Here is a 144179-nt window from a genome sequence, read left to right as displayed (position 1 = left end):
AAGTTACTTTTTCCTTGATGATTTTCCCATGTTAAATTATTTTCCCTCCTTCATGGTTTTTATTTCTTATTTTAGAACATATTCTCAAGCTAGGCATCCTTGATCTATTCTCGAAATCTTTCATGTTTTACCTCATAATATCATTCTTTTTGTATTTTTGCTTTGTGCTTTACTGTATTTCATTAATTCACTCATATTTTAAAACTCAGCAATAGCTTCAGACTTATGGTAGAACAACCATCCATCTGAGAACAACTAGAAAGTTGGACAAATTTAAACATCAATTATAAAACACTGGAGAACTGCCAAGGCAGCATGAACTCGAGGAACTAAGAAACAATACAGGAGGGAAGAGCAGAGAGATGAGTGCAACATTCATCACCACTTTTCTCCTCAAAATATTTGCTAACTTGCAAGCCAAGAGTGAAGAATAGACTAAGGTGAGCAAAGCTTCTTTCAATGTTACTGGGTTAGAGAATAAAAATGTTTGTTCACAAACTATGAAGGAGACAGGACTTGTTAAACATACAAAATTTTCACTTAGATCCTTGAAGGGATCCACACTAGTGTTAGGAATCAACTGTATATAGAAATTCTCATAAAGACTGAAAACTAATTAAATCTGGTTACTATATGATTGAGTCATGATAATTTTTCCCTAGGAAAACTGCTTGGCAGAATAAAGTTAACCTTCTGGAGAAAGATATCATCCAAAGCATCAAATTATTTCTCAAATTTTCCCTTGAAACATCAGACATTCCAAGAGACAAGACCAAACAAACAAAAATCAAGAGGAAAACTTAGACAATAGAAACATGCACAAGAAATGGAAAATTGGAGTTTTCATGTACAGATGTTAAAATAGTTGTAATTACAAGATCAAGACTATCAGCAGAGAATTGGAACATATTAAAAGAAGCAAGTTTAAATTTCAAAAGTAAAAATTCAAGAATCAAAATTAAAAATTTAATTTAAGAATTTAAAAATTTAAATTTCAAAATGTAATCAGGTTGAATGTAGCTGGAGAAAGTTTGGCAAACTGTAAGAGAGTAGAAAATATCCACGCTGAAGCACAGAGATAAATAAATAAAGAAGGAAACGAGGGTAAAAATGCATGGTGCATGTGAAAAGGATTAACCTGTATAAAATTAGAGTTCTAGAAGAGAAAAAATGAGAAAATGGGATAGAAATAATGCTTGAAGAGATAAGAGTTGAAAAAGATATCAATCTACAAATGCAAAAAGCACTGTGAACACCAAGTAGGGTAAGAGAGAAATTCCCACCAGTGACATCATAGTAAAACTGTTGAAAACCAAATACAAAGAGAAAAATCTTAACAGAAGCTAGAGGGTAAAATACACATTATTTTTAAAGAAACAGCAATAAGACTGAATATTGACTTCTCAACAGAAATAACAGAACATAAAAGTCAATGGAATGATATTTTCAAAGTACCGAAAGAAAACAAATGCCAAAATAGAATTTGACATGCATATATATATTCTTAAAGATAAAAGCAAAAGACGTTTTCAAACCATCTACCACACTCCCCTCCCAAATAAGAAACTTAAAGAAATTGTCACCAGTTGAATAACTGAAAGCAAATCCTAATAAAAAGTCTTTAGGTAGAAGGAAACTTAGCCAGGGTAGAAATATGGAAATACAGGAAGAGGTGAAGAACAATTAAAAGGGTAAACATGTAAATGAATACTGATGGTGTTAAATCATGATCATAATAATAATGCCTCATAGAGTTTAAAATGTATATAGAATGGAAATATACAACAAATATGGTGTGAGTAGAGTAAATAACGTAGTGTTCTGAGATTTTTACATTGTCTGGGAAGTGGCAAAAGGATTAAGCCATATAAAACTTGTAATAAGTCTGGGACGTATGTTGTATTTTCTAGAGTGACTGTTAAAAGAACAGTAAAAGAAGATATAATAATAAGCTAATAGAAATGGATTTTTAAAAAGTATTCTACCTAAAAGAAGGAAGAGAAGAAGAAATATAGTAAAAGTGGCATACATATAAAACAAATATGGAGATGAAAACAAACATATCAGTAATGACATAAAGTAAATTAATTAAAAACTCATTAAAGACAATAATTTTTGAAATCCAACAATATTATGCTTACAAAGATAAATCTTAATTTTAAGAATACAGAATAGTTGAAAATAAACAGGTAGACATAAATATGCTACTCAAACAGTAACCAAAAGAAAACTAGTATGGACATATTCATACATAATAAATTTTAGAGCAAGAAACATTACTAGTGGGACACTTCATAATGCTAAAAATGTCAACTCATCAGGAATACACAACAATTCTAGATGTGTATATATCTATTAACATAGCCTCAATGTATGTGAAAAAAATTTAAAAAATTAAATTGAAGTCAACAATCATAACAGCAAAAGACTTTAATATAATTTTTTTACAAGATAAAACAGAGCAAGCAGACCAAAAAAAAAAACAGTAAAGATAGAGAGTATCTGACAAAGACAATTAAGAGACTTGATCTTTGTGATCATTTCACAATGTATACAAATGTTGAATCATTATGTTGTACACCTGACACTAATATAATATTGTATGTCAATTATATTTCAACAAAAAAAGAAACTAGATCTAATTTAGAAACTAGAATAATAACAAAATACACATTTGTTTTAAGTACACATGGAACATTTACTAAAATCAACAATATGCTGGGCCATAAGACAAGCCTCAGTCAGTTTTAAAAGCTTGAAATCATGCAATATGTTTTCTGATTACCATGGAATTGGGGTAGAAACAATAATACAAAAGATAGCCAGAAAAATCCCCAAATGTTTGGAAAGTAAGTAATTTACTTGTACCTAACTCGTGAGTCAGGAATAACTACAACTAAAATTGAAAAGCAATTTAAATTAAATCTTACTTAAAATATGACATCTTGTAGAATATAGCTAAAACCATGCATAGAGGAAAGCATTCAGTTAACAAAACTTGAAAACAAACATGCAATCAGAAGGATCAACAAAGGCAAAAGTTAGTTCTTTTAAAAGGAAAATTAGTAAAACTAATAAGACTGATCATTAAAAAGGAGAAAGAAGGAGAGAGAGAGGGAGAGAGAGAGTGAAAGAGCTCAAACTAATCTTTCAGCAGAAGGGGCCATCACTACATTTTGTACAGATATTCAAAATATACTAAGGGAAAATTTTAAACAATTATATGCCAATAAATCTGAAAATTTAAAACAATTTTAAGTTATTAATAAATTTTAAAATAAAATGTACACATTTCTTGAAAAATACACCTTGCCAACACTAACATAAGAATAAATAGAAAATCAAAATAGTACTTTACCTATTAAGGAATTGAATCTGTTATTAAATAATCTCCTCAAGAAAAAACCCTCTAAGCCCAGATGGTTTCACTTGTGAATTCTCCCAAACATTTAAGGAGGTAATAAAAGCAAAATTATAAAAACTCTTCTAGAGAGTAGGAAAAAAGGAACACTTCCTAACTCATTTTATGATGCAATTAAACTTTGATAGAAAAACCTGATAAGAATATTTTAAAAAGGAAAATTACAGGCAAATTTATCTTATGAAAATAGATGAAAAAATCCTAAACAACATATTAGCAAACCAAATCCAGCAATACGTAAAAGGAATAGTATGTCATGACCAAACGGGGTTTAAAATTCAAAACTCAATCTATGTAATTTATCACATTAAGAGAAAAGGGGAGAAAAATTATGTGGATTTTCCTTCATTTTTATCATCATTATAGATACAGAAAAATAAAATTCAACATCCAGTCATGACAAACACTCTTAGAATCTAGGAATAGAAGAAAACTTCCTTACTCTGATAAAGGATATCTACATTATACTTAATTGTGACTTATTGAAAGATTTCCCATTGATATTGGGAATGGAGAAAGACTTATCCACTCCTGTTACTTCTATTCAACATTGGACTGGAAGTCCTACTTAGTGCAACAAGGCAAGAAAAAGAAATGAAAGGTGCAGGAATTGGAGAGGAAGAAATAAAATTGCAATTTTGCAGACAAAATTATTTTAAATGTAGAAAACCTTACTAGACAATTGAACAAACCAAACGCTAAAGAGAGAAACTAAAGTAATCATAAATAAACGGAAGAATATATACCATGTTCATGAAAACTAAAAGTCATTTTGTAATGATGTCAATTCTTCCCAAATTGACCTGTAGTTTCAAAACAATTCCAATCAAAATGTGAACATTTTTTTGTGTATTGACATGCTGATTCTAAAATTTATAAGGAAATCCAGAAGGCCTATGACAGTCAAGAAGAAATATAAAGCTGGAAGACTTATGACACCAGACCTCGAAATCTATTATAAAATGATAATAATCAATACTTTGAGCCACTGATATATGAAAAGGCCAGTAGAACAGAGGGAAAGAGACAGACTCACATATGTAGGGTCACCAGATCATGACAAGGTAACAGAGCAGTGTGGTAGGAAAGGATAGTCATTTCAGTAAATGGTGCTCTGTAAATTGACCACCCATATGCAAAAAAGTGACTCTTGAATCCTACCACACCATACACAAAAATCAATGGTAGATAAAATGTAAATCAAACTATAAAGGGTAATACAGTTAAATTTTTGGAAGCAAAGATAGGAAAATATCTTTATGACTTTGGAGTAGGCAAAAATATTTCTGAAACACAAATGGTGCTAGAAAAAAGGTGCTAGCCATAAAGGGGAAAATTTAAAAATTGGACTAAATTAAAATGAAGAGTGTCTGTTCATCAAAAGACACCATGCAAAGAGTGAAACAGTAGGTCAGAAAATGGGAGAAAATATTTGCCAAGAATTTATTCAACAACAAACTCAGACTGTGTTATTTAAAATTCTTACAATTAAATAAACAATAACAACAAAAAACCAGAGGAAAGTGAGTCAAAGGTATGAGCAGACACTTTACAAAAGAAAATATTCAAATGCCTAATAGATATATGAATAGGTGCTCAGCTATTGGAAATGCTGATTAAAGTCATGAGGGAAATGCTAATTAAACCACAGTTCCATACCACTACTCTCCCACAAGAATAGGTAAAATGGAAAAAATAGAAAATATCCAGTGTGGGCAAGAATATGGAGCCAACAGGACTTTCAAGTGCTTCTGGGTGGAAGTGTAAATGGATACAACCACTTGTAAAATAATTTGACATTTTATTTTACAGTCAACCATTAGCATACTCTATGATCCAGTATTTTCACTCCTAGATATTTTTGCTCATGTTTCAAGATACATGCACAAGAATATTCACGTCTCTGGTGTTCATAAGAGCAAAACACACACATACACACACACATTAACACACAGATCTCTAACAACTCAAATGTCCATCAATAGCAGAATGTATAAATAATAGTATTTTAACACTATTGAATATTACACAAGAATGAATTACAGTCAATAATATGGATGAATCATAAAAACATTTGAAATGCTAAGTGATAGAAAAAGAAGGCCACAAACAAGATAATCTCTTTTTTATAAAGACCAAATGCCAGAGAAAATAAGCCACATATTGTACCTGCTCATGCGTGCATGTGAGTGCATGTGTAGTTCCTTTTTTAAACAGGAAGAGAATGATAAGCAGAAACCCACAAACCTCGTGATAGTGGTTTCCTTTGGTGGGAGGGAAAGGGAAGGAAACAGGTGAGAAGCTGAGGGTATATACGAGTCCTTGGTGATCATCTAGTTATTTGGCTGGTTGATGGTTTCATTGTGAAATATCCATATAATGGATTATTATGCAACCATTAAAATGAATATATGTGTGTGTATACACAAACTCACTACAGAGGGAGAGAGAGAGATTGAATGATGTTCTTGACATGTTATGTGATAAAACTGTTATCTTGAACAATATGTTAAGTGGTCCATGTTATTTTTCTACAAGACGCGAGTAAACATATTCGCGCGTTTGTGAATTTATGGGTAAGAGAAGTCAACATATGCCAAAGTGATTATTTCTAGATGGTGAGATGCATCTCTTTTGTGCTTATCTGTGGTATTTAAAGGTTCTGGTGAACATATAATACACTTTTCTTAAGGTAGTGTGTTACATTTAGGGATCTAATTCATCATCACGCTGTTCCTTAATGTTAGGTAAGATATCAGTTTTTACTGTCTTACTAAGATATCCTTCACGCCCTGAAGCAACTACAAAATGGGACATTTTACATTGGATACATTCTCTGTGCCAATCAACCAGCTCCCATAGCGGCTGAAATAATTGCACCAACCATCTCAAAATCCAAGTGCCATGATGACACAGCCTCAGCAACTTTCGTAATTCCTAGCATCTTCTATAATTTGGTACCTTCCTTTCCAGAAATGGAGAAGACACAAAGTTAGATAGCCCAGGAGAGTTCACTCTCCTGAGAATGTATGCTCTGAATGTAAAGAAAATAAAGGTGCTTTGGCCAGCACCTAACCTGAAGCCGCATGTTAGTCTAGCTTTTAAAATCTGCCACTCTCATTTCGCAGCGAGCCAGGTGCAGCAAACAGATCCTCTTGCATAAGTCTATAAAGCAAACCTCATCACTGAGTGTGTCAGAGCCCAGAGATTTATTATAAAGTGATATATTTTCAAAGAGCAGCACAAAGAGTCTTTTAACACCAAATTTGTCAGAGACCTCGCCAACATCAAACAGATGCTTTTCACTTGCAGCATTTGACTCTTAAACTTCAACGTTTCATATGTTAAGTGATTGGAAACTTGGGAACCATGAAGTAATACTTTTCTCTGATTTGGAAAATTTGACTCTTCAACAATGAAACTTTAGATGCATATTAAGAAATACTTTGAGAAGTGGTATAATGTTTTCTTTATAGAGAGACTATCATTTGGTCCAGTAATATCGCTTTCAAAGATTAAAAAAAATCTCTAAAATGGATTTCATGTTAACAAGAGGTTTATTTTTTAACCCTCTCTATATTTCCCCCTTTACTCTCCTACATTTCTCATTGATTTCTTCTAGAAATCAAATAAGCTCTACATGCCTGAGGCTTTAATAACAGACTTCTAACGTGGGTCATTAGATTTTTGGCCTTACGGAATAAATCATATGCCAGAAGCCGGATTACTATTATGCCATATTCTTGAATAAACATGGTTGCCTCTCCACAGCTGAGTCTGTTGCCAATGTTTATAATTTTGCATACATCTTAACCCAGATGCAATGAGCCGGTTATATTCAACTTTCCCAGTTACCAATCACACTATAAACCACAGAAAGCATGCAAACTGGAAGAAGCAAAGCCTAGCTTTGGTTTATGGCCCTACTCAACTTTTGGTCCAACTAACTCTAACTACATCTTGAGCTGGATCATGAGGGAAAGAGCTATTGCTTTTGGATTTAAGAAGTATGCAGTGCCCGACATTCCTAATGCACAGGAGGAACAGCTGGGCCACCCAACACGATCTTAAACCCATACCATAAATAATGGAGCACAAACTAGAACTTTCCCAAGTAAAGAAACTTACAAATTTCACTTGACAGATGTTTCTTTATAAGATTTTATTACATTGCACTTTTTTATTTAACAAATAAGGCAAAAACTTCTTTCATTTGGATTCTATTACTCATTCTTCAGGAGCAAAGACTGAACTAAAAGGAATTAATATTTATTGACTATGATGTACTAGAAACTGTGACACATTATCTCAAAAGTTAGCTTTTGGTTAACAAGTTATTACTAATACTAACAAGAATAATCTATTGTTGAACAACTATTGTACCAGACATAGTACTAGGTACTTTTTTTATGTGTCTAATTTGATACTCAGTATAGTCTGGCCAGAGAGAAAACACGTTCAGAGAAAATGGTTTATTTTGCCCATATTCAAATCATGATGGATCAGAGTTCTAACCTAGCTATGCCTCACTTCAAGTTTCTGGCCTTTCCACTACATGTTCCTTTATTTTATGGAAAACGTAAATTAGAGTTAAGTCTACTTGTAAGTTAGGCATTTGTTTGTCATAAAGGGAAGGAATTCTGGTGTCAGTCACTCCAAGCTGGGGCAACAACATAGGATGCATAGGGAGGAGTGTTGATGTGACGGGAAGCAGTAAATAATATCCTTTTCTTCCGCTTTCATGTTCAGATCCATTTGACAAATCAGACCCAGATGGAGATGAAAATGTCAGCTTTATTATTGATAAAGCTGATTGGATAAAATGACTTGAGATGTATTGATGAAAGGGCCTTGCTGCTCCATTTCAAGCCTAGACCTTGGGCCAGCCTGCCTATGGGAACATTTAGAACTAAAGAACAGGATTTCTGCCTCTCATTGATCTGGGGTTTGCTACCGTTAGTGGATCAGTTCTACCCAGTTGAGAAATATGGACCATGGATGCCATCTATCAATCAGATAACTCAATTCTCCATCAGGAAATAGTAAGAGATGGGGCAAGCAGCCAAGACTGCTATGCTAGCAGATTGTAGAGAACAAAGGGGCAAAGCAAATATCAGTTCTCTCCTAACATTCTCCAGGACTTTCATTTCTTAACCATTAAACCTAAAATAAACCAGAAGTATGGCTAGCTGCCCTCCCCCGACCCCAACGCACAGAAGAGATTCCCTCATGATAGTCTAGCTCCTCTCCTCACGAAGATTTCTCCCTTTTTGTTTATCCACTTTAGTACATAGTGTGAATTTTAGATTTTGTCACCGGAAGGTGCTGACATGGGTCAAATTTTACACTAATCACATTAAGATCAAGCCCAGTTGTATCGTAGGATGCAAATTTCCTCCTTACTCTATTTCCTATCTCAGATTATGCTGACACTTGTAGCTCAATATAGCTTACCAGAGAAAATGCATAAAATAAAATGACACAACACTGATCTTCCAGTTGTACATAGTGAGTCAATGAAGAGATGCCTCAAATTTGATTATGAGTCCTTTTTATTATGAAACCTGTGAGGAATAATTAAAGTAAAAATTCCCTTGCTCTAAAATAAAATGCAGTAAAATGTAAGTTGGTAATCGTGAAAATCTAAACATCATTCTCCCCAATTTCTCAGTGTCACTGCAATGCCTGGGCAGAGTGAGGATTCCTTTAGCAACTGCAGCTCAGAATGGATAAAGTTTCTATATGAGTCTGGAAGTTGAGCAGTTTAAAACATCCTGAGATGCTGATCTTCTCTATCCAATGTATGCAAATGCTTCCAAGTTGTAAATTGATTCCCACTTTTTACTCTGTAACTCTGAAACTGTAATGTGATATGGAAGATGAGCTCTCCCTAAAGATCTAAACCTAAATGAATGAATGAATGAATGAATGATAAATCCATGGCCAATAGACCTATTAAGACCTAAATCATGGCTGCTACAGTGACCTCTGGCTATGGAATTGTAGGAATAATCAAATCTGACTCTAAGGGACATTTTCTCCAGGTGGATTAGCTGGAGAATCTCCTTCTGCATATTCCTCACTGAAAGAGCTGTTGATGCTTCTGGGGCCTGTCTCTCTTATTAGGACCTACCCCTCCACCATGTGTTCCATGAGGCAGGATCTCTCCTCCAATTTGGAATTTTCTGGGACTTAAGGAATTTGTGCCATATCAATGGCAGAAGTTGAGTAATTCCACCCGGGATGTACTCTCCCACCAGACCAACATCTAACCCAGACCCACTCTGTTAATCTTTGCCCTGCCTATCTTTCCTTCAGTATTTTAACTTCCTTGTGCCTCCCTTTATATTTCTCATTGGGCATGTTCCTTCAAGGCTTAGGCAATAACTGCATTCCTCACTTACTGTAAATGTGTCACCACGAAGGTCACCTATTGATGCTCAGTCTTCAAAGGCTGTTTTCTGATTGCACTTATTGGCTCTACCAGTAACTTTATAAGGATCCATATCAACAATTTCCTGATGATGATTCCTTTGGGAGGATTCTTTTCAGTCTGCTGTCTGAGATCTTACCTGCCCACCTCTGGTAGATTTCTTTGAGCCTTGGTCATTCTTTTTGGTATATAAGTAACCAAAAACCCTCTCCCCACTCCACACATCATTTTTTTGAGTAGCTATACATGAATAGCTTTTCTTTTGCCAAAATTCTAGTATATCCAATCAGATCTCATGTTCTTAATCATATCTGCCGAGTCTACCTAAAATCTCAACATTTCTCCAAAGGAAATCCCTTTTACCCTTCAGCTTAATGAACCCGGTCTTCCTTTATTGTGCTTTTATTCTAACTGCTCCTTTTCTTCTTTCTGAGGGTAAGACCAAAGCATATATCTCAAAACACTTTAGTTCCTCATTCATTTCCTGATGAAGATTGATTCCTAGAAACAATGTTCCAGACATAGGCCTTTTAAATTTTCTCCTTTGCTTTCAGGTTTGCAAATATTTCCCTGTGTTGTTTCTTTACTTTGATCCTAAAAACAAAGCATTTCCATTTATTTTAATTTGTTTATAAATAAAACCCATCATCCTTCTGTAGGTGTCTTGGTCAGCTTGGGCTGCTATAACACATTCCATAGTTTAAGTCATAGGTGGCTTAAGAAACAAAAATTTATTTCTCAAAGTTCTGGAGGCTGGAAGTTCAAGATCAAGGTGCCAGCATGGTCAGATTCTGATGAGATCCCTTTTTCTAGCTTGTGAATGGCTGGCCACCTTCTTTCTGTATCCTCCCATGGCAGAGAAGTCTGGTCTCTTGCTCTTCTAATAAGAGCACTAATCCCATCATGGAGCTCCCCCTCATGACCTTCTCTAAACCTAATTATCTCCCAAAGGATCTACTTCCAAACACCATCACATTGGGGATTAGGACTTCAGACTATGATTTTGGGGGGATACAAATATTTAGTCCATTTCAGTGGATGAAGCCAAAGTCTGGCTCTCTGAAATCTGAAGCCACGATCCAAACTCACGTAATTAATAAATGTAGAGCCATGTTGAGACCACATGTTTAGTGAGCACAAAACCTGTGGTCAAACTATGTGAATCTAAGAAGCTAGTACTCCGTCCCACTAACTCTCTTCCCTGTTCCTGACCACAGTTCTAAGACGACAAAATGTGGGACAGCTGATCGAGTACAACCTACAGATGCCTGGTTTGGGACATACTGGTCCTCTTTAATCCACATGGGATTGGGATGGTTTTATAGTTTAAAGCCCCAAACTGCTGTCTCGATTGAGAAAACCTGCAAATGCAGCCAAAAAAATTGTTCTGCTTCAACTGTCTTTTAATTTGCACTTTTACTTGTCCATCTCCAAATATCTTGTGAACATCATCAGACTTTAGTTTCAAAACTAAATTAATTTGTTTTTACAACCACAGTTATTCAGTGTTAACAATCAATCCTTACTGGTTTATTTCTTCACCATTCAGTTTTGTATCCATCTTTTTCTTCTTGGATATATACATATTTTTTTCTGGAGTATAATTCTTTAATAATTGTTAGAGAGAGACTCATTGGCGATCAATTTTGTGGGGACAACATGTTTTCAACCAATATAGAGTGATAGAGCAGGAACAGGATAAACCATAATTAAAATCTCTCATTCAGAAAAAGAAAGAGTGGAAGGCACACAGCAGTTACTGTTCCATAGACATGATGAAATTTACCAAGGCAGGCATTACGGACTTCCTACTGCAGGAGTGTAGAAGTTCTCTGAATAGGCCCTGCTTCTGTTCTCTGAAAGGGACTGCTTTATCCATTATTCTCCACGGCCCTTGGCTCTGCTCTCCAGTAGGTTCTTCCTTGTCTGTTTTTCTCCTTGGACTCATTAGAGGTTGACATTGGGAAGTATGCCAAGCTTGTAGTCATGGAGGCCTAGGGTTGATGTAAGTCCACATTCATGGCTTCTCTGGTAATAGAATTCCTTCAGAAACTTGTTAGGCTTCTGACATATTTGTTTCCAGCTGGTTCTATGTCAAAGAAACTGCTCAATAACCATACCCAAAGTTCTTTTCCATACATTGTCCCTTAGACTGATTTATTTTGCTTCCACATTCTGATGCCCTACCCTCTCAACTTAATAGTGACTATTTTAGTACTACCTGGAACCATGGGTGAGAAAATCATATTTTTAATTTCATCTTAGATCTGAAAATAAAAAGTTCCTTATCCCCTAGGAAAGGATGGATTGCTTTCTGGCCATAGCAAACAGTAACAATTTGAAGTGATTTTAAATGTCTCCTATTTGATCAACGACAACTTTGCATCTGTAATAACACTTTGAAAGCCAGCCAATTAACAACACCCTCACTTCAGTGAACACCCTTCTGAAAGACAGCCAGTCAACAACAGTCTTATTCATTTTACAGGGGAAGATCAACATCCAACTTCTGTTTCTGAAAACCTGCCAATTCCCAAACTTGATGCTTCCCCAAACCTTATATGTATATATAAGGTTAGGTCTCTTCTTTGCTCATATACTGTATCTCACAAGCACAGCTCTCATTTTCTTAGTAAGTAATAAATTCAAATTTTTGTTTGTTTACTTGTTTCAGATAGTAAGTGGTGGTCTCTTCCATTGACAACTCTTAGCCATTTATGAAACTGAGAAATTTTTCTGGGCCACTGTGGCTCATAAGCCCCATCTCTTATTCTTTGGGGTCTAGAAGTAATTGGATTTCACAACCCAAGAAGATTAGGAATTTCTAACCATTCAATTTGCTTTGTTTCTGCAAAGCTCATGTCCAAATACTATGTCAATGCCATATAATTTAGATTTTTATTTCACCATCAACCCCATTTGATACAAATATTTCTTTATCTACTAGGGTAATTACAACTATCTGTTATAACCATCTCCAAATCTCAGTGGATAATAAAGTAAAATCATCCTTCTTACTCATGTCATAGTCTTATGTAGGTTAGATGAGTTCTCCTTAGTGGTTTTTCTACAAGTTTTAACTCAGGGATCCAGGATCCTTCTATCTGGTGGCTTCACCATCATGGATTCCTTCACTTCCATCCACGGCAACAGGGAAAACATCAGGGAAGATCCCATGGGATATTTTAAGGACCAGTCCTAGATGTGATGAACATCACTGTACTCACATTCCATTAGTGGCAGTGGATAATGTAGTCTTCTTGTATCCACATGAAGAGAGAACAGAATTGGAAATTTCTGGGCAGTCTATACTACAAAAGACTACCCATTTTTCTAAGTTCTTGGAGGTCAAATCACAGTTTTCTCTCTTACCTAACAAATATTGCTTGAACTATTTGAAAACAATTCCACCGAAAAACAATGGAACTTAGAAGAACTTACCTCTGAAATATTTCATTCGGGAAATTTGGCTTTCATAATTTAAAATCATAGAGAGCCAAAAGCTGATTCTACTTAATTTCCATCTTGATATGATAGTAATTTTTATATTTTAACAATGTTTTCAAATAACCCTAAATGAAAAGAATTAATTAGGCTATATGCAAATAAACTTAAAGATTTGCCTGTGTCCCAATTTAAGCATTTGGGCTATATTTGTGTTACTGTACAGTGTACTTTTACTCCAATACATTTCATAGAAAATCTTTCAAAATTGTGTAAAACCCTAGATCTACCATTATCTCATGGACAGTTTCATTAGTGCCTTGATAATTCCAAGGGTTTTCTCACGCCTGTTAAAAATATGTAATTTCAATACACACACATTTATAAATTCTATTTCCTCTTTGCCATTCCTAGGTCCAGAAAATGTACAACAGAACAAGTAATATCAAAGTCTTCCAGAAGTAATTCTTTCCCACCACATTGTCAAAACCACAGACACACACAACTGTTGTGTAGTATGCTATGGAATCTAGTTTATATTTTTCCATATGCCTTATAATCAGGACTTCAAGATTTCAGACTACATCATATTGTCTTTTCCCATTTGGAGTCATTGTTTGACAAGTGTTTAATGATAGTGGAAATACTGTGACCCTTTCTTTGCCTCGGTTAAAAATATTTCCTCTTAATGAATCTTTTGCAAATCCATTGATTACTGTCTGATGAGTAGGGAAAAGTCCAATGATCATATTAAAATCAGTAATTGGACAGATTCAATTATAATTATTGGATTAAATGCCTGTGGGGAAAATACTGTAATTTAACTTTATTCCAGGCCTAAATATAAAGAGTTAAAATATTATGATGTGTTCTAGAAGCATACTTGAGGAACTGCCAAGATTTCCATTATAATCCTTACTTGTCAGGAGTTTATAGTCTGTCACATTTAGTTTGGCTATAAATTGGAATATAATACCTAAATCTCACTTTTAAGTTAAGACCTTATCATTTGTAAACTATTATATGTGCTAACACAAGAAAACACACACACACACATTGCAAGTCACAAATGCACTTCTGTAACAAAATCCTTTCTGTGTATCCCAAGATAGTGTTTCTTTCATAAAGGGGATTTCACTGCCATTTTGACCAACTCCTTGACCTATCTTCACATTTCTGGCCTCCCTTATCTACTTCTGGAATCTTATCTATTCATCTATCTACTCATTTATTAATTCAACAAACATAAATTGGGAACTTTACTGTGTCCCAGGAACTATGTTGGAGGCTGGAAATATAATCAGAGCAAGCAAGGGCAGTTACGCACGGTAACCACATGCTTGGACTTTATTCAGATAGCCTGAAATCCCAGCAGTCTTATTTATTTTATAATTTCCTAATCTGTAAACTGGAAATAACAAGACATTTCCTGTCACGGGGCCTGACACATAGTTAACTCTGAATAAATGTTAGCTATTATTATCTGACAGTGTCCTTGGCCCAGCTAGGGACAGAGGGGTTAAGACAGGCAATAAGGAAATAATTAATTTCTCCTGGTGTACACATTTCCTGGGACAGACTCTCACCAGTACATCACCCCACATCTTTGAATACTTTCTCAAGGTTATTCACTCTATGATCAAGATAACATCTGCCATCTCCTTCTCTTCTCTATTTTCTGGTTGAATTCATACAGACAACGGCCAAGATGTATTTATCTAAATAATGGTAATGAGATTATATGTTCATCTTAATACTCTGTCTTGTTTTATATGAAGCTTATTTTTTAAATGGCTAACAAAAATTTCAAATGAGATGAGGTTTATATTGTTATTTATGTGTGCTGGTATAGGTAAAATAGAGCCCTATTTTATTTTAGTACCTAGTATTTGATTTTTTTTTTGATAGTGTCAACTTTGTAATAGATCCTAAGTACAAAGTCCACAATAGTTAAAGACCTTGCCTAAAAACCTAAGAAAAGCTAAACAAATGCCCTACATTTGAGTTATTAGCTATCTATTTGCTTATGGAAGCAATTCTCCCTCAACATGGCATTATGAAATTGAGAAAACCGTTCCTCAGGCAGATGTGATGGTATTCTGAAGGAAGGATTACTCTGAAGGGTTCATCACAGAGGTATATATGTTGAGATCCTTAAAGTTCTTAGAAATCATCTCGCCCACACCTCTCACTTTGAACTAAGGAAACTAAGGCAGAGAGATGCAAGTGATTTGCCAAAAGCCATACCAACAGTGGCAAAGTCTAGAAGTTATGTCTACAGATTCCCACTCATACATTTATTCATTCACTCATTATTTCATTCATTCAATAAATATATATTGGGCAACTTTTATACGCAAGGGATTGTGCTAGACTCTGAGGATTAAAGTGGTAAATGAGACAGTTCTGCTCTAATAGAGCGTACACAGGGGAGGGGGCGGTTGGGTAGGTGGACAGAATATTAAATAAGGAATTACAATACAGGTGAAGTGAAAGAGGAAGTATAGGGTGCTATGAGAAAACCCAGAGGAAGCCCCACTCAGTTTGGGTGTTCCCAGAAAGCTTCCTGGAGGAAGAGAAGTCTAACCTGAAATCTGAAAAAAGAACAGAGGAAAACCAGACAAAGGGAAGAGAAAAGATGGACATAAGAGGAGTGAAAGTTTATGATCAACCTGGACCCAGCAGTAAGATAACTAATATCATTCTTTATACAACATGGAGACGTCAGGACTGCTCTGAGATAATGCCATATGTTGCAATTACTAATACTGCCTATGCCATGAAGCCCAGTATCACATTATCCAATAAAATGTGTTGACAAAATCTTTGGTAACTGTTGGAAATTTCTCCCTGATATTTTTTTCTCCTACACGCAGGGTCTGAGTCTTCGTTAAGAGCCATAACTCAGTCAACATGAATCCCAAAATAACGTTACTTGGAAAAAAAGTCTTCTATTGTACTGAAAAGAAAATATAAAATATTTAAACAATGAAATTTAAGCTTATATAATCTGTATTTTATTCTGCTGATGATTTATTTAGCATTATAGCTCACTCAAAATTTTCTCAACTTCAGTGTGTGGTATTGAATGCCCAACAAGTAGGCATATTCATTTGTGCTGGCCTGACATTTTATGTTGCTTTAGTCATTAATTTCCTATTATCAAAATACTCAGTTAACAGCATTACTTTCTATTTATCATTTTCTGTGAACTCATACAGTTTTAGGTGTTAAAACAAAAAAATTTAAAAGTGTTTTCTTTTATATTCAACTGCCTTTTCACTGATTTAAAAATTCATAAAAAGTTCAAGTGGCTTGTTCAACTATAATTCAGTCCATTATTTGGTACTTTACACTATCATAGCAGACTAGGAAACCTCCGAGGTATACAAGAAGTATTGTCACTAGGATTATGTGACTGAACAGACCATTTTGGTAGAGATACATAAAGTGACACTTGTTTATTAGGCAATTGTCTTATTGATAGGAGTTTGATGAAGGTTTTGAATTAATAAATGTCTAAGACTTTAGGTGAATGTATGAAATTAACATGTGGTCTGATGTAGTCAACCATAACCATGTAGGAATTTGTAAGATAACTCTTGATACAAAATAGAGGCATCATTATCTGCTTTGAGATAATAGTGAATGCTGTAATTGCTAATACTGCCTATGCCATGATTCTTGGTATCCCATTATCCAATAAAATGTGTTGAATAATACCTTCGTAACTGTTGAAAACTTTGCCTCACCCCCTATTCTCCCCACAGGAAACCACATCTTCTCACATCCAACACCCCTAGATAGTAAGAGCAGTCCCCTGCCTGAAAGAATCTTGTGTTGCTAAATGGATAGAATCCAGACACACATGTTAGTGGATGACCTCAATCGTCCCACATGGGACCCATATAGCGCACATTTTCCTTTTTTTTTGTTTTTAATGTCCATATGTTTGTTTGGCTGGAAATCAAGTTTCATTACATGCTCCTATTATTCCAGTGTATAACAATTTTATTTATAGGCCATTCACATGAGGACTAATTTCTTTGATAGAAAGGCTGCTAATGCTCATTTAAGCTCACTATAATGAAAACAATATTGTTGGAACTCCAAAGAAATGCTGAACATTAGAGCCATGTCTTCAGTCCTTTCCCTGATAGTGGGACTTCACAATGTCAACCTATTCTCTTGGCTCCTTACACTAGTGTGCCGAAGGTAGACAGAAACTTTATTAAATGCTGGCAATTCGTATATAAAACAAGCATGGGTACTTAATCTTCACATTGGCGTTGAGAAGTCTTCCTGATGCCAAGACTATGCTCGAATTCAGAGGCTCATATACAGAATGAATATGTCTTATAAAACCATGTAGGAAGTAGGCAACTTTATTTTTGAATACACTCTGTATGTGTACACACACATGGCAGAAATGGCAAGCTTCATTTCTGTGCTACTCTGCAAAAACACTCTCGGTCAAGTCACACGTTCCAAGGCTGAACGTAAAAGAGATTGTCTGAAATATTAAAAGCACATTGATGTCAAGTCAGATCCTGGCCTATTTTCCCACACTGATCCTTAGGTAATTAGATTATGCTCTGTAAACAAAGGTTTGGCTTGACAACCTCATTTTCTCGTTCAGCGTGGTCTGGTAGTAATCAAAGATGCCTCAGTATTAACTTTAGAAAGTGTATGTTCTCAGTGAAAGAAGTTTTCTGTTTCAAGAATGTCACCTTTATGTTTCAGATGTTTACGTTTTTGCTTACAGATGGAGCCATGAGCAAATACATCGGTTACCGTATGATTTAATGGTGTGGTATTTCAACCTCTGCCCAGTGTCTTGTCAGCCATCGAAAACCATATGTTCAGCAGTCAAGCCCAATAATATTTTAATTAATCTTTTCTTCTCCTCAGGACATCGTGGTCAAAGTGAATTACGATGTACACAGACGAGGCATCTCATATTACACTATATAAGATCTACGTAGAAAGCCAGTGTGAAAAATTAATACTTTCTAAAAATCACTTTGAGTGACTCTGACCTTTGCCATATTCTTATTTTCATCAAGTACAAGGATAAAGAAATGAGTTACCTTAAATATTTAAGGAAAAGATATGTCTCATTTTACCTCCAAACTAGAGGCTGCAGGTACATTATCCATTATTATTTGCAAATACGACTTCTCTTAGAGACTCCGCAATGTGCACTTAACAAATGTCTGTAAGTGACAAAAGTACCAGTTTAGTAATCAAAGGTGATGTTTTGCAAAGGAATCGAATCAAAGGTATTTCAAATATTAGTGAGAATGCTACAGGAAGAGGATGACGGATGTCTCCAGTAGTTTCACAGCAGCAAACGGGAAAGAAAGCCCATGGACCTACTAACAGTGGAGCAATGCTTTTCTTCTAGTTGAATGTGCAGATTTTCATTGTCATCTTATACAACTTCCAATATTCTCTAATATAAAATTTATAACATTTCTGATTATCTTTAGTTTATCCTTTGTGCATGAGTGTTTATTTGATTAGGGGAAGAAATTACTGTTTAAGGAAGTTATCTAAACGAGATTTATAGTTTTTTAGACTCATCCATAATTTACTGATTCAATAACATGCACAAAATTACATCTATTATATATATAAAATCTGGTACATTATTATTTTGTTTTCCAAAGTTAAAAACAATCCAGATTTGAAGCAAAAACATTTTGAAGAATGGCAATGATTACAGTAATAACAATAGATTAGTAGTTTCTTTGTTCCAGGCTGTGTATTGGGTACTTAACTAATACATATATATAAATTCATCTTCAAAATAATTTTGTAAGATTTACTTATTTAGTTTTTTGGTGAGGAAGAGTGGTCCTGAGCTAACATCTGTGCCAGTCTCCCTCCATTTTGTATGTGGGATGGAGTGATGAGCAGTGTGTAGGTCTGTGCCCGGGATATGAACCTGTGAACAGCAGAGCACACAAACTTAACTACTGTACCACCGGGCTGGCCCCATAAGATTTATATATTTGCCTCTCCTTAACGTGGAGAACCCAGGGACCACTACATATATAGTGATCTTGGCTCAACATAGCAATACTTAGTATGGTCAAACCTTCATTTAACTGACCCCAGAGGTGATAGTCTTTCCACTGTATTCTTTGCTGCTTTCCCCTGAACATGCCACATCTCTTCTTCAGAGTGCCCATCACAGCCTCTGTCCCTCTACAGATGGCAGTACTTGTAAGCAGAAAATATCACTCCCTTGGAAAGCATTTTTCCACTGTTATATCTGATTGCATTTTGTCACACTTTTTAAAAAATTGTCGTAAAGTAACATAACATTAACCATCTTAACCATTTTCAGTGTATAGTTCAATAGTGTTAAGCATGTTCACATTGTTGTGCAATCAACCCCTAGAACTTTTTCATCTTGCAAGATTGAAACGATACGTCCATTAATCTCCCCATTAACCCCTCTCCCAGCCCTAAGAAACTACCATTTCTATTTTCTGTTTTGATGAGTTTGACTACTCTACACACCTCACTTGAGAGGAATCACACAGTCTACTTGTTATTTTGTGACTGACTTATTTCACTTAATATAATGGCCTCAGAGTTCATCCATGTTGTAGAATACGTCAGAATTTCCTTCCGTTTGAAAGCTGAATAATATTCCATTGCACATATATAGCACATTTTGTTTAACTATTCGTCCACCATTGGACATGGGTTGCTTCACCTTTTGGCTACTGTGAATAGTGCTGCTGTAAATATGGGTGTGTGAATATCTCTTTGGGACTCCACTTTCAATTCCTTTGGATCACCAGATCAAAAAGTAATTTTACTTTTAATTTTCTGAGGAACCTTCATACTGTTTTCCACTGTAGGTAAACCATTTTACACTTACACAAACGATGCACAAACGTTCCAGTTGCTTCACATCCTTGCCCATGCTTGCTTTCCTTTTTTTGTTGATGGTAGCCATCCTAACAGGTGTGAGGTTTTTTGGTTTTGATTTTCACTTCCCTAATAACTAGTGATGTTGAGCATAATTTTATATGCTTGTTGGCAATTTGTATACCTTCTTTGGAGAAATGTCTATGTAAAACCTTGTCCATTTTTAAAGTCTTTTTTGTTGTTGTGTTGTACTTCCATATATATTCTGGAAATAAATCCTTTTATCAGATATACAATTTGCATATATTTTCTCCCATTCCATAGGTTGCTTTTTCACTCTGTTGATTGTATCCTTTGATGATTTAAAACAGAAGTTTAAATTTTGACATAGCCCAATTTATCTATTTTTACTTTTGTTGCCTATGCTTTTGGTGTCATATCCAAGAAATCATTAACAGACTCAATGTCATGAAGCTTTCCTCTAGGTTTTCTTCTTAAAATTTTATAGGTTAGCTCTTATGTTTAGGTCTTTAATCCATTTTCAGTTAATTTTTATGTATGGTATAAAGTAATGGTCCAACTTTATGTTATATTGTTTTTTAAAAAATCTATGTGTGTGTGTGTGTGTGTTTAAACGCCCTGAAGGGAGGCTATCTGAGCTTGGGCACTATTACTGAGTTACAGAGGAGCTGAATCATCTGCAGTAAAGAGCACCACTTTATTCCAAATCTACTAATAATATCTCCTTAAAACCTCACAGACTTTAGGTGACATAGGTAATACTTGCTTATTTAAAAGGAAAAGTACCCTTTCGGAAACAAACACATTATGATCGCCAAGAAATTAAAATTTAGAATTTCAAGAGAAAACTCATTTCCTGAAATCTGGCATCCAGTTTTATGGAAATAACTGCATTAGAAACATATACAATCTCAATTACATATATGTGGACAGATTCTACAGTGTTGTGAAAATTCTGTACTAAATATTTTCTATGTATATGTCATGGGGAATATAGGAAAAATCTGTTTCTGAAAGAGCTTAGTATTTAGTGAAAATTAGATAGCTAGTATAGCCACATAGAAATAATTACACACACAGATTGGTAGTTGTTTGACATGACCTTTACTCTTTTGAGAACATATATGTAGTTGCCCATAGATATTGATGTTCAACACGTAAGGAAAGCATGCCAAGCTTGTCAAGAAATGGCTGATAGTCTGTAAATAAATTGGTGTAGACGAAACATCAGTCTTGTTGGACTTCCCCAGAGAATGTTTACCCCATCTGTTTCAAAAATGATGATTCTTTTTATTTTTATATTTTCTAGCTTTGGTGCTATTGTTAAGAAAATTAGGAAATAAAGGTTTAATAATGAACATTTTCTATCACATACTAGTGATGTTTGTCTTCTTAAAAAACCTACATACATATACACAAAGATATCTATGCACATATATATGCAATGTATGTCATATATATTACATACATATGTGTTTATTAATATGCATGTTTGTATGAATATATTTATATAATCAAGCTAATCTGTTCTTGACAGAAAATACAAATATTTTTAGTCCAGTGAAAGACTAAATGAAGATAGCATGAGTTTTGATGTCTTCATATTCTTGCATTGTTTCAGATTTTAGGACAGTTATTTCCATTGCTTATAATCATAGCGTTTGATGTTTTCCATGTTCTCCTCTAACATGTTTCAAACGACCCCTACTACATTCCCGTCATCTGGATCTCATCCTTATGCATGCAAAATATTCACCCACGTAGCCCTCCATCTGTACAAAATTGTTAAGGGATCTTAAGGATGATTTACTTAAAATTTCAAGTATTTCAATATACTGGCAAGAGGGACTAATTTAAAAGCAGAATTATATTTCTTTAGAAATGCCCTATACAAGTTAGCTGTCTTTGTTAGTGGTTTTATTGGTTATTTTCAAGGATTTATATAACTAAATTTTGACATGTAATTTTTTTAAAAGGGCCTCTACAAATGACTTCTGAATCAGAACAATGTCCACTTGGGTGGGTGGCCAGGTGAGATTCTGTGAGTCTGGCATCTGACTGGATTGAGACTTGCCCTGGCATGATTCTCCTACAGAATTCAGCTCTTCATCCAGAACTGCCCTTAGTGAAAACAGCTTCCCACCAGCACCCTAAAAAGCTTCTTTGTACCAATCAAGGGGAATTAAAACTGAATAAATGTGCTTTGCAGCTGAACAGTTAGATAACACTTCCAGCATTAAAAACCAACCAAGGTAGTAACACTATAAGGTTAAAGGAGACACAGATGGAGACAGATTATGACATTTGGGGATTGGAGGTTGTCTGCTAAATGTTAATTACAATTACACCTAAAATTTTTAATGACATGAGATTAAGTTGTATTTTCCTTGTATTTTGCTTTTTGATACAATTGGAAACATATGGTCAGGACAATGTAATCCTAGCTAGACTAATTTTCTTTTGACCAATGCATTGACCTTGCTAAACCAATCAAATAGTAGCAAGAACCCAGTTACTAAGTGGTTGAATAGTGAAAGTAACTCAGGTCTTTCATTCCTGTTTTCAAAATGGCCTCGGTTCACAATGGCTCACGATAGTTCACAAGAACAAACTTGGAAAAGTTAGCTCAAAACATAGAGTAAGATATTAAGGCGAAGGAGAAACTACAAAGGGGATTCTTTCAGACAATGAAACATGACCTCCCCATAACGTTCTAATGACTCTACATACTGACTTTTGGCAACTATAAAATGCTTTCACATATCATTTGCTTTAACTTCCTTTTCATTTTTGTTAACACCTTAAATTTAGTTTTATAAGTCTTATCAAACAAAGTAGTGGTGCCTTGCTGTTTAATTCTTTTAATTGATTATTTTGATATTTACCTACACATTTACCTCTAAATAACATATGTTTAACTGTTATTCGATTTTTCAGGTTCAGATTTTATCCTCTTCTCAGTAGAGTGGTTTTATCTGTGCTTTCTCCTTTACCTGTCCTCGCTACATATACACACTTCTCTTTTCTCCACCCCTCTATTTTCCATCTGTCTTCCCGCCTATCATCTATTTATCTATCTACCTATCTATCCATCTATCTATCTCCCTCCATTGCTCCCCTCATCTCTGTGTGTGTGTGTGTGTGTTTGTATGAGTACTTTTTAAAAATGGAGGTATAATTGACATATAACATGTTAATTTCAGATGCATAACATAATAATTCCATATATGGATACATTGAGAAATGATCATCCCAATAAGTCTAGTTAACATCCATCACCACACATAGTTACAAACCTTTTTTTCTTGTGATGAGAACTTTTAAGATGTACTCTTCTATGTGTGCATACTTTTAAATATATATATATATAATATTTTTATTTTCTCAATGATTATCGTTTATATCGTTATAATTATGTAAACTCTATTCAGAGCTGAGATATGTAGTATTCCATGATTACATTTCCTCCCCTGAATAACTTGTACTCTCTGTAATTAATAAGTGTCTTATTTAATTCATTTGCTTAGTATTATATATCCTCACCACTAACTCAAACCTCTATCTCTCCTTAAGTTGTCCTCCTATCTGGACAGGGAACTAGCATCTTTCTTTAGAATGTGTGGTTTCGTATTGCATTTTCTCAGAGTGGAAACTCCTGGCAAAATAGCTAGACTGTAGGAAAGTCTCATTTAACATATGGTAAGCATTTATCGGCTTGTTTCTTTTCTGTCTCTTCCACTAGACTGTAAGCACCATAAGGGCAGGAACCGTATCTTGGTAGTTCAGCTCTGTATTCCTAGCACCTGGTATGGTCCCAGCTGCAGAGGACTCACTCAAGAAATATGTACAGCACAGAATGTAATGGATACACAATATTATAACTGTTTGAAGCTAGATTATTTTATTTTATTATTTTTTAAAGATTGGCACCTGAGCTAACATGTGTTGCCAATCTTCTCTTTTTTTTCTTCTTCTTCTCCCCAAAGCCCCTCAGTACATAGTTGTAGATTCCAGTTGTGAGCACCTCTGGTTGTGGCATGTGGGACGCTGCCTCAGTATTGCCTGATGAGTGGTGCCATGTCCGCACCCAGGATCTGAACCAGCGAAACCCTGGGCCGCCGAAGCAGAGTGCGTGAACCTAACCACTCGGCCATGGGGCTGGCCCCTTAATTATTTTAAAAGCCTCTATTTCAGAGAAAAATCTTTCATTTTGTATTTATATAGCTAAAAGGCCATTGGCGTGGTGGTCTTAATAATAAGGTCAATTTGCCCTAAAGATAAACGTAAGCATCACCATCTTAAAAGACAGAAAATATTTCCAATCTGTAGAGGTGAATTCTTCCTTCATCAAAAATCTCAGTTTGTATAGTTAGAGGACTTTGCTAATATTGATTTCAGGGAAAAAGAACTGACCAATATTTGAGGTACCTCTGCTTTCCCTTACACCAAATAGCTAAAGATACATTTACTAGCCAGGTGACCTTGGAAAAAGTGGTTATCCTTTCAGTGCCTCCATTTACTCACATGTAAAATGGGAATAATATTGGTACTTATCTCAAAAGGTGTTGTGAAGATTAAGAGTTATAGGTAAAGTGGTTAGAAATGTACTTGAAAAAAAATACTGCCAGATAACTACATACCACAGAAATACATTGAATCATCAGGCATCTGTCCTATTCTTGGGAAGCTTGGGGAACACATATGTAAGTATAGTAAATAAAATAATAAATTATGTCACGTGGGAAAACCAATCATATATGTCAGATGATAAAATACAGCGACACTCATAAGAATAAAGTTTTCTACTGTTGGAGATTATGGTGGGACTTCTGGTTGTCTACTCAGTATCCATTTTCTCTTTCCAACTTCTTCCTTCCTAGCAGAATCCAATTTCGTTCAGGTATCTGCTCTCCACAAAGCCATGTGGGTCATGGGAAGGCGATCCTGTCCCCAGCTCCAGGAATGGACCTTGATTTGACTAAGTAAATCATGATAATCCCACTTCTCTTCTTGCCAGTGATTGGTTTAGAAATGGACAGGTGAACCAAGTCTGGCCGATAATATGTGAGAGAAAGTCTTCCAGGGATTTTTAGGGAAGAGTTCTCGCTTTTAAGAAAGAGCCAGGAAAGGAGACGGTTTTTCTGCTTCCTCTTGATGATGTTGCGTCTGAATGTAATGCCTGGAACTGTTGAGGCCATCACTCAACCAGAGGGGAGTCAGCCTGAGAGGACAGCCAGCCTTCTTGGGATGGCAGTGCCAAGGGATGGAAGGAGCCTGGGTCCCTAACAGATGGGCTGCACCATGGAGGGCACTTTCCTTAGAGCCCGCCCCACTCTGGACTTCTGGTTATGTGAAATAATACATTTCTTTCTTAACTCAGGTTGAGTCTGCTATAGGCTAAATGGTTATATTCCTCCCAAATTCATATGTAGAAACCCTAATGCCCAATTCGATGATATTAGGAGATGGGCCTTTAAGAAGTGATTAGGTCATGAAGTGGAGTCCGCATGAATGGGATTTGTGCCCTTAGAAAAGAGGCCCTAAAGAGCTCCCTGGCCCCTTCCATCATGTGAGGACACAGGGAGAAGTCAGCAGTCAGCAGTCTGCAACTCGGAAGCGGGCTCTCAGCAGAACCCAACCATGCTGGCACCTTGATCTTGCACTTCCAGCCTCCAGAACTGTGAGAAATAAATTTCTGTTGTTTATAAGCCACCTAGTCCGTGGCACTTTGTTATAACAGCCCAAATGGACTAAGATAGAGACTGTGCTTTCTGTTACATGCTGTTCCAAAATATCCACACTAATAAAATACCCTTTTAAAACAGACATTAAGGAGTGAGTTATTATTTAGTTAAACATATACTGTTCTCCTTTAAGAAAACCATATCATGGAGAAAGAGTGATATAATAACATTCTTTCTTTTCTTCTATAAGGTGTCAAAATCCAAGGATTATTTTTTAATGTCATTCTTCAACCAATTATTTTCATTGCCAAGTCCTATACAATCTGAAAACATTCCTGTGGCACTTTTCCAAAACCATGTTGTAAAGCAAAAGTTTCCATTTAATGTATAAGTTTCTCCTCAAATGTGACACACTAAATCTAAGGAAGAGTGGCCGTTCAAAGGGCAAGACTATAAAATTCTCAACACTACCATTGACCAAAATGAACAAAGAGATGCAAAAACAGCATTGCAAATGTTAGTACTTAAAAGTAGGGAGAAGCCCAAGTTCATTTCACAAACTGAGAAATATTAGCCAGGAAAAATATAATTTAGGTCAGAGTCAAAAGACAGCAGAAATCAACACCCAACTCCTGTTTTTGAAAGAGTAAAGCAGAGTGGCAGGAAGTAAGGAAAGGTAATTCTGAAAAGTCTTCTGATCTCCTGACTTAGGTTTAGATTTCCTCTAATGGGGCACAGATGTGCCACTAGAATGTAAGCACCTTCAGGGCAGAAATTTTTGTCTGTGTTGTTAACTACCATATCCTAGAATTTACAGTAATTGTCAATGAATGCTCGTTGAATTAATAAATACATATTCTGTAATCTTGGTGGAACTGGACCCCTGCTTGGGGTGTGAACAAGTTTAGAAAGAACGGGTGTGGTTTTCTCCACGTATCATCCACCCAGCAGAAAGACAGAAGAGTTGGTATAAACTTTAAACTAAAAAAAATAATATTGTTAACAAAGTCAGAGAACTTGGGCTAAGTATGATTTCTTTCTAAGGGAGATGGGGCCATGTAACATAGTTCTGAAAACTAGGATGGAAGGAGAAGACAGCTAGGACATTTCTGGCAAAGACTATGTTGTCTGAAAAAAGACAGGCAAGACTTTTTTGTGTCTTTTTTGGGGCTCCTTCTTTTTCCACTGAATGCTGTGATGTGAGGATGCATTGTTTGATGTTCTGGCAGCCATTTTATGACCAGAGAATGCCAAGTTTCAGGAAAATGGCCAATATGCTGGGGATGGCACAGTGAACAGATAGAAAAGGCTGGGTCTGTCATGACAGAATTGAACAGCTCTACCAAACCTGAGAACACTTCTCTGACTTTTATATGACAGATTAGTAACTGTCATAGTTGATCAGGATTTCTGCAGTCAAAATCACTCTATACAGATAATTTTAACTTTTAATATTGGAAAAGTCAGAAGGTATTCTATTATCATACATTATCTCTCATTCAAGGTGAGAAATTTACGATTTCAACTGACCGGGCAAGAAAAAAGTAAAAGCCTAAAATAATAAATCCCAATGATAAAAGGGATTTAAAAAGAAGGGGGCAAACAAGAAACATTTCAGAGACGGACTCAACAGAACTTGAGACTAGACTTGGGAAGGTTAAGATGAAGGGGTGAATAAAAACGATTCTATTACCCCTTGTTTGTGGGTCAGGGAGAAAGCTGCACTCTTAGCTATAATGAGATAAGCATCAGGCATGGAAGCAGGATTAGGGGAAGATATGATCAGGTTATCTACCCTGGAATTGGTGCTCATGGGATGATATCAATGAGAGGACAGACATCTAGCAAGTCATTAGAAAATTTGGTCTGGTGTTCAGAAGCAAGATCAGTGTTTTAGTTGCAAATATGTGAATTAGACACATCGAGGGGAGCGACTGAGGATTTCCACGGTGTAAAGATTCCCACCATGGCCAATTTCAAGCTACCAGCTTGCAAAATTCTTGAAAATTTTACAATTGGGAGGCAGTAAAAGCTGGCTCTAAAACAACTCAGGGGTAAAATGATCACTATTATTGGGATTGGAGGTATAGGTATGAACTCGTTACATATATGTATATATACATAATATAGAATATGTATATAGAATTTACATAAATATACATACATATAAATATAGTTGCAAATGTGTGTATGTATATACAGACTCATCACCAGTTCTTTCACTGAGGGCCTAGGAATAGCAATACCCTAATAGAATAACTCTACTTAGTGCCCAGATCTTGGTGTCTAAATTTCATGTTCCACTAAATTGGAACCAGGAGTCCTTGGAGAAACGATTGATTCAGTGTCTTGGGCAAGAAAAGTACAAGATGAGCCTGATACATTCTTTTGAGCTGTAAAGTAACACAGTGTTCAAAGAATGAAAGGGACATGTGAAGAGGACATTGAAACCAACTCAAAGAGGCTCCAACTGGCCAATTCTGGGACAATTTCAATATCCAAAGAAAACACAACAAAATGACAGCAACATATTACAACCCATTGAACAAAATAGGAAGCATGAGTTGATTCTGATATGAGTAAAGAAACAAAGTAAAACATTGCTGAGGAATTAGATACGGCCATAGTCTCAAAGTACCTCCTTACAAAATACTTTTTAATTTCTAAAAAGAAAAGGTGACTTTATAATAAATAATCCTGGAAGTTATCATATTGATAAAACGATCAAAATGAACATTTCTGGTAATGGGATAAGCTGAAACCACGAGCCGCTTGATAAGATACAATAAGAAGTACTCACTGTCACTTCTGTATATCTGCACAAGAGGAATTAACCCAAATACAATCAGGAGGAAACATCAGAATAATCTGGTTTACAAAAATAACTGGCCTACAAGCTTCCAGAGTACCAAGGTGATAAAAGTCAAGGAAAGACTGAAGAACTGTTCCTGACCAAAGGCAGCTAAAGAGATAGAATAACAAATGTCATGCATGATCTATTTGGATTCCTTTTACTATAAAGAATATAACTGAACACTTGGTGAAAGTTCAATGGGGATCTAATCTAAACAGGATTAGATAGTAGCAAGGTATTATTTTGAATTTCTTGCTTATTATGGTTGTACTGTGGATCTGCAGAATGTTTTTGTTTGTAGGATATACTCATAAAAGTACTGGGGGATGATGGGTATTCTGTTGGCAACTTACTCTCTAATAGTTCAAGAAAAAAAGTTCTTTGTACCGTACTTGGAACTGTTTTTTATACAAATTTGAAATTGTTTTAAAATAGAGAGTGGTATAGCCTACCTTCCCATTTGTTAGAACTCAATCATAAGACACTCAATTAGTTTTACAAGTTAACGACTTCATTGTACATATTTTAACTTCATGAAACTATTATTTATAGATCATTTTGAACTATTTTCCTAGTAAATTCACATTCCTTATGTTTATTCTTCCATCAACCATCAAAAGTTGCTTGGAAATTACCTGCCCTACTGTTTGAATAGAGAAAATGAGACAAAAATAGTAACAACCATTTGCTAATAGATAAACTGTTGAATATCTATGTGATGTAAGACACCACACAAAGTGCCATCACAGGCATCTCAGAGACACCAGAAACAAAGCTGGAACAGAATTTCAGTTCATCTCATATTCGTCCTGTATTTTTAAACTACCTGTTATCCCAAACAGGCCTCATGTCAGCTGCCAGCTTCATTCAGTTGATAGCGGCCACTTGGAGTCCTGTGTTGAGAAGGCCGAAGAACCACGTGGCTCCCCAGGGAAGAAAGCTTTGCCTGGTGGTCCATATCGGCTGGGGGTTGGGTGAGGTGCAGAATGCATGCTGTATATTTGCCAAAATTAAACTAAAGTTAAATCTCACCTCAGGGAAAACTAAAGTGAAAGAAAGGACTACATTCTTGGAGTCTTATAAAAGAAATTCGAAAGAACATCCAAAGAAATCTAACAAAGAAGCCAGCAGGAAATGCTGATTAGGCTATCATCCATTCATTGCATTTCTATTGTGTGCCACTCGCTGTACTAGGCACGGATGAGGAAATAAAAATATAGCCCTTGTCCTTGAGTCCCAAATTTGTGGAGTGGGTGGAGGACCAACGTACAAAGGATAAAGACAAAACCCTGGGGAACAGAGCAACTCCTTCTGCCAAAGACAATTGGGCAAGGCACTGGGTCACTCAGAACCTGTGTCTTCAGTATTAAGAGTCTGTCAGGCGAAGGAGGAAGACGGAGCATTCCAAGTGGAGGGAATAATATGCTAAAGGCAAAGTCATGAAAAAGTTTGGCGCATCTAGGGGATTTTTGTGTCGCAAGAGCACCAAGTGTGTGTGTCTATCCATGTACACTGTGACATGGGAGAAAAGAGGGGCAGGAGATGAAGGTGAAATAGCAGGTAGGGTCTAGATTGTGGAAGGATTTGCTGCTTAGCTAAATAATTTTAATTTTATTCTGAAGACAGTGGGGAGCCAGTGGGGGGCTGTTAGGTGGTGAAGCAGGGCAATAACTCTGATGGCATGCTGGAGAATGAATAGACGGAGAGACCAGAAACAGGGAGACCCATCCAAAGTCATGACGAGAGCAGAACTAAGGCAGAGACAATGAGGATGGTTTAGAGGCCAAAATGCAAAGTTCTTTGACAGAACATCAAAAGGTTTTGGAAACTGACATGATGAAAATATGAGAGGGGGGCAGTTCCAGCAGGAAGTTCAAAATACGGATGTGGAGCTAGAATGAGAGCTTGAGGCCAGAAGTATAGCTAGGTATATGGAGCCAGCAATCTGAAGCCATAGAAGGAGAAGATCACCCAGAGAGAGAATAAAAAGTAAAACAGAATCAAAAGCAGCCTCTACATTAAGGGACTAACAGTGAAGGAGCGAATGAAAGAGACAGAAAAATCACAGTCCAGAGATACTAGAGAAACCAGGTTGGAAGGGCTCCAGTTTCCAGAATCAGGGGTTCATCAGTGTCCAATCCTATAAAGACATCAAATAAGGACTGAAGCAGGCTATGGGATTCAGAAATCAGAACTCTGATAGAAGTGATTAGTAATCTTTAAAAACTCTTAAATCCATACCATGACTTAAAAATTAGGTTGGGCCCTGCTGTTAACGTTGAGGCAGAGGGAAAGACCACTACATTCCTTTCGCCAAACAGTAAAAACGGAGCCAAAGGCAGCATGAATATAAAATATCTACAAAGGAAAGGAAATGGCTCTGAATCTAAAACACTTGAAATTTATGTGAACTTTTAGCGAGCCTTTCTGAACACGAGCACTATGGCAATGTGGTGTAGTGAAAAGAGCTTCAGAAAGGAGAATTACGGTTGAGCTCTGCTTATTCAGGACTGCGCGCACATCACTTCACTTCTTGGATCTCAGTTTCCATATGTGTAAAATGATAATCTCTGAATTCCCTCTAGCAATAAAAATTCTTTGATTCTATGGCAGAACTAAGACAATGTTAACCAGCTGCCCTAAAACACACTTGACATTTCACAGGATAATTAAATAACCTGAAAAAAACAAAGAAATGCATTTCAGCTACTATTTGAAAGCGATACATTTTTCACTTGCCATTTAAAAATCTTCTTTTTAAACTTAGCGATTTATTGCTGTTGAAGTGAAATTTTTAAAGAGAACCATTTAGATGCTTCTGCCAGTTGCGTGCCGTGAACTTTGGTTTTAACACTTCTCTCTTGTTATAGGACAGAGAAACTGGCTTAATGCTTAATGCCCAAGGGAGAGACTTCTGTCTGTCATAGACACCCCCACCCAATTTTTCAATTTCAATAATTTCATTGGCAAAAGAAAGCAAACCAGAAGTGGCCAAAATTAATATGTCAAGTAACTAATATGTCAAGTGTATCTCTAGTTTCAACTGGAGAAGCCAAGAACTGACTAGAAAAAAATGGAGTAGGAATAACGAGGCAAATAAAATGAAAACAGAGTGATTTTTAACTAAAGTAATATTATGTCCTTAATAATAGGTAGGGAAACACCAAAACAAAACAAAACAAAAAAACATTATGAATTAGTTACAATAACAAAAAATGAAGTAACAAGTTATTGTGTAATTATCCCTAAAAAGAATTTAAAATAGAATGCAAAAGCATCAAACTTTCTCATCACTTCCTAAAAAAAAAAAAAGAAAGAAAGATCCCAGAGGCTCTGAACCAAACTATTGGCAAAAACATAAGCCTCTTACGGGCATTTTGCCCAAAATATGATTTCTTCAAAACAGGATGTCCACTATTCATCATAGAACCATTAATTTTATTCCCAATATAAAAAGCACATATGACTTTCACAACCAACCCCAAACAAAAGGCCTAAATATCACAAACATGATGCACATAATAACTCGAGGGTAGCACCAAGAAAACATATTTTTTAAAAGAGTACTTTACATTTTTGTAAAAGTCCATTCAATATTTCAAATGCAATTTCACACTCATTTTCTAAAGTACTGAAGTACTAAAAAGGGAAGAATGAAGGTTTTGCAGTGCAATTAACAGGATTTGAGGGAAGTCTATGGGAAATGGGAGCAGACATATTGACCAAATTGTATGGTCAACTGGGCAATAAATGGTCTTCCATCTTACTTCCTTTTAATGAGGAAAAATTAGGGAGGTGACTGCAGGCTGGGGAAAGGGGTCCAAACAACTATCCAAAAAGTGCCCTGCTTGTTGGTAACCCTCCTCCAGTGGCAGGACCTTGGTCAGCCTCAGCATCAGGCCCACCCCTTTAGAATAACTAGTACTAACATTCGTCCTGGATGGGCAGAAGGTTCTGCCCTCTTTCAGACAACAGTTAGAGACACTCACCTGAACTGAGAGTAAAAGGAGGGCAATTCACAATCCCTATGGGGAGACAGGGCAGACCTTTACAATGTTGGCTGGTTCACCTGGAAGATTGGAGGGCATTGTGCAGGATGCTCGCTAAGGAGGAACAGAACAGCTGGGCCGTCTTATCTCAGATCCATTTGAAGATGGCAGTAAAAGGCCTCAGAGCTTTCCTTTGTTTTTCTGCAGTGGGTCCTGCCTGTTTTAAGGGAGCTCTGGCCCTCTCGGGAAATTTCCCTGAGACACACAATTTCCCATGGGAAACCACAGATAGGGCATTGACTGGTACTCAGGTTCACCTTGCCCTAGATTGGGTCTGCAACGCTGATGTGGTTGATACCCTGACGAGTGAGAAACTGACCCTGAAAATCTACATAAATTATTGCCACTGCCTTTCCTCTCCAAACTGAAATGTGGCTTGCTTACTTCATGGAGCCTCTTGGATCCATCCCTTCTTCCTTCAGTAACCTCTGCTGATTTAAGGAGAAAGATGGTTAGGGCTAGAGTGACATCTCCCTGTTCCTAAAAGGGATGAAGGGCCATTCGTCTACCAAATATGTTAGGGAATGTTGGGAAGGGAGGGGATTCAAATTTTTGTAACCCTGGTGGATACCAGCACCTGAGTTACCATCCTACTGGGTTCCATGCGGTGAGGGTATGCCCAAATTCCACTGAGGGGGTCAGGGCAGAGTTCACACTGGGGAAGGGAAGTTTACATGGCCTGGGGGTAGAGCCCTCTGTGTTGATTCAATGTATTGTTGTACTAACTTCCACTGCTAAATGTATAATTGGTATTGATGTTTTATATGCTTATGCTATAAATGCATCTAAGTACCCAAAGGAATTCTCCTGATTGGGAAGAGTTGGATGTAGAGAAGTGCTAATACTTCTGGGGCCCACATCTTCAACGATCTTTTGAGTTACAACTTACAAGTTACAATCTGGGACTGATGATGTTGCCAATTGGAGCCTCTGGCAAAGGGAGGTGGCCCCCACTTGGAGGCGCCTCTTTGGGTTGGACTCACTGACTCCTCGACACAGCTTCCAGTATTACCTCTTTTAAAAGGAGCTATTAGCTTACTATTGGGCAGTTGTTGAAACTGTGTGCCTGACCCCTGGAGAAAATGTGATTCTCTGTCCTAATATTTCCATTTTGGAGTGGATCAACTCAGACGCAATGACTAACAAAGTGAAAAGGTTCCAATAATGGAAATGGTACATTCAAAAATGCAGCTGGGCATGCCCCAGAGGCATCTCAGCTCTCCATGAAAAAGTGGCAGCTATTCCACAGAACGAACTGTAGTAAAATTGCTGACTCAATGGGGCCCTTGATTCAGAGATTCCCCATAACGCCTCCGCCTGCATCAAAGGTTTGGCTAAGCTGAAATCTGATGGTGTCCACTGGGCAACTGAAACTGTTCATCTTCAGGGCCAACTATTCAGAACTGAAAATGGACATGGTCATTCAGCTCAGTGGGGAGAACTCAAGGCTGTTCTTATAGCTCTGGCAAATACTACCCTTGATAAACCTCATTATATTTTTACTGACTCTTTGGTTGTTGACATGGCCGGATTATTTGGACTGTCATTTGGAAAACTACAGACTAGAAGATAAAGACACCCCTCTTTGGTACTGCAAATTAAGGAAATAAATAGAGCCCGCTGATTGAACCGTCTGGGTCACCCTTGTAGATGGACTCATTCTCTGTTGAAATTGACTGGACTCAGTTTCTGATGGAGCCTGCACTGCCCAGACTGCCACTGTTGCTTACTTGAGCCATCGTCATACCAGAAATGGCAACATATCAACCATTATATTGGGTATAAAGTAAAAGATCCTATGTTTTTGCTGCAGAGGCTACCATTGCATGCCAAACTTGTAAGTCATGATGAAAATTGAACCAGTTGTCTTGCAGTGAAGGCAACCACACAGCATAGGACATTGCCCATACTTGTTCCTGCCACATTAATTACATCTGACCTTTGATCTCTTTTTGGGGTTGTAAGTGGTACCTCACTGTTATTAACACTTTTTCAAGTTATGTGTTGCTGTTCCGGTCTGATAAGCTCGCTCTAGCCGTACTATTGTGGCTTGTGAAACTAATCTGTGTTATATCTTTGGCTTATATTTCTGGACTACTTCCAGTCTGACAATGGTGTGCCTCTTATTGCGAAACAATTCAACAATGGGCTGGCGTCAGATATCTGATGGCTTTTCATATTCCCTACAATTCATTGGGATCTGGTATCATTGAGCATTGGGGCAGTCTCCTCAAAAACTGACTCAAAGATGTCTGGCTCTACCTCCCTCACTTTCTTCTGGTTCATAGAACCCAGTAAGGCAGTTTGGTCAATGAACAGAACTGTCCTCAGAAAGGGATGGTCTCCTCTCAACTGTTTCCTGAGTAAGGGTCAGATGAAAGTGTTGGGAGATTGTGTAGATCTATTTTGAAAATTTGGGATTCCTCCTGCCATTCTTGCGTACGATGTTTCTTCTTTTCCCTAAGGACAACCCCAGGCTAGCCTGGTTAGAACACATTCTGGGAGGGTGCTTAGCCAGAAGAATGCAGGAGATTCACACATATTTCTGGTTTACAAATATGGATTTATTTGTTTCATTGACATGGTCTTAGATGAAAACAGAATGATTAATTGGTTGAATACAGTGCTTGCTGAAACTCCCTACTGTGCTCAATGTGGGCCTAAGTTGGGGGAATAATAGATCTCTGCAAGTTTTACAAAAATGCCCTTGTCCCTCTTGTACCCAACCCTTCCGGATGAAAGGTCTGGGTGTGAGTATGAGACGACTTGAAGAAAGGTGAAGTCACAGGTATTGAAAGGAAGCATAAATTATGTGTAAGAGGAGGGAAAGCAACAATTATGGAAGCTGAGGAGAGACCACTTTAGACCCCAGGAGCTTATGGGGAAGAGAGGCACCTTAACGATTGCTGTCTCCCAGAACCACCCCTGCAGCTTTCCTCAAGATAGAAAACAACCTGGTGCAGCTTTCCCAAACAGTTACATGCACCTTAAATTTAACTGACTGCTGGGCCTGCCATCCTTCAACAGAGAATTCAAAATTTGATTGCTATTCTTCTGAACCTTACTGAAAAGTCTATGGAAACAGCAAAGGATGGCTTCAGCTTCTGGACCAAACCCCTCCCTCACAAAAACAAAAACACCTATCAACACTCTCCCCACCCCACCCCAGATACCTTCCCCACACCTATTCCCATAGCTGCCATTTACTCATTCTGTGGTATGGACAAATGCCACCCAGCCAGTGCTGTGGACAAACAGCACAGGTTGGGATGACTGTCCCTGGATATTCTTGGCAAAAAAAGGACTACACTTAATTGTCTAGCTGAACTGGGAACGCTAAGGCTTACCAGCTGGCCCAGAAGTTACATAGGAGACATTGTCACCTGTGCCCTTGACTGATGTAGGTCCCATTTGAGGGGGCCTATCATTTGTACAGGTATTAACTTGTCTCTCTGGAAAACAAGGTGGCTTTCATCTGTCATAAGAGACTTTCAAGTTTTAGGAAATGCCACAAATGGCTCATGTGGATCTCAGATGACTGCAGAGATCTTGCCAAAACGAAGCTACCCTTGGTTATTCAGGAAAGCTTTCTAGATACAATAATCAGTTTGTTATTTATGTACGGCCTAAGGGCTGTGATCCCTACAGTGGGAATCATCCGATTAGAAAAGTTTGTATGAAATTTGTGCCTGTCTTTAGCTAAAATGATCAGTGATATCATCTTGTCCCTAGAAGCAGTCAGGAGCACTTCAATTCATGGCCATGGTTGTTGTGAAGGATACCTTGTCCTAGACTGTGTCCTTGCAGGCCAAGGTGGACTCTGGGTAATTACTCATACATCCTGCGATGCCTGGATTAATGCCCTGGACCAAGTGGGAAGGTCAATACAGAAACCTGAGAAGGATAACTGGCCTCTTAAGGTACATCCTCACTGGACCCTGGGATTTCTTCAGCTGGATGGGACCAGGACGGTGGGGGGCACAGCTGAGGTCAGTGCTGCAGGCTGGCCTCATTCTGGTGCTTGGGGTCCTACTCCTAGTATTCTTAATTCTATGCTATATGAAACAAATTGAACTCACTTGGTTGCAGCTAAATGGTAGAATTTAACAAATATGACAGAGATAATACATGCACAGGTCTGCATCTTACCCTCAGTGTAGGAATATGCTAAGGCTACATCTTCCCTTCAGAAGACTTTCCACGTGTATATGCACAGAAACACATTTCTAAAGGGTCAATTGGAAAGTAGAATCAGAATACACATAACAGCACATTTGCTCTCTGTAAATATAATTCTAGCTCTTCATGTGCTAAAATTACTCGAGTTTTGTGAACCAGCTGTGTATCATATAATCTGAATTTTCTGGAAATGTTTGCATGCTTTTGGTATTTTCCTGAAATGTTTGCATGGCTTTGATAATTCTATTTTCTTATCATATATCAAGAAATCCCTTTCATATGATAAAGACTTTTGTTTAAATATACTCTGACTAAATGATATCTAGACATTTTCTTTTACATATCAAAATATCATAAATTGCCAAATTGCCAGTCTGCTTCATATTTTGTTCTCAGTTTATTTTGTTTACTTCAATTGAAATACTCAACTTTCTATAAAGAATGTATTTAATTTCCTTACCACTGATGATGATCTTTCTTATTGAGTCTTCAGTTGAGAAAATGCTATCAATAAACACTTTAAGGATTACAAAAATAATAAAGCTCACTATAAAAAGTGAAAAAGAAGAAATTTAGAGTAAAAAGTGAAAGTCTCCCTTCACTCACACATCCTAGCTTTATCTCGTCTCCATTGCAAAAAGATTTGTCTCCCCAACATAGCAACATATATAATTTATTGTGCTATTGATCTATGATTTCTTCTCATCGCCATTTTTCCTCTCCCATGTAAGAAAGTACCAAGGCTATTTCAAATCCCTTGCCTTTGGAAATGTTTATGTGGGTAAAGCAACAGAATGGTTTGGAATGGGACATGAGAATGGCTGAGTTGTTTCCTTAAGAGGATAAACCCTTAAACCCTAATGTGCTCAGCCTTAGCAATGATTTTTGAGGTTCAAATACCTGGATTTAACAGACCACACACATATGGACAACAGGTATCTCAAGATTAGTGAGTGAGAACTGGATACTGGAGGGCCTCCTTGTGTGCAAGGGGAGCCAGATGTTGCATGATTTGGAATGAGGTAAAAGAGTACATGGTAATTGAGAACGAACCTCCTATCTGCCCAATGGGTAGGGGACCAGAATTGGATTGAAGATTGCCTATATAAAAATTTAGATATATAGCCCACGCATAGATCAGTTTGTGGAGAAAGATTTACAACTGTTAAATGCACACACTCCTCCATCTCTGGCAAAACAATACCTGTTATACCATAAATTTGTTTAACTTTACATTTTATTAAAGGCTTTTACATATGCTATATAACTTGATCCTCACACAACAATTTCACAAAAGAGTATACTGTAGCAAAGGCTGAGATTTAACCCAGAATATGCGGTTATTAAGTGACAGGACAAGTATTCAGACAAAATATCTGGATTCTTTTCTCTTATACTATATTTGGTATGTATACACTCAACACTTATAGGCCTGACGCCCTTATCTATGACACATACATATGTTACTCTTAGGGTAAATTGCAGCCATAAGGGTTTTAAACATGAGTAATATCATGTATATTCAAGCCAGGACATTTAAAATTTCAAGAAATTGAAGGTCATTAAAACTAGCTTAAGATAATTAAAACACTGCATGAACTGAATCTTCCCTGAAGGGATGTTGGATTTTATTAGTTGAATTCTTGGTCCGTCTCTCTCTCTTTCTCTCTCCCTCCCTCTTCAAATTTAGATTTTAAGACTTTAAATAAAGAGAAATGAAGGGATTCTGCTTATAACCAAGCTGACCAAGACAGAGTAACAGGGATCAGATTTATCCTTTGACCTGAAACAACTAAGAAGCTGGACCACATATATGTTTTCAGAGTTGGATACTGGCAGCACAGGACAGTCAAGACTTGAGAAGGAGAAACACATGAGGTGAGGTCTACAAATGCCCAGCTTACCGTGTGGAGAGAGCTTCCAGGGTGCAGCATGGGCAGCGAGAGGCAGATGGAGCCCAGTGAGGAGACAGAGCTGGGAGTCCAGAGAGCTCAAGGAGCTTAGAGTCATAGAACAGAGGATTAGAGAGTTACACAGAGAGTGCCAGAGATCTGCAGAGCGTCCCCGACAAGTCTTCAGCAGAGAACTAGTCATCAGATGGGTGTGGGGAAAGTATGAAACACCTGAAAGGAACAGAAGGAACAATGACTGGGGCTGCCAGAGGGCTGGACAAAATTTGTGTTCTCATCAGTCAGAGTGCAAAGCCTCATAATCCAGCAGGTATCAGCTAGAGTACTCAAAAATGTATTGCTTGAGCAGTCAGGCAAAATTAGTCCTGGAGCAAACACTGCTCTGATACCACCTAAGAAAGCTTAAAAGGAAGCATAAAAGGATCAAACTGTTCCTAAGTACTTTTCAAATGATTTAATTGCATTCCACGGCAAAGCTCACAAATATTTATAGAAATGCAAATAGATCCAGCTGTTAACAAGGTAGAACTCACAATGTTTGGAATGCAATAAAAAAAAATCACTAGATGTACAAAGTGAGAAAATATTATCCTTAATGAAAAGAAAAATTAATCAAAAGAAACAAACTAAAAAATGACAGAGATGATAGATTCAATAAATGAGGATATTACAATTGCTATTGATAACTATATCCCATATATTCAAGAAGGTGGAGAAAAGGTTAAGTACATTAAATATAAAACTGCAACAAAAAATAGAACTTCCAGAGATGGGCAATATCTGAGATAAAAAATAAAGTGGATGGGATTAATGACAGATTAGACACTGCAGAAGAAAAGATCAATGAACTTGACAACACAGCAACAGAAACTACACAAAATGAAATGCAGAGAGAGAAAGAATGAAAAAAAAAAAGGAAAAAGAACGAAGCACTAGTAAGCTGTGACACAATTTCAAACAGGCTAATGTAAGTAGACTCAAAGTCCCACCACAAAAGGAAGGGAGAGACAAACAAATATTTGAAAATGCAAAGGCCAAAATGTTTCCAAATTTCATGAAAACTATAAACACCCAGATCTAAGAAACAGAAATTCAACACACTCTAAGCACAAGGAAAATGGAGAAAATAACACCAAAGCACACCATAATCGAACTGCTTCAAACTAAAGAGAGAGAAAATTGTAAAAGCAGCCAGAGGAAAACAGTTTAGAACACAGCGGAAAAAATGTAAACTAGACGACAATGGTGTAAGACCTTTAAAGTAATGAAAGAAAAAGAACCGAACCTGTCAACAGAGACTTCTATACATCTTTAAAATATGAAGGCAAAATAAGACTTTTTCAGAGGTAAAACAATTTAACAGCAGCAGACCTGCACTATCATAAATGTTAAAGTGTTTCAGGCAGAAGGAAAATGATATCACATGGGAATCTGAAACTATATTAAGGAATAAAGAGTATTGGAAAAAGTATACATATGGGTAAATATAAAAGACTTAAACAAATTTTAAATCTCTTTAAAAGATAATTTAGTTTAGTTCCCAGCCATGAGGAACTGGATTTATTCTTTCACCTGAAACAACCAAAAAGAAAATGGCAAAATACTGGAAACAAGGTCTTTCAAAGCATTGGACATCAAGCACTGAAGGACAGTGCCTCTGAGAGATGGGAAGGAAACAGAGTGAGCCTTATGAGTGCCCTAGCTTATTGCCTGGAGAGAGTTCCCAGGCCACAGGGCTGAGAGGGGAAATGCATGCAGAGCTGGGAGGATGCCCAGTGTTGAGAAGCAGAGCTGAGAGTCTGAGTAGATCAAGTTGGCTAGAGTTTGTAGGATGGAATACCAAAGAAGAGTGAACGGCACAGAAAGAGAACTCCACAGATCTAGAGATGGTTTAGCTGGAGTACAGCAGTCCCACCTTATCCACAATTTCACTTTCTGCAGTTTCAGTTACCTGTGGTCAATTGCGGTCCAAAAATAATGCTCCATCACAATGCCTACAGCATTCCCCTCCTTTCACCTCATCACGTAGGTATCTTACAACATCACAAGAAGTAGGGTGAGTAGAGTACAATAAGATATTTTTTTCCTGCTTTTTTTTTCTCCCCAAATCTCCCCAGTACATAGTTGTATATTTTCTTTTTTAGTTGTGTATCCTTCTAGTTGTGGCATGTGGGATGCCGCCTCAACATGGCCTAATGAGTGGTGCCATGTCCAAGCCGAGGATCTGAACCCTGGGCCGCTGAAGCGGAGTGCACAAACTCAACCACTCAGCCGCAGGGCTGGCCCCCAATAAGATATTTTGAGAAAGAGAGAGAGACTACATTCACATAACTTTTTTTACAGTATATTGTTATAATTGTTCTGTTTTACTATTAGTTATTGCTGTTAATCTCTTACTGTGCTTAATTTATAAATTTAACTTTATCATAGACATGTATGTATAGGAAAAATCATAGTATATATAGGGTTCGGTACTATCTGTGGTTTTACACATGTGCTAGGGATCTTGGAACATACCCTTGTGGATTAAGGGGACTACCATATTCAGCAGAGTACTAATCATCACATGTGTATGAGTGAACTATCTGAGTCCAGGGAAAGAACTACCTAAAAAGATTAGAGGGAACCCCAAGGATAAGAAACATGAAAAATGACGCCAATATACATCATAATCAAATGCTCAAAATCAGTGATAAAGAGAAACTCTTAGAAACAGCAAGAGTAAAAAGACATATCAGATACAGAAAAACAAAGAAGGAAAGAAAGTTTATTGTCTGAAATAATGCAAGCAAGAAGATAGTGAAACACCATGTTTAAAATACTAAAGGAAAAAAATGTTAATCCAGAATTCCATACCTGGTGAACATATCTTTCAAAAACAAATACATGCTTCCTCAGACACACAAACTGAAAGAAATCACTGCCAGCAGATTTATGCTTGAAGAATTGTTAAAGGCTGTCCTTTCGGTCTGAAATAGTAACTACATGGGGAGATAAGATCTTTTCTTCATTATTTAAATAAGTTTAAAGTAAACTTGACTTTAAAAAAGGTAATAGTAATATTGTGAGGTTTATGACACATTCTACTTATAGTATATTTATAAGTAAAATTACAAAAATAGTATAAAGGCCAGGAAAAGAGAAATGGAAGGTTTTAATACTAAATGTGAAATGGCATAATAAACTTGAAGGTAGACTGTGATAAGATTAGAGGGCCTAAGTATACAGAAATCCCTAGGCCCAGATGATTTCACTAGAGAATCCTACCAAACATTTAAAGAAAAATTAATACCAATCTTACACAATTTCTTCCAGAAAATAGAATAGGAGAAAAAATCCTCCCAATTCATGAGGCCAGTGTTAACTGATACCAAAACCAGACACAAACAGTACAAAATAAACAAACACAAAAACTACAGACCAATATCCTTCATGAATGTGGACACAAATATCTTTAACAAAATATTCATAGAATTCAGCAATGTATAAAAACAATTACAGTCATTTGTCACATAACATTTTGGTCAATGACAGACTGAACGTATGACAGTGGTCCCATAAGATTGGTACCATACAGCCTGGGTGTGTAGTAGGCTATACCATCTAGGTTTGTGTAAGTCACTCTAAGATGTTCGCACAATGACGAAATCGCCTAATGAAGCATTTTTCAGAATATATCCTCGTTGTTAAAGTGACGCATGACTGTATGCAATATTCCAGGAATGCAAATCAGGTCAATATTCAAAAACTGATCACCATATTAATAGGCTAAAAAGAAAAATCCCATGATTATATTAAGTCTTACAGAAAAAATATTGGACAAAATTCGACAATGATTCATGATAAAACTCCCAGAATACTAGGAAGAGAAAGGAGTTTCATCAACTTGATGAACAGCATCTACAAAAAGCCTTCAGCTAACATCATATTTAATGATGAAAGACAGATTGGTTTTCCTCTAAGATGGGAACAAGGCAAAGATGTCTGCTCTCATTTCTCTTATTAAGCATAGTAATGGAAGTTCTAGTCAATGTAATAAGCAAAGAAATAAATAAAAGGCATACATTTGGAAAGGAAGAAAGAAAACTATTCGAATTTGCAGATGACCTGATGGTCTTTGTGGAAAATCCTAAGGAATTTACAGAAAAATTCCCAAAATTAACAATTGAGCTCAACAAGATCATAGAATATAAGACCAATACACAAAAAGTAACTGTATTTCAATACATTACCAATCAACACATGGTAACTGTATTTAGTAATACAATACCATTTATAATTCCTCAAAAAAATAAAATACTTAGGTGTAAATCTAACAAAACAGGTAGAAAATTTGTACGTTGAAAGCTACAAAACACTGATGAAAGAAACCACAGAAGACCTAAAAAAGTGGAATAACATATCATGTTCACGAATTGGAAGACTCAATGTAATAAGATGTCAATTCTATCCGAATCAATATACAAACTTAACACAATTCCTATCAACATCCCAGCAATTTTTTTTGTAGATATAGATAAGCATATTCTAAAATTTATATGAAAAGAGCTAATAAAATTTTGAAAAATAAAAATAAAAGGGAGGACTCACTGTATGTAATTTGAAGAGATATATAACTATAGTAATTAAGACTATGTGGATAGACACATAGATCAATGGAACAGAACAGATCACAAGAAACAGACTCGCACAAACAATAGACAACTGATTTTTGATAAAGGTGCAAAAATAATTCAATGGAAGAAGAAGAGTTTTTCACCAAATAGTGCTGAGGCAATTTGATATTTACAGGCAAAAAAAATGAATGTCAATCTTATCCTCACACCATACACAAAATTAACTCACAATAGATCATTGACACCAAAAGCATGATCCATAAAAGGAAAAATTAATAAATTGGACTTCATTAAAATTTAGAACTTTTGCACTATGAAAGAATCTGTTAAGAAGTTGCAAAGAGAAGCTAGACAGTGATAAAATATCTGAAAACCACATATGTAACAAAAGACATACTTAGAACATATTAAAAAACTCTCAAAGCTCAACAAAAACCAAAACCAAAATACAAGTAGGTCATGGGCAAAAGACATGAAGAAACATTTACCAAAGAGGATACAGAGATGGCAAATGAGCATATTAAAAGATATTCAACATCACCTGCCATTAGGGAAATGCACATTTGACGATATCACTATATACCTATTAGAAGAGCTAAAATAAAAAATATTTACAATACAAAATGGTGGTGAGGATGTAGGAAATCTCTCTCATACTTTGCTGGTGGGAACATTAGATGGCACAGCTACACTGGAAATATTTGAGAGTTTCTTAAACATACACTTACCATACAACCCAGAAATTACTCTCCTGAGTATTTATCCCAGAGAAATAAAGACTATGTCCAGACAGAAATCTGTACAAGAAGGTTCATAGCAGCTTTATTTGTAATAGTGAAAAACTCAATAGATGCAAAAATAGGGTGTCCAAAATCCAACATCCATTTCTGATAAAAACTCACAGCAAAAGAGGAACAGAAGGCAACTTCCTCAAGCTGATAAAGGGCATCTTTGGAAAACGCAGAGGTGAAACATACTTATGGTGAAACACTGGATAATTTCCCTTGAAGACCAAGAGCAAGGTGAAGATGCCCAGTCTCGTCACTTTTATAAAACATTGTAGTAGAGGTTTCAGTTATTGCAATAAAACAAATAGCAATAACAACTTATAATAACAGCAAAGAAAGAAAAGACATTTAGATTTGAAAGAAAGAAGTAAAACTACTTTTATTTGTGGATGACATAATCACCTATGTAGAAAACACCTCCTGATTATTTCTAAGTACAATAACTAAATTTTAGCAAGGTTGCAGGATACAAGATCAATGTATAAAAATAAATAGTATATCTATATGTTAGCAATAAAGAAAAGGAAATTAAAATTAAAAAATACTATTTACAATATCACCAAAAATATGCAACACTGAAAGATAAATCTGACAGGGAATGTGAAAGTCCTGATTAGTGAAAACAGAAAAATTTCAGAGAGATAAAGTATGTTCATAGATCAGAAACCTCAATATTATTTAGACATCAATTCTCTCTAAATTGAAGTTGATTGCAAAATGAATAAGGACATAACAAAGGATTTAGAATAGGCAAAACGACTTTAAAAAAGAATAAGAATATTACAGATCGTAGATGATCTGATTTCAAGACTACTTATAATGCTACAGTAATATAGTCAACGTGGTATTAGCAAAAAGAGACAGATCCATGGAACATAACAGAGTCCAGAAATAAACCTACAGATGTATGAACAACCAACTTTCAACAATGACGAAAAGGCAATTCAGTGGGGAAAGGACAATCTTTTCAGCAAATGGTGCTACAATAATTGGATAGCCATAGGCAAAAATGAACCTTGACACTGACTGTTACCATATACAAAACTTTACCTGAAATTGATCACAGACTAAATATAAGATCTAAAGCTATAAAACTTCTAGAAGAAAATACAGGAGAAAACTTTAGGGACCTTGGCTTTCTTAAGATTAAGATTTCCTAAACATGACATCAAAAGTACAAAGTATAAATGAAAAAAATAAATAAATAAATTGGACTTCATCAAATTAAAAATTAAAAATTTCTGCTCTTTGAATCCCACTATAAAGAAAACATAAAGGCAAGCCACAGACTAAGTTAAAAATTTAGCAAAAAATCTATCTAACATAGGATTTGTACCTAGCATATATAAAAAACTCTTACAATGCAACAAAATAAAGAGCCTAATAAAAACGGGCAAAATATTTGAATAGATATAGCATTAAAGAATTTATATAGATCACAAATAAGCATATAAAAATTGCTTAATATCATTAGTCTTTAGGAAAATGCAAAATAAACCACCATGTGATTCCACCCTACACCCAGTAGAATGGATAAAATTTAAGACTGGCCATACAGAGTGTTGGCAAGGATCTGGAGTACAACAACTCCAGCAATTGGGTCCAACAGAAAGAGAGCTCCACTGAGAATCTGAAGGCCTGGATTCTAATCTTGGTTCAGGAGTTTTGGAAAGTTTTTAATCCTTCTATCCCTATTATCAAATACCAGTAACAACTAGTACGTCTATCTCATCAGGCTCTTGTGATGATCAAGTGAGATAATGTGAAACCACTTCATAAACTTGGAGTCTTATTCTGTGAAAAACTACATAAACATGAATATCTTTGGAAAGGCAATTTAAAGAAAGGGGTAGGCAAGATGAAATAATACCATGTTAAGTCTTTTCATGTTTTCTCATTGCCCTTATTTAAACCAGCTTAAACTACTTTTTCACATTTAAATATTTAATTACTTAAAAGTTCTCCAAAGCTTTATAAAAATATATCTGGAAAATTAACACACAGATGATTGTATAACATTTACCATTAATAAGATTATACTACTCTCTATGGTGCTATTTTAATAACTAATAAATAAGTCAGGAAACTTGATATTTCTTAGTATTTTAATGATCATTTATCAAATTATAACTTGGCAGCAAAAATCGCTTCTCACAAAGACACTGCATGTATATTAACAGATCAATCTTGATTCATTCATTGTGTCTTTCCATTTCTCCTGGCAGTTTTGTAAGAACCCATGATTTCAATTTCTCTAGCTCAGCTTTGCTTAGCTCATGGCAAAGACCGGGGAAGCTGTGAAACTGCGTGCTCACTCCTAGAGATTTTAACATTGTGTTTGTCTCTTCACCCCAACAATGCAGAACTAACTCATCTGCAGTACCATGGCACTGAAATAATTCAGGGAGTACACCATCGCTTTTCTGAAGAGCCTAGAGAAGAGGACATAAAAATGGAAAAGTTTAAGAAACTCACTGAAGAACATCATTCTTGGAAATCAGGGAGGGCGGATAAAATTCCAATTTCACCAAAGCTTCAATATTTACAGGGAAAAAAGAGACAGTGGTAGTGCTGTCTGAGGTACACAGTGGTATGCAGGCCAGGCCTGGGGCCTTAGCTGGTCGCTGGCACCACTTGAGCTGTGGGTGTACATGACATGCATTTACTCCATAGAGGACAGTCTCAAAAATGGTCAAAGCATTTCCTGAAGAGACTGTGTGACTTGGGACGGCAAACCTCTTCACATAGAGTGGAAAGAGGGATGAACACAGACCTAAGGTTCAATCGAGGGAAAAATTACATTCTAGTTCTCATTTCTGTATCTGCTGTTTCTACCTCTGGTGATAAAGCAGCAACACTATAATGCATCATATTGACAAATTAGGATACTGCTGTGAAGCACGGATCAGCAATGTAATTGACTCTTTCTTTTGATTATGTTCATGATGTAATAAGTAAACCTAGCTAAAATCATCTATATTTTTAATATGGATAAAGGATGTATACATATCATACCCTTATTGTTTTTTATCCTTTTCCCTTTGACACCTTTTTTTAACAATATTCTTTGCACAGGGTATTTCCTGAACATTAATGACCAGCTGGAATTAATCAATGTGACTAATTTGGGCATGAATTTCCAGAATTCTCTGTGCAAGTATTATTGCCTAATTACCAATTTTGGTTTAGTTTTAATGTGTGAATATTTCATTCTTTTTTGTTTTGAAAATCTGGAACTTACCTGGTAAACAGCAGATGTTTTATTCAGAAAACTAGAAGGAGCAAATACTCCTGCCACATCTTGATGATTTCTATATGCTAAATGCATTGCCATGCACCCTCCCATAGAAAATCCTCCTAAAAGAAGCAAAAATTCACTTGTCAGAAAAAGGAGAAAATACACAACAAAAATTTAGAACAAGATATATCTATGCCGGTCTTCCATAAATATTTTAAAAATATTTGGAGACCCTTAAAAAGATATAGCGCTAAAAAGAAATGCAGTCTACTTTAGATCTCATAGATAAAGATCTGCTTTGAGTAGACAACACTGCTCCATCTATGTCATCAGTGATAAAGAGATTGTTATAAACTGAGCTGGAATTGAACAAAGAAGTCATGTTCATTGAGTTAAAATATTTATCATAATCTATAATATGAGTCATAGTACGTGTTATTTATTTAAACTTCTAACGTCTACTTATATGTTCTTTATACTTTCAGGAGTCCTCACATAGCAACTAGAATTAATAATATGGATCTGTTTTCTTACTTGCCAAGCTATGAGCTCCATGAGGAGTTATATTCTAGTGTCTGCCATATAATAGATGCTTAGTGATCCCTAAATTAGGAAGGATGATAAAAAATTTGGTGACCTAGTTAAAACAAATTTGGATTACAGTATTATGTTGGAAACTGACTTATGATGATATAATTAAAACAGAAGTACCCATACGAACTTTTTAAAAACAGTTTAAAAAAATAATTTGCTCATTTGAAAAACTTTTATCTTTATGAGTTAAACACTGTGCTAGTCACTGGAGATAAGCACATTAAAATACATGGACCCCGTGCTCCCTTTGACAGCACATATACTAAAATACATGGACCCTTCTGTTCATGGCGGAAACAGATTTCAGAATATGGAGACAGGTACATAATGAGACGTGGTCTGATATTCTCCAGCTTAAGTGAGGAGTAAAAGACTTCTCATTTATATTTCAAAAGAAGTAAATATAGAAAGTAAATCACATACCACACACTTGTAAAAATACAAAAATCTACTTTGCCGTAGAATTCAGATCTCCTAATTTCCAGCCTCCTGCTTTATTACACTTAACAAAGGGTACAGCTGAACCCTTAGACAACATAAATTTGAATTTATCACAATCTCCTTTCATAGATGAAGGGAACTGAGGCCCAAGGAGATTAGGTGACCTGCTTAAGGCTGCATCCCGAATTTTAGCTATAGAGCTAGGACTTTTGGAACCCAGATTGCTTGCAACGGAGTTTAAGGTACATACAAATGTATGAGTCAAGAGGACTAGCCTTGGGAAGTTTTTGAGTTTTACAAAGGGCATAATATGTAAATAATTACAGTGTATGATAAATATTACATCTGTGGTTTTCAACATACCAGAAAGAAATAACAGGGTCTCCTCAGTAGCAGGAGCTCACCATAAACGAGAACCACTCAAAGGGCTGTTTCAAAATAACCTCCACCCCATCCCCAGATGCAGATACATCTAATTAGAGGTTCATGAATGAGTTGGCGGCAGAGGGAGAGCATAAACATCTTAAAAGTGTATGCAAAATTTGCACACGTGCATCAGATTCCCCAAAACGGTTAAAAGCTACTGGGTTACACGATCTGTGAATTTGTGCATTAATAAATTTTTGACATGCCCCATTTGGATATAAGATCTTCCTATAGAGGAGATTTGTATTTCTGGTAAACATTCATTGTAAGTATGCAGACAGAACTCTAAGCTTATTGGGACTCTAAGTTTGTTGAACTCTAAGCTTTTGCCACAATTCTAATTAGAGACTTGACTTGGCTCCTCAAGTTTCTCTATGTAATACATTATGTGAGTTATGAAGCAAACACATTTTGAAATACAATTCTTATCAAGTTTTAATTTATTGACTATAAATTAGTCCTCTAGATTTTGAAATCCTTAAGGGTAAGGAACAGTTCTTTCTTCAATCATCACATTTTGACTGAGAGCTTATGATGAGCTAAGCAATGGCTCCACCCACTTGGTACACACAGGCTGACGAGCTGGCTTCACCATTTCACATGCCCACGGGTGAGCACAGTCCCTGGCACACAGTGACAACTTGATAGAAGTTTGTTTAATTGAATTTTTAGAAACCATATATTATAGGATGAAAGTAATAAAACATTTACAAACGTCTCTTAGATTTGTCCTATTTAAAGACACACAAAACATTTTCTAATTTAAAGTCCAGTGGAAAGAGGACCAGGCTGAAAATAAGGGAAACTGAGTTCTAATCCTGCCAGTCACATGCTAGCTGAATATCTTTGGGTAAACTATTTAAAATCCATGATTCCATTTCCAGTAAAACTAGATAGCTGGACCAGATGATCTCTAAGGTTTCCACCAAATTTTTAAGTCTATTATAAAAATGCTTAATAATCACTCATAAAAGTCAAACCAGGAAGGACGTTCAAAGTTTACAGAGTTACTGTAAATACAGAAGTCTACTTTCAGTTTAGGAGTAAGATTCCATCTCTCTCAGAAAACGATCTTAGCTTTCCTTAAAGTTCATAGAGTCCACCTTAGCAAATGCTTACTTCCTTCACCACCTCCTATCTCCCCTCCTTTTCCCATTTACTTACAAAATGAATTCAAGCTTGCTTATAATAAAATACATCGTTAACAATAAAACTACATCTCTAAAATGAGGGGAAAATGCGAGGGAGGGAGAGATGGGGTTGGGAGAAAGAGAAAGAGAGGCACAGTCTATAATATGGGGGCAGCAGTAATTAGGGTGCAACTGGACATTGGATTGCTTCTCCGTAGCAAGGCAGTATCCTTTCACAGAAGGAATCATACCAAATGGGACTAGAAACTTTTCCTAGCATTGAATTCCTGGGTGGAATTTATCAAGTAGATCCTTATTACACATAAAACTCAAAATCAGAACTCAAAATCAGACATTTTACATACAGCCACTTCTGCTACTGACTCTTTTCTGGGTCACGGAGGCTTCACATTCACTAGACTATCAGGTTCAAGACAGCAGGGGTTTTTATCTGTTGTATTCATGAGGTACCCTACCTACACTCAGAACAGTGCCTGGCACATGGTAGGTGCTTAATAAATATTTATTGAATAAGTGAACGGATGTCAGTTGTAGTTCTATGAGGTTGTTTCTGCAAGGAGACAAATTTATGTCATCATGTAGCTTTTTGGTGATCTGACATGATACAAAAGTTTAGAAAATGTAGGAGGGAATGGTTAGTGTTTCCCAGGTCAAGGATTCCTAACTCTGGCTCCTTAAAAATAAAGATTCCTAGACTCAGCCCCAGAGCCACTAACACAATCTCAGAGCATATGTCGAAATCTTAAAAGCTCTTATACCCATAAATCAAATGTATGAGAATCACATCCTTAGAAAAATATCAGTAGCTGCAAGGCAGACAATTCAAAATTGCATATAAACGGTAAGAACAGAAAGTGAAAATATGATTTAAAAGAAATCTAGGCTGCAGGAACAAAGTTTTTATTTTATGGAAAAATTGAAGGGCTTAAATTATATTTTTGCCAAATGTACCTATGGGACATATTAAACGTAACTAGTGTGACTGAAAAACCAAATGTTTAATTTTATTTAATTTTAACTAGTTTAAATTTAAATAGTCACATGTAGCTAGGGACTATCATCCTGGACAACGAAGTTCTAGATAATCTAAACTGTACCAATGACTGAAAAAAGCTTCAAAATTCATAAATGGGGTGAAAAGAAAATTAATATTTCAGAAAAAGATAATGTTGAGGCTAAGATCATTAAAAGTGATCTTTTAATGTTATAAAGACTTTTTAAAAATCACATCACAAGATAAAATGTGAACAAAAATAGATTAGTAAGCAAAAACATATTTTAAAAATGATTTTAAAAGCATACTTATTGAGAAAATTTTACACATAAAATTTCCCCCTCCATCACTTCCTTTTTATTGGCTAGAGTAGCCAATCACTTTATATGGTTTCAGAGCCCCCATGATGGGACCAGAACAGAAACAACAACAAAAAACTAAGAAAGAAAATATTTTCCCACATAAAAAATGTCATTATGAACAAACATAGATGCATCCTGTAGACATTTAATTTCATGTTCAATTTTCATAACTGACAACAAAGAAAAATGTACTCATTGAAATCTTATTATTTAAAGATTTAATCTCAGTCCCTTACCCATTTATCACCTTGTGAGGAGACTTGCAATTTCTCACCAGCCATCTTTGAGAATACAACCACCTTTAGCATCAGACACTACTATGAAAGAGACTTTGTGTATTTTTTTCTAATAGAAGAAAATGTAAAACAAAGGACTAGTTATTTGAATTCAATTTCCATCTAAATGTCTAAAATGCCATATAAAATATACTGCTCAGTAAGTAAATACCAAATAGTAAACTCATTGTAGGTAATGGTTATAATGTATATTTATAGTTGCAGGCAAAGTATTAAAATGTCAAGAGTTAACATTTCAACATACATTTAAGATTAATAAGCTGAATAAAACATGTTAAAAAATAATAAACCCAGTTTTTATGAACTCTTTAAATAAAATAAAACAGAAACAATGTATAAAAAACTACACTGGGAAAACTAAGCTAATCTACCCGAAAACAAAATCCAGAGGAAAAAACACTTATGATTCAAGTTTACCACCAATTCACTAGAATTTTTAAAATGTAATAAAATCCACCCTCCCTCCAAATTTCAACAATTCTTCCATTTAATTTATATATTAGAATTATTCTTCAGATTGAACTGTGATAAAGTCTCAAAAGATTTGATTATCTATGGTATATTCATTTGCATATTTTCTCTCCTACAAAATTCATAGGATAAACAAAATATTTATCATCTTCTGTGAAAAGCTGCTAGAATAGCAGTCCCAGGCCTGTTAAATTTTAGTAATTGTTGTTGAAGAAACATAACGTTTAATTAAGACATATATATGTTAAAACAAAGTAGCAGAATGCTATCATTCTCAAGTTTTAGCTCCATGAAAGAGCTTCAGAAGACACTTGAATAAGATCAGGACAAGGGAGCCTGGAAATTTTGGTGCTGGGCTTCACCTGGTAATTCCAACTATCCCTTTATTTTTATTTTAAATCTTATTATAAAATTAATGTATTGATATATACTCACTGTGCAAAGTGTTTCCACCAGACAGAAATAAAGAAAATGAGTCATCCAAAATCTCACTACCACGTACAATTTTGACGTTTTTTAAAATTCATTTTAACAGTTAAATACTCTATATGTACAATTTATACCTTACTTTCTCTTTCATGTAAAACTGATTTGAAATTCTTTCTACAGAATTACGAAACTCCATAATTATTTTTTTATTCATTCAACACATACTTACTAAGTACCTTCCATATGTATACAAAGTATTTAGTGGTTACATAATATTCAATTGCATTAATAGACCATAATTCCCTAAATCCTTTCCCACATCATGGGTATTTAGAGCATCCACATAAATTACTCAGGTACAATTCCAGAAGCACTTGTTTCTCCTTGCTTAAAAACTCTGATAGTATGCTCTTATCATCAAAATTCTTACAATCTGATCATATCATTTGTCAGGTTCTATACATCCTAAATCAAAGTTAAACCTAAAATATACCAATTTTCTCTTAACAACAAATTATCACCACCTAGTGGCCAAAAAAGGAATCTCGCCCTGGTACAAAGTTCTTGACCAACTCAATGGATCTGGGTTCTAGTCTCAACTCTATTTTACATTAGCCAGTAATCTCCTTGAATTTTAGTTTCTCCATATCTGAAATGTAAAAATATCCTATTTTAACTATTACAAGTCTCAAGAGAGATACTGTATATGAAAACAACCTGCATAATTTAAACACCAGCTAAACATAAAACATTATGATGTATAATGGCATTTTAAAAACTGTCGAGAGTAATATAAATACCAACTATTTTAGTAGTATTACTACCATATATACTTTTTAAGCACAACAGTGCACACAGGAAAAATGATACACCTTTCTCCATTTTGATTTCTCACATTATACAGAAACACACTAGAAGGAAATGAAGACTTTCAAGATAGACATTAACAGAGAGGTAGAATGTACTATGAAATATGCTTATGTTCTGCACACTGGACACTCTCTACATGTCAATAAAACCAGAAGAAGACAGAATAATCTGATATTATTAATTTTATCAGAACACAGGATTTGAACCTAGGTTATATTAATAACTATACTGCCAACATTCAGAATTAATTTAAAAGTCACAATTATTGACTGTGTTTCCCCTAACTTTTATCATACTCTCTGTAGAGTCGCATGTGGTAAAATATATAAAATTAAATAAGTAAACTTTCTTATGTCTGATTTTCTTAATACAGAGTGAGGATTCACAAATGTCTCCAAGAACACACTTTCGCTGAACACCTACCTCCTAGATATCTAACACTGAGACACGTAGTGAATCTTTCGCCCAGTTCTTCCTATGTACTCAAAGTTGATTTATTTGTTCCAATAAGAAAGCAATGTATTTCCAGTGATGAAAACTAGAAAACAATTTGTTTTCATAGCTGACGCATCTGCAGTCAACCACAATCTTACTCATCCTTGCGTTCCCCAGATCATGAAACAGTGTGTTAGTCCTCGGTCGTCCTCCTGGATCTACTGCCTTTGTCATCTTGCCCTTCTCCTGGCCTTCAGACTGGCCAGCCCTCCATGGAATAGTCAGCATCATCCTTCCAAAAGGCACATTTGCTCGCGTCATTCTGAACATGGTTCAATAATCCTAGGGGTTGGAGTGCGTACTAAACCAGGGTATCCTGACAGATTCTCATCTGCCTCTTGCTTTCTTTCACGAATGTATTTCCCTACTTGTTCACCAGTCATATTCTCACTTGTTCTGCAAAACCTAGTTGGAGTCCTCTCTTCCAAGAAGCAGTTCCTAATTCCCCAAAAGGTTGACTTCTTTCCTCACTGCATGTACTATGCCTTGTGCATACTTTTACAATAATAGCTGCATTGTATTAGAACACTTTCTGTCTGTAGCTCCCTCATTAGGCTGCAAAATTTTTGACAGTTTTGTAGGGCGCTCCAGGAGTTAAAATTTTTATTAACAATTTTGAGGTTGAATTTAGCATGAGAAGTCCCATTTTTGAGCTGACGAGGCTAAGCAGACTAGCCAGAAAAGGCTGGATATCATACATTATAAAAAGAATAGTTTTTAAAACTAAGTTTAATATAATAAAATATCACAAATCAAAATAAAACCACAGAAAAAGAATGGGTTCCTACCTACTCAAATATAGAGCACAGTCAAACATAGAGAAAGCTACACTGGTGCTAATTATAATCTCAGAGACAAGGGTTCCATGAGCACATACTGTGTGATATTAAATCAGAAATGTTATCACATATTAAAATCAATAAGGATAACAATTTTTATACCTACTGTCTCCATTTTTCCTTTTTCAATCTTGCAATTTTCTAGTTTTTCCTCTTACAATTTTTTTAAAATAACCTAACTTCACTATGGTGTGTGTTTAATAAAAATTTTTCAGAATCTCAAATGCCTTTTTCTTTGAGTTCCCACTGAATCTCTTCTTTATTAAAACATTATGAATAGCACTTACATTTTCCTTAACTTAAATGGACTATCACAGACACTGTACAACAGCATAAAAACCAGCAGAAAAGTACTAAGCAGTAGCTTCTGTTTAATAATCTATGAAGAATGACAAAGAAAGAGGGAAACACAGTATGTCACCACTAACAAAAACAAAAACAGCTGGCAGGGAAGAAACACTGAGCTACCTACGGGTCCCCGAGGGGCGGCATTGGTCCGGTATGGCCTTTCTGCTCTCTGGAATGATGGCGGGGTGGGTGGTATAAAGAGTATTTAACAACAGTAAGACGGCTTTTTCAACAGTGCATGCCAGACGCATTTCTAAGTATTTCACATGACTTGACTAACTCGATATCACAACTCTGTAAGACAGGCACTGTGATCATCCGAGCACAGGGGTTAAGGAGACTCCATGCCTACAAAGTGGTGAATCTAGGACTGGAAACCTGCAGCGCGAGTCCAGAGCCCAAGCTCTCAACTACGCGATAACACTGCCAGCTGCATCAGCGCATCTGTAATTATGATACTCATAACTCAGAGGATGCACGTACAAATACTCTAACACAGCGATGATACTGCTTTTCATGCCACATTTTCACATAAATGACAGGTTCAGGTAGATCAATAAGACAAAAAAATAACAACAAAAAAATCCCTGTAGGACTAGAATGCTATTTCCTCTATGTATCAAGAGCTAACCTATGTAAAGAATCCAGAATACAAAAAAGGAGGTAATACAACTAACCTTTTGTCATAGTATAAGAGGTCAAGAATCATGTGTATTTTGGGGCACACGTTTAACTTTACAGAACTATTATTGAAGATTTATGTTCACTTGACTACTTAAATAACTAACAATACATATAATAAGGACCTTGGATCTGTACTTTTGTGGTCTCTTTCCTTTCTTAAGATTTATACAAGTTAATTAGCTTTACAGAAGTTAATTTACAGAAATCTACATTTATAGAAGTTAATTAGCTCATCTCACAAATTCTAAAAAAATAATTTTTTTCTTTCTCAATTTTTATTTTCCTATATGTAAATATTATATACAATATTTTAATATGACTTTAATAAATTTCAAGAATTTTATAATATAATAGTCTATAAACCTTCTCAAAAGAAATTCTGTTGTTATAAATTCAATGGAGCTTTGATAAAATATTGACCATATTACTGATTGCATTATAAATAAGACTACCCTTTAACAAGGTTCTCTTGGCACTTTAGAAAATAATTAAAGCCTTCCATGATATGGTATAAAGAAACCAAAATAAATTCCAGATGAATCAAAGAATTAAATGTAAAAAAAATAAATCAAATTATAGAAAAATCAGTAGAAAATCTATTTGAAAATTTATCCAAGTTCTAGAGAAACACTCTTAAACTAGGACATTATTTGAAGAAAAATCGTAAAAGAAAAGATTAACAGACAACTAAAAAACGTTTTCTGTGTCAAAATATAACAAACAGAATTAAAAGGAAAATAAATTAAGTGCAAATTAATTACCACTTTTTGTTTACTCATTTTTAGCAAAGATTTTTCAAGACAATATTATTCAGTGAGAGCGTAAAAGATGGACATTCTAATATAGGTGGTAGAGGTATCAACTGGTACAATTTTTTCATGAAAGGAATTTAACAATATGTATTAAGAGTCTTAAAAAAGTTCAGTTAAATAGAAGAATTATGGGCTTTGAAAGGAAGTAAACCTGGATTCAAAATTCGTATTAGCTGTCTGACCTCACAGCAATCTCGTTTCTTTTCAAAGATGAATAAGAGGAAGTAACGGTGGATCTGGAGGAGGGCGAGAAGTAGGGAGGGAGGGGGAGGTGCAGATGGCAGCTACAATTCAATGTGATAAACTCTCTAACACCTGTACATAAAGAGTCTCATTACAACAGTTTCTACTTTTTTTATGTATGAAGATTTTGTAATTCTATTGTAAAGCAATTTCTTATCCTAATCTTTTTTTTATCCACCGTCATCACATTTCTTCAGGATCTCACTACCTTATAACGATAAATTCAGTAACTGGTTTTCCCACACCCAACTGCATCTCTTCACTCACCCCTTCTGCCAGATTAATTTTCCTAAAGCACAGTTTTATTAACTATATGACTCAAAGACCTTCTTTTGTCATCCCTCACCAATTATCTATAGAATAAAGGATTAAAGAGGAACCAGAATTTTTTGAGAGCCTAGAATGAGCCAAGGATTTTACAAACATCGTCTCCTAGGAAAATAGGTCCTGTCTTATCAGTACAACTCTACAAATGAAGTAGCAGAAATTCAGCACAGGTAATTCAGTGGTGAACCCGCTAGGTAGGCAGTGGTTAGACTTTAGATTTGAGCTCATTTTCGTCACTCTGTCATTATGCTCTTCAGTCTCTTAGCCCAGCTATCAGCCAACAAGACATTTTCCATTCAGACAACAAACTTTCTTCTACAGCCATCTCATGTCCACAAAGAAACAGCAAGCGTTACTTTTTCTACTTCTATATACTGTTCATATCATTCTCTATGCCTTGACCTTCAAACTACACTAATTAAAATTTTATTTGTACATCTCAAAATCTCAAATGCCACTGCTACCTTCCTATTAAACTCTTCTCTAATAGCCTCAAATATATACCATCTCTTCTTTGTCTGAATTCCTGTGGTACTAATAACTTAAATCATCAATCCGCTGATCAGGTCATGCTATTCATTATAAATTTCCTAAGCATCTGCTCTGTGCCAGAAACTGTGATGGGTCCCGGAAAATCATAATAAATATACATGATCATTCTCTTTGAAGAGCTATCAGTTACATTGCTTTAGGGCACTCTTCACAGGCTTGTTGGCACTACAGTTCTCATCATACGCACCTCATGGGCTCTTCCAGGTTGTCAGTAATTGTGAGACAGATCCTGTTTTATTTATCCGTGTGTCTCTTTGAGCAGCTAACATATTTCCTGGCACACAGTAGGAACTTAGAAAATATTTTCAAAATGACAATGACGGACTCTGTAGTACATTCGCACCTTTTGAACTCTATCTTGTACCTGTTTTCTAATTCCCTAGACTGAGTTGGGCGCCCTTCCCCGCGCTCTCCCAAGTACTCCTGTGATGTTTCACATTTACCTCTGTTAGAGTTAAACTCGATGTTAAACACAGACTCATAGAAATGTAGAAATACAGAGTTAAACGTAGATGAGGAATCAGAGGCCCAGAAAGGTGCCATGACTGGGCTGGAGGGCACACCGCTTTTAACTAACAAAAGTGGAAGTTGAAGGCAGGTGGAAAAGAGTGGATTCTATTCATTATACCATGTTGCCTCTGAATTCAATGAATAGTCCAGTGCTTCAACAGACACAAAGGAAGTTTATTAACTTACCCAAATCCTGTATATACAGGACTTCAATGTGCATTTTAATGTTATTTAGAACATGACAGAGATATTTAATTTGCTTTATGATTTCATCAACTGCAACTCATTATAAATTAGTTATATTTGAAAATAAAACTCCTTCACTAAAATATGTCTTGCACCATCCACATTCTACACAGCCAATCTAATTTTTGTATGTATTATAGAAACGGAGATTTTAATAGTTTATGTATTTGATGATTACAGAAAAAGCAAAGGGTACTATGGAGAATAAAGAGCTTCTATGAAGGCACATCATATTCCTTTGGTCACAGAGAATGCTAAAGACACGTTTAACAAAAGTTTGTAAAGACCCTATTCCTGTGATATTAACTCTGAAGAGTTTACTCTTCATGAATTTGATGTTATATTTTAACTGTGCACTCTATCTTACTCACGGCAATAGTAGTTTAAACATATCTATAAAACTTAAGCTACTTAAAATAAAATGTCTTAAAAACTGAAATGAATAATCTCTTAACTGAAAATTAAACGTGGCATTCTCAAACCATGTTATTATTAAAAAGAAAATGAAGTTTCATGAGCTGTTGTTTATAATTCTAATATCTTTGAAACCTTTAATATGTAAGTTTATTTGAAACTAGGAACACGTCGAATGATATACAAGTATTTCTAAGTAGTATTCCAAGTAAAGTTCAATGTATGGAATTAGACAAAAGTGAACAAAATTGAAATCAAATTTTACGTACCTACTAATATCCTGTTCTTCTTGATGCCACTTTTTACTTCATCATCAATCAAATCTGTAAGCACCTGACACATCCCATTGATCGACTCAAGGTGTTCTGGGCAGTCATTAGATATTTTATATCTGTCAAACCACACGTTGGAGATGCTTCCTTCTAAAGGAGTATACGGCCTGTTTGAAACCAAATAAAGAAGAAAAAGAGACAACAAAGAAAGGAAAGGGGGATGATATTAAAATGGGTGTTTTAATTTCTAAAACATTAGTCTTTTGAATAATTTCAATTTCTTCCCCATACATATTGCATTAACTTGACTATACTTATACTGATTCCATTAATATTACTAATGCCAGCTGATCACCTTTACTTATCCTATCTATCTTTTAGGATTCACAAATTCTCTAGAAAATCTCCAAAAACATGTGGAAATTTTTTTGTATATATATATATATCTATCTATAGATAAAATTATGTGTGTATATATTTTTTCTTCTCAATGTAAATGACATTAATCAGGTCTACTATTTTTTTATTTCTGTTTTGATTTACTTTTATCTTTTTTTTCCTCTTACGTAAGAATCAATATTTTAGTATTCACAGCTAACTGAACAATGTTTGTTCATTTAAGCTCAAGAGTGGAAAAAGTGATTCATCAAAAGGCCTTGAAAATTGGCAGCACTTAAGTATGAAAGGTGAGTTAATAATCTAACAGCTTTCTTGATCACATCCAGATAGATCATCCTTAGAATGGGAGTGTTCGGTTTTGCTTTTTTTTCTTTTTGAGGAAGATTAGCGCTCAGTCAACATCCGCTGCCAATCCTCCTCTTTTCACTGAGGAAGACTGGCCCTGAGCTAACATCTGTGCCCATCTTCCACTACTTTATATGTGAGATGCCTGCCACAGCATGGCTTGATAAGTGGTGTGTAGGTCCTTGCCTCGGATCTGAACCAGTGGACCCTGGGCCACCAAAGGGAGCACGTGAGCCCAACCGCTAAGCCACCAGGCCGGCCCCAGTTTTGCTTTGTTTTTTAAATCAACAGTTGGAACCAGTTTTTAAAAAATCTTAGAAAGCTTGAAAAGAGAGAATTTAATGGGATACAAATAACCTTGGAAGCACTTATCATACAGATATTCCACGCTGTTTGCATCATTTGGGTCTCAAATTGGGTGCTTTGTTGGATTTATGTTTTATGTGATAAGATGCTCTAAACCAGATGTCTTGTTGAACAAGACTGATCTTAGAAGATGCTTTACATTTACGTATGAGGTGGGATGTTTACAGTATGAGTGAATCTTAACCTATTCATTGTATATTTGTACTCTGGAATACTCTGTTAAAGACTGTGTGTGTGTGTCTCAAAGTATTCCAAATATTCTATTTTAACGGACTACAGTGGGGTTAAGGGGTCCTGTGTTCCAGTCCGATGTTAGTAAAGGTAAATTTAGGGGACAAAAACCAATCTTAGATATTCCTGTAAGCAAACACAAAGAGGTACATGGGGGTATATAAGATAAACCTGGAAAACAAACGTCCCCCAAAGATGAGGGATACAAGAGTTCCATAAAAGAAACTTTTCACTTGGCAAGCCTTACCTTCTCCTTAACTGCTGGTGAAAACAGGATTTATGTTATATCCAAGAATGCCATATAAAATACCAGTGCCAAAAGTACCTATCATAACTTGAAAGAAATCTAAACCAATGATGACCACAGATGCAGAAGTCCTCCTACAGTCACTACGCTGCCCCATCTCAGAGTACACTCTCACCCTCCAAAGTCAGTGAAATAAAAGCATGTATAGTACAGCTAGAATAAAAACATGGAGGGCAGAAAGACACCAGCTGAGACCTGACACTGCTTCCTGTATCTTCCCCAGTGAAGAACCAAGTGGAGCCTCAGCAAACTCAAAGAGCAAGAAATAATCAATTCTCATTCTCTCATCCACTGTATGGAAAGGACCACACAGTCTGCGCAGATCTGCCCTCAGGAAGCATCCAATCTTTGGGACCACTGGCTGGTACTGAAGGGAACAGGGAACTACACTATAATTTTTCTATATTGATCATACCACTCTAAAATAAATGGACATCCACTTTAGGAGCCTGGAAGTCCAGAGGATTATATTTGAAGTTTCTCAGAGAAAATGAAAGAAATCTGGAACCAAGAACTCATCTACAGAGGTTCTTTTCTTCCTTTTTTTTTTTTGGTTGAGGAAGATTAGCCCTGAGCTAACATCTGCTCCCAATCTTCCTCTTTTTGCTGAGGAAGACTGGCCCTGAGCTAACATCTGTGCCCATCTTCCTCTACTTTATATGTGGGATGCCTGTCACAGCATGGTTTGACAAGCGGTGCGTAGGTCCCCAACCCAGGATCCGAACTGACAAACCCCAGGCCACTGAAGCAGAATGTGGCACTGTGCCACCAGGCGGGCCCCTACAGAGGTTCTTTTATTTACTAAAATAGAACCGTGTCATAAACATTACTTTGCAACACGTTTCTAAAATTTGAATGTGTATGTTGAATATCCCTATAATACAGTACACAAAAAGCTAACATTTTCTCCAAGTTTATGAAGATACATGATATTTTGAAAATATGGGAAATTATATACATATGTGTGTGGTTTTGATTTTTTCATAAAAATCTTATTTATTTTTTTGCACCACTGTGCCTCTCCTCTCCCACTGGCCCCCACATCTTGCCCTTCACACTAGGTAAATCACGTTTATGATCTGTAATACATCCTTGAACGTTTTTCTTGCACTTACATCGAAACATGCATCTTTACAGGATAATTTTTAAAGCACTATTTGCTTCTACTACATGCATCATGCTTTTTTCCTCTGACAATACCTCATGGAAATCCTTCCACCTGATATAGTTCTAACTCATCCTTTTAAACAGCTATATAGTATCTTACAACAAGGACATTCCACAGTTTAATCAGCCATTCCCCTACTGATGGGCATTTGTTTGGTACCCAGGTTTTAACCACTAAGAACAATGCTGCATTTAAACATATTTGCATACAGGTTTTTACATAGTGGGACTTTTATTCCCATGGAATAGAGTCCAAGAAACAGGACTGAAAGGTATAATTTTTATGTTAATAGATGTTTCAAAGTTGCTTCCAGAAAGGCTATAAAATTCACCTTTCTACAAGTAAGAGAATACCCTTTTGCCCACAGCCCTAATAGCAATAGATGTAGCATTCTTTAAAATATTACCACTTAAGGGTATCAACTATAGTTTTAAAATCAACTTTACTGAGGTATAATTTATATATAAAAGTCTACATTTTAGTATATAGTTCAAAGACTTTTGACAATGCAAGCACCATCTCTACAATGGCACGGAATGTTCCCTTTACTTTGGAAAATTCCATCACCCGCCTCTGCAAGCAATTCCTATTCACTCCTAGGCAACCACTGAGTGATTTTTATCACGATAGCCTAGCGTTGTCTATTCTAGAACTCCACAGAAATGGAATTACCTATTCATATCATTTGCTATTGTTTTTAATTGTGGTTTTGATTTTTTCTATTAGTTTAGAATAGAACTTTGTCTATTATTGACACAAATATCTATCATTTGTACTTTATTTTTTAAACCTGTTTTTATATATTGGCATTGTGTACCTAAGGTATCTTTTTTTAAAGTCAGATAAAAGATTTTACATTTGATATAATCTGTCTTTTAAAAAAAAAAAAAAAAACAATTTCTGGGTCTCCTGATTTAAGAAGCTCTTCCCAATTCATACATTCTTACCTATGGAATCCAAGATTTCTTAAAGATTTTTTATTTCATTTCTACATTTAAATCTTGAAAATTTCTGGAATTTATTTCACATATGAAGTGAACTAAGTGTTCAAAGTCATTTTCTCCCATACGGATAGTCAATTGTATCTGTACTACTACCAAAAGAAAAAAACCTTCTCTCACGAAGGTGAAATTCCATCTTTGCCATAAACTTAACTTTATAGTTCGGAATTATCTAGTCTCTCTCAGCCTAGGTTGTGTAAGAGAGACAGCCCTAATGCCTAACATACACACTACATACAATGAATGGACTTCTCTCGAATGCATTTAGAATGCTATCAGTTCTACACCATCCTTGGGAAAATAAAAAAACACTCACTCAAATCATTTCTGTGTTCTGTGATTTAGGTGAAGAACTCTGAGAAAGGTTCTATTTTGTTCTACTGATCTATTTCTCTGTCCCGTGTTAGGATCGTATTGATTGTATTACAGGAGTGTTAGAGCATGTCCTGCACTTGAGCAATGTATTCCCCTCTCCTCACCATCATCACCACCAGTCTCTTTTTCAGACTTGTCCTGCCTATTCTCAGGCATCCATTCATCTTTATTTATCTAAGAAATTAACCAAATAATAAAATAACTTCAAATAATTCTCCTTAAAAATCCTTGTAGAATTTTAACTAATATTGCATTATTGTCTGGGAATTAACGTTTTATGACATAAACCTGAGAGGAGAGAAGATTTTTGCAGACAGAGCTCTTCCTAGGATCTGCCTCATTCTGATTCTCATCTAGGTCTTCTGCTGCATCGTTCTCCAGGTTCTCAAAGGGTACCAAGAGGATAAAATCCTGCACCAGCTCTCCCGCATTCCTGTAGGCCTTCTGACTTCAGAAGCTGCTTGGCTCAGGAGAGGTAGATAAATTGGAAGCAGAAGAGGAGAGAAGACAGAAGGCATTCAAGCCTTCCACCTCCCAGAATTTCTTTCTCAAGATTAATATTCTCAAAGTACTCTAAAAATGACAGCAGGTGCTTTCCACCTAGTATTAGCGTCACTGTTGAACAAAATGAAATCCCAAACTGTATTCAATTTGTCACTAAAAAGTCACAGTGATCTTCTGAATGAAAAGTGAATATACAGCCTTCACTTTAAAGCTTGAATTAGACTCTAACTCTTCTGAATTATTTCTACTTCCCTTTTCATTTTATTCTGCTATTTCTCTAAGTGTTTGTTTGTCTGTCTAAACACTTAAATAAAGATGATATCATAGGCTAAAATATGAATCATTCTGGGAATTCAGCCATTAATAGAAAAAAATGACTTTTTGCCTTTGACAGTGCCTTATTTAATCGGAGATAGATGCCCCATGGAGGTGGAACCCAATGTAAGTTTTACTAATATAATAGCTCTTTGTTCTCTCGATTCTCTAAGAAAACTAAGATTCTGTTCAAAGGAGATAACTGGGAAAATTTAATGAGACAAAGAATGACTTACTTTTTTGTTAAGAAAACATAAGAAGGCATAATTCTCTTAAGACGTTAAAATAACCTTTAAATAAAGCATAAAAGTAAGACTGTTTTATAAAACGGCTAAACAAACTGGCACATATGTTATACTCATTCACCTTCTTCCTCAAATAAATCACTTTATTAGCTGGTATAAAACAGCTCAGACATTACCACAATAAATAAATATGTTTGGCAAAGATTATCTATGTGGTTCCTCAATCAATCAATCAATCAAACCATTGCACACTGGTAAAATATTAAGCAGGAATAAAATGTCCAAGATTAAAAAAGAAAAAAAAGAGTTGACATTCAGCTTGATACCAAGTTCTGTTTTGATCTGTGTTCTCTAGATGTCATAAAACCCAAAGGTCACTCATAACCTTGCAGATAACATCATCTGGCTCCAGTCTTCCTCTTCGTTCTCATTTCATAGCACTTTCCCCAGCATTCACTAGCTCCAGCCTCATTTCCCTCTTGTTTTTCTTCAACCAAGAGAACATTATTGGACGGAGTGCTTTGCATTTGATATTACCTCTACCTGGAATGCTCTTTGCTATATTTCCACATGGTGGGCTCCCCCTTGATCATTTGGGTCTTAGCTCAAACGTCACTTCCTCAGGGGAGCCTTTTTTGACCCTACAATTTAAAGTATACCTCCCCTCCACCCTACAACGCGCACACATATTCTCTCTATTCCACAATCCTATTTAACTGTCTGAACAGAATTTATCACTGCTTGAAATGAATATATTTAATTTCTCTTTTATTTTCCACTTCTATGTGAGCTCCTGGAGAGAAGGGACTTTATCTCTTGCACAATAATACCCCTAGTGCCAAGAAAAAGTATTATTGAATGATGAATGTCAATAATCATTTGTGTCACTTGGAAATAATTTGCGTCAGCTAGAAATATGAGAATATCTAAAATTGTTTTATTTTGCTCTGAATATCTTTTGACTTTAATTCTTACAAAATCCATATTGTGATTCTTATGGTCAAATTTTTCTTTTGTTGCTTTTTAAAAAAAAGAACATGTTTCTAAGAAAACAAGTTTTGACATACTTATAGGTATTTACATGTGCTATTTAAAATATTTACCAAAGAAGTAAAACTTTAAACCTATTTCTCCAAAATAGCTGATTTTAGTAGGGTTCCCTATCAGTGAAGTATATGTATGGTACAGACCTACTGGTATCAGGAGAGAGATCTCTTAATATTGTTCTTCAGATAGGAATCCTAAGTGATAGAGTAAACTGAATCCGTTGTTTACCTCACCTAAATTAAAAGTGCCTACCACGTGTTTAATGAAAAATATAAACATGCACTTCAAGTAGAAAAATAATGAATCAAAAAGTAGAAGCACTATGCAAATCTTATTAAATTTAGAATTTTGAAAACACCAAGAGAAACTATATCAACATATAAATTATTAATAACTTGTTAAAAATTATTATTTTTAAAGTGGAAATTCTAATAGTAAACCCAAACCAAGAAAACCTCTAATTATAAACACAACTAAAGTATGTCATAGAAATAAAAATCTTTATTGAGCACTTCAATTAAATAGAGTCCAAATTAACATAATGAAAAAAATGAAGCAATATTTTCCATTTAAATCAACACAGTAAGCTAATTCCTGACTTTTATTTAATATGCCCCTAACTTAGCTGATTAAAAACATCTATTAAATATGGTTGAGGAAAAGGAATACCTTATAGCCAAAATGGCAATTCACAATTTAATCAAAACATACTAATATGCTGTAATAGACCACAACTGGGTAAATATAATAAACTACTGTTCCCCTCTTAACTTCTTTAAAATATGTATGACTGTTGAAAGCAAAACTTATAACCTTGTTTGATAGTTTTCAATGTAAGATGAAATACATATGACGAGTATAACATAAAGGGAGCAGGATAAAGGAACTAATACGGTTGTAAGGTTTCTATATTTTCACGTAAAGTGGTAAATAAATAGGTGGAAGTTTTGATATATATCTTGTAATCCTTAATAGCAATAAGAAAAAAAAGAATAGATAAATGAAAATGAAATATTAAAAAAATTCAAATAATCCAAAAAGAAGATGGAAAAGGGAAAAAGAGGAACAAAAAGCAGTAGACTGAAGTTCAAACATATCAATAGTTACATTAAATGCAAATGGTCTAAACAAATCACTTAAAAGACAGAGACTATCAGAGTGGTTAAAGAAAAAACAAAGCCCAAATACATGTTGCCCACAAGAAAACCACTTTAAATATAATGATATAGATAAGTTAAAAGTAAAAAGATGGAAAATGACATACTAGGCAACACTAATCAAAAGAAAGAAAAAGGATAGAAAAAGATATGTTATATAAACAGTAAACATAGGAAAGCTGATATATACTAATATTCTTATTAAACAAAGTACACTTCAAGGTATTACTAGAGATAAAAGTAAACATTTTATAAGAAAAAAGTAGCTATTAATGAGAAAGACAATAATCCTCCACAGGTGCACAGCTAATAACATCACTTAAAAACACACGCAGAACTAAAAAGAGAAATGGACTAATCTACAATTATAGTTGGAAATTTTAATAACCATTCTTCTGGACCTAATAGAAAAATTTAGAAAAAGAATGACTAAGCAAATATAAAATTTGAGTAATACTTTGAACTACTGATATTTATAGCACTCTATACACAAAAATGCAGATAGAACAGTCACCAAGAGAGATCATATGCAAGACCATAATATAAGTGCCAATGAGCATCAAAAGACTGAAATTGCACAGAATATTTTCTCTGACAGTAATGGAATGAAATTAGAAATCAACAGAATAACATATCTAAAACATTCCCAAATATCTGGAAATTAACAACATATTTCTAAATATCCCATGGGTTAAGGAAGCTCACAGAACTAGATTTTCCATATTTCTCCAGAACAATATTTTCCATCCCACATACTTGTCTTACAACGTGACTCTGATACTTCCATTGAGAAGTGGGGTCTATGTTCTCTCTCCTTGAATCTGAGCAGTCTTCTGACTAGAGAGGAAACAGTATTATGTAACTGCTAAGACTAGGTCTTAAAAGGCAATACAGCTTCCTTCTGATTCTCTTTAGGACACTTACTCTTGGAACTCAGTCTCCATGCTGTCAGGAAGCCCAAGACACCACATGGTGAGAACTCACGTAGGTGTTAACAGTAATAAGACTAAAGGAAGATCCCAGCTAATATCTAGCATTAACTGCCAGATATGAGTGAACTTTCAGATGATTTCAGTCCCTAGCAATCGAGTCACAAGTCACTGCCTGCCTTCAAGTTTTCCCAGCAGAGGCCCCAGTTATCAAAGAACAGAATCAAGACATAACCACTGAGCCCTTTCTGAATTCCTAACCCAAAGACTTACAACCATAATAAAACTGTCGTTTGGAGTGGTTTATTACACAGAAATAATAATGGGACTATAGGAGAGATTAGAAAATATTTCAATATAAATAATACAAAAAATACAAAAGAGAAACTTAGTGGGAATTAGCTAGAGTAGTGATTAGTGAGAAATTTATAGCTTTAATGTAATAGGAGGAAGGAAATAATAAATATAAGAGCAAATATAAATAAAAAAGGAAACAAATAAGAGAGCAAAATAACAAAGGCAATGTTGGTTCTACGAGAAGATGAATAAAATTAACCCTTGGAAAGATGAACCAAGAAGAAAAGAAAAAAGATACAAACGATTAATATGATAATGAAATGAAATAAGGATATCAACGCAAATCCTAAAGGCAATAAAAGAAAATATCACGAACTTTATGCCAATAAATTTGACCACTTAGAGAAAGATACAACTTCCACGAGAAACACAAATGATCAAAACTGACAAACGAAAAATCAGAAAATCTGAATATCCTCATTATATGAAAGAAGTTGAATTCATTATCAAAACCTTCACACAAGAAAACATCAGGTCCATATAATTCCACTAGTGAACTCTATCGAACACTGAAGGAAGAAATAACAAATCCAGAAAACAGAGAAGGGAACATTTCCAAACACGTTTTAAGAGATCGGTATAACAGTGACAACAAAATTTTGCAAACACATTAAAGAAAAGAAAACTACAGATCAATATCCTTCATGAACATAGCCATAAAGTTCCTTAACTGAACACTAGCAAATCAAATTCAGCTCTATATAAAAAGAATAATACATTATGACCAAGTGAGGTTTATCCCAGGAATGAAAGGTTGGTTAACATTTTGCTAACAAAATGAAAGATAAAAAACATGATTATCTCAAAGGATACAGAAAAGGCATTTAACCAATTCACAGAGAAAACTCTCAGCTAATTAGGCAAAGAAGGAAATTTCCTCAATATAATAAAAGGTACATAGAAAAAACCTGTAACCAACTTCATACTTGATGGTGAAATACTGAACACTTCCCCTCTAAGATTACACAGGAAAGAAGTCCTTGATTCTATTCAACACTGTATGGAAATTCAAACATGTGCAACAAGGCAAGACAATGAAATAAAAGGAATAAAGATTGGAAAGAAAAAAGTAACACTGCCTTTATTCATAGATAATATGACTGTTTACACAAAAGTCATAAGGAATCTACTATATAACTACTAAAAATGAGTGAATTTAGGAAGACAGCAGGATGCAAGAACAAGATACAAAAGTAAAATGTATTTCTATGTACTCACAGCAGACAATTGGAAAATTAAAATTTTAAAAATTCCATTTACGATAACATGAGAAAGCAGAAAATATTTTCGAATAAATTTGTCAAAAGATCTCTATACTGAAAACTCCAAATTGCGGCTGAAAGAAATGAATAAAGATCTAAATGGTGAGACATACCACGTGCATGGATTGGAAGACATCGACTTTCTCTGAATTGAACTGTAAATTCCATGCAATTCAAATCAAAATCCAAACAGGTGTTTTGTAAAGTTGATAAGCAGATTATAAAATTTACATGTAAATGCAAAGAATCTAGAATGGCATAATTTTTAAAAAGAATTTACATCACTCGATTTCAAAATTTCCTACAAAGCTAGTAATCAGAAAAGTTGTGCACTGGCCTAAGGTTAGACAAATAAACTAATGGAATAAAATAGAGTCTAGATAAGAATCCATTAAAGTATGTTCACACAAAGACTGGTAAAAGAATATTTATAGCAGTATTATTTATTATATCTGAAAACTGGAAATAATCCAAATGCCCATCAACAGTAGAATGGATAAATAAACTGTGGTATAGTCGCACATAATGCCTACTCAGAATGTTTAAAATGAACTATCAATAAACATATATAGATGAATCTTTAAAACAGTATGTTGAGTGAAAGAAGCCAGACACAAAAGATTAAATTAACCCATTTAACTGAAATTCAAGAATAGGCAAAACTATGCTATAGTGGCAGAAATCAGAACAATGGCAGCCTATGTGTAGTAGGAATTGACTGGAAGAAGGCACAAGAAAACTTCGTGGGGTGAGGAATGTTCTCTATTTTAATTCAAGTTAGTTAAACAGGTGCATACATATTGCTTAAATAAATTGCAAAACTGTATGCTTAAGATTTTTGTATTTCACTGTAAATTTTACTTTAAAGAAACATACCAGGACTTCTGATTATTAAAAGTCATTAAGAGAGTGAAAATGCAAACCACAGACAGGGACAAGCCTTTGAATTTATCTATCTAAGAATAACAACAACAAAATAAATCCAAAAAAATATAGAGCTCTAACAACTCAATACGAAAAAGACAGACAACCAAATAAAAACAAGGGCAAATGATTTGAAAAGGCATTTCTTTTGAGGATTTCCAAATGCCCAATAAACATACGAAACAGTACTCAACATCATTTAGAGAAATACAAATTAAAAGTCCAATGAGATACCACTACATATACACTAGATTGGCTAAAATTAAAAAGTATGATGACAGAAACTGTTCATGTGGATGAGAAACAAACGGAACTGTCAAACATTGCTGGTAAGGGTGTATATTGCCATAATCTCTGTGGAAATATGTTTGGCATTCTGTATCAAAGCCAATAAAGCTAGACCTGCTTAAACATTTCATTTTCACAAATATCTAGCTTGGGCAAAGTTGCATAACAGTGAGCATCATTTCAATCATGGGAGACTAAATACATTCTAGGACAAAACTGTGTTTAATTAGCAGGCCATTTAATCCTGTGTACCAATTAGATGGCACCAGGAAAGATCTAAAAAGCCAGATGATATTTTAGTATACTCTGGTAGGAATAACATAGAAAGTCAATGAAATACTATAGAGGAGAAAAACTTAAGGGTCTACAGGCGACAAAAAAAAAAAACAGGAGAGAGAATAAATACTAGAAATTTGGACAATGTCAGAAAGTGTGCAGCAAAATGTCAAAGCATGGAACTTTGCTGTTACTTTTTAAAAGGTTGTTAAAATTAACTTTCATCAAGTATCAACCACATTAAACTCAGAGTTAAGGAAGGCATCTATCTGCCACGTGCCTCCTGATACTATTTAAAAGATGGCAAATAAGGTAGATGGCACAGGATTCTCTCAAATGGCAGCACAAGAAACACTGTCACAACAGACGTAAAGTGGCAGCCATCTTTGTGCTACCCAAATGAAGACATACTACGCTACAAAAGCTTGGTCAGTAAATCTATGCCCAAACTCCTTGCCTAAAGGCAGTAAACTGTTTGGAACATCAGTCAGAGATCTTGAAACAACAGAGTATACTATGAAGGCCAGATTATTCTAGTAAAATACTATCAAACAGCCTTCTGAAGTCTGGAAACCAAGTTGAAAGCTATAGGCTTCATGACGCTACAGGCCTGCCCAGTTTGGGATTCATCAGTTAAAAGTGGTCCATGATGTTTTACATTCTGCAACTCATTGATCTCCTGCTCATTCTGGATTAATCCTATTACTGGTCAAGTCTTAGAAAAAAACAACTCCAACTCCTTAGGAACTACATTTCTTATATCATTTACTACAACAAAATACATTTTTTAAAAACTTGCATAAGCAGAAAGCATTACAGAGTTAAAATTACCAGTATTATATATAAATACTGTTATTTATTCTTTGCACAGTATTTGAAATTATAACAAATTCTGTAAGATATTTGTTCAATATTCAGTAAAAGTCTTCTATGTGTCAGGTTCTGTGCTGAGGACTCAGGGATATAGAAATCAATATGATATAAACTGCTCTAGAAATCAGTGTAGCACAAGGTAGAAAAAAATCAGCTAATTACAATAAAATACGCTAAGTATGATCCCTCTTAACTGAACTCCACTTAACTGCCTCAGGATTAACCAAAGCTGCCTATTTCCATGCCTGATGATGCTCTTGATAGAGGAGCCCTCACTCTAGCAGACTTTCACACTTTTGCTCCTACATATTGAGCATTTTGCTTTTTACGCTTACCAAGAGTCAGCTAAGTTTGTTTCCAAATTTGTTTATGCCAGTTTCCTTTTCCATTGCAACTAAGCAATTTGAACATTATTTTAAAAAAATACAGGAGTATAAAAGAGTTTTGTTCCTATGAAAAGTAAGTTGAATATTAAAAGTTAAAATGTTTAGGAAAATTTATAGCAATACAGGCCCATGTTAACAAACAAGAAAAAGCTCAAACAAACAGTCTCAAACTACACCTAACAGAATTAGAAAAAGAACAACAAACAAAGCCCAGACTCAGTAGAAGGAGGGAAATAATAAAAATTAGAGCAGAAATAAATGAAATTGAAACAAGAAAGACTGTAAAAAGGATCAATGAAACAGGGAGCTGGTTCTTTGAGAAGATAAACAAAATTGGCAAACCTTTAGCAAGACTCACTAAGAAAAAAAGAGAGAAGGCTCAAATAAATAAAATTAGAAATGAAAGAGGAGAAATTACAATGGATACCACTGAAATACAAAAGATTGTAAGAGAGTATTATGAAAAACTATATTCCAACAAAATGGACAATCTAGAAGAAATGGATAAATTCTTAGATTCTTACAACCTCCCAAGACTGAATGAAGAGGAAACAGACAATCTGAATAAACAAATAACAAGTAAAGAGATTAAAACAGTTATCAAAAACCTCCCCAAAAACAAAAGTCCAGGATCAGATGGCTTCTCAGAAGAATTCCACCAAACATTCAAAGAAGATTCATTACCCATTCTTCTCAAACTATTCCAAAAAATTGAGGAAGATGGAAATATTCCTAACACATTCTACGAGGCCAACATCACCCTGATACCAAAGCCAGATAAGGACAACACAAAGAAGGAAAATTACAGGTCAATATTGCTGATGAACATAGATGCAAAAATCCTCAACAAAATATTGGCAAGCCGAATACAGCAATACATTAAAAAGTTCACAGACCATGATCAAGTGGGATTCATACCAGGGACATAAGGATGGTTCAGTATCCACAAACCCATCAATGTGATTCACCACATTAACAAAATGAGAAACAAAAACCACATGATAATCTCCATAGAAGCAGAGAAAGCATTTAACAAGATCCAACAACCATTCATGATAAAAATTCTCAATAAAAGGGGTATAGAAGGAAAGTACCTGAACATGATAAAGGCCATATATGACAAACCCACAGCCAACATCATACTCGATGGGGAAAAACTGAAAGCCATCCCTCTGAGAACAGGAGCAAGACAAGGGTGCCCACTCTCACCACTCTTATTCAACACAGTACTAGAGGTTTTGGCCAAAGCAATTAGGCAAGAAAAAGAAATAAAAGGAATCTGAATAGGGAGTGAAGAAGTGAAACTCTCGCCATTTGCAGATGACATGATTTTATATATAGAAAATCTTAAAGAATCCACCGGAAAACTATTAGAAATAATCAACAACTACAGCAAAGTTGCAGGGTATAAAGTCAACTTACAAAAATCAGTAGCATTTCTATACTCAAATAATGAACTAACAGAATAAGAACTCAAGAATATAATTCCATTTACAATCACAACAAAAAGAATAAAACATCTAGGAATAAATTTAACCAAGGAGGTGAAAGACCTATACAAAGAAAACTATAAGACATTGCTGAAAGAAATCGATAATGACATAAAGAAATGGAAAGATATTCCATGCACAGGGATTGGAAGAACAAACATAATTAAAATGTCCATTCTACCTAAAGCAATCTACAAATTTAATGCAATCCCAATAAGAATCCCAATGACATTCTTCACAGAAATAGAACAAAGAATCTTAACATTCATCTGGGGCAACAAAAGACCCTGAATAGCCAAAGCAAGACTGAAAAACAAGAACAAAGCTGGTGGCATTGCAATCCCTAACTTCAAAATATATTACAAAGCTATAGTAATCAAAACAGCATGGTACTGGTACAAGAACGGGGACACAGATCAATGGAACAGAATTGAAAGCCCAGCAATAAAACCACACATCTATGGACAGCTTATCTTCGACAAAGAAGCCAAGAACATACACTGGGGTAAGGAAAGCCTCTTTAATAAATGATACTGGGAACAATGGACAGCCACATGCAAAAGAATGAAAGTAGACCATTATCTTTCCCCATGCACAAAAACAGACTCAAAATGGACCAAAGACTTGAAAGTAAGACTTGAAACCATAAAACTTCTAGAAGAGAATATAGGCAGTACACTCTTTGATATCAGACTTAAGAGGATCTTTTTTAATACCATGTCCACTCAGACAAGGGAAACAAAAGAAAAAAGAAACAAGTGGGACTTCATCAGACTAAAGAGCTTCTGGAAGGTAAAGGAAACCAAGATCAAAATGAAAAAACAACCCACCAACTGGGAGAAAATATTTGCAAATCATGTATCTGATAAGGGGTTAATCTCCATAATATATAAAGAGCTCACACAAGTGAAGTACAAAAAAAACCAAACAACTCAATCAAAAAGTGGACAGAAGATATGAACAGACATTTTTCCAAAGAAGACATACAGATGGCCAATAGGCACATGAAAAGATGCTCAACATCACTAATCATCAGGGAAACACAAATCAAAACAACATTTAGATACATCTTACACCTGTTAGAATGGCTATAATCACCAAGACAAAAAACAACAAATGTTGGAGAAGTTGTGGAGAAAAGAGAACCCTCATCCACTGCTGGTGGGAATGCCACTGTGGAAAACAGTATGGAGATTTCTCAAAAAATTAAAAATAGAACTACCATATGACCCAGCTATCCCACTACTGGGTATTTACCCAAAGAACATGAAATCAACAATACAAAGAGACTTATGCACCCCTATGTTCATTGCAGCGTTATTCACAATCGCCAAGACGTGGAAGCCCCCAAGTGCCCACTGACGGATGACTGGATAAAGAAGATGTGGAATATATACAATGGAATACTACTTGGCCATAAAAAAGACAAAATTCTCCCATTTGCAATCACATGGATGAAGCTTGAGGGCATCATGTTAAGCGAAATAAGCCAGACAGAGAAACACAAACACCATAAGATTTCACTTATATGTGGACTATAAACAAACTTATGGACAAAGAGAATAAACTAGTGGTTACCAGGGGAAAGGGGTGGAGGGTGGGCACAAGGGGTGAAGGGGCATACTCATACGCTGTATGACAAACAATAATGTACAACTGAAATCTGACTATGTTATAAGCTATTATGACCACAATAAAAAAAAATGAGAAAAAAAAAAAATGCTTAGGAAAGATCCACCAAGCTCAGTCACCAAAACAAAGGCCTATCAAATTAGGTGTGTGGAAGTCAACTGTAAAGGACTGCAGAAAAATAAATAAACAAGTAATCAAGGATTCTGTACTCAGACTGCTTTGCTATCCTAGTCAATATATTATGGTTTTGGCAATGCCAGCCAAGAAGGCATCTACTGGATATGTAAATTATATTTAAGCACAAAGCCAGAAGTGATTAATTCTTGAGGGAGGATGGTAAAACCTAGGGAGAGACCAAAAAGGCTTTTTGAATGAGAGATCACAAGGAATTGTGCTGCAAAGCGTTAAAATTTCTAAAAAGGCTTTAATGATAATAAAGACAGCTCAAATCATTTGCTCAATGTTTAGTCACTGATACAGAAGAGTCAGGAAGAAATAAGTAATACATAAACAGAAGAACTCTGAGAATCTTTAAAAATATTAAATAGAAGGTGCCTCCCCACAAAAAGGGAGGAAGAATGATATTATCTTAAGTATACCACCATGCAGCTAGTACAAATCTAAAATAAACTCTAAAACTTACCATTACCTGTTTTAAATTGGGTGATAATCATCTCTCCTGATTTAAAGTTTCAGTAGAAATAAACATTTCTGGTGGTAACAACTGTAAAAGAATTCGCCTTCCTGGCCCCAAAGGGGGAAAGGTCACACAACATAGGAGAGAGTTTAAGAATTGCACTGGCTTCTACAATTCCAGTGTTAATTGCTCATGTTTAATCAAAGCATAAATCAGAAGAAGAGACATGTGAAGTATAAAAACATATTTAAAAGTTAATATTTCAAATAATCTCAACCACATAGATAAATATTTTCAAAGTTATGCCCTGCAAAAATGCTTTTAAAAATTCATTTCAAATTAACCTCTATTTTCCAAAGTAATAGCTCTAAAATTTTGATGCAGCAAAACTACACAGGGAGCCAGATTACATCCAAAAATCTGTTCAGAATTCAGAGCTGGGAAGGAAGATTCTGTATTTTTTAAAAAACATGTCAGTATATTTGAATATGAAGGACTGGTAGACACTTTGAACCCACCTATATCAGAAGTGGTGCTCTTAAAAATGCAAGTTATGAGCTCCATCGCATACATACTCAAGCAGAATCTAAGAGGTTGTAACCTAAAAATCCACAGTTTAATAAATTTCCCAAGAGATTCTTATTGTGAACAATATATTTTAAAAATAATTTAAAACCCTAATTTTTAAATTAACTGTAAAATTAAAAAAATAAAAGGTCTTCTAACTGGATGCTACTTCCTGAACATCCTGCCAGTATGCTAAATTTAAAATATCTCAAACAAAACACCCTGCATGTTCAATCACGGTATGTACAGTTTTCTCCTAGATTTCCTACCTTACCATCACCAACTTCTCATTTCCCTTAATTTTCAATTTCTCCTGGTCTCTGCTCTGTGAATCTCTCCTGAATTGATCACTTTAATTACATTTCCACCACAGCGACCTGGTTCAGGCTTTTATGAGTACTAGACCAGTGGTGGACCTGACCTTTGGCTGAATACAAGAACCAGCAATGTAGCTTTTAAAAATCTTTCTGCCCTGGCCACATCCCAAACCAATTAAATCAAACTCTCTGGGGATAACAACCAAGTGGAATTGTAGCTAAAAGAGAGGACACCAGTTAAATTTTAATTTCAGGTAAATAACTTTTTAGTATAAGTATGTCCTAAATATTGCCTTTTCATTTCTTAAATAAACCTGGCAACCCCACACTCAGGCATCTGTAATATTTTACTTGTTGAAATGTGTGTATAGGATCAGTGAGTAAATATATATCCCATTGTGAATTGGAGTTTAAAACTTTTGAAAGCTACTGCTCCAGACCAGGGGTGAGTAAACTCTTTCTGTTAAGGCCAGATAGTAAACATTTTAGGTTCTGTGGACCACAGAGTCTCTATGGCAACTACTGAACTCTGCTTTGTAGCACAAAAGCAACCATAGATAATACGTAAATGAAAGAGTGTGGCTGTGTTCCAATAAAACTTTACTTATAAAAATAGATGGTTGGCCATATTTAACTCACAGACTGTAGTTTGCTGATCCCTACTCTAGATATCAGATCATTTTAGATTTCTCTTTTGTTATTCAACATATTCATTGTATTTCTCAGCTTTACATTATCTGAAAATTTGAACAGTGTCCCCTCATCTATGCGAAAGTAAAACTGCTAACCCAAACAATTGCTTAAGAATACAACCCAGAAACACAAGTCTGGAAAATTTCCTCAAGGCTTATCAGTAATTAATTATTTGGATAATATTTCTACATCCTGCCCACAAGGATATCATAGGCTACTATTAATAACTAACATTTATTGAGTGTTTATGTCAGACATCATGCTGAAGAATTTATGTACATTACATGTCCAACAATATTATATATTCTCATAACAACTCTTTGAGGTAGATACAATTATTATCACCACTTTGCAGTTGACGAAATGGGGACACCAATAGACAGGTGAAATACCTTGCTCAAGGCTTTACAGCATTAAGCAGAGAGATCAGGATTCAAGCAAAGGTCCACCTAATCCAGAGACCCATTCTTAACTGTTGTACCACAATAATTCCATACGTCTTCAATATCCTACTGAACAATATTATATCTCAGGTATTTCCCTGACCTATTGGTCTAACAACTGTGGCAGAAAAGAAGATGAATACTACATTACTCATTCTTGTTCTATATATATGGGTAAAATCTGAAGGGTCCCCAAATCTAAAAAAGTTAATGACTGCAAAGGACTTTAGAGATCTAGTCCAATCTGTTCCTCTAGACACGTGAAAATTAAGACCCAGAACTGACAAGTTCTTCATTAATGGCCTTCACAATTTTATTTTAATCAAGAATGAGATTATATATATATTTCTGAAAGTCTTCACTTTTCTTCTTTATCTGAAGTACTGGTTTCTCAAAGATTCCACAATGTATAATACAAATCAGACTGTTGATTCAAAATAATTAGAAGGCATACCAAGCGAATTTATTGTTCATATATTACTATATTTGTCACTCTATGTATTACAAATGCATTACTTTTATTAATACATGACACACTTAAATATAAATAGCACTAAAATATATATATATAACATAAACGTGACTGCACATATATTTTCAAAGCATATGTCCATTAACTAAGCTTAAAATTGATCAACAAATTAGTAGTCTGTACCTGTTTCGATACTTTTCTATATTTTTCTTTTCAGTCTTACATCTTTTAGAGGCTGTCAAATTATAAAGTAGGTATCATTGTAAAGGCAACAATTAATTTTGCGACCAAGAAAAAATATTTTAAAATTTTTGAGTGTACAGGAAAAAAATCACATATCTATATCTATATATGTTTTCACCTAAACACATTAGACTAATAGGCTAAGATGAATTAGTTAGTGATGTTGAAAACATTGCTTATTTGATAACTGATAACTCTTAGAGAATCTCAATGATAAAATCAGAATCTCTTTTTAGGATAAATTAATGTTAGTAAGTGTTCAGTGAAATTAGTATCCTGATACACTACTGTTAACAATGCAAATGCTTCACTTTTGGAAAACAATTCGGAACAGTTAATCCCCTAACAAAACGAAATTGACTTTACGGCCTCTGAGTACTTTCCAGGAATTTTTCCTGAAGGAAAATCAGAAATAGAATAAATAGATGTGCATAGTTATAAACTGAGGATAAAAACTAAAATAGTCTCCAAGAGGAAAATTTTTAAGGAATATTCTATAGGTATTAAAATAGTTTTCTAAGACCATTCAATGAGAAATCTTTATAGGGAAAAATCATCACAGTGTTAAGTGAAAAAAGGCAGAATTTATAATCGTATGTTTAGTATGAACCCACATTTGTAAAACTAAATAAACAAGTAAGACATTCCAGATAGGAAGACAGTCTTAACAATGTTCATCTATTTTTTAAAATACTTGTGGTTTACTCAACTTTTCACTTTTAGTTAGGAAAGCGTAAAAGCTTTCTAAAAAGTTCCGCTAGGACGAATTTTTTTTTTTTTTAGGAAGATTAGCCTTGAGCTAACATCCACCGCCAATCTTCCTCTTTTGCTGAGGAAGATTGGCTCTGAGCTAACATCTGTGCCCATCTTCCTCTATTTATATGTAGGACGCCTGCCACAGCATGGCTTGCCAAGCTGTGTGCAGGTCCATGCCCGGGATCCAACCCAGTGAACCCTGGGCCACTGAAACACAGTGCATGAACTTAATCACTATGCCACAGGCCCAGCTCCTATGACAAATTTTTATTAACTCTATTTATATAAAATCACCACTTACAGTCCTAAAATCTGAAGCATTTGGGCTGCACCGATTGAACAATCTGGAAAAGGTTTACCTGAAAAAGGCCAGATTGTGAACAGGAGTCGTAATATGTGACTACCAAACATAAATTAATAAAAAAAACCTAAGAAACAATAATTTGTGGCACAAAAGATTAGGTCTAAAAATATGAAAATTCTTAAAATATATTACATTTAATTCACCATGAAATGAAGAAAGTATCATCATCAATTTCAATATGACAAGTGAATAGAATATTATTGTTTAGTTTGTAAACATCATCAATCTAGTGTTTTAACTACCTCAACACAGGGCATTTAATGCCGATATACTTAAGTCGCAATAATTGCGAAATACATTAAAACAGAAAGAAAATAGCATATACCAAAATTGCAATGAGATGTAAGATGAACTAAGATTGCAAAGTCCTCAGTCAAGAGATATGGTTCATATTTGAAAATGAAAATATTTTAGATCTTGTAATTTTCTTTTTAAAGATTGGCACCTGAGCTAACAACTGTTGCCTGTCTTCTTCTTTTTCTTTTTTTTTGCTTTTTCTCCCCAAACCCCCCAGTACATAGATGTATATTTTAGTTGTGGGTCCTTCTAGTTGTGGCAAGTGGGACGCCGCCTCAACGTGACCTGGTGAGCGGTGCCATGTCTGCACCCAGGATCCGAACCGGCGGAACCCCGGGGCTGCCCAAGTGGAGCACAAGAACTTAACCGCTGGGCCATGAGGTCGGGCCCTAGATCTTGTAATTTTAAATGATATATTAAATGACGTTTCTAATTTCTCAGAGAGTCTGAGACATCAGAAATTAAAATTTGACGATTTCTGCACTATTCATAAAAAAGAAAAATGATTTCACAGTAATGTTGAAATACATTTTCTAGTATGATAAAATATTAAACAGGTCTTGCTTGTTATATCACTTGGAAGATCCCTTCCAACACTTAGAAAATCGTAAGTCAAGTTTCGCAGCCATTGGCTGTCCTTGATCAATGATATTTGATTTCCAATATGGAAAAGGACCAGTGAAATATGGTAGAGCTGCATAATCTACGAATTGCTAAATATTTAAACACGAAATAATTTTGCTAGGTCAGTTGAGGGTTCCGGTATTTATATTTGAAAGAAATAAGAATACTTTACAAACTTACTTGATTTGCATATCAGTAGCAAACTAACTGGCATTATTATCCTTAATTGCATGTTTTATTTCAGTGTTTTATTTGATGCTTCTAATCAAGGATAGGGGTCTGAAATGTAATACTCCACAATGTTGATCCTATTTATAGTAAAAACATATATATATACTCTTTCTGAAAAGTTTTGAAAAGCTCTTGAGTTCCAGGATAGAAAATTGCAAATTATACTGAATTTTGAGCTCTTTACTTCATTTTAGGACTCAGAATGAGTGAAAACATGGAAGCAAAACTTTACAACTCCATGCTCACAAGAGTAAATTTGAGACTAGAAAGGCTTTTGAAGGAAAGTAGAATTTTGTTTTTAACGTTTCTGACCTAGAGTAATTAAGTCTAAAAATAAAGGGAGCCTAGTACATAAAGACCTGTTCTTAGGTGCAGTCTCAGCTTCTTTTTGTATTGATTCAAAAACAATGATGCCCTTCATCCTTTAATTACCTCTGATATTTGTTTCTCTAAAATATTAGCAGAGCTGACCACACAGGGACATTTTTTTTAACCTAAAGGAGAATCAAGATACTAATCGTCTAGCATGTGTGGGACAGAGGTGTAATTTAAAGCAGTGTTTGTCAGCCTAGGCACCATGAGATCCTGGACGGGATAATTTTTTGTTGTGGGGCTGTCCCGTGCTCTGTGAATGTTTAGCAGCGTCCCTGGCCTCCACCCACTAGATGCCAGAAGCCTTTTAGGCTGCCCCTCCTGCCGGTTATGACAACCAGAAATTTCGCCCAACACAGCCAAATGTTCCCTGAGGGAGAGTCATCCCTGCTTGGGAAAGAATAAGTCATCTCGTCATTTAAGAAAAAAAAAATCTTACACAAGTTCAAGGATGATAACTCATGAGAAATTTAAGTAAAAATGATGATTTGATCTGGAACAATGGCCCCTGACATACTGTCAATGGGAATTCCTTTTTAAGGTCTAGAATTACGCTGTCCAAGATGGTAGCCCCCAGCCACATACAGCTATAGAGCATTTAAAAACGTGGCTAGTACAACAGAGGAACTGAGCTTTTAATTTTATTTAATTGAAAATTAATTAATTAGCATCCAAACTGTTGTGTGCTGTCCACATAAAATATACACATTTCAAAGATTTAGAATGAACAAAACATGTAAAACATCACTTTGATAATTTCATATTAATTACACATTGATATTTTGGATATAATGGGGTAAATAAAATATATTATTAAAATTAATTTTACTGGTTTCTTTTTCCTTTTTATAACATGGTACCAAGAAAATTTAAATTTGCACATGCAGCTGGAATTACATTTCTTTGGTGAGCATGGCCTAAAATGTTGGATGATCTGTCCAAGTAGCCACTGACCATGAAAACATATAATACCAAAAAGTTACTATGGATTCAGTGAAATATTTCAATGATTTTATATTTTACTAAATCACAACAGCACCCACAAATAATGCGTAGGGCACATGGAGAGTTTTGGATTCTCAGAAATATCTCTGGCCTAAAGTCTGAAATACGCTGATCTAGAATTCATATCACAGTTGGTGATGACATGAAATTCATAAGCTGAAAAATATTAATTTCTAAAATCATGTTTCCAATGACCTTCCATTCAATTTTATCAGATAATTACATTTATATTTAGGCTAAAATGAACTTATCTTTCCCATCCCCATAGGAATACCACTGTCTTTCTCCTTTCCAACTTCACTCACCCTAATAATCAATAATGAATAACAAGTTCTCTTGACATTTGCAAAGACATTCAACTTACAGTGCAAAAACAACCCACTGGTCCTTAGGTCTTTTATCTACACTACCAAACTACTAAATTCCTCTAAAATTATATTAAAATAATAATTTTTTTTGAATCTTAAATCTTACAATAAAATTATCATTTTATTGTTCTACCTTTTTCAATTCTATCAACTGAGGTAACTAAAATCTTAATAGTGCATAGAAAAAGGCCCTTGAAGTTCTGGTTCTACTTCTCTGTAATCCTAAGTTAACACAAAAATAAAGCAAAGCACTTGCATAAGTACACTGTGTGCTTCATAAGAACAAATCAAGAACAGACAATGGGAAATCAGATTGGGTTGCACAGCTCAGCACATTATTTCACTTACACAACAAAGTATTTGCAAACCCCAGTTTAAAGCAAGCATTCAGAATAAAAAGGCTATGCAGATGTGAACTTAATCATTATAAAAAGCAGTTTGACTTCAAAACTATACCCATCTCCTGATTGTGCATTCCGTGAGACAATGTTGTTTACAGGTTGTATAACCTAAATATTTATTAAGTAGTCAAGTCCATATTTCTATTCTGGTTTATTGATTCCAAAAGCTTAACAGTACTCGTAAATCCTTTTAAATGTAGAATGAATGCCACGAGACCCTTTTCCAGAGATTACGAACTCTGGCTTAATTAAATTATTAGAAAGATTATGCTCTTTGGAGGGATTTGTTTCTTTTTGGAGTGGATGAAGGGAAAAAGAAAGTTTGAAAGACAGCAATCTGCAGGGCCAGAGGAAGCAGAGTTCAGTAGCTTGTGCTGGGGACAAAGTTTAATTTAAGAGCTTCAGGGGGGTTGGCCTGGTGGCGCAGTGGTTAAGTGCGCATGTTGCGCTTTGGCAGCCCGGGGTTCACCAGTTCAGATCCTGGGTGCGGACATGGCACCACTTGGCAAGCCATGCTGTGGTAGGAGTCCTGCATACAAAGTAGAGGAAGATGGGCACGGATGTTAGCTTAGGGCCAGTCTTCCTCAGCAAAAAACAAACAAAGCAGAGGACTGGCAGCAGATGTTGGCTCAGAGCTAATCTTCCTCAAAAGAAAAACAAAAAAAGAGCTTCAGGAAATGCTTTCCAATGAGGGAATTACTCACTTAGCAAAACTTGGCCCAACAGTGTAATTGCAAAAAAAATAAAATAAAATGGTCTGGAACAAAAGTACCCCAATTTAAAATATTTTAAACACAGAACTAAGCTTAAAGAACATCTAGCTGATACATCTATTTATATATATTTTATGCACAGAGTTATACTGAAGAGTGAGATAAATTACTGCATACCTGGGAGGAGCTGTTGGATAAATAATTTTTATGTGTTGGAATGTTAAATCTTGATTTAAAACCTGCTTGATCCACGTTCTCAATCCTTGTCCAGAATCACCTGATGAGTGACAAAATCCAGATTAAGATAACACATTTTGACAATACAGTGTACTTAAAGTCAGTATATAACTTTCATGTCACACAGAGGCTGGAAAAAGGAATTAAAAAGATCTCCATCCATAAAAATAACTGTCCAGAAACCAATTTATCAGTGTGAATTAATTGGTCAGGAATCAAAAGCTAGGAATAATTTTGATTATTTTTCTCTTAACCACCACTGATCACTTTACAGACCTTGTTTAAGCTTGAATTCTAAGTTTCCCCATTTAAAGGGTATAACAGGAACAAATAAATAAAGTAATTCAATTTTTCTAAGAAAAAAATTCTTTCTATATCTGATTTTAAACACTGTCATTTCTTATCTTACTCTTAAAAAATAGTAAATTCCTCAAGTGCTTATAAACTTTTATAGTTGGAACAACGTAAAACAATTTTCTTGGTTAAAATAATAAAATCGTTCAAAAGGGGTATTCAGCATACTTTTATTTTTAACTTGAAGAAATTAAAATTTAATTTTGATAACATGTTTCTATGACTGAAAATAATGATTATACATCCCAAGGCTGACATATAATCAAAATTCATGCAAGAATTAACGTATGCATATTTCCATTAAAAAAATGGAAGGAAATATACGTCCATCTTATGGAGTCCTGAAGAGGAAATTTTAAAGGTAACAACAAATTTCTGAATCAATTAATTCATGAAAACACCAATTCAAAACATATCTATTGAATACCTATTAATGTGCCAGGCACTGTGCTCACTCTAGAGAGGAAGTGATGGGAAGATGAGGGGCAGAAAGAGCCGCTACTCTCACAGAGTATATAGTTTATTGTGAGAAACAGACTTTAGTCAAATAATCATACATGTAAACGTGAAAGACAAATGTAACCATGGAAAGAAGACAGCTGATGCCGCCAGGGTTTATTATAAGCAGAGCTGACCCAGTTAAGGGGTTCAGGGATAACGTCACTAGAATATAGGCTCTGCAAAGCAAGGGTCTTTTGTGTTTTATCCACTGAGTTATTTGTTCATTTAATGCCTAGAACAGGACTGACACATATCGGGCATTCAACAGATAGTTGGTGAACGGTCTGAACTAAAATCTACAGGCTGGTGAAAAGTGAAGTGCAGAAGGAAAGCTCTTCTCAGATAGGACATGACAAATGCTAAGAGCCTTTACAGGAAGAAGAAGTTCAACATCTGAGAAGGAGAAGAAGAGCAGTGAGTGCACAATGAGGCTAGAGAAACTGTAGGGACCTGACACACCCTAAGAGCATGGGGTACAGGACTTTTTGGTTGAAAGAGGGCATGCTTCTAAAGGTCACTCTGTGTGAAGACAGAACTGAAGGGCAGAAGCAGACTTGGGGAGAGGAGTTAGGAGGCTACTACTGTCCATGTGAGTGATGCTTAAACTAGGGCGATACCAGTGGAATACACAGAACAGATACTAGAGATATTTAGGAGATGAAATTAACAGAAATTGGCAATAGATTAGTTATGAGGGGTCAATGGTGAAAGGTTTCAAGGATGAGATGAGGTTTTTGTTTCTGCTTTGTTTTTTTTTAAAGATTGGCACCTAACATTTGTTGCCAATCTTCTTTTGGTTTTTTTTTTCTCCTTTTCCCCAAAGCCCCTCACTACTATAGTTGTATATTCTAGTTGTAGGTCCTTCTGGTTGTGCTGTGTGGGACACCACCTCAGCATGGCCTGATGAGCAGTGCCACGTCTGTGCCCAGGATCTGAACCTGCGAAACCCTGGGCTGCTGAAGCAGAGCATGTGAACTTAACCCCTGGGCCATGGGGCCGGCCCCTGAGGTGAGGTTTTTGGCCAGGACAACTGGGTGAACAATAGCACCATGCACTGAGACAGGAAGCACACAAAACGCCAAGTCTGTACACCATGAGCGTGAGGTATCTCTTTGTAATGTACACAAGGTCCTACACCAGGGGTTGAGCACATTGGAGCAGGCTAGAGGACAAAACTCAGGTCCTTAAGGGCCACAAGCTAAGAATGGTTTTCACATTTTTAAAGAGTCATACAGGAAAAAAAAAAAGAAGAAAGAAAAAAAGGGAAGGGAAAAAGAAAAACAAGTGAAAGAGACCATAGGTGGCCCACAAAAGCTAAAATGGTTACTATCTGACCCCTCACAGAAAAAGTGTGCGGGCCCCTGCCCCACTCCACCTTGATGCCTGTACCTTCTGGATACCTTCTGCTCCTCTCACTCCAGGCACAATAGCCCTAGTGCTGTCCTTGAATGTCAGCGATCCTACCTCAGGACCTTTGTCCTGGCTTTTCCCTTGTCTCTAACAGTCTAATCCAATGTCCACATGACTCACTCACCAAGTCACTCTCTTCAATCCGGCTGAAGTGTCATCGTCACAGTGAGGCCTACTCTGACCACCTTATTTAAAACTGTATCCCCATACCTCTCATCCTCTGTATCCTGCTTTCTTTTTTCCCACAGAACTTACTATCGTCTGTTATATAATATTTCTTCTGCTAGAATGTAAGCTCCACGTGAGCAGGGTTTTTGTTTGTTTTGTTCATTGCTGAATGCCCAGAACCTAGAGCAGTGCCTCACACAGTGGCCATGTAATAGATATTTCTTGAATGAATGGATTAATGAATGAATGATTATTGGGCAGTTGGACAAACACATTTAGAACTCAAAGGAGACCTAAAATGGAGCCACACATTTGTGTCACTTGTACACAGGTAAAAATTGAATCCATGGGCTTCTATGGAGTTTAGCCTGGGGCAAAAAAGGTCAAGTGAGAAGAGGACCCAGGACCGAATTTTGAGGAACCCCAACATTAATGGCCAGGTAGAGGAAGATGAGTCTGCAAAAGAAACGAGAAGGAGCGAACGGAAGTAGAAAGAACCAGGAAAGTGTTTCAAGAAGAAAAGTGAATGCCGTTGATGGTTCAAATAAGTGGATAATTGAAAAATGTCCATTACATTTGGCAACACAGAGGTTCCTGGTGACTTTAGTCAGAACTAACTCAGTCAATTCGCTGAGATTTACTATATGGGGAGAAAGCAAGACATCCACGGTTTGGGCCTGCATGAACCTTATAGTTTGGTGTGGAATACAGACATTAAGGTACGTAATTACAAATATGATGAATACTATTGAAAGGAGAACCATAGTGGACTAAAGGAGGACGTAACAGAGTAAATGGTTCTAATCTGAGAAATTGAACAAAGCTAATTAAACTCTCATTTGTTTTTATCCTCCTGAAAGAAGGTACTTTATTTCAGTAGTAGGAAAGGTTCAAATTATATTGGCTATATATTAACTTACATTCCCATATATTCTTCTATGGCTGCCATATCCTAAAAGAGAACCTTAAGGTTTTAAGATTTAAAAAAAAAAAAAAATCTGCCTCTAAAAACACTTTTTCAACCTTGAAAAGCAAAAGTGAATGCTACAGAATATCATCCATCCATCCATTCACAAAGCCCACTTTTTAGCAAGCCACCACCTTATTCCACGAGCACGATGAAACTGTTAAAACTGGTTTGCCCCTATTTGGACTAACCAGAAGCCACACATTTCCTCTAACACAACCACATGTATTTATAAATGAACATCATGGGAGCTCAGAAAAGTATTAACAATAGTCTCCTAGTTGCAAAACATTGCTGCCATCTTAGACACCTCCCCTTCTAAACACATTTCATCAGTCAAGTCTTTCCCTTTAACTATCTTTGGCCTCTTTCTTCCCTGTTTCCAAAATGTCACACCCTAGTTCAAAGTTTTTTCACCTTACCCCTCCAGAGCACTGATTTTGGAGTCAGAGAGATCTGGCTTCAAATCTCAATTCCACCACCACTCACAATAGCAAAGCGACCTTGGGCAAGCTGTTCAACGATCCATGGGGGACTCATTCTAAAAAGGAGAATACTTCCCACCACTGCTCGTTTCTCTACCTTGTATCTTTCCAATCCCCTCCACTATCCAATCACCATCCTCTTTACACGTCTCAGCTCAAAGACCACTTTCTCTGGCAAATCTGACAAGCTCTTCATCTTCCAAACGCCTTAATAACGCCTAACCACAGTTTTCTCCTTACAATTTACTTGGCAGTAAATCACGCGCCATCATGGGATCTCCCGCCCACTGCCGACTCAAATGAATTGTTTTTGTGTTTAACTTTAGGTAGGCCCCCTGCAGACACTGGCTGCATCTCATTTCTTTAAAAAAACATTTCCCAAGAACGTACCCTGGGCCAAGCACGAGGGATGCAAAAATTAAAACAAGGATCCTTACCCTCGAGGAGCTCACCATCCAGTGGGGAGGACAGACAGAAGTCATTACAGATGAGTGTAAGAAACGCCATACAGAATTAAGCACGCATTACAAAGGCAGGAAGTGGAAGGAAAACTCAGCCCCTGGGACTCAGAGTTGACTTTGTGCTGTATTCTTGGGGACTTAATGGCAAGAGGAGGAAAGAGGGGAATAAAGGAAGGGCGAGCAGAAAGAGGGAAAAGCACTGCAGCTCTGGCACAGTGCCTCATAGAAAGGAGACAATAAATATTATTTAAGTTAACTGTGAATCTCAATCATCTACGTTAGTATGGGAGACTTGGGAAAGAAAACAATGGCAAATAATACAATGCGGCTGAAAACTCAATCATTCGTAACTGACCCTGAAAAGTACTAAATAATTTGTCTCTAGCAGAAGACTTACCTTACTAACCTGCTCTGTTTAAACCTGGGGATGTGGGGGGTGGGGGGTGGGGGTGGTGACCGGCAAGGGTTGCAATGGAGAGAATGATGTGGATGGAGGGTCTGGCCGAGCGGCGGGACACAAGGGCTGGAAGCGAGGCCAATGGGCCAAGGACCGCAAGATAGAAAAAGTAAGACAAGGGGCGACGGCTGGGGACAGGTTACCAGGCCTATGTGTCCAGCGAGGGGAGAGTCACCCTCTCCGAGCCCACAGGTCGCTGCTGGGGGCCCGGCGCCTGCCCCACTGGGGCAACACTGGGGGACCCGAGGGCAGGACGTTTCCCAGGCTGCAGAAAACCCGGACGTAAAACTAGAATCCACCTGAGCCGTGCAGGAAGATCAGAGAGGCGCTGTGCCTCCCAGCCGGTGACACCATGCAGCGCTGCAGGCGAACTGAGCCCCAGGCGGCCGCCATCGCTGCCACTCCGAGGCGACTTCCGCGGGCCCCGCCCTCCGCCGCCCCGCTGGCCTGCCGGGGGCGAGCCGGGGACGCGCATGCGTGGAGGGGCAGGCGCTGTCCCGCCTCCGGGCCAAGTCTTCTAGCTGTGCTGGGAGCTTGGTTTTGCTAAGAAAGGTATGCAAGTGACAGCTTCAGTAAGGCCGATAGATATATTTATTTGCTGTAGGATTTTTGACTGCCTTCCTAAAACTCAGGATGACCTTTTTACTTGGAGAAATATTGGTGTTATTATATTTAAGATTTAACAGGTAAAGCTGTATTTTCCCTTCTACTTTGGGATTTGAACAGGATGTTTGTAGCTTTTTACATACAGGATAAGATAGCCATAGAATAATAACTCTTTGTGTAGTTTTTAAAACTAGTTTACAAAGCAAATCTAATTTAAAGAGGTATCATTTCAAACCCATGAAGATGGCTATTATTGGAAAAAGGGAAAATAAATGATGGTGATGATGCGGAGAAATTGGGACCCTTGTGCATTGCTGATGGGCATGTAAAACGGTGAAGCAGCTGGGGAAGCAGTTTGGTGGTTCCTCAAAAAGTTAAATAGAATTACCGCATGATCTAGCAATTCTGCATCTAGGTATACAGGCAAAAGAAATGAAAGAAGGGACTCTTAACAGGTACTTGTACACCAGTGTTCATAGCAGCATTACTCACAATAGCCCAAAGATGGAAGCAACCCGAAGGTCCGTCGATGAATGAATGGAAAACAAAATGTGGTCTATCCATACAGTATAATATTATTCAGCCTTAAAAATGAAGGAAATTTTGATACATGCTGCAACATAGGTGAACCGTGAAAACAGTAAGCTAAGTGAAATAAGCCAGACATAAAAGGCCAAATTTTGTGTGATTCCATTTATATGATGTATCTAGAATAGGAAAATTCATAAAGACAGAAAGTGGAGCAGTGGTTACCAAGGGCTGAGGGGAGAGGAGAATGGGGAGATGATTTAATGGGTACAGATGAGAAAATTCTGGAAATAGTGTTGATGGTTGCACAACATTGTAAATGTATTTAATGCACTTAAAAATGGTTAAAATGATAAATTTTATGTATATTGCATCATAATTTTAACAATACCAAAAAAAAAATAGAATTACTTTCTATATAAAGGCCTAACCATGAACATCTTTTAATACTCAGGGCTGTAGCCCCAGCAGGTGGCTCTTTCTTCACGTAAAATTTAACAAACAACCCAGTACAACTTTAAGTGTCATTAAACAGCAGCCTTCCATTCATTGTAGTCTGCATCATATTTAAGTAATTAGAACTTATCTTTTATTTGTTCAGCGTGTAATCACGCTACTCCCAAGTGACTAAAGTGCTTATCATCATGGGTCAGTTGCCAAGCTAAGCTCTATTCTACCACAGTGTTATACCAATGCTGTGGATGGGGATGGTCCTACATGCTATTAGTTAACCAGATCAAAAAGGAACTCTGAGTCTTTTCAGTAAAGGCTAAAGAAGTTCAGCTGAGAGTTCCCAGAGTGACAGTGAGGTCATTAAGGAGGACAGGATGGGGTGGGCTGAGCTCTGATAGTCAATTCTCAAAAAATACTTCTGTCTCTAGAACTACCTTTTCTGCATTGTTGATAACTTTCAAGAGGCAGGTGAGAAGAGTGCAGTGCTATGCTAGGAGAAGCCACGTGGAGATATGCCAGGTAAGGGTTTCAGTTCTACTCTGAGAAGTCTATTTACTATCAAAAAACCTTGCTGTCACTACCCCATGCTTTTGAGACAGCGAAAACCCCAAAACATAATTATTTAACAGTTACGGTTAATATGATTGCTAATTATAATAATAAACACCGGAAATTCATTGGGCCTTACTAGGTGCCAAGCACTGTCATAAGTAAGTTCCCATAAAACTTTGTGCTATTACTTTCTGTTTTGGCTGATGAGGCTCAGAGAGGTAAGGAATTTGGCTCAAGGTCATGCTGCTGGTTGTTTGTAGACCTGGACTCACATTTTGGGCCTATCTGACTCCAGAGTCCAAGTCCTTAACTACTACCCACGTTTACACATTAGCTCAAAAAATAAGACAGGACATGTCCCAACTATTTTATTAAAAAAACTACTTCTGAGATTGGGACTGTAGCCCTTCAGAGTCTCTATTCATTAGGAGTTCCTAGTTTGCTCCTCCACTTGAATGAGCACCAGTGTGAGCTGTTAGATGAGCAATACCTGAAGGTTGGGATTCTGAGCTTCCCCTAGAAATTGAGCCTTCCCACATTCGGGATGATTACAATAAGTCAGATTCTTCCAAACCTAATCAAAGTGCTCTTTTATTTCCAGTGTTTTAAATCCTTAGCTATTGTTGCTATTCCTTTCATCTTTATTTGTAGAACGAACAGAAGGGTTTAGATTACTAAATTTAGAAATGCCATCTGGTAGGCCAACTATTGAACAACAGTGTTTTGTTCCTTTCATGTAACTGCATTACTTTGAAATGTAATTAAGTTTCAGGTTGGTTGTTTGCTTCTCTTATGGTACATCTTTTGCCCTCTTGAACCAGGGGGAAAAATTATCCCTGGGAGATGTTTTATTCATACATTCTTTTACTCTTTGTGTATCTCTTAATTTTTTGTTGTTACTCATTTGTTTTCAGCCAGTCTATATGCCCATTGTTGGTGCACCTGCTTTTGGTAACTTCAATGTCTAAACTAAGAAAACAAGTCAACAAAATAAAAGCAAAGGTAAAAAACAACTCCTTTTTTGCAGAGTTTCAACATCTATTGGGATCTAAAGGTAGAAATGGCAAGGTCAGAGTTTAGCTCACTGTCCCATTATGTGTTTAGAAATTCTTTAGGGCACGCTCGTTGGCTTTAAAAAAATGATTGAAAGATTAGCTACTTAGAGTAGTATATTTGGTATTTTCAAATGATTACAGTTAAATGAAATCACATTATTACTTCAGACAATACACAGTTAGGCATTGTTGTTTTCCTCATTCTTGATCATCACATTGTATGGTCTCTATTGTTTGGTTTTTATCTGTTGCGTTGTTCAAAGGGACATAGAAACACCTATGCATAAAGGATACATGCACATTGAACAAAATGTCTCAGTGTTAGGCAACTTTTAAAAATTTTATAAATTACCAAAGTGAGTTCCTTTATACATTCCCCTTAGCCATTGATGAAAGAAAAACTTGAAAAAGCTTAAAAGTCCTGAATTCCTATAAAACAGTGAAATTAAACTCTGTAGAAAGGAATTGTTATATGAAATTATAAACTTTAATATCGCCATTGCCTCAGTCTAGGGACCTTAAACTTTTTCAGTTCAATTCTTCTAGATACAGATGTGGGGAGTCCCCCTACCTCACCCCACTACTCCTACTAGAGATACTTGGCGAGGGGGTCTTTAGCACCCTTACTCTCTCTTCCTACTCTTTTCTTGGTGGTTTCTAAAAACCAGGGGGAAAGAGAGTTGAAAAAAAAAAGATCTTTTAAAAAGATAATCAGATAATATGAAGTCAATTTTGCAATTTGAAAAATAAGTGCAATTTATTCAGAAGTGGACTGTTTTCAAGATATATATGTGTGTATGTAAGTATGTATGTATCTATCTATATCATTGACCAATGTGAAGTATTTTATGTAAAGATATGCTAATGGATTTTCTATTGTCATATCTGTATTTTATTAAGAAAATAAAGAAGCTTTGTAAAATTCTCTTTAATTCATTTTCTAAAGGCAAATACCATTCCTTTTTATTATTATTCTTTCAGAGAATTTACTTTCTTACAAAATGCTGACAAAACATCATTCTTTAAGAGCAAATTTTCTTTGTATAGATTGAAAATGGCTGCAAGTGTATATATCCAAAATAATTGAAAGCAAGAACTCAAAGAGATATTTGTAGACTCATGTTTATAGTAGTACTCTTCACAATAGCCAAGAGATGGAAGCAACCCAAATATCCATCAAGAGATAAATGGATAGACAAAGTGTGGTGTATACATACAATGGAATATTATTCAGCCTTAAAAAGGGAAGAAATCCTACCACATGATACAACATGAAGGAACCTTGAGGACATTATGCTAAGTGAAATAAGCTAGTCGTAAAAACACAAATACTATATGATTCCACTTATATGAAGTGTCTAGAGTAGTCATATTATATGAAGTGTCTAGAGTAGTCATATTCATAGAGACAGAAGGTAGAATGGTGGTTACCAGGGGGTGAGTGAAGGCAGAAAAGAAGAGTTGTTGATTAATGGCTATAGAGTTTCAGATGGAGTTTCGTATTTAGAAGATGAAAAAGTTCTGGAGATCTGATTCACAACAGCCTGGCCATACTTAATACTACTGTACATTACACTTAAAAATGGTTAAGATGAGAAGTCTTATGTTATGTACTTTCTATCACAATAGATCAATGGATGCAAGTGGCAAAATAGGAGTTTAAACCAGTGATTATTCCGAATTAATTTGGCATTCATTGTATATTTTCCTTTGCATATATTTGTTTAATTTGCCTTCACAGAGGTTAACAGAGTAAAAGAATAGAAGTGAAAATAAATATCTTTATTAAACAGTGTTGAAAATCTGAAAACTCACACACAATTCTAAACTAATTATAGACAAAATTGTCAGTGTTCTATGACAGAAGTTGCAATGGATTTGAGGTATGACACCTAAATTTGAATACTTGTCCTGCCAGCCCTGTGATCTACTAACTTGTAGTTTCCTTAAGGGCAAGAACTATTTTCTTTATCTTTGCGCCCTCCTGAAAGACCTAGAACAGTATCATGAATATTTCCTGTTAGAATTAAATTATGCTTTTAATTGAGTTATATTTTGAAGAAAAAGAGTGAAACTCTACACTCCTTCAGTCATCTATTTGTCATTTGGGCATGCTGGCAGTCGCCAGAAAGAGCTAGAGATGTGGACAGGCCAAGACTTGGAGAAACCCAGACAAGGCCGGGGCCAGGATTGCAATATGAGGACTGGTTCCCAGCTTCGCATGAGATGCAAAAGTTTTTGAAAAACACAAAGCCCATTGTTAAGAAATCTTGTAAAGGGAATCAAAGAAAGCTAGGACATGACCCTGAATGAAAAGAAGAACCAGATCATAAAGACAAGGAAAAGAAAGAGCCATAATCCAGGGAGGCTGGTTGCTTAAAACATGGTGTGTGTGATTGGAGCACAAAGATCAGCCAGCCCATGAGAAAGGATGTAGTCCTATGGCAAGACTAGTAAACTGATGGTGGTGATGGATGGGGGATGTTCATGGTCTCCTTTAAGATTCAGTGTAAAGTTACAGACCATCTTAAGTGAAAGGGACACCAACACACATACACATATCATTTTGAATGTGCTTTAGAGGTTTAGTGAACCCACCAAAGGGCTCCCTAGAATTGTGTGCATCTCAGATGTGACTACACTGCTCCATGCTTTTATGTTTTTGAGAGCAACAACATTTGAGATTAATGGCCACAGGTTCAGTCCAAATCCCAAAAAGCAAGGCTTACGAGAGGCCGTGTGCTTTTGAACCAAAGCAGCACTGTTCACCTGGTGTTAGCTACCACATTGTCCAGCTTAGTTGATAGGAGAAAAATAATGAACTTTTTTTTTTGAAGAAGAAGATTAGCCCTGAGCTAAAACACGTGCCCATCTTACTCTACTTTAAATGTGGGACGTCGCCACAGTATGGCTTGATGAGCAGTATGTAGGTCCTTGCCCCGAATCCAGACCAGCGAACTCTGGGCCACTGAAGCTGAGTGTGCAAACCTAACCCCTATGCCACTGGGCTGGCCTCGAAAAATAATTAACTTTTATAGTGATTGTCTCCAAAAGTTTTCCACTGTATGCCCCATCAGTAAAAAGTTTTTAGCATATCTCTTATATATGTATATTTATTTATTTATAAATTAGTGATGATACTACTTAGTAATACATTGTGTGCATATAAAACATAAAAGTGGAAATTTAAAAGCATGGGATAAAAATAAGATATAAACAAATCTTAATATTTTCTTTCCACATTCCGAAGGACTGTCTTATACACTCTAGAGGTAAAGCTATCCTATTTGGAAACATTACTTTTCAGGATGACTCTTGCAAATCCAAACATGGAAGCAACAAGCAAATGAGGTCACTCTTATAGGAATGCCTTATTTTAAGAAAGTATGATATACAGCTCAAAGACTAAGTTTACAAGGTAAATTAAATATGGTATCATTTATATTTCATTGAGTGTGTATTTCTGTGACCTTCTTGAAGGCAAACTGGATTTTTTTCCTTCTTTATATTCCCATTGCCTAGACTATAAAAGGATTCTTCACAGAGTTGTCGGTTTTTTTAAAAAGATGCTTTTACATCTAACGTAAGGTTTGATTTTACAAAACCGGTTGTCAAAAAACTCTTCGAAACACACCTCAACTTATTTCCCCATTTATTTGTAGAGACAGCCAGTCTCCTGGTCTGCTTTTTCATCATATTGAACACCTGGAGTTCTCCAGATGTGCTGGGCTGCCTCCCACCCCTTTGCCCTTGCCCATTCTGATCTCTCAGCCAGGAGTAGCTCTCCCCTTCCCCTTGGTTACTTGCCGGCTTATTCTTCAAAATGCAAGTCTACCTTCTCTTCCTGTGGGTGGTCTTCATTGAGCCCAAGTGCCCTTTCTGCCTGCTCCTACAGCAAGCACGGCCAGCACTAACATGGTGTTTGCACATTTGACCATTTGTCTTGCTGTCTTTCCTGCTCTTCACTTCCATACTGTGAGCCTAAAAAAAATCAGCAAAAATAAAGAGCTTCCATTTAATGTTGCTCCTGTGCTAAGTCCTTTGCAATTATTCTCTCACTTGAAGGCGGGCTGCAGGTGTGTGCGTGTGTGTGGAGAGAGAGAGAATTTTTGCTTACTTTTTTTCTCATATTCCCCACTAGTTTATATTTACATAGTGATTATAGAATGCATAATAGGCAAAGGACATTCAAAAATATCAACTGCAGCTGTGTCAATAGGAAAAGCACAAGAGATAAATAAGCAAGCTACTCAATAATTTACATTTTTAAAAAACACACTATAACATCAACTTTTGTCAGTTAAACTGACAATCTCAACTTCTTGCTTCAATTTGCACCAATAATAGCCTTTGAAAAACTGTTTATCTGAGTAGTTTATTTCTCTCTTCTGAAAATTTGTATATTCTTTCTTCTAACATTGAAGTCTAAATGGAAAAACATTAGTAATATTTTGTTTATGAAGACAAGTCGGTTGACTCTAATAAAAATATTGATTCATGTCTTGCTTCTTGGTGAGAAATGCCACCCATGAAGTCTGCTGGCAGTTGCTTCTAATAATAATATAATTTCAAGAAAGCCAGAAAAAGTACATACCTTCACTTGCAAAAGTGTGAATTATTTGTTTTTCATAACAAAAAATGTAAAGTGCATCAATGTTCAACTTTAGCTGAAAAAATTTAACAGGAAATTTTTACCTAGACTATGTAAAACATCAGAAGGGTTTGTCATATCTTTACATAGACTGTAAGAATGTATATCCCTTTCTATAGAGCATAGACATAATATTTCAGATCTAAAAAACTGTAAAGCATTAAAGGATAATAATCAGCTTTTATTAAGTTAGTTATTTCTTCTTTAAAAAAAAGTAGAGTCACATATGCCATATAGATTTAAATCTTCCTCTTCCCCACAAAAAAGTATCCTATTTATGTAGGTTTTTTACATCGTGCAGGTGGAGGTGATAGACAAAAAGGTGTGTTTCGTGGTTACTAAAATCATCGCATATACTAACAATTCCCCTCTCTTGCCACTCTCATCAGAGAATAGTTCTGTTCAGTCACATGGTTAACATCTGGAAGCCACTTGGAGTAATAGCTACCACCAATTTGTTGCTTATTCAGAGAAGACATACTAGAATGGAAATAGAGAAGGCAAATTCCATGTTTCCTTTGATATACACCCCCATAGACAAATCTCATCATTGTCTTTAAGCCATTCATCAGAGCAGTGAAAAGACCGAACTATCAATAAATATATTCTTTGTCTTAAAACAAACTTCCAGAAAACATCAATATACACTGCCAGTGAAATCTCTTGATTATTTCAACTCACACAGGACATTTTGATTTTCATTTTGACCTATGGCCCTGGCCATAAACACAAGGTCCATGCTTTTTTTCCCCTACAAGTTGTGCATTGAGTAAAGCACTAAGTTTCCCTCATAACATCATTAAGGGGACTTGTTCACTTCTGAGTTAGGAAAAAAAAGAGAAGAAAAATATAGAGTGTGATATTAAGGGTTCAGCCATACTCTTTGTACTCAACAGCAACTATTTCTTAGCTATGTTCCACAGATCTCTAAGGCATTTCCAATAGGATCAACCCAAGAATCTTCTTTAGGGATTTCATTTAAAAAGTTCACATAAGCTCAAAAAAGACCGCACAAATACTGCAAAGAATCAAATATATTTTTTTTCTTAAATAGTGCTCTATATCCCGAGTTAGGAAAAAAAGGCTGTTCCTTACGTTCAAAGATTATGCTAATCATGACAATTATTTTGGGATCTGAAGCTTAAAACAAAGGCCTTTGAAGAGGGAACTTTAATTTGTAGCTCTAGCTACTGTTCTCAGAGGTTGTCACTGTTTATAATTATTGTCTTTTTCGACCTGTCGTGGACTAAATCCTTTCCTCAAAAGATGTCACCACATTCCACGTGACTACATTCCAAGCTGTCCTGCTGAAGTTTCTTTGCCTGCCTCCCATGTTGTTTGAAGAAGTGCTTTATTCCATCCCAAGGCGTGTTTCTCTTGGGCCTTGCTGTTTGCACTTGATTCACTTAAGCTCACTTAAGACTTTAAGGTATTTTGTGCCTACCCCAGTGAAGTTGTATTGTGATGGCCATCATTTGAATTCAAAGGGATAAAAAATCCTCACTGTAAGTGGTACAAGATTAGTGATTACTCACATATCCAGATGGCTCGTGTTCATGTAAAACTGTCCAGTATTCACCACCTCCCAAATATGAACGGTCTGAGTCTTAAAAAGATGTAATGATCTTCTCTTCTAGAGTGAAATCAAGAATAGACGTAAGCTTCCTAGAGATGATGTGGAAATGTGGTAAACTGCCTTTGCGTTGTTAGTCATCCAGAAGTTCAACTGGATACCAAAAATGTAGGGACTATTACCTGAGGTTTGGTAGTACTTTTCATTAAACCTGATCAAGTTAGTTAAGATGTTGTTAGCACTGGTAGATTGTCAGCTATATCTTGAGCACTAAAACAAAGATAATTGACAAGTCTGTACTCTTAAAGAACTTATATTTCTTTTCTATAGCTCAGAGTACAGCAGCAGGGTGATGAGAAAATGATACATTTTAAAGCTATCTGCTTAATAGTTAGAAGCTACTTCAATTAACCAAAATATTTTTTGTTTTTACCATTTTCGTGTATGTAATGGTAAACTGAGTAGTAACTTAGTAATACTGAGTAGTAATAATACTCAGTAGAGTAACACTGAGAGTAGTAATAGTGACGGGAGAAATGCTCAGTATAGTAACACTGAGAATAATAATAGTGACAGGGGAATAGATTCATTCCTGGAAATCATCTGCCATTTGCAGAATTTGCATTTGTTTGTGAGGAAAATACTCCAGTGATGCATTTTATTAAATTATGGAACATAAAAATGATAATATGACTTAGTTCATGTAAATTGTAGTCCTCAATTGTGTCCTATCAAATATACTCAAATACTTTTGGAAATTTGGATAAGGTCACTTTTCAGTGGCTTCTTCATGTAATTCCACATTTTAAAAACTGACATCAGAATTCCCTCATTTCATCCTATTATTTATTGATGGGCACATGATTTAGACTACCGAAATGGTACTTCTTCCAAATGTTAGGCATTCTTTTTAGTTTTCTCAATTAGTACTTATATTTTTCATCTTTATTTAGTGCGACAATAAGTATTATCTGATGCTGTGAGTATTTGATTATGCATTGGTTGAGTCCCTTGAAGACATTCATTCAACCACACCATATACGATAGCCATAATGCACTGTGTTAAATACTGTTGGTGAATGAAAGATACATCTGACTTTAGTCCTACCTTTAAGGAGTTTACATTTAGTAGGGAGACAAGAGGTATACGTGTCTATAATAAAAAGTAAATACCAAGAGCTCCTTTAAGGTCATAGATAAAATGTCAACAAATTCAGAGGAGAGAGAATATATTTCCGGCTATGAAGAATCAGGAAAGACATATGTAGAATAGACAGTCATAGTTCTTTAAGTATTATAATAAAAAACTCCCTCCCACTGAAGTCTAACAACACCTAGAAGCCTCAGGATAGGACCTTGAGCTGCTCTGTCCCCTCTCTTCACTGAAGTTCAATGTGTTTCTCCAAGGAGAAGAAATGTACCCTCACAGTGGACTCTCTTTTCTTGCTTACCTTGTTCTGGCTCCATCAAGTTGATGTCTAGGCCCTGAATAAAGAGATTTCATCTCATGATAAATGTGGGATGTGTTGCTATGATGGTATAGTTCTCATGATTTAGTAGGCCTGTGTGTCTTGGTCACGGTAAACTTGCAGTAGATGTTTGCTGATTGAGTGTTGAATGAATAGCCAGTGATTAATTGAGTGAGAAAATGAGTGAGTGAGTGAATGGCCATCAGTTAGGAAACAAACCAGCCCAAGAAAAACAGCTGGATCCTGATTATATTATTTAATGTAAATTACACGAGAGGCCTTGGCATCACTCTTTGAACTCTATTATAGCTATTCCGTAAATATTTGTTGAACATGATGTTCCTCAAAATCCTCAATGTGTGCATTCATATTACAGTATTTATATTGTTAGGGAAAGCTCAGTTGCCTTGTAGAAGGGATAATCCTGTTTCACTACCGGATAAATAGATCATTATGCAGTATTTCCAACAGCTTTCCTAGAAATGACCCCTTTGAGGTTCAAAATGGAACACGAAGTGATTAGATTTTATAAATGTTATGCCACTTCTTATTACATATAGTATTCAATAAAAACAAAATCCCACAAGACAATTCTGTTTGCCCCATGGGTCCAATGCCGTAAAGTCTCATTCTTACAGCATCTACTTTTCGGCATTTGTTTGTCAAAAATGGGGTGGAGGTAAAAGTATTCTTTTTGCCAGTTTATGTGATGCCATAAAGCAGCATTTTTCATTTTTCAACACTTATTAGCTCAGCTCCCCAGCTGTGCAGCACCACGCCCTGGTGTGAAATTGTGAGGGAAAACTCTGACAAGTTTATATTGGCTTAAATTTATAGCTTTTCTTTGGGGTGGGGGAAGGGTTTATTTTTTTTTAAAAGGACATTTTAATTGTGTGATTTTTATGTCACAAAACTTCTATAATATGGAATAATATCTTATGAGAATGATTATCAGTATATCATGTTTGGCTCCTGTAAACAAATATTAACAGCTATGTAATTAGAGGAAAAGTGAAGCAGGATGTTAATTAATTAATTAGTTAATGGAATGATTGACCCATTTAATCTAGTGTTTTTATATCTTGCAAAATATAGAGCCCAGTGTCTTGCATGACAAATATGCTCAAAAATGTGAGGCAATCGAGAAATATGCAAGCTCAAACTCTCCTTAAATAGTTAGATTTTGGTGTAATTATTCATATAATTGCTTCAAATCTTTGTTTTCCTTGTTTTCTGGAGAGCAATTTCAAAAAGACAAAATTAAATTGCTTTCACAGAAGGTTTGGTATGGCCAGCAGGAAATGGGTTAAAACAATTACTGTAGCATGATGTACCACATTAAGATGAAGTGATTGACTACGAGCTAAAAATTTTAAGATAAACAAACTTAATCCTTGGCTGCTTCTTTCCTGCTCTCACACACACCCTACCACATGACAAACAAGGGGGAGATTCTTAAAGCATTTTTTAAGATCCATCTTGAGACAGTAAAAGTAAACTCAGATAAAACTCTTTATATTTATGTTGTGTGAAAGGCTGAAAAATCAACACAAAATCAGGCTTTCTGTCCTCTACTAAGTAATGCTTTACATTGGAAAGTAGAGTGGGAGAAGAGTCTCTTGACAAATCCTAAACAAGGCTTGAAAAATATGCTTGAATTCTCCAGCCAGCCGCAGTGGGAGGTGAGATCCATGCGTTAAGACTTGCATAATGCCCAGGCTGGCACTGGCAGTGAATAAGTACCTTCATGTACTGGCAGAGTAAACTGGAAGCAGCCTTAATTGGCTTGATGGCTTTGTTTGCACATGTAAAATGCAAAGTAACAATTGTAAATCTCCTAAAATAATCTTGAGAATCCAAGGTCGTCTCCAATTAGGTGAATTCTTTTAAACTTCTGCTCATTATCTTATTCTAGATGGAAAGCCAGGACACTGGACATTTTGGCAGGCTTTTTTAAAAGTGACAATATTTATTTTTATGCCAAGTGAGAAGACTATTCTATAGAAATAAATGAGACTTCTTAAGAGAGTTCACTGAAGCCCAGATTCCATCTTTTAAACATGGCTGTGAGGTATGAGGAAACGGTAACAGCAGGCAAATGAGGCTGATGTGTAGACACTGACACGGAGAGAACCATTTTGGAGCAGAGGGAGCTGCATCTGGAAAGAGGAGGAAATGGTTTCACAGACAGCACCTGGCACTTTGAACAAGAGAAGAAAATTAGAACCATCTCTCAAATAAAAACCACATGGGCAAAAGTTATACACTGGTCTTCTCAACCAGCCTTTATGTGTAAGCCATATTTTAACTTGGGAAGATGCAAAAGACAGGCTAGCTTATAGAAACATAGATCGTAGTTGTTTTATTTTATTTTTGTAAAATAGAGGAGTGACATGGTCATGTATATAACAAGCTAGTTTTGGCAACATAGACATAACTTTAGGGACAATATATTGGGTAGACGGAAAGAGGCTAAGGAGGGACTCTTTAGAAGTCTTTTTCAATAGACTAGGGAGAGATGAGAATTACCTGAATTTAGGCAGTGGTTTTCAGGATGCAGGTGGGGGCAGACTGGAAAGATGAAATGAGCTAGGTGTTGGTCACCCACTGCTCTTGGAGGAGAGGTATAGGAAATAGTCTAAAATGACTATTTCCAAGAGTTCTGGTGAAGCTATTAACAAAGACAAAGAATATGGAGCAAGGAGCAGGTGTGGAGTGAAGACAATGAGTTCCTCTTTTTGCAGATTATTTGAGGTATCAATAGAAGCTTGATGACAGCTGGCAGTATGGGTCTAAAGCTTAGATCAGGGATGGAAGTCAATTTTGGAAGTCATCAGCATATAAGAATCAGATAAAACCATAGGAATTGAAGAAATCATTTTGAGAGAAAATTAATAGTAGGAGGAAGGAGAACCTAGGAATAATTTTTTTAAAGACTCACATTTAAAGGCTAGGTCAAGGAAGAGAAATCAGTGAAAAACTCTCAGGAGGAATCAAGGTAGCAGAAAATATGGAGGAATGTCATGAAAGCAAAGGAGACAGTTGTTTCAAGATGTAGGTAAACAATTGTGGGGGCCACATGAGGCTGAAGTGAGGCCATTGGATCTGGCAGGTAGCAAGGTGGTGGAGAAGAGTTTCAGTGGAGCACTGGGGTAGGAGGCAGGATGCAGATTGCAGTGGCTCAGGCTGAGAATCTAGAGTAAGAATGTGTACAAAGCAAGAGTAATTGATTCCTTTAAAAGGTTTACTTGTAAAACAAGGAAGGAAGGCTGAAAAAAAAAGGGTATTTTTAAATCCAGGGATGATTGGAGCATAAATAAATTTCTAAATTGACAAGAGAAGCCAGGGGAGAGGTAAAACTAGAACAATAGTTTGAACAAGGACTCAAAGAAGATGGAAGGTGAGGGGAGCGAGAGCCTTGGAGAGGGGGGTGCTCTTCTTCTAAGACTAGAGAGAAATGCTATAGGCCAATCTGAATGTGAGACTAGTGAAGCTGAGCGAGGCTATATGTTATAATGGCCATTTGCTAAGAATGAAAGGAATAGGAAAAAGGTTAAGGACTTAAGAAAATTTATAAAGGCTTATATGAAAAGGAAGCTGAGTTCCAAGGGGGAAGAATTGCTAAATAGTCACAAGTGCAAATAGAAAATTTAAAGGAACTAATTTATATTGCCATCAAATTTGTACCAGTAGCTACTGGAAAGAAACAGAAGAAGTAAACAATTTATGGATCTCGCATTGGAGATAGCAAGGGAGCATTTCAAGGTGAGATGGGACTACTGATTAGACTGATGAAAATGTAGTACTGTATAGGCTAAGTAGGGAAAGAATTAAGTCAAGAGACAGCAGGTAGACTGGAAAAATAATGAGAGGATAAAGCCTGCAGGTTTCCAACAGGATCTCTGAGCTCATTTAGTGAAAATGAGGGAATGAGGGAGATGGAAGGACAGGAAGTTACATATAATAAAGGACAGAGAAAGTTAATTCTTTCAGAGGTGGGATTCTATTGTGTGGAATATAGTAGTGTGAGAAGACTCCCTGAGGAAGTAGGACTGAGCAGGATCTTTAAGAATTGGTAGAGTCTTATTGGTGGAGAAAAGGGAGGATGGTCTATGCCCAACATCAAAGAAGAATTGGGGACAAGCTGAAAGAGCACCACTACCATGAGGCCCGAAGAAGAAGGAGATCCAGCTAGAAAGGAAGCGGTGTGAACACTGATCTGTCTGGAACAGTAGCTGTACTGGAGTTTACAAGAAAAAGAAAGATGGATAGATAAATTGAGCTACATTGTAGAAGGGTTTGAAAACTCATTTTGGGATTAGCGCTTTTATCTAGTGGACAATTGGGAACCATACCAAAATATTAAGCAGGGTAATGCCATGAAGAAAGTAATGTTTTAGGCACATTTCCCTGGATGGAGACTGTAGAAGAGATTCCAGAGGGGAGGAGTCTATGCCCAAAGATGTCATCGAGAAGGCTCAGACGACGGGAGATGGCAGGTCTGAGAGCCGGAGCAATGACATGAATGGAAACAGCTTCAGTTAGGAGATGAAAGGGTTTGATGATAAATGAGATGCAGAGAACATTCAGAAGGAAGAACTAAAGTGGTTCTAAAGTTTTCAGGCCAGGGCACCAGAAAATAATCCTACTACAGAGGGATGTGTGGAGCCTGGAAAGGAGGGAGAATGTGGGGATGGAAAGAGACAGGTATGTGTACAGAGAAGAGTTCTCGCCCCAATGCTTCTTATTTGTGCTGTGAAAAGTAAATTTGTTGTGAAGCCACAGGATGTCAAAAGCTCATAAACAGAGTTATTATCATGTTATTTTCTTTATTAAAACTGACATGTGACAGAACAGTACACCATTGAGAGATGTCAGTAGCAGGCATCCACCTAGCATGAAGAAGTCAGAAGGTGGGTGGCTCCTTTCGTCACTTGGAGCAAAGACTTCTGGTGAACAGGCTCTGTTAATAATGGCAGTGTTCCAATTAAAAAGCCTTTAAGGGAGGATAATATGAAAAAGACTGTTTAATCACACCTTGATTTTTTCAGTCACAGCTGCATATGGGTAGCAGGTACCATGCTGGGAGCACTACCTTTGATTGCAAAGCATAAAATTTTTACAGGCTTTTTTTTCCTAATAAGTTAAAATTTGGGGTCTCTCCTATGTTTCATTTGGGCAATAATCCAGGACAAAATAGTCAGAAGTGCCTAAATGGACCCAGTCAAAATATGTTTTTAAAAAATCATCTTTGATGGTCCCTGGTCATTTAGGTTATGGAAAAATGTGGATGAATGAATATTTTAAATGACCTTTACTGTATAATAGATTTAAAACTGGGATAGATAGATCAGTGGTAACCAAGAGTAATGAAAATATTTCTTGAAATGGTTGTTTGATGGCAGAAATATGACAGTATTTTATTATATTTTGGAATTCATTTTTTTCTAAAATATTTCCTTTAAGTTTATTTTTATAGAGTGTGTCTTTTAAGAGCGTGCTGTTTTATAATTATGTGGAAGTATGCTACACAAGGGGAAAGTCTCTTGACTATAAGTAGATTTTGTTCTCATTATTGGACCATCAAAAGTGAAAATAAACGTTGCCAGTAATGGTTTGTGTTTTCTCCATGTGAAGTGTGATTAACAGAATTTTTTTCCCCACATAGGGTGTGATTTACAGAATTTTTAATTTAGCTTTATATTTAGAATCTCTGAGTCTTCAGTGAATTCTAAAGTCATTGAAATACCTTTTCTAATTCTTTGTAGAAGGAGCATTAGAAATAGTGTCTTAGTTCTCTAGGGTCGCTGTAATAAATTACCACAAACTGTGTTGCTTGAAAAGACGAAAATTTATTCTCTCACCATTCTCAAGGCCAGAAATGTAAAATCAAAGTGTCAGTAGGGCCATCCTCCCCCCTAAGTCTCGAGGGAAGAATTCTTCCTTGACTCTTCCAGCTTCCAGTGGCTCCTGGCAATCCTTGGCGTTTCTTGGTTTGTACTGCATCGCTTCAATCTCTGCCTCTGTCTTCACGTGGCCTTCTTTCCTGTATCTCTGTTTCCTCAGTGTCTGGGTGTCTCTGTGCCCAAATCTCTCTCTCCTTTCTTTTATAATGATCCGGGTCGTTGGATTTAGTGCCCACCCTAAATCCAGGATGATTTTGTCTCAAAATCCCTAAACAATTACATCTGCAAAGACCCTATTTCCAAATAAAGTAACATTCTGAAGTCCTGGATAGACATGAATTTTGGGGGGACCATACGCAAGCCACTACAAGTGGTAATAATAATGTGTCAGGCTTGCATTATTTCACGTCTTAAAAGTTGTCAGCCAGACCAGCTGTAGAGGGAAAGGCCTGCTGGGGTGAGTGGCCAAAAATGTGGAGGCCTCAGGAAATAGCACAGGAAGTGATCTGGCAGTGGAGTCATCCCTTGGGTCTTTCATGTTCCACGGTGGAATTATTGGATGGACCCCATAGCAAGATCCATGGCCTTGCATAAATCTTCCAAGGTCTCCTGACTCTTCTATATATGGGAACATAATCAGCAAGTTCTACTCTGAAATCTAAACCCAATTCACCATGTACTGGACTAGACCAAAGAAAGGGTAAAATAAGAGTAGAACAAATCAGTCCAGCTATGAATTCCAGGCTATTATTTGTTTCTTAACAAATGTTGCTAATAGCTTCTTAGACCTGTATAAAAGGTGTTTTTCTCATTGAGCCTCACACGTATCACAGAGGTAGGTGGGTGAAGCGAGATTCAGAGACTTGTGGAAGAACATGTTGCTCAGAGTGAGTTCAGTAAGTGATTTGTGGGCATGTGTTTGATTCTAGGCTCTGGCTAGGAGGACCCTAAACCGGAAGCACAGTGAACGCCCACTGACCACTGGTCCCGTGTTATGAATTAATTATATCGTATGCTTTATGCAGTAGTGGTCATGAAGTGGAGCTTGTGGGGCTGGAATCTCAGTTCCTCCATCTACCTCTCTGAGCCACAGATATTTCGTATGTAGAATGGGAATAATAATAGTAACTCCTTCATAGTCTTGTGGTAAAGATGAAATTAGTTTATACAGCTAACGTATTTAGAACAGTGCCTGATACATAGCAAATGTTTAATAATATTCAATTATTATTACTACCATACACAAGGTACTTTACCAAGTGTGTATGTAATTCTGAACCTCAAGGAGATGGTTATTATTATTAATACTAACATACTTGCCTGGTGCTTATAATATGCAAGACTCTTCATATAATCTTTTCAAAACCCCTTTAATTTAGTCAATATAGTTAAAGGCTAGAAAAATGGACTTGAGATAAGTTAAGTGACTTGTTTAGCTATATAGAGTTAATGGCAGAGTTGTAGACTCAAATCTAAGTTATCTGACCTATTGGCCACACCTCATATATTAAAGGAGTGGGAAAAATGGTGGTGGTTGTTCAGTAAACTATCCCAGGCTTCATTGATAGGGAAAATTGAACTGAGAAACATCCTGTAGAATGGAAAATATAGTGATTTAAAAGTGAGAAAGCTTGCATTTTAGTCCCTTCTCTGCCATTTGAGCTGAAAAATGGTGTCTGCTCTTTTGCAAAGTATGCTGACTATTAATGAGATGGATCCTCCTCGAGTCCAGGTGACGCATTTCAAGCGGTAGAGCTCTGAGTTGTAACATGCAAATCCCTTCTTCATTTGCTGAGTTTGTGTTTTCTGGAAAACTACAGAGTCTGGCTCTCGGAGCAAACGTGTTTGGGTAACACGTTGGTTGCCATGTATTTGGGAGATGTTCCCACGCGCTGTTGTTGATGCAACAGGGATGGGGCTTTTAAATGCTGATACTATGAAAATGTAATGTAATTGGACTTGGGCAGGTGCCTCAACCAGACTTCCCATCATATTGATTTTGCTGCCAAACAGGTCAAACAAATTCAGTTGAAGAGCTTTGAACTTTCTTGGTGGTGAATAATTCACATTTCGTTTTAAATGCATGCTGAGTTATGCTGAAATATTCATGCTGAGAGCTACTTTTTGGTGCATATTTTTTCAAAGACCTTTCTCTTGTGTCAACTTGATGTTTAGGATTTGCTTTTAAAAAAATCATCCTACTTTGTTGAGGGAAAGAGGACCCTTTTTTCCTTTTTTTTTTTTTTTTTCTTAATTCTTACTGTGGGACTTTAATCAGTGTTCAAGATCATCCCTCAGAAGAACGACCTACTTTATGTGCTTTTCTCTGTTTGTTCATCAGATCCAGCGACTGGAATCCATCCTATTCCCATTACTTCTTTCCCTATTAGATACTCTTCCATATGACTTGCAAGAAATTCTCCCACTGGAGACTAGCATTGTGCCTGGCATATAGCAGGCGTTCAAAAAAATGTTTGATGGCTTGAAGTGTGTGTCTGTCTCAATAACACAGGTAATTCTGGGTCTTAGTCCACTTCTAAACTGACCTGTTCCCCCTGATTAAGGGATCAAAGTTCCCTATGTCTTACTGAGAGCAAGCAGGGCATCAGGAAGCTGCCTCAGAAGGACCTATTTGACATTATATCCTTCTTGTTAATGACAATGGGGTGTCACAACTGGAGCTGTCCTGACTTAATCCAGGAAAAGTGTGATGGATCTCAGACCTTCCTATTCAGAGGACTGAAGTGTAAAGTGCCTGTCAGCACCTACTCTGGCTGTACAATTACCCTGAACCTAAGAGAGTGTCTTCTCCCACCCCCTAACCCCCACCCCGGAAGCTGCATTCTCCCCCACTGTTACTTAAGGCTAGTGAGAATGACTTGGTCTGGAGTCTATAGTTCCACACTCCTTTCATTTTGATAAATCTCATATAACCTGGGCCAGCAGCATAGCATATAAGAAATTCCTTGCTCCCACTTTCTAATGTGTCCACGGCAAAGAATGTGTTAATTTGTTTTCCTAAAATTACATTTTTATTTACGCTCCACATGGAATCTTCAGTTCCGCTTAGGTATCTGTTCCTTTGCCCAAGCTTCCCTGTAACTCTTAGACTTTCCCCACGCTAAGAACTCAAGTCCCCTGAGAGACTGCTCATATTAAGATCAACCAGAGCCACTAACTCCAAGAATGTTTGTAACTGAGGCATAGTGGGTGTGAGAGCAGCTAAGCAACAGTTCTTCAGGAAAAGGCTATCAAATAATCTCTTCATGATGGCCATTTGCTAATTGTGGGCAAGTTAGTTATTTTTTGTGCCTCAGTTTTCTTATCTGTAAAGTGGACCTAAAAACAGTGCCTAGTAAATAGAGTTAATGTGAAGATTAAATAAATCTATATAAAACATTCTTAAACCAAAACATGGCATGTTGTAAGTACTCAAAACGTTGTAGCCTTTATTAGTCCTACTTTCAATTGGCCCCTAACCCTCCACCAGTACAAGAAGATCCCTACTGTCCAATTACCACAAATATGCAGCCTTGGGGATTCAGATGGAATTCTAAACCAAACAAACTCTGGAGCAAAGGGAAAGTTTAGATCTCAAGAAATGTCAGAACAGAAGCCGTCCTTCATGTCCCTAATATTCACCAAAAACTAAAAGAGGGGAGGCGTTGACATTTCTCTTGGTCAGTGGTTCCTAAATTTTGCATGTCCAGCATCTCTTGGTGAGCTTATTAATATAGGAGAAGTGGGGCACAATAAAATGCATTTAAACAAGGTCTCAAAGAGTGAATGATGCAACTGGTCCACAGATTACGTTTTGGGAAAGCTCTTCTAGATTTTGGTATGGTACTGCTCTCCTCTTGTACATTCATTCACTCATTCAATGTATGTTTTGAGCACCTGCTCTGTGCAAACAGTCATACTTGGTGCTTTGGGGGATCCAAAATGAATTAAACACTGTTTTTGTTTGCCAACAAATCAAAAAATATACTAAGGGAGATATGTCACATAAAGATCTTTCCATTCTGAAAGGAGATGGATGAAATATACTCCATATTATTTAGAGCTGAGCAGCGTAGTTAGAAGGTAGAACGTGATCCATTGGGTGAAGATAAGAACTGACTTTTTGAATTCACAAGGTATACATCCAAGAATCTTAATTTAAGAAAATGAGTCATATGATTTTAAGAAAATGGGAAACCATAAAAATCCAGAAAGTTCTCTATAGTGGAAATGTAAGGATGTAACTAAAGAAGGTTTAGAAGAATTCTTATCAAAGTGGGCTCTACATTACATTAGCTATTTTCTTTCTTCATCTTTAACAGTTGAGTTTCTGTTTGCTCCCAATTTATAACCTAAGAACTTTCCCCTCCTTGTTTGCAGAAACTATGCCTCTAAACTCACCAGCAGGAAAATCCTGAGAAGGAGACAGTGATGTGTCCAATGTGTAACCATCTAGGTAAGTAGAGTGAAGCCTTTCCTGGTGACCTCGTTATAAAGATTGGAATAGAATAAGCCTTTTAATTTTCTCCTGTTAGACTCCCAGCTCTTTGATGACAGTCTTCTGTATCCTTTCAACTTGTTCAGTTGCAAGTCACTGGGAATTTCAAGTTGCTGGTTTTAACAAGCACGTGTACAACATACGACTCTCATTCTGCCAAGAGGGACCTCAGAGAGTATCTAATTTAACCTTGGAAGTTAAAATGGAGATTCAGAGACCTAAGTGAGTCATCCAGGGAAAGCAGCTAAGTGGTAACAGGTCAGAAACTGTGTCTCAGATCCGGAACTACCCGTCCAGGATTCGCTTTGTTAGGTCAGTGGGTTCCAAACATATTTTTGCTTATGCATCCCTATTAGTAAAACAAAACAAAATAAAACAAGGGGCATTTTGAGGCTGTTCTTCCAAGATCTGTGTATTTATCTGTAAAATGTATAGATGTACTACACAACTAGTATATTGTTACATTATACAATATATTTCAAAAAGAAAATTTTAAAAGATAAGGTTAAAAATAAATAATATATAGAAGTCCTAGAAATTTCCTCCTCTCCCCACTTTGGCATGAGGCCACTCAGACTTGTATCTTAATAGGGCAGAATGATTTATGTAAACTGGGAAATAAAAAGTCCTTAATGATTATAAATGAGGGGTAACACACTTCCATCCCCAGTGCCTTATTTTCCACAACACCTTGGTCCAGGAATGTTTATTAAACAAGTGGCTTAGGACCCATTTCCGCATGGTTTTCTTTCACTGTATTTTTTCCCTGATAAGTTATACCACTCGAGCTTGATAAAAGATCACGACCTTTGTTCATAAAACTCAGAAGGTAGATTTCATGCTCTGCATTGAAAAACACGCTTTTTTTCCCTACAAATACTGCACATATCTATTTCATCTCTCTGTAATTCCGGAGAGAGTGGATGAAAGAGAGTTGTTTTTCCCCTTAGGAATTTCCTTCAGATTCTTCTTACTTCAGTATGCTAATCCTCTGTTTTTAAGTTTCTTCTACAGAAGTTTCATATATCTAATAGCCAGAGAATTTTTATTTCTAATTTGCAATGAGTAGCAGAAGGAAAGGAATGCCCCTAGACCTAAGATCTTGTTTCCCAAGGAGACCTTAGAAGTAACAGGAAAGGCATGGGCTTTGGTAATGAAGGAGGTAGCGCGGGTGGGAGGAGGGAAAAGTAGACATCAGTATAAGCAGATTATCTCTAATGTTTTACAGAGTGTTAAGGGTCTTTATAAATACAAACTGCGGGAAACTGGGATCTGACAGCTGTTGGAGGAATGCCTGTGAAGAAGGAGGAAGAACAGGAGGTGTGGTTGCTAATTTCCAAAAAACAAGATGTCAGCCGTTTTAATGAGAAAAATAAAACCCCACGGGATGATAGACTAATGGCAGAGAGGAGCTAGCCAGAATGCTGGGACTAACTATCTTTCATTAAATACTCAGGCATAGACCTTTAGTGTGTGTTTTCCCAAGTTGGTAGAGAAAAGAAATGGCTGTGTCCCCATGCTGTATCAAAGATGCCAGGGTTGGACTAGAAAACTGAGGAATAATTGGCTTCATGAAAATAGTCGTTAAATAAGATAATTTTATACTTGTTCGTTCACATCCTAGAGAGAGTCAGGTTGAAAATTTCTATCTCTTTCTCTCTACATAAATAAGCAAGTTGTAGTAGGTGGGTCATGAGAGATGATGGAATAGCACTGCTTCAGCCTCTTCATTTACTAGTGACCAGTGATGAGCAGGCTCCCAGGGCAGTTACAGCATTTACCTAGGCCTGGGTAAACAAATCGAGCTGATAGGGTGTCATCTAGTCCTGACTCAAACAAGTTTTGCAGCATCAAAGGCCTATAGTCTCTAAAATAAAAGTGACAAGACGTAGAGTGAACTATCAAAATAATTCCTCCCAGCTGCAAGATTTGGAGCGAGGCACCGTTAGCGGCAAAGTGTGCCTGATGCACTTAAGAATTCTCTCATTCTTTATGGAATTTGAGTATTAAATGAAGCCCCAAGATTTCTGGGTTCAGGTTCCAGTTGTTTACTAACCCAAATAAAAGAGCCCGCAAAAACTGTTCATGAGGCTTTGTGCTTCAAATGATTTTTACCGAACACGTTGATGAGTTAAGTGTAAATGAATCAGAAACATACGGTTCACATTTCTGTGGAAATCCACAGGGTATATTAAGAGAATTAAAGGGAAATGTGTTAGGCCAAACATATTTAAGAATTTAACAAAACCAAAATCCACCAAAATAGTTTAACATTTTCTGCTGAGTCTGTTCCAGTTTATTCTTCTTTAATTGTGTGTTTTCTCAATTGCTTTAAACTTACATTTTTATGTGATGTAACAGATCCATAAATAAATATAATCTATTCCAATGAATTTACCAACCTAGTTCCTTGTATTAATCCCAAGTAATGAGATTTACCTCAGCTAGTGATGCCATAGTTAGACATAATTCAAAAATATTAAAAGCTCTGGGGAATTTGGACCAATTACAAGGGAGCTCAATTGTGAAATGGTGAAGTAGAAGTTATATAATATACTGAATTTAAATCCTTTCAAATACATGAATTATTTTAATTCATTCATCAATATTTAGTATTGTTTAAGGCACTGTCCCTAGGTGTTATGGCACCAGGCACATTTTAAAAAATAAATAAAACAAACATGGATCATGCTCTGAAGGAATATACAAGACTTTAACTTAGCCTATGCTAAATTATCATAAACTCGGAGGTATGGTATTCCTTACTACACAGCTTAAAGCAATTTTAGAGGCTTTCTTTGTAAAGTGACTCTTCTAAAGTGGGCAAGAGTCTATTACCCAAAGAAAGCACATGCAGAAGTGACATAAATTCCTACAGTTAATACTCATGTTATTCAGCATATGCCAGAAGATAATCTTTTCTCACTCTAAAAATAGGTGGAAATTGTCCTCTATCTGAAATTCTTAAAGAAAGTCTTTTTATTAGTAGTCCTCTGAGTGAAAGACAAAATTGGATTAATTGGATTTTGTTTTTGTCATTGGCATTTTAGTGTCCTCCGATGAATGTCTAATTTCACTAAAGAATATTGTGGAAAAGTGAATACATAATGAAGAGAGGGCAACTCAACCTCATATTTATTTTTTAATATCAATGTAAAAATCGCTAAGAATCCTAGTTTATGCAAATAACGAAAAGATGGAAGAGGAAACTTGGACTTCAGGTGTCTAAAATGAATACAAGATAACTCTAAAAACAATCTCCCCAAGGTATATTTCTTTCTTTTTTGTTTTTAGGCGGCAACTCAGCAACAATACAGTCCCCACTTCTTTTTGGTGAGCTAACATTTGCTGCCAACCTTCCTCTTTTTTTTTCCTCCCCAAAGCCCCAGTACACAGTTGTGTATCCTACTTGTATGTTCTTAAGTTCTATGTGGGACGCCACATCAGCATAGCTTGATGAGCAGTGCTAGGTCCGCGCCCAGAATCTGAACCAGCAAATCCTGGGCTGCTGAAGTGGAACATGGGAATTTAACCACTGTGCCACCAGGCCTGCCCCTTCCAAGCTGTATTTCTAACTTAAACTTATGAAGGTGTATGCACTGAGGTGCTCAGCTCCATATAAAAATACAGCTGTCATGGGGATAGTTATCATTTTCAGGCATTCCGGGTGTCTTGGAGCGACCATTTTCCTTCTTACTTCATTTTTCTTGGAAAAGACAACATCCTAGATTGACAATATCCATCAGCCAGTGGTCCTTAATAGAGACAACTCTCTGCATCTGAGTCTCTTTTGGGGCTGTGGTAATTTAGGGCCCCTGCCATCAGTTGGTATCTAGGCAGTTAGAGTCCCTGAAATATATCTTCTGGTTGAGTCTGATCCCATTGGAGAGATGGCCATGTCACGGAAACCTCATGATCCTGGCTGCCAGCTTTAGGCATGGGTGTACCGGGAAGGTAGGGAGACATGGCATTCCTGTTGGCAGCTCTGAAGAGTGGGTGACTGGAACCTCAGAGCTCCCAGTCTGTGAAAGGAATCAGGCAAAGTGTTGTTTTTTTTCTGTTATTAATATGTGTTCAGCCACAAAGCGTGTAATTTAAGGGCCTTTTGGGAACTAATGTTTAGAGGCAGTTGAGGGAAATTGTGTAGCAGAAACTGTGTGCTCTCTAAAGAGCATGACTAACTCTGATTCTGGCTTGTCTGGCATGAGGACCTGAGATCTCATCAGTGGGTATGAGTAAGTATAGCAACTGAATCTTCAAAGAGCTTTGGTTCTTAACAAGGGTACACTGGGTGTTATGAGTTAGGGAGACCTATATGAATCATTGCAAACAAAAGGACTGTTGCGGTGTTGGGGGTGGGGGAGGCGGTGGGAATGGTGAAAATAGTGGCAGGAAATAAGCGGCCCAATCATGGTTTCAAAATTCAGATCTCGTTTCATTCCAGGAAAATGGCAAGGAATTCAAATAGGAATAGAGTGGGAGTGGAGAATTAGGAGAGTAGTGTGAAGTGGAAGTGAAGAGTGGTCAATCTCAAAATTAATTGTCTAATTATGTTTATTTGGGACACCAATTATGCACTAGAATATTAAACATTAAATCTTTTCTTGGAGGAAATTCTAAAGCATTTCAAGAAACCTATTTAATTGAGAATATGAATCAATATTTAAAAGTAAAGCAAAAAAGGCCCCAGTGATTTTAAGGGTGGGAGGGACTAACAGAAAGATTTAGAAATTAACAGCCTAGTCTATCTTAATAACATGGAGTTACTTCATTATAGATCTTCCTCAATTTACGATGGGATTACATCTGGATAAACCTATCAGAAGTTGAAAATATTGTAAGTCAAAGATGCATTTAATACACCTAACCTACCGAACATCACAGCTTAGCCTAGCCTACCTTAAATGTGCTCAGAATACTTACCTTAGCCTACAGTTGGGCAAAATCATCTAACACAAAGTCTATTTTATAGTAAAGTGTTGAATATCTCATGTAATTTCTTGAATACTGTACTGAAAGTGAAGAACAGAATGGTTAGATGGGCACAAAATGGTTGTAAGTGTATCGGTTGTTTACCCTCGTGATTGAAGGGTGACTGAGAGCTGTGGGGGCTGCTGCTGCCCAGCATCATGAGAGAGGATCATACTATATCATATTTGTAAAAATCGGTTGCTGAATATACATGCTTCTGTTTTGTGTTCTAGTGACGTTTAACTATTTGTCATCTCTCCCTTCCCCAAACGTGTGCTCTCTCACCATGTACTTGCATCTCCGACTTACCACCTGGGCGAGTTCCTACTTATCTTTCAAGGAAGACTTTCCTAATCCTCCTTCCCACCATGCAGTTAGGTATCCCTTCCTCTGCTCTCATATCATGCTTTTCATACTTGAACAGAGTGATTTCACAAATATATATCCCCCTGTTTATTTGATGGCTACATAACGTAGTGGCAAGAGACCATGGGCACCAGACAGCCTCGATTCAAATCAAAGCTACAGGCTCTGCGATCTTGGGCAATTCACTCTAATCCTGAGTCCTTTGTGTTCTCACTTACAAGATGCGGATGATACTAGAATTTATCTTACAGCCTCTTGCAAGGGTTAAATAAATTAATATATATGTAAAGAACTTATATTTGTAAACATTTTCTTTTATTCATTATATCCACAGAATTTAATACATAGTATTTATATATGTATGTATTTTATAATTTATTTGGTACAAATATTGCTGAAAAATCTTAAATTATACACCCATGCTTCTCAGGCTATATTCATAACGCACAAAGAGGAAACTGACAGTATGAGTTAGTATTATAGAAAGAGAATATTAATCATACAAGTTTAAAAAAAAAAAAGACTTGGAGGCTATCCACATTAAACAAATTAACCAGAAAATTGCCAGATCTTCAGTACATTCTGCCTGGGCTCCTCCTCTGATTTTAAATTCCCAACCTTTAGAAAAATAATGTTTACTTCTGTCTTGAATTTTTACTAATCTAACCTGGCCAGAGAGACCTAAACAAGCTTAAATTTTAATGAATTTTTTCTTCATTTCCTCTAAAACGTATGGAATATGTTTGCTTTATTGTTTTAAAGAGTTGTTTTATTGATCCTTTTATATGATCCCTTTACTACAAAAGGTTTTGATATAGTGGAACAGTATGCTATCAATCTAGTAATCATGATGATATATTATTAAGACCTGGTATATATTTTGCCCTGTCAGTTTCTAGCCTTCTCATTGCTGTTTTAATTTCTACCATCTCACTTTAAAATGTCTTCCCAGTTATCCTAGGAAATGGGTTGCCAGCTCCCCTTCTCCAGGTATTCCTTCTCCAGGAAGTAAGGGTTAATCTTCACAGCCTTTCTTCCCTGTCTTTAATTTCTCATTAGTATGTTGTCAGGGGAACAGCTTTTACTTTTGCTCCTTTATTCTGAAAATATATTTCAAGAGCCCATTATTTTCTGCTGAAATATTTTCCTGTGGTTTGGCACATAATCCTTTCACTGATTGCTACAGCTAAAATCTCTTGCCTCGTTTCTACTTATTTTTACATATGGCACCTCCAAGCCCCTTGCTCTCATTTTCTAAGTATTTTTTGAAGGCTTTTTGCATGTAAAAGTTTTATATCCCTTTCCCCACTTCACTGTATTATTCTTTCTCTGGTTAGTTTTAACTTGAAACATTTTCAATTTCTGGATCTTTCACAGTTTCTGAAATACATTTCATCTTCTTATAGTAAGCTTTCCACGAGCCCTCAGAACACTTGATCAGAGTGCTATTGTCTTTCTTTCAAAGTCAGCTCTCTAATTATTCCTATCATGTTCTGAACTGGCTATTGAAGTCATATTTAGGCATCTTATGTATATTTTCCTAAAAGTTGGATAAAATATATTTATGTTTCTTTTCTCTTTTTCCTTGTGGTTTCTTGGCCTCAAATACTCTTTACATAATATAAAGTTGACCCTCTGAAACCAAGAATCTAGCATTTTCTCAATCTAGTTGTCACCATGGCTTTCTGAAAGGCTTCTTTATTAAACAGAAATATGTGGGCTCATCTCTTATCCCAGAAATATTTTAAAATGGAAAAAAAAAAGCCACAGGCTAACATAAAGCACTATATTCCTGTGAGGGACTTGGGAGGACAATGACTACAGGAAATTTCCCAAATAATGTAGAGGATCAGATTTAGGCTAAGAGAAAACAGAAAGCCAAGAAAGAGTCTAATTAAAGGACTTAAAAATATAGAAAGGGTTCTTGTGTTTCACTAAAAAGATCTCCAAGGTCAAAAAACAAAATGATGAAAAAAACTCTTCCTTTCTTTAAAAAAGTCTTCATCTCATACTCCATCGGTCATGGAGGTTCTCCTATTATTACAATATTTCTACTCCTAAAAAAGTCACATGGAGTAAATTCTACCTCCCCTCTCCTCCTCCTCCACTACCATTTTAATGTCTATTATATATAGGTTTCTTATGCACGTTATTTCATTTAATCTTCGCTATAACGTTCACATTAGACATTATCCCATTTTTCAAATGAGGAAATTGAGGCTTCAGAGGTAAACTTCTCAAACCGATTCAGCTAGAAACTAGTTTGGGACAAATACTAAGACATTTATATCCATATATACTCTATTCTTTCTCCTTTTTCAACAATAAAAATATTTTAAGTGGAGAATTCTGCAAAAAATCGGAGAGATGAAAGCCCCAAATAATAAGCCATACAAGTATTGGCAGTAGTTTAGTGTTAACAGGGCTTCTTAATAGTCAAAGGTTTGGTACTCAGGGAGTTATGTTTTTTGAGGCTGTATGAGCAAAGACACGTGTGTTACCATAAAGAAGGATATCGAGTATGGCGAGAGCACCGTACAATGATGCCTCAGTTGATACGAGGAACTGCAGCCCGGAGATTGTATTTCAACTTTGTATCTTCCAATTTAGCACATTATCAGATGCTACCAAATAGGTCCTTTATAAAAGTCAAATGAATTAATGAGTGAGTAAAATAAAACTAATTTTGTTCACGTCATAGAATGAAACATACAGGAGTACTGAGAACACCAAGAGCTCGTCTAGTACCTGGCCCATTAGTACGTGCAGTTGAATGAATCCATGGTGAGCTCTGTAAAGCTCTTTTTAGCTAGACCTCTGCATCTATATTCACACATCAACCAGTGACCTTTTGGCCACTAGAATGGGAATTTAGCAATTTATAACTGCACCTTTATTTCCTCCTATGCTTCCACAGCCTTTGAGAACAGAGGGAGAGGGGACGTTGGGGAAGGCAGGACTCCAGCAATATCAACGCTGGTCTGATTCAGCTGTCACAGCCCCATGGAGCACACTTTTGACCCCCAGGCCCTGGGAAAAGAGGAAATCTCCAAGGTCTCTCTGTGGAGTGGGTGAGTGCTATTCTGTCACTAAAGGAAAACCAGCAGAGAAGACCCCTCAGTTGTTCGCCAGACCAGGAGCCATGCACATAGCAGCGGTAGGCTCTGCAGAGAGGCGACTGGGGCAGAGTAGTTATGAGCATGGGCTCTGAAGCTGGACCACCTCACCTTGAGTTCCTACTCATGAGCAGTGTGACCTTGGGCAAGTTACTTAATGGTACTTCTGTTCCCTCATCTATAAAAGGTGGCCAATAATAATGTCTATTTCATAGTGCTTGAACCCAATGAGTTAATATATCTATATTATAGTATATATAGATAACTATAATATATAGTTATAGAATAACTAATATGCTATATAACTATCTATATAATGACTAATAACTATATAACTATATATCATGTAGTATTAATGATATCATTATTGAGTTAATATATTGTGCGTTAACTAATATATGACTATATATCAGTTATACTATTATTATTTATTAATTATTATTAATCGGTTAATACATATTGTATATGTGTGTATATATATGCATACACACTATATTGTACATATATATATGTATATATCTATATAGAGGCTAAAACAGTGCCTGACATTATTAAATGCTGATGTGCTGGCTATTATTATTATTACCATAAGGTGACTATTTGTATAATGAGGAGGAGAAAATGAGTGGGACTTAGGGTATAAGACCCATAAGAGATAGAAAATTGGTGGTCGATGGGAAGAGTGTAATGTAGTTGGATGTGTGAAGCACCATTGTTCCCAACGCTGCTTTGCATTGCTTTGTTGGCTCGCTCTTGCGTTAATCCTAAACTAGTGCCAGGTGGAGGAGTGCACAGTGTGTGCTGGGGGAGAGGGGGTGAGAAATTCAAGACTAGGGAGAAGGGCAGTTACTCAGAATTGCTGCTTGCCGCTGACTTTGTAAATAGGCCTCCTCAGCAGTTGGATGGGAAAAAGGGCTGATGAGTTTCCAAATGTGTGTCAGGAACGGGAGGAAAAAAAGTTATGACCCAGCAACCTGACGTTAGGATCATGATGGGGACATGAACTGTGATAAAAAGCTGAAAGAGCCCACAAATTAATAATAAACCATCCAGCATCATTTGTCCTCAACCCTGGATCACAAACCACATTTCTGTTCAAACAAGTCGTTAGGAGAAGATGCTGAGAATTAAAACGTGGAAAACTCCATAGCCAATATAATCCCATTAGAATTTTTCAGAGCTGCCTTGCTACAATTGATCTGTATCTATGTAGCACAAATAAGGGAGAAATTTTGCAATTATCTGGTTTGCTTGATCGATTCAGACAGCCAAACTGGATTGCTCATTTCTGTATGATTACTTGATCCAAAAAATCCACTTGGAGGCTTGAATTATCTAGTTTAGCTGTCTAACTTGATCAGGTTAATCAAATTCCAGTGAAGTTTTGGTTTGAATTTCATCCAGCTCTGATTTTTATGTTCAATTATTTCTTCATCTCCAGCTGAAAATAACAGTACAATCAAAGGGAATTAAAACAATCTGAGATAATTTAGCGATAGTATAAAGCACTTTTATCTTTATTCAGTTATTACAAAATAATGTCAGGGATCATATTTGAAATACACCCAGAGAGTCTGTCCCCTAGACACACAAGGCTGGTCAAGTCAATGTAGTCAGAAATCTCTTCTCTTGCTCAACCGTATCCTTGCATGCCCTTGATCAGATGTTTGCTTCTGGCACTCTGAGTGTCACAGAACAGTGGCTGGGGCCATTGCTTGTCACACTATTAAAAGGTTTTCCATGCTCATCTTTGCTTTCTTCTTGAACCTTTTCTTTCCCTTCTCTCTCCTTTATCAATTCTTTGTTTCTCCCCTTTTACCCCTTCTCTGATTTACTAACAGCTCCTATGGCCCTAGTTACTCCTCCAGAGGCATTAAGATGAGGTTAAGATGGGGTGCTGGCATCCAAAGGCAGTGGGAAATCCAGTGGCCTTACAGGTGTGCTTTCACACAGCCCCTAGGAAAAACTACCAAGTGGCCAATTTATCTTTGAAGCACTTCTATCTCTCTGTGTTCTTCTTTCCCTTCTAGATGCTCCATTTTATGTCCTGTAGGCTGCCTGGGGCTTTCTTTTGCCCTTGCTCTCCAAGGACACCCCAGCAGGTCCTGGCTACTCCCTATGTCCCTTTCAGGAGTCTTTGCTCAGGTGTCCACAAGCCTCACTCTGTCACATCCTTTAAGTCTTTTCTCAACTATCTTCTTAGTGAGGTTTTCCCAAAAAACTTAATTAAAATTGCACCCTCCTCAACGCTTCCTATCCTCCCATACTTCGTATTTCTCCACACTCTTTACCACGCCCAGCACACCATATTTTATACTTATGTCCTTCAGTGTCTCGCCCTTGCTATTAGAATGTAAGCTCCCAAGGGCAGGAATGCTATCTTTGCCTTTTTTTTTTCCTATTTATATCCCCATTGCACAGAGCAGTGTTTGGCACTTCCTAAGTATTTAATAAATATTTGTTGAATGAGCAATTGTATAATTAAAGTAATTTACAATTGCATTGTCTTGTAGACAACTGAGTATAGGGGAATTTTGAAAAAGGTGCTTATTAATATTTTGAGGATATGTTTTTCTAGACATGTTTAAAAATAAGCATCTTCTCATGCTAATAAATATGCATCAAACAAAAGACTGAAGAATCATTTCTTTTTCTGAATTTCACTCATCTTCTTTCTCCCCTACCTGGGCCTGCCAGAGGAAAGGTATCAGTTTGCTGTCTTAGTTCTAAGGGATTACCCATTCTACTCTCTATCATGTAATGCTGAGGTCAATCTGATTGCTGTGTGTATGTTTGTTTTTTTTTTTTTTTTTGGTGAGGAAGATTGGCCCTGAGCTAACATCTGTGCCAACCTTCATCTATTTTGTATGTGGGATGCTGTCACAGCATGGCTTGATGAGTGGTGTGTAGGTCCATGCCCAGGATCTGAACCCCAGACCACCGAAGTGGAGTGCCTGAACTTAACCGCTAGACCACCGGGCTGGCTCTGCTGTCCGTATTTCATAGTTATATTCCTACACCTTGAATCTCTTATAGACATACACCTATCATGGATTAATATTAATCTTTTCAGGAAAAAAATAAAATCACTCAATAAGTAAATTGTAGACCTAGGAACTGCTATGTGACCAAGAAAACCGTGCACATCCCTCGATTAGAGTTTTGCCTGTGTTCATGATAAGCATTTCTGCCCACTTAGGAAACACATTGCTTGCACAGCTTGAAGCATTTAACATCTTTCAAGTTAAGCTTTGGCACCTCATAGAGTATAAGCCGTGCCTAGTTAATGGGAGCTGAAATGCGTATTTTCTGCCCTTTAAAGTTAAAACCAATTAAGATTATCTTTTCCTTTTTCGTATTGTTTCATCCAAGCAAAACTCTCAGAGCATGGAACAATGTGGTTAGGGCGGCGGATAAAAACAACAACTGCACAACATTTTCCTGGGGCTGCCGTCTGTCATGATTCCTGTCTTCAAATTCAAAAGGAAGATGTGAGCAATTGGGAAGCCTGCTTCATCAGTGACCAGCATCAGAGAGGGAAACAAGTCCTTACCATTGTCCTCTTTTTGTCCCCAGTGTAGAATGGCCAACAGGAGGAGCTGTGTATTATGGATATCGTGTTGTTGGTACCAGGAGCCCAATGGGATTTTCTAGTACCCTCCAAACTTCCTACCTCCATTTGTAGTTTCTCTGCAGTCTGATTCTCTTTATCAGCTCTTCAAACTTATTTCCCACTAATTCCATTCCAAAGCCTCTGCTCCTGTCGTAATGGCCCTGCCTGCAGCCCTATCCACTTACTCCTGCTTCTGCACCTTGTCTAAGTTGTTCTCCTTGCTCATATTCACCCTGTTTTTTCCCCAATTTTAACAATGTTCAAGATACATTTTAAGATCTACCTCCTGGTGGTGTGCTGAGTAAAATAAGTCAGAGGGAGAAAATCAAATACCATATGATCTCACTCATAAGTAGAAGATAAAAACAACGACAAACACACACATAGCATTGGAGATTGGATTGGTGCTTACCATAGGGAAAGGGGGGAGGGGGGAGGGCAAAAGGGGTGATGAGGCTCACATGTGAGGGGATGCACTATAATTAGTTTTTGGGTGGTGAACATGATTTAATCTACACAGAATTCGAAATATATTATGATGTACATCCGAAAGCTATATAATGTTATAATCCAATGTTACTGCAATTAAAAAAAAAAGAGAGGCATCCACCTCCTCTGAGATACTTTCCTTGGAGAAACCAAACCACATAATTTCTCTCTTCTAATTCCTTATTATTCATCCATGAATTCATTTGCACTATAATTGAGAGCTTCCCACGTACCAGATCCTGTTGGAAGTAATGGGGGTACAAAGTAAGCATTAAGCAACTCACAATCAGTGATGAAAAAGGATGGAAACAAGCAAAGGGTGCTCTAGGAGTGCTCAAGAGATGCCACGGATTCCTCCTGTAGCTCTTTACACCATTTACCCAGATTCGCCCATTTTAACATTGTCTTTCATTCACTCTCCTGTCTTTCTCGCTCTTTCTGGCTGCTTTTTCTGAACCACTTGTAAGCAGGTTGCATCCATCATTCCCTTTTATTCTTTAATACTCTGTGTATTTCCTGAGAACAAAGATATTTCTCAGGTAGCCACACTAAAATGACCAAATTTAAGAAATGTACAATTGATATAGTATATGCTCTTACACTTTGTCCTTTTCACTATATATTCTGACAGCAATTCCCTGTTGTTTCGTTAAGGTCCTCCTCATTCTCTTTTTCAAGCTACATGATAAGCTGCTGCATTGCATGCATGTAACATAGTATATTCAACCAATCTCCTATGTTTGAACATTTAGGTAGTTTCCAATATTTTGCAATTACAAATAATGAGGCAATGAACAACCTCTTGCATGTATTTTCATACTGTTCAAGGTAAATTCCAGGAAGTGGAATTGCCACTTCAAAACACAAATACATATACAGTTTTGTTAAATATCGCCAAATTTCCCCCATAAGAGTCGTGATATTTTGCGTTTCCATCAGCAGTGTGTGAGCCCACCTTGCCAACAGTGTTTTATTAATGTTTGAAGTTTTTGCTAATATGATGGATAAGGAAAGTTATTTCGGTGTTTTAATATGTTTTTCTCTTCCTATGAGTAAAATGAAACATCTTTTCATGCATCTAGGGGCCACTTTTTGGTTAATGATATGTTTACAGCTTTGCTCATTTCCCATGGCATTTATAAAACTTTTTTTCTTCATTTTTTCAGGGCTTTTTATTTGTTTGTGAGGGAAATTAGTATTTTTCTGTGATATTGTTGCAATTTTTCTCCCTATCATCTGTCTTTGATTTGCTTATCATGAGTTTTTGATTTGCCATTCCGTAGTTTTTTTATTGTTAGATAGTCAAATTTATCAATCTTTTCTTTTATTGCATCTGGATTTTGAATCATAGTTAGAAAGTTTTCCTCTGTACTGAGGTTGATAAAGAGGAATTCACCCATGTTCCCTTCCAGTACTTGTATGGTTTCATTTATTACATTTAGATCTGTGATACACTGGAATTTACTCTTGATTATGGCGTGAGGAATAAATCTAGTTTTACCTTTTACTAAATGACTATCTAGTTGTTCCAGCACCATTTTTAAAAAGTTCTTCTTTGCCCAGTTGATTTGAAATAATGCCTTTCCCATACCAAGTTGTCATATATACAGATATATATCATATTAGAGAGGGAGAGAGATGCTATTTCTAGACATGACTTTCCACTTAATTGGTCTATTTATTCATACATCGGGACCATACTTATTTAATTGTAAAGCTATCCTTATTTAATACAGTAGTCATTAGCCACATGTAGCTATTTAAATTTAAATTTACTATAATTAAATAAAATAGAAAATCCAGTCTTTTGGTTGTACTAGCTGCATTTTAAGCATTCATTTAGCCACACATGGCTAGTGGTTACTATATTGGACAGCGCTGTTACAGAGGCTTTGTGCAACGTTCTAAGGTCCGTTATGGTTATTTCTCCCTCAGCTCTCTTTCTTTTCCATGTTTTCCTAGCTATTCTTGGGTGTTTATTTTTTCATATGAATTTTAGTATCACCTATTTCTTGGCTGGAGGAAAAAGCTCACTGGCATTTTATTAAGATTACATTTACATACCACGACTAGAAGGACCCACAACTAAAATATACAACTGTGTCCTTGGGGGATTTGGGGAGAAAAAGCAGAAAAAAAAAAAAAAGATTAGCAACAGTTGTTAGCTCAGGTGCCAATCTAAAAAGAAAAAAAGATTACATTTAATTTATAAATTAACTTTGGGAGAACTGATACAATTGATGATGTTGAGATGTACTATTTAAGAACAAGGGAGAGCCTTCCATTTGTTCATGTCTACTTTTGGTCCTCCAGAAGTGTTTTATAGGGTTTTTTTAATGTCAATTTTGCACATTTCTTTTAAGTTCATTCCTGAGTATTTTATTCGTTTTAATGAAAATGTTGTAAGTGAAATCTTCTCTTCCATTATATCTTCTGTCTGGTCATTTTTATTTGTGTACAAGAAGGCTTTTACTGTTTGCATATTTATTTTATATTCTTCTATGTGACTGAAATTCTTTTATTATTTTACTCAGTTTTATTATCCAGATTCTGCCCTTTATAGCCATAGCATGTTATGTGCAAGTAGTTTTTCCCCAAGTTTGATGTCTCTAGTTATTTTCTGTTGTCTAATTGCATTGGCTAATATTTCTAGTACCATTGTTAAGTGCTGGTGGAGATAGTGGGTCTTCTTGCCTCATTCCTCTCCTTAATAGTAATACCTGTAGTTTCTTTTGCCCCCTTTTAAGCAACATGCTGGATTTAGAAAGAGGCATATACATTCTTTCATGTTAAGGAAGTAGTCAACCAATCCTGTTTTATTGAGATTTTATTAGGAATGGATATTGAATACTACTAAAGGTTTTTTACAACATCTATGTAGATAATTATATGATTTTCTCCTTAGATCTATTGATGTGATAGATTAAGTTATTAGATTTCCTAATATTGAACAATTCTTACACTCCTATTATAAATCCCATAAATTGATCATGGTGGGTTATCTTTTTAATGTGATGTAGAGTTTTGGTAAAAATTCATTTATTATTTTTGCATTGATATTAATAAGTGTATTGGTCTATAGTTTTCATTTTTGCGCTGTTTATTAGGTTTAGCTATTAGTGTTACATTTATTTCATAAAAGTAATTTAGAAGTTTTCTTTCATTTTCCATGCTCTGAAGTAATTTCTGTAGTATTGGGAGTATCTAGTGTCAACTATATCTCAAGTCCTGTTATATATTATAATTTTGTTTTAATTTCAGCATGTATTATACTGTATTTCTTTCTCTATGAGGGATGTCTTTTCTATCTCTCTTTTTAAAAATTCCTTTTGTTTTTTGAGAAGAATTTTTGTTTTTGTTATCCTAATGGTTAGTTTTGTACCCATACCTTTCATGGTGTCCTCAATACCCTTTTAATTATATGCAGTCTGGTTTATAAATTTTAAATTATATTTTTTTGACTCCCACCTTTGACTCATGCAAAAATCAATGCTCATATTCTACTTTCTACTTTATTAGTGCATATAACAGTCTCAGACTATTCTTACACTCATAGTCTCATCCTTGTTTCATTCTGGATCGGCAGTTATACGTATTAAATACTTTCAGTCCTTTCATCAAAGTTTCTCCAATCAGCTTTTAGTTAAATGAAGCCTTTTGTCTTGTAGATTTCTCAGAAAGAGTTTGTGAACACACTATTGCCTTAGCTCTTACATATGTAAAACTGTTTTTCTATCCCTGTAAAACTAGAAGAGTTCTGCTGTACATAAAAACATCCTTGGTTCACATTTTCTTTTCTGGAATTTCTTAAAAATGCTGTACAACTATTGCTGTGCTTTGCATGTTGCTTTAAAGAAACTTTATGTCTTTCTAAATTTTATTGCCCTTGTAAGTAATTTGTTCCTTTTGCCTGAGGTCCTGAAGAATTTTTTTCTTTAAAGGTTGTTTTTCGTTTTTATTTTTTTATTTGTTTATTTTTATTGAGGTAACATTGGTTTATAACATTATATAAATCTTGCCATTTGTGACAACATATATGGACTTTGAGGGTATTATGCTAAGCAAAATAACTCAGATGGAGAAAGACAAATACCACATAATTTCACTTATAAGTAAAAGATTAAAATAACAACAAAACAAATACGTAGATACAGAGATTAGATTGGTGGTTACCAGAGGAAAAGGGGGGATGGAGGGGCAAAAGGGGTAGAGGGTGTACAGTGACAGATGGTAATTAATCTTTGGGTAGTGAACATGATGTGGTCTACATAGAAATCGAAATATATTGATTTATGCCTGAAATTTATACAATGTTGTAAACCAATGTTACTTCAATAAAGTTTCATAGTTTTATTAGAATCTGTCTTGAAGTTGATCGATCATTCTGTGTCAATTTTCCTGATATTCTCATGCTTAGTCCTTTGGATATGTAGATTTAGGTTTTCTCTTATTTCTGGAAAGTTTTCTTGTATTATTGCATTGATGTTAGTTGTGTTCTGTGCTTTTGTTCCATGTATGTTCAATCTCTATTGCTGTCTTCCATTTCAACCACTTTTTCACCAAGTGCTTTTTACTTTTTACTTTATTTCGCTTTCATTCTCTTGTTTTTTTCTTCAGTGCTCCTTATAATATTTTCTTTCAAACTTCATTCGAATCTTCCTTTGGCACCTTGCAATTTATTCTAAATTTCTTTTTTCTTTTTTCTTAAAGATTGGCACCTGGGCTAACAACTGTTGCCAATCTTCTTCTTTGTTTTTTTTCCTGCTTTATCTCCCCAACCCCCCCCCGTACATGGTTGTATATCTTAGTTGCAGATCCTTCTAGCTGTGGGATGTGGGACGCCGCCTCAACGTGGCTTGATGAGCGGTGCCATGTCCAAGCCCAGGATCCGAACCCTGGGCCTCTGCAGTGGAGCGTGTGAACTTACCCACTCGGCCATGGAGCCAGCCCCTATTCTAAATTTATGAAATGGTTTTGTCTTTTACCTTAACATCTTTTAGGATGTTAATCAAGAAGGTCTGTGCCCTCACTAGCTTATGTTCTACTTGGAGAAAAGATAGAAAATAAATACATAATGCGATGTTCAAAAGTGCTAGGGACTATAACAGTTAAGCATGGTAAAGGATAAAGAGCTAAGTAGTGGCATAATATTTAATTTAGCGAGGCTCTCTCTGAAGAGACGACATTTACCTAAAGACTTAAAGGAAGTTGGGGAGCAAGTCACGCAAATATTTGAGGGAAAAGAATTCTAGATGGAGAAAACAGCATGTGTCAAGGCCTTGAGGCAGGAACAAACTTGCTGTGTTTGAGGAAAGGAAGGATGTAAGGATAACTGCAGCTGAGATTGTTAAGAGGAAGTGTATTACAAGATAAAGTCGGAGAAGCTGGTAGAAGCCAGGTCACGTAGGGTCTTGTAGACCAGGATAATGTTTTGGACTTTGTTTTAGGTGTGATGGGAAGCCATGAAAAGTGTTTAGGCAGGAAAGTGGGAAAATTGAATCTGATTTACATTTTAAAGGTATAACTCAGGCTTCTGTGTCCAGTATTTCTTGACCAAGGAAAGAGGAAAGGCAGGAAGATAAGTTTCCATGCTATTGCCTCTGTACAACACTAATAACTAGACTTCTAACTTGCTCTTGACACGAAATCAGTATCTGGTGACACAATTCTTTTAACTATATATTTGCCTTTCCCTCTATCATGACTATACACAGACGCTGCTGATCTGTGCAATTTCCCAGTCTTTCTCTATTGCACCTGTGGACGTCCCAAGGGGTAATTGAAGTGTTGTCCTGACTTTCCACTTTTGTTACTACAGACTTGTTGCTTTCCCAAAGATACCTCTAAAGTTGACTGCCTAACTGTATTAGTGAACACTGCTTGATCCAAGGTTCCTTGTCACTCTGTGCCCATTTACCAATATCTTCTGTTATCTCAGCTATATCTTTTGATAACAGCAATTTCTTCTGGCCGTGACATCTGCCACTCATCACAGTCTCTGCTCAGCGTCTTCACTCGATCGATGGCCTTTGTCTGTTCTCCCTCATCTTCCCATGGCTCCTCCTCCAGAATGAACACATCCAGTCTGTTTTAGCTCCATCTGTACACATGCTATCATTCCTCCTGTGACCAGCCACGTCATATGAAAGAGATAGTACTGATTGTTGTTCATCCATTTACTCATTTAATTAACAAATATTTATTGAACATGAACTAAATACTATACCCTGTAGTAGGTACTCTGGTATCTAGACTCACAATCCTTGTCCCAACTGAATTCAAAGTCTCATGGGAGTTGCAAACAAATTAATGAGAAATGTCTTTAATGAGAGGAGTACTGTGTGCAATAAGGAGGTCAAAAAAGCCTTCCAAGAGGAGATGGTATTTACCTGCAACCTGAAAGATGAAAATGATATGATAGGGGGAAAAACGAGGTAGAGGCAAGACTGCTTGAGGTAGAGTTTATAGTAGGCTCAACAGCATGAAAACACCATGACACATTTGGGAAGCTTAGGTCAGTATGAAGGGGTGGGAAGTATGAGGGATGAAGTGATGATTAAAGTATTTCCATGACTGTTCATGTTGTGGTCATCTTTTTCACTGAATAAATTAATATCCGAAATGGTCTTCATTTTTACCTTATGTCACTTTGGGCTTCATCTGTGGAACCTCTAGAGTCCTTGGCTTGGCTTGACATCATGGGTTGTAGAGCAGATATCTTACCATCTCACTATCCAAGACATAAATCAATAACTACTCCTTATGAAGAGAAAGCTTTTGTTCTCTTTCATTAGGGAAAGCTTCGCAAACCTCAACTATGTTTATTTGTTTTGTCCAAACTCTCTGCCTGGACAAATAGGACCTAAGTTAGAGTCTCCAGAGGCTGGGCTGGACACAAGCTGGAGTGTTTCTTGCCAGTGTGTACAAGAGCAAGTTTCTCAAATAGATCCAAGGATGGAACCAAAATCAAAAGCTAGGAAGATAGTTTAAGAGCTCAACCCCAAGAGGCAAAGCAGAGGGGCAGAACCCACCAGTTTATCCAGGAATAAGGCGTTTAGATATGAGGCAAGTGTGTACTAGACTAGAACAAGGGTTTTGGACAAAAGAGTGGGAGTGGATCCTGGACATACTCCATGAAATGTTGGAGTAGCCCCAGGGACATTTTTATAGGGCACATATGGTCTCAGCTGTGAGTGAGGAAGGAGCTGTTAAGGGCTGAGCTAGTCCTTAAGGAGGTTTCAGTCTTTTTGGGGTAAACATATGCTAGAACAAAAAAATTACGATGCAATCTGAGGAGTTCTATAATCAAGGCATGTGCCAAGTGGGAGCAGGCTCTAGGGTTTTAATGAAGACTTCATAGGAGTGGCATTTGAAAGATTGATAGGAGTTGGAGGACTGAACAAAGGTAAGGAAAGCCTAAGAACAGCAAATAACATGGGCCAGGGTCAATGTAAAAGACCCTCATGTTTCATTCAAGAATCAGTGACTAGACTGTAGAGCCATAACTTATGTGGAGTGTGCCAAAAGTAGGTTGGGACCTCTTAGGCGCAAACTAGTAAAGATGGAGGAATCCTGGAACAGGTAAGGCTAGGATTCCAGGAACTAACCATACTGTTGGCTTTAGAAGGCTCGTTTGGTGTATCTGGGTTGGCACTAACATGCTAAAGAATCTGACCTACTAGACAGAACATGGTAGCAGAAGTCTCAAGATGGTGATGACAAAGTTTCATGTAGGTGACTATCTTACATGGGTCATATCTCCAGCCCTCAGTTAATGTCCGGTCATATGGCTTTTGCCCTGGGTTCTTAGGGTTCTATAGACCTATCCAAGTAGGCTGAACTTCAGGGCAAGGCTGGAATCCTAGTGGTAGAAGTGGAGGGGAAACTAGGAAATTAAAGCCTAAACACAGAATAGGGAGAAGACAAATATTGGGAGGTCAGTGAGAAGGCTGAATCTTGGTAGGCTCATGCATGCATAGGGTTAAACCAGGATATGCTAGTTGCTAATCTTAGGGCAGTAAGACTAGTTACAGACCCTAAGGGTCTTATCCTCCCAAAAGGCATAAATGGCTCATTCAGGATCAATTCCAAACCTGGGCAGGGCTGGCTCTTTAGAGTGAAAAACCTTTAGGACCTATGGCTGAATAGGAGCTGAATAGGCTGTGGTTATATTAATCAGAGTTTGCTGTGTCATCTTAAGAAATCCTGGCTTTATCCTTTGGGTAACTGGGACTCTTTGAAGAAATTTGAGAAGTGACCAAACACAATGTTTATTTTTGGAAGATGGCTCTGGAGGTGACATGGAGGGCCTGGAAACTTGGAGTCCCAGCAGGAGGCTTTTTGCCTTACTATAAGCAATGTAGTAATGGTTTGAATTGAGTCAGTGACAATAGGGGGTGGAAATAGGGGAATACCAATTTACTCCTTTGTGAATTATTTGTTTTTAAAAAGACGTGGATTAAGACTTTTTGAAAAGTCTATTGCATTGCATGTCTTCCTTTACAGACACATTCAGCTTCGCCTGTAAATGGAGAGATGTATTATTTAGATGTGTATCCATCTTTCTCTTAAATCCATGTTAAAATCCTCCTATTTATTGGGTGATACCCTGGACTACCATTAGTGTCTTTTCTTTTTTTTAGTTTTGTAAGACTTGGCTCTGTTAGCTCCTGATAGGATGTTGAACCTGAAGCTATCAGTCATTCTTGTTTTCTCAGCATGAATTAAATCAGTAATACATTTGGGATGAGTGATAAGGTAGATGTATAAAGGTCTTGGTCCCCTAGGTGAGAGGAGAGGGGATAGTTATGCTTCGAGATAGGGAGACTAAGATTACAGAGAATAAAGATTCTTGGCTACTTCAAAGTCTTGCCCAGGTGATGCAACAAGGAAAGAAAAACCTTTCATTAAAAATGAAGTCTGAGCAGATTGAGTTTCGTGAAATGATTTGGAAAGTTTCCATCAAGTGCACATACAGAGATTCCAATAGCAAGGGATAACAGACCCCTAGAAGGTCTTCATGTGCATTGTATTTGTACTAGATAATTCACACAAGAGACAGGCAATGAGCTAAGCCCAGTATTAATTTCAAGCCACCACCCTTTTTGTTTAAAGGAAACCCATGGTGGTTTATATAATTGTCAAATTTGGCTGAATTTTGTCTATTACTTTAATTGGCATCCATCCCAAATGTCAGGTAGCTTTGTCTAAACTAAGGCAAATGGTCTTTTCTTTGTTTTCTTTCTTTCTTTCTTATTATGGATCATATTTGTGTGCTGGTAAATATACAGTAGTGTTGGTCAGTATGTCACATTTGACATCTTTTTGCCCTTTTTAGTAAATTAAAGGACATTGGCATATTTCCAGCCCACCCTGTAGACGAGTTTTTTTGTCCCCTACTTCCTCCCAAGAATTAAACATTTTAATACACTCTCAACTCACAAAATGAGAAAAATATTCTATTTACTTTCAAAGGTGAAGTATTAGGCTAAACTGTATCTACATGGAGGCTCTGACTCAAACATTTTTATTGAAATCTGTTTTGTGACGCATGTGAAACCGGAAAATAAACACATCCCCGAGGGTGAAATGAATAGTCCAAGAGAAACTGAAAAATTTGCAATCATTGATTTTGTAGCAGCCATGATACTTAGAGGAACACCCAGGGATTTTTATGTTTTATTTCAAGAAACTCAGAAAACAGCATTTAAGAATATTTCAGGATGCAAAAAGTTAATCATTATAATGATTTACCTAGTAGAGGGGCATCAGATACCCAAAAACTTTGGAACACCATTTCTACACTCATACAGTTTCCTACAGTGTAAATACCACTTTCCAAGATAGAATCCTTTCCTGTTGGGAACAGATATTTAATTTGATTTCTAGAAATCAGATGCACCTGGAGAAGACTTTGGTTTGGAAATGAATTATCCAGAGAAAACTAGTGGATGTGATGTCTCCGTTTCTCAGTGTGGACTGTGGCAGAGCTGTTAATAGTAGCTTCCTGACTCTCTAGCTTCCTTATTTTGGCAGAGGCATCAGCTTCCTGGGTGGGCCAGTTGGGAGTGTGATTCTGGGAGTCATTCCTGGAACTTATCCTAAAGTCTGTTTCCTTGGCCTTTCGATGATTCTGTGAGCCACCCAAATCTCGTAATAAAACCCTTTCTTCGTAAAGTAAGTAGAGTGGATTCTGTTATCGCAACTATGAATATTAGTATATCTGATAATTGCTCTTGTAGGAGTGAAGACACTGGCAGCCAGTTTCAACTGGGAACAAATCAACTTGAATAATAACAAGAGCATAGGCACGAAGGGAAAAGCTTTTAAAAGAGAGAGAGAGAGATCTAACCAGTTTTGACTGTGTTAATTTAATCTTGTGTGGCCAACAATGTTATTTGAGCATCTGAATGTTGATGTCTTCTATTTATTTCATATAAAATAAAGCCCATGATGTGATTTAGAATGTGGATCTTGAAAACATCTTACCATAGAGATATTCTGACATTAGTATGGTATTTTGATGGTAGTATCTTATTTTTTTAAAATAGTAATCTCTGACACTGCTTCTCCAACATATTGACTAGAGCCTGAGATAGTGTAAATTTGTGTAGAGAATAAAACATTCTTCTGGCATAGAAAAAAACCAAAACTTCCTACATGGCTTTGTTCCACCTTGAACCTCCTGAATCTGAAATTCTGGGACAAATACCGAGGATCCTCCATTTTTAACAAAGTTACAAGTTCATTCTTAAGCATATTAAAGTACTAGGACCAGTATTTTAGAAGACTGAGAGCAAACTATTTTCAGAAAACTCTAATAAATTTCTCTTAAAGTTGTTAAAATTTGTTAATAAATTTACCACCCGGTTTTCAGTTCAATAATTTTTACTCTAAAAGTTAATACTGCATATCAAAAAGATGTTGTTCTTTTCTCAGAGATGAAATGTTAATAGTGTTTCCAACTATCTTTGAAAATTCACAGCCAATAGTTTAAATATTCAAAACAAGCAAAAATTCAATTTTACCTAGTCATTTTTTCCCAACCAATTTTGAGCCTTTTCCTTTTCAGTATAATAGGAAAAGTCATCCAGAGGAAGCTGAAGAGATTTACAGTTCTCTTCCATTTAACATTTAGTGAATGCTTAGTGTGTACCAGTCCTTGTGCTAGGCTCTAGACATGAGATGAAACTGAATAAAGGAGGGGACTATAGTCTGGGAGGGGAGATGGACACGTGGACAGAAAGATTTGATATAATGTGCTAAGGGCTGTGACAGGGCTCTACACATGGTGTTGAGGAGCATAGACCAATGATTCTCATGCTTGGCCACCCACTGGAATCATTGGGGTGCTTTAAAAAATACCTGGCTCCTATGGTACTTTTTATGGTAGGATGGTAAGTATCTTATATGGTAGTATACCTGGCTCCTACTTCCAGAATTTCTAATGTATTGCTCTCAGATGTGTGGCCTGAGCATCAGGATTTTAAAAACCCCCTTGCTGATTCTAACATACAGCTAAGTTGAGACCAACGTTCCAGTAGGCTCCTGGAGGAGGTGATACCTTGAGACAAGCCTTGAAGTACATAAAGCAGGTGTCACCATCCGTCAGTCAATCTACATTGCAATCTAACAAGCCATTTGTTCAATGTATTGTTTACCAGATTAACAAAACTCATTCAAACAAAGACTAAAGCCATAAAAAAGTTATCCCCCACTAATATTTTTACAGTGTACAAAACAGCTTCACATATTGGATCTCATTTGACTCTCTTAACAACACCGTGGGGAGAAAAGAAAATGTGAGGGGCTGTTTTCAGAAACATGACAGTGAAGTTGCTATGCATGTGAGAGAGCTCTGCTACCTTGATCTCAGTGTGCAAAATTGGGCTTTTTGCCAGCAGCTGTTCTTATGCTTGAGATAAGTCAAGAAATTCAAGTTAAAATACTTTGGACTCGAATCAAAAAAAAAAAAAAAGTAGAGACATCTGGAGAAAAGGATGATGCAAGGCTATATCCTTGGGTGGAGGTCAAAGGAAAGGCAAGGGATTCAGTGGCCAAAAAGCAAACGAAAGGAGTTGATGGGCCGTGCTACCATGACTCCGCAGTAACAGCAAGCACTTGGGAAAATCAGCAGGTCACATTGAAAACAACACATTCTGAGAAATGATGACAGATCCATTTATTTGCAACCTGGATTGAACTCATAAAAATGAACAAAGGAGGCTGCTGAAAGAAATTGTTCCACAGGAGGAGCACTCAGAAAATGCAAACTCAGACTTGACTTATCAAAGAGCGTGCTCTTAAAGATAGATAGAAAGTCTAAAATCCAGCTGTCAGGGCATGCACTTTGCATAAGTCATTTAACCTTTCTGTTCATGGAGAAGAAGTATAATTTTTTATTCCATAGAGTATGGGTTAGCATTTTGTAGTATTAACTTGTTTGTGTCATAAAATAATCAGGATCCTTTAAAAAACAAATTAAGCTGCAGAGTCATGCTAAGTCATTCACCCAGGGAGAGCCTGAATTACCTAATTAGAAACAGATGGTGCAAGGGTGGTGCCATTAGTGCACATTTAGCTGCACGCCCTTCCACATGCATATGGAGATGAATGGAATCTTAAAATTGGGACAAACCTATATGTCAGGAAAACAAAATAATTTGGCATAGAAAATCATCGTTTTCTATAATTCTCCCTGCAGCCTACATGGAGAGAGGAAAATGGAAGCTACAATCTCCTTCTTCCTTCTTTATCTCAATAATTTGTTTGAGATGGATTGCTTCTCTGAAATTTCCTCCCTGACTCCCACCTGCCCCTCCCCCATTCACCCCATCTCCCCATTCTTACAAAGAGTGGCATAGCCTCTCTTCTGTGCTCTCTTAATTCCCTATGTCTAATAGTCTTAGTGCTTAACCCTCTAAATTGCAATTGTATTTATGTCTCCTCAGCAATTGAATTTATCCTTTTTGGCAATTAAATTTTCTATTAAATTAATAGCTTAGAGTTTTCTTCTCCTACTAGAGAGCTAAATGTAATCCTCAGGAAGGCAGAGACTATCTAGTTTGGTCTGATCTGGTCTGGTCTTGTGCTTGATCTGATCCTGCACATAATAGACCCTTAAAACAAGTCTGATGGATAGAAGAATGAGTGAATGAATGAAAGAATAAACGAACGAACATGGATGAGCTATTTGGGGTCTTATTTCTCCCCATTCTCAGCATTTAGTGATCTTCCTGGTCAGGAACTGAGAAGATGATGTGTTCAAGGACCAGGCAGGTAACATAAATGTGAGAAGCTGCCTCTGTCTGCAGGCTAGATTTGCCTCTGGCCCATCATTCTATCCCTTTTTGTAGACTTTTCCTCAATGTTGGTTGAAAAATTGAATGTTTTTTGGCAATTCCTATTTGTTGTCTTTGCTCAAACTGTTCCTTCTCTGGGCAACGCTCTTTCTTCTTAACCTTCATTATTCCTCCTTATCACTTCTCCTGGAATATGCCTGTTTTACATATCACTGCTGCAATTTATGGAAAATGCTGTCATCCCTATCAAAGCTTTCTTGTTTCAAGGAAGGCACCGTGAAGCAATGGTTTAGAGCATAGACTCTGGAGCCAGCTGTCTACCTCCGGCATTTACGACTGGGGGGCGGGGGGGGATTTGGGCAAGTTACTCAATCTTTCTGCACTTCAGTTTACCCATCTGAAACTAGGGATAATGAAAGTACCTTTATCATAAGGTCATTCTGAGAATTAGATGAGTAAATTTTTATAAAGCATACTGTGTCTGGCGCATATGAAGTGCTATGTAAGTATTTGATAAGTAAAATTTTTTAAAATGTAAAATCAACTAGAAGTGAGCTCACCTCCTATTTTTCTTCTCTGTGTGACTTCTGTGAGGTTATATCTCCTGGATCCTTCAGTGTGTGTTGTCACATCATCCCCAAAGTGCAGTTGAATAAAAACAATTCCACTGGGGGGGAAAAGAATGCAAATAGGTGAATTCAGAGGAAAATTTTATGGTGCCAGGAAAAACGTTCCTGCTTCTCCTCTTTAGCACTTATCACCATGACATAGCACATATTTCTTCCTTTCTTTGCTATCAAACTCACCCCGCTAGAGTCTGAGCTCCATGTAGTATTTTATGGATATTGAGTAGCTTGGAGTTTGAGGTCATCTTTTTGGCTAATATCTGGAATGGAATTACTTTTCTCTTTCTTATAATTGCTTATAATTATAATTTATATATCTTATAATTATAAACAGCATCACTGTGAAGTATAATAAAAATACAATAAAGTGAGGACATTGAAAGGGTACAATTTTATAAGGTTTGACATGTATGTACACTTATGAAACCATCACCACAAACAAGATAGAGCATACAGCATATTTGTTATCCCCAGATGTCACCTTGTGCCCCTTTGTAATCTCTGTCCCACCCTCTCCAGGTGACCACTGCTGTGTTGTCTCCTGCTATGGATTAGTTGGCATTTTCTATATTTCTATGCATATATACACACAGAAACATACACACACACACACATATAAAGTCATTCAGTGTCTATTCCTTTATCTTTCTGGTTTCTTTCACTCAGCATAGTTATTCAGAGATTCATCCATGTTGTTCCGTGTATTAATAGCCATTTTTTTTATTGCTGAATAATATTTGATTGTATGGATATTACATAATTTGTTTATTTACCTGTAGATGAACATACAGTTTTTTCTAGTTTTTGGTTATTATGAATAAAGCTGCTTTAAACCTTCTTGTACTAATTTCTGCATAGATACATGCCTTCTTTTCTCTTGGGCAAGTACCTAGGAGTGAAATGGCCAAGTCACATGTAAGCATATGTTTTAACTTCTTAAGAAGCTGCCAAACTGTTTCCAAAGAGACTTTCCAGTTTCTGTTTCCATGAGTTTCTCCATATCCTCACTCACACTTGGTATGATGTATCTTTATAATTCCAGCCATTTTAATAGTTGTGTAGTGGTATCTCTTGGAGGTTTTGATTTGCATTTTCCTAATGACTCATGATGTTGAGTATATTTCATGCTTTTGTTTAATAAGTATATATCTTCTTTGGTGAAATATTTGTTAAAATTCTGTGCCCATTTAAAAAATTGGGTTGTTTGTTTTATTATCATTTAATTTTGAGAGATCTTTATATATTCTGGATATAATTCTTTATCAGATATTTGATTTGAAGTATTTACTCTATGGCTCGTCTTTTTGTGCACTTAGTGTCTTTTGAAGAGCAGAAATTTTAAATTTTAATGTAGACCAAAATATTTGTTTTCTTTTATGGATCATGCTTTTGATGTCATATCGAAGAAATCTATGTACTGAGCTTCATGGGAGCAAGGATGTTTAGGATCAGGCAGTTTTGGTTTCAAAGAGACAATGGAAAGCAAGGCGGTTGAGAATATAACTCTGAGGTATGAAGGTATGAAATGATCAATAGTCATCATATGAGGTTTCAGTTAAAACAATAGTTCTCATGTATGGTTGTCCATTAGCAATTCAAAGGGTGATTTAATCAAGTTCTGTTTGCCTGGGCTCCACCCCAGATAAATTATATCATAATCTCTAGGGCTAGGACACAGGCAGTAGTATTTTAAGCTTTCCCAGATAGTTTACATATGCAACCAAGACTGAGAATGATTGTATTAAGGCAAGGAGTTAAGAGGAATGTTCTGAAAAAGGTAGGGGATTAAGGGAGTTGGCTGACTGTGAAGCAGCACTTCCAAGAGTTTCAGAGCTGAGTGGAGTCATTAAGAGCAAGGTCAGGGGCCAGCCAGGTGGCGCAGCGGTTAAGTGTGCATGTTCTGCTTCGGCGGCCCGGGGTTCACCAGTTCAGATCCCGGATGCGGACGTGGCACCGCTTGGCAAGCCATGCTGTGGCAGGCGTCCCACATATAAAGTAGAGGAAGATGGGCACGATGTTAGCTCAGGGCCAGTCTTCCTCAGAAAAAAGAGGAGGATTGGCAGCAGATGTTAGCTCAGGGCTACTCTTCCTCAAAAAAAAAAAAAAAAAAAGAGGAAGGCCGATTAAATATTGGGGCTGTGGAGAGGTGGGCAACTGAAGAAAACAGGGATAAGAAAGTTTGAGATCAAGGCACCCTTGTGGAGATTGAGCATAGAACCATCCTGGGCTGGGGTGATGTCAGTCGCTGTTCAGCTCTGTCAGCACCTGGAGGCTGTCAGTTGGATTAGATGATTACTATGATGAGAATACTCCTGTTAATACTGCTCTTGAGATGACAAAGCTGAAGGCAACTACAAAATACCTCTTGAATCTGTTCGGTTTTCTCTAGGTCCATCCCACCATCCTCTTCCAGGCTGCCGTCATCTCTTCCCTGGAACATTGCGGTAGCACCCTGACTCACAGGTCTCCTTCTGCTCTTGCTAGTTCTAGGACAATTCGCCAAAGTCAGCCAAATGCTGAATGGTTTATTTGCCAGCTCTATTTCTTTTAACTCTTTGTTTCTTGTTTGCCAACATTTAAAGGTATATCCACCTTGTCTCAGCATCAGATCCTTGGTGCAACTGAAGCCAGAAGAGAAGAGAGACAACACAGAGGTGCATAGGAAGACTATTTCACAAGGATATTCCTTGATTAGGATACATTTTTACTGGAAAATGCAGCTCAATTTAGAGAAATCATGAAGGGGCTTTTAAATCCATCTCTAATATAGCTTCATAACTTCTGTGCTTTCCTGCATTCCCTGTGAATTTTGTGTTTATCCTTCCTTTTTAAAAAACTGTTTTATAGCATAAGCATTTATGTGTAAATTTTAATTTTTTTAGTTTAGCCTGTTTTATATTTTTACAAGCAAGGCAGCATATTGTATGTAGTCTTCATGGTCTTGCTTTTTTATTCAATAACATGCTTCTGATTTATCTATGTTATTCCATGCAGTTGCAATTCTTTCATTTCCACTGTTATATAATATTCAAATACATGACTGTATCACAATTTGTTACTATTTCCTGTTGGGGGCCTAGTAACTTGAGTTTTCTGATGCTTTAAAGAGTCCTGCTGTAAACATTTTTGCATGTCTTGCATAGTCACCTGGTGTTCATGAGCAAGAGTTTCTCTAGGAGATATACCTGGAGTTGGAATCTCTGGATTGTAAAGTATGCAATGCTTAACTTTGGAATATAATGCTAAGCAGGTTACCAAAGTGGTTGTCCCAATTCACAGTCACAAAAGCACCGTGTGCAAATACTCTTTCCAGCACTTAATATAATCGGACTTCCAAATTTTTCCAATCTATTGGATATGAAATTTCTCCTTCTGGTGTTAATATTCATTTCCCTCGTTGTTAATGAGGTTTAGCATCTTTTAATAGTTCTGGCCATTCCTTATCTGTGTAATATATGTTCACATCAATTTTCTACTGACTTATTAGCTATTCAGTTTTATTGTCATTTGTAGGAGTTCTTTATGGATTCTGGCCTCCAATTCTTTGTCAAGAAAAGAGTGTGTGTTGCAAATACTCTTCTCTCAGTTTATGGCTGTTTTGGTTGTTTATTTGTTTGTTTCCTACTTTGTAGTGTCTTTTGATGAACATGTTCTTTATTTTAATGTAATTTTTGTCATTTTTTTCTCTTAAGATTAGTGATTTTGTGTTATTTTCTGAGCGTGACATTTTCTTTGTAGGAAGATTTTCAACACCTGATTCAATTGTTTTTTTTAAATATGCAAGGGAATCTATAAGCTCTCAACTTGTTTTTGAGTCCATTTGATAAGGTATTAATTTTTAGGAATTTATTCCATTTATCTAAATTTTCAAATTTTTTGCCTTCACAATATTAATTCACATTATTAATTTTATTTACTTATTTTTAAAATCTCTATTGTTCAGTGATATATCCATCTTTTTATTCCTAAAATTGTTTATTTGAAAGCTTTCTTGCTCTTTATTGGTCAATCTTATCAGAGGTTTGTCTAATTTATTAATTACTTCAAGTAAACAGTTTTGGTTTATTGTTACTCCCTACTTTATCTGTTTTCTATTCATTGATTGCCATTAGTATGTTTATTCTGTCATTCTTTTCTTAACTTCTTAACTGGACAGTTAGCTCACTAATTTTCAGGCTTTGTTTCTAAAATAAGCATTTTGAGGCTATAAATTTCCCTCAAAATGCCAGTTTTGCTGCATCCCATGTTTTGATATTTTTATTCTCATCCACTTCTACTTCATAATTTCCATTATGATTTCTTTTTTAACTGAATTATTTCCAAATGCACTTTTTAAAAATTTATAGATATAATGGGTTTTTAAAATTTATCTTGTATTTACTGAGTTCTGATTTAATGGAGTTGTAGTTGTGGTCAGAGAATAAATCCGGTTTATGTTGATTCTTTGAAATGTATTGAGTCTTGCTTTGTAGCCTAGTGGTGTGCCCCATATTATATTCTATTTCTTTTGAATCATAAGATGAGAAGACAGGCCCTATCTACCATTATAGAAATACAAGCAGTCCATATTTACTCTCTGGACTGTAAAATATGGATACATGTCTTAAGCTTAGCTAGTAAGATCTTCTTTCTGGTTGCTCTGAATATTGAGGGAGTGGGGTCAGTTCAAGGTTTTTCCTAGCCCACATGGAGGAGTTGAGAGGCCAGTGGTGTAGCAGCAAGAATTCAGTAGCAGGAGTATCAGTTCCTATGCCCTAAGCAGACCGTGCACTTATAACCTGCTTTCCTTGGTTTTCTGCCAGAGCCTCATTCTCCACCCTTTCAGTTGATTCTCTAAGTTATTGATATCTTGCCAATACATTCCTTTTCTGTTTAATTTAGCCAAGGTCAGTTTCTATTGCTTAAAACTGAGAACCTTGACAAGTATAAGAAGGTAATACTTCTGAGCAAATCACAGTATATTAATTTTTGTTTTATTTCACTTAATCTTACAACCTTCTCCTCCAGTAGGCATTATTTATTTTCATCATTTAACAGATAAAGAAACTGGAGCTTCAGGAGTTTAAATAGTTTGCCAAAAGCCACACAGCTTGTTAAGGTGGAGCCAGGATGCAAGTCAGCTCCACTTGATTCTCGAACTGCTCTTCTTAACCCTTCCATGTATTCAATAGGTAATTTTTAAGCTTTTTTTTCCTGCCGCCGATATTCTATAAACTGAAAGAATCAAAAAGATTGCCAATTGTAATCAAGGAAAAGCTTATGCACTGAGAGGTCAAAGACTAGATGTTACAAATCTTCATACATTCTTAAATTTTACTTGGGAAAATGTACTCCTGTCAGCTTTTTATTTAATACAGGCTGTGAGGTGAAGTTTTAGAAACTGACCTTCTCCTCCTCACCTACCGCACCCCCTCAACTCTGCAAATTTGCCACACGTGACTTGGCAGCATAAACAAGGATCACACAGAGGGACCAGTGACTTACATACTTCATCATCTCCTTGGCCCAACAGAAGGGTCCTTTTAGGTCATGGGCCACTCTTCCCCCTGTAAGTTTATTGACAGTTTGTGTGTTCATGCTCATTAAGTAACTTCTAGCAACTTGGCTAAATAAATTGGTAAAAGGCTGAACTCATGGTCAGCATTGCTTCATAACACACACATGCAGAGCCCATAATATATGTGACAGTTGACTCACTTAAATCACCCAATTAATTTTTTGTAGTCCTGTATAAATATAATAAAGTAGCTACAGAAATGAAAGATGTTTTCAAGTTAAATTTGATTCCACTGAACTCATAGAATCAGAGTTAACTTATATTTCATTTTAGGTGATTTTACAGAAAGTTGTTTTAAAGGCAAAGTATTCCTAAAAGATTGAAGTTGTTTCTGCCCCTATGTTTCTTAATTGCTTTCATGAAAAGCCTACTGATTTTACAATCTATTAATTTGCAGTGGAAAAACTGTACTCTTTTGTTGATATAGAAAGTTTACTCTATCAGTAATGCACATATAAGTATATAACTCTTAACCGCATCTTAAATGTGTTTGGTGTCAAATCACACATTACTGGCATTTTTTGTTATTTCTCGGCTTTCCCCACTAGCAGAATACTTCAATGCCTTGAGTGGTACATTCAAACTTAAGTGAAATAGATCTGTGAGGGCATTTGGACAAGAAGTATTTTAGATAAGCACTAATTGTTGGTATTCATCTCTTTTCTTGTCGATGGAGACATTAACTGTGCCACAGCAATTCAAACTGGCAGAAAAAAGAAATAACAAGGTCTCACAAATGGTAGCTGGGTGCACAAATCAAATGAAACTCTTCTCTATCAACAGGAATTTGTTTTTTGGAGGAGTAGAATGAGACTGCATAGGTAAGGGAGAAGTGTTAATTTCAGCTGTCACGTACCAGTTGAATTATTCTGGAAAATATACTAATCTTTTCCAGGTGACTTAAAGAGCCATGAAAATTAGACATACAAAATATCAATCTGTAGAAATAGAGGGAGAAGTGTCACAGAAGTGACCTAGGGAAATCCAGTTTGGGCTGAAAACCAAGAATTCCTAATTCTGATGGTTTCTGTAGTTATTCCCTTAGAGACTAAAGACACAATTTGTTGGACTTGTCTGTAGTGCAACTTATCTATAGGAAGTGAAGTAGAAAGGGTAGGGAGTGGATATGTAAAAGAGAGACCTGCAAGAAGTCCTGTAATCTTTTTTTTTTTTTTCCCCCTTAAAAACAGCCTCTGAAGGGAATCTGGTTGCTTATGCATTATTTCGCTCTGGCTTAAACTCTGTTTATGACAGACAAATGAAATAATAGATTGGTTGTTCTTTGGCTAATGTCAGCAGTCAAATTAATCAAACTGAGGGAGGAGTAGCAAAGATTGCTGATATATTTATATGAAACTAACCGAAGAAAAAAGGAAAGACACAGTTGTCCACCTGATTTGTTTCATGATTCCAGCTGAATGTATTGACCTGTTATGTGATGTGATATATTCATAGCTGAAGTCCCTAAATTAGCAAATGGTGGAGCTACATCTCTAAGTTCCGTGTTCTTTCCATCATATGCTGCTAATAATCCACCTAAGTTGGGTGAGTTGATTATTAAAATGTGCCTCTTCTCTCAGTTTTATTTTAATTTTCTAACTCAAAAACCTACCATTTATTTAAAATTACTGTTTCCCAATTAATGCTAAATAAAAGTAATGTGCTCTTAACTAATCAGGGATTTATAAATACCCCTATCTCCACATTTTTCTCCCTCCATCTGCTGCTATTTATTATTATTTAAGTTTTAATGCTTTGGCAGTACAACAGCATTTTTCCCTATCACTTAATCATAACTTATAGCTGAAAGATGCACTAAGGCACAATAGTGTCTATTTTCCTCAACCGTCAACACTTTACATTAAAAACTTCAGGATATTTCACACCTGATCTTCACTTTAATTCTTACTCTGAGTCACGAACAGCATGGACTAGTTTGTCAGCATTTTCAGGGCAGTAACATACCCTTTCTCTAGACTATCTTACTGGGAATTACACTGAGATCATTGCCAGGACCACCATCTTTTCTTTTCTAAGAGGAAAGCACCAGCGGCTCAGATATCAAGACACTGTTGGGGCTATTTGTTCTTCCTCTCTGGATTGGATGAAGATGGAAGGTTCTTTGGAG

General features: G+C 36.4%; 1 protein-coding gene across 3 annotated transcripts; it reads right to left on the bottom strand.

Moving 5' to 3' along the window:
* Window positions 1–46378: 46378 nt before the first annotated feature.
* On the bottom strand, window positions 46379–89211 carry LYPLAL1 (lysophospholipase like 1). Of its 3 annotated transcripts, none has more exons than XM_014849870.3 (5): window positions 89021–89176; window positions 83859–83958; window positions 59299–59468; window positions 47529–47644; window positions 46379–46719 (listed from the first exon to the last, which is right to left on the bottom strand). In XM_014849870.3, the coding sequence occupies exons 1-5, from the start codon at window positions 89112–89114 to the stop codon at window positions 46480–46482; spliced, it is 720 nt and encodes a 239-aa protein (XP_014705356.3). In that variant the 5' UTR covers window positions 89115–89176; the 3' UTR covers window positions 46379–46479. The 3 variants fall into 3 exon arrangements, with proteins under 3 accessions (XP_014705356.3, XP_070357548.1, XP_070357547.1); XM_070501447.1 differs by lacking the exon at window positions 89021–89176 and adding an exon at window positions 88241–88332; XM_070501446.1 differs by lacking the exon at window positions 83859–83958 and having other exon boundaries at window positions 89021–89211.
* Window positions 89212–144179: the final 54968 nt, after the last annotated feature.

The sequence above is a fragment of the Equus asinus genome, chromosome 30, assembly GCF_041296235.1.
Source record: "Equus asinus isolate D_3611 breed Donkey chromosome 30, EquAss-T2T_v2, whole genome shotgun sequence".
Taxonomy (NCBI): domain Eukaryota; kingdom Metazoa; phylum Chordata; class Mammalia; order Perissodactyla; family Equidae; genus Equus; species Equus asinus.
Note: the sequence above shows the minus strand (reverse complement) of the source record. Positions and strands in the feature narration are given on the sequence as shown.

Coding starts and splice junctions, on each gene's coding strand:
- LYPLAL1 (XM_014849870.3), bottom strand. CDS start 89,114: ATGGCGGCCGCCTGGGGCTCAGTTCGCCTGCAGCGCTGCATGGTGTCA. Junction 83,959..89,020: donor GATCTTCCTGCACGGCTCAG/GTGGATTCTAGT, acceptor GTCACTCATCAG/GTGATTCTGGACAAGGATTG. Junction 47,645..59,298: donor GAAGAACAGGATATTAGTAG/GTACGTAAAATT, acceptor TGCTTCTTTTAG/GAGGATTTTCTATGGGAGGG.